Raw genomic sequence first — 144,179 nt, forward strand, 5'->3', positions numbered from 1 at the left:
TAAAAGAAATCAAGGCCTGATTCAGGGAGAGGTGAAATTTTGGAATTACGTTGTATAGCCAATGATGCCAACTCTGTCCATGCAGGGCAAACACAATGAGCAGGAATCCACACAAGGCCTTAGGAAGAACACAGAGGATCCCCCTTCCCCAGATCCTCAGAGGCATCATCCCCAGCCCACATGTGTCTTGGGGAGTTTTGTATAACACAGAAGGGTTTGTCAGAAGTATATACTAGTAAGAATGTATTTGAATCAGGGAAGAAGACCCCCTCATTGGGATAAACAACTGACTTACAGTAAATAGCACCATGAAGACAATAGTAAACACCTGTGTAGGAAGTGCATTTTTCTTCTTTAACTGTTTAAATAGAAGAGATATTCTTTTTCATTTTTAAATTAAAACAGACTAAACAAAACAGGTAGAAAAGACATATGCTTTCAAAGAAAAGTAAACTGTAAAAAATCACAGGTTGATGTTTACATATCCACAAAAGAGAACAGTAGCCACCCACAGCAATAATGAAGACCTGAGTTCCTGTGATGATAATGATGGCTGAGTTCATATCTGGAAAATCAGTGTTACCAGCTTCTCCATGAGAATCAACAGCCTAGCTCCTTTCCCTTTAGTTCTCCTTTCATGCTGTTTTAAACAATCCTTCAATGGATGTTCTGCCCCAAAACCATGATGACTTCATTCACTGGGTGATCCAAGTTGACAATTACTAAGCAGGTCACACCACCAAAGCAGTTCTTTGGTTACTTAAAATCCAAAACAGACTTTATATCACTTCATATATTAAACTTGTCATCTGGTCTGCTTCACATAAACAACAGTGACAAAACCTGAGGCTCATTCTAATGAAATAATCAGGAACATAATACTTCACAAAGTAGTCTTCACATCTGCTTTGATAAACTTCTCACAGGAACAATATGATATGTTTCTATGTATGCGTCCTACACACTACCTAAATGTGGGCATTTGAATGAAACTACAGACAGGGTTATTGACCTTCTGATTATCCCAGGAAATTTTAAAAATCTTTTCTAAGGAAAGTAGAAAAAGAAACACTTATGTACATCTATGTTTCACTGCAGGACTGTAATCTACATCATTTATAGCATCATTTACATAGGACACTGACAGCCCTGAACACAGAAGAGAATGTCATGAGGCTGATGGTATGCATATCACCACCTCAACAAGACTGAGGTTTCTACAGATGGTGGAAGTAAAAAGTGGAAATATTTTAAGAGCAAAAACAGTTGAAATAAAATGTACTGAATATGCACTTAATATACCAAATCTAAACTAGGCCTGGTGGCTCTTGCGTGGAGCCCAGTACTTGAGACACTGAGGAAGGAGAATAGTTTGAGACCACTCTGGGTTATAAAGTGATCTCAAAGTCAGCCTGAACTTCATAGCAACATGTTTCCTCAGAAAGATAAATATATCAAATCTAATGAACTTAATACTGTGCTAGTGATGGCCTTGTGATATTAGCATGACTCTTATGCTTATACTGACCTGTAGTCGACTAGGAAAACCTAACTTACAGCCCATTTCAACATAAAATATCACACCATTTACCAAATAGAGTACACTGGTGAATATTTTTTGTTCATCATTGATATTTGGTGGTGATGCAGCAGTGCTTGCTGCTGCTCTCCACAGAAAAATGACTACTGGTGCAGTAAACAGGATTTTGCATGAATCACTCCAATATGTCCTTAACTCTTTGTGGAAGAGACCCACTAAAGGAAGCACTGCGCTAATGAGAATTACTAATTTTAGTCTTTTGAATACTTTAAAAACTGACTTCAGTAGTGGTTGAACTACTTACCTACATTATAACCAACAAGGTTAAATAGTTCCTTTTCTCCTGTAATCTCATGTTCCTTAAATCTTGAAGTGATTTGTTCTCTCTGCAATGAGATTATGTCCCTATTTGCATTTCTGTATTGTGCAAAAATGCTCAATAGTTCTTCAGGTATTTCTTATCAATTTGTACATATCCTGAAAAATGTGTGTTCCTTTCACGTTTCTATTGGTTTTACATGTTAGCTATCAGGGAGTAACAGGAAAAATTTCTCTCATTCTGTAGTTTACTTCTTCATCCTTTTGGTTTGACTTTTTTTGTGGCTTCTATGTTCATGCAGGAAGATTAATATCTTACAAAGTCTTCTTGCTTGTTTTGCCACCCTATCTTATTTTCTACACAAAATAGCAGCAATAGCATTAAGAATAAATGTTTTTTAATATCTATAGGTTGAGAATATGAAATTCCTGGCTCTTTCATGTTTCACTACGTTTTACTATAATAGAATGATATTTGAAAATGCTGCACAAATTACAATAAAAGTACATTTCCTGAGTGAAAGAAAAGTCACAATGTATAGTCGTGATTATTTTATCCTGTCATACATTTATATTATTGACCTTAACTTACTTCTTTCCTTAAACTTCAAATGCGGGTATAAAAACAACTGCTGTACAGTCTGCTAAATCATCCAGCTGTTGCCTCTCAAAGTCAGCTTCACAGCCATGATTGTCCCATCTCATCCTCTCCTGATGCTGGGGCTAAAGAAATCACATTTGCCCTAATCTTTATAGGTATCTCTTTACCAATGCAATTATTTAAATACAAGATGATCAAAGATTGCATGCCTTTTGTTAGTTTTTATACAATAACAAGGAATATAAAAGTGAAAATTCTACTGTATTCAATACAAGAATGAATGGGTTAAAATGACACTTGCCCCAATGATGCTCAGGAAGGTTACTTCATAAACAAGTATGCTCCCCAAGTGATGCTTGGGGATAACTGCTAGTTGACCAATTGATAAAGGACAACTACTGATGTATAATTGTGAGTATTCAGAAATGTTGACACTGGGGAGGAAAGAGAGGAGTACAAAAGCATTAAGCTACATCTGCAGAACTTGAACATACATTTTGAGGCAACATCACACTAACTGTGTAGGTTGGACAGAACTTCCTCTTCCACTAATTTAAGCCCGCTGAGGTGCTAGGATTACAAGCATGCATCAACACAACCATCGAGATTTACTTTCATGGTAAAATGAGAATGTGCATGTACTCAGGATATGGGTTTTATAGATTCATTATTCTATTATTATCTGTAATACAAACTCCAAATTTTCCCACTGATGGTAAGGAGAAATGTGCTGCAGGGAATTGGCCACATGCTATAATGCATTGAGACTGACAATGTACTTTACAGTGTCTTTTATTTTGTGAAGTATATGAGGTACTTCAAGTATAAAATAGATATAGCTTCAGTGGTGATTACACAACAGGTGAGTAATTTATTTTCCCAAGGATAATTGAGACTTGGGCAAGCTATCTTCACTGGATTAGGGGTATTTAATGCAATGCTCTCTTTTGTTTTCATGACACCACAGTTTTTAACAACATAATTCCATTGGAACCTAAGTAGATTTTGTATTCAACAACACTGCATTTAACACTTTACAAATTACATGGAAGTTAGTAGAAGTGTAAACCACAGGCCACAGGAAACCTACTGGGACTCATGGCCCAGTGTGTGTGTTTAAAGATTATTGGCACAAACCACAAACATCAGGCACTGTTCCTTATATATAAAGAGATATGCCACTCTATAAATTCACAATTCAGTAAAACAGAACACAATCTGAATCTTAATTTAGCAATTTCACTTTTTACTGTGCTGACAGCTCAAAATTTAGGTTTACCTTCATGCCATAATTTCAGTGTTTTATGAAAAATATATAATGTATTTGCAGCATCAAGGAATAAAATAAAGGCAGTTGCATGATACATTCAATAACAACCCTTTCCCCCAAAACAACTACACATTTAAGAAAATGCCTTTCAAAGTATTGTTACTCATAAATAATATGACATTTTATAATTTCTGGAGATATTAATATATTTTGTGATATGCTTTTGGAGACATTTATGGTTCTGTCAGTATGGGGCAATCAGAAATTCACAGTAGCATTGTTTATGTTTGGTACATGTGGGGAAAATTTAATAGCAAAGTAAAGATGTAATGTAAACATAACAGGTAAAAATTCTGATGGTTAGAAAAACAAAGGTTTACTTAAATGACATATGTTGGCTCCAGTGAGAAAGGAAATCAGACAACATAATGTACATGGTATAATATCCAGTGATGTTAGGAAATCAGCAGGTATCTCACCACAGCATGCAAAACATAACATTCATTAATGTACTAGTTATGTGAAAAGAACACAACTTTGTCAAAAACACATGCTCCAAGCCTCTATAAATGTATATCTTAATGCCAAATATTGCATCAACTTCAGAAACATCATATATCAAAGAGAAAATAAAGCATGTGCATAAAAAGATTAAAGCAAATGCAATGGTAAAATTACAATTCACCAAAAAATAAGAGACTAGACTAATATCACTCTGAACAGTACATAACATTATTGCTAGATTTTACATTATAATGCTACAGAATGGGTTTGCTACCATTGGGTTTCTAAGTGTCTCTTCTTCTTCAGAGTATCTGTTCATTACACCATGTATTACAAAATTTGTTCCCATTAATAGGTTAGAAATTCTTCCCATATGTGAATCTCTATGTGTATATCTATCCTTTCAGTATTATGGGGAACAACAGATCAAAACAAGGCAACAAAACTAATTCCTAGAAAATTATGATATGAAAAAGTAATATAAGACCACAATATTAGGTGATGTTAAGTACTTACTATGTTTTCTCTTGTTATTTTCAATAAACTCTTTCACATTATTAGGCATTATATAGTTAAGCATAACATTACAGAACTATTTTTATAAAAACACAACTTTGAAGACATTATAGGACATGAAAGCAGTTAATAATCACACCTGGAATGGATATCCTTTACTTATTTATTTATTTGGTCCTGGGGATCAAACTCATGACCTCACACTTAACAGGCAGGTGCTTAAGCCACTGAGCTAAATCCCCAGAAACCCAAAGCATATCTTTTACATTTGTCATCTTCAGAGTTGTTGCCTCTAACTCTTAGACTTGATACCAGCAAGCATACCAAATTTAACATCAGTCAAACCAAAATAGCATTCAAACAAAACAGCTTCAAATAAGATCAGACATAGTAAGACAATGTAAGTAATATAGGGTTTCAATTTAAGTTAAAAGGAAATTAAGGATAGTTACCATGGTATAACCTGTTATTTTTGGGTTATATGTATGTGCCTTCAAATCTAATATGAGTAGCCAGAAGGGAACAAAATATAATCAAACTAAACAGAGCAATAAGACTACTGTACCTTTTAAATACTGATACACTTTTAACAATGTCCTCTGCCTTTTTTAGGCAATTCCTCACCTTTCCCCTTCTCAGGATACTATTATTCAGAGTGGTATTAGTATAGTCTCTTATGTTCAGTTTCAGAAACACTAAATCTATTGGAAGACAAATTGGGTAGAAACCTTGAAGACATAGGGGTAGGTAGAGAATTCATGAACAGGACTCAAACTGCACAGGAAATGCTTCCCAGAATCAATAACTGGGACCACCTCTTATTAAAAAGTTTCTTCAGGTCAAAAAAAGTCTCCAGTATAGTGAAAAGAAAACATACAAACTGGGAAAAGATCTTAATGAACTCCCCCTCAGACAAGGGACTTTTGTCTGAAATGTATAAAGAATAAAAAAATCAGACCCCCAAAATTCAAAGACCCAATCCAAAAATGGTCATCTGAGATGAATACACATTTCTCAGATGAAGAAATACAAATGGCAAATAAATACATGAAAAAATGCTCGTCATCATTGGTCATTAGGGAAATGTGAATTAAAACCACACTAAGATTCCATCTCACTCCTGAAAGAATGGCTAGGATCAAAAAACCCAACAACAACAAGTGCTGGAGAGGCTGTGAGGAAATAGGAACTCTCCTACACTGTTGGTGGGAGTGTAGACTGGTACAACCTTTGTGGAGGTCAGTCTGGAGATTTCTCAAAAAACTGGGATTGGAAGTCCCATTTGTTCCAGCTATTTCACTTCTAGGCATATTCCCAGAAGAACTGAAAGTATCATACCATAGTATATGTGCACCTATGTTTATAGCAGCACAATTTGTAACCACCAGATCTTGGAAACAACCCAAGTGTCCACAAACTGAGGAATGGATAAAAAAGTCATGGTATTTCTATACAATGGAGTACTACTCAGCTATAAAGAAGGATCACATTGAGATATCTATCAATAAATGTGTGCAGCTTGAAACCACACTCATAAGTGCAATAAATCAAACTCGCATCTGTGAATACCAAATAGTTTCCCTAGTTCAGGAAATGATTCATATATATAAAAGTATGTGGTAACCATGATTCCCCATTATGTGGCCATGAAGCCTTATAAAGTTTTCACTCATTAATTGTAAAAGCTTTATTCTGGGCTGTTTGATATTATTTGCTGTGATGCAATGAACCGCTATTTTGAAGAAAACAAGACATCATAATAGCTAGTGCTGATTTAATACCATCTTGTTTTAAAGCCCCACCAAACTATGGCTCTTCTGTCTCCATTGGTTTTATCATGTTGTATCTTGCTGGATTTTATCATATGTGGTAGTACAAATAAAAATTATTATAGGCAAAGAGAAAATATAGAAACCATTGTTCATTTTTCTGTGAGCTGGTTCTAAATACTCTACAATGCTTTCACCCACTTGAATGGTGTTATACTGTCTTGATATGTTTGATGTTATAGCATATGAAGTTACTCAAATATTTCAAGGAAAAAGACACTATGTTAACTATTATTAAGTCAGGTTATTTGGTGGTGAAGCACTAGGTTGCTGAAGCTGTCATGCTTTAACCTGTATTGTTATGTTGTTATGCCCTCTTTTATCTCAACCTCTCCCTTATCCATTAAAAAATTATTTAATTTTTTTATTTCTTTTATTAAACTAAGGGGAAAATAAAAAAAACTAGCAGGATATATTACAGTAACTTTTTAAATTTCCTATTAACTTGATTTGAAGTCCTGTAATAGTCCCACTATCTTGTTTTGACTGATTAGACTCTGTTCTGCTCTGTATGATAGTATTAAGTATCAGAGTTTAGGCAACTATTCTGAAGGCAGTAAGATTCACTTGATGCCCATTCTGGTTTGACTATTATCCTCTTTTGAAGCTCTGTAAGGTTTACAATGTTTAGGTTTTATTGGACTTGTTCTCTACTGTTTTATTCAACTTTATAATAGCTAATGAGATGGACAATTCTTCTTAAGGAAGCAAGAGGCATTTTGATAACCATTGTTGATAACCTTGTACTCTGTTTTTATACCATGTGCTATGTCTATCCTTGGTTTTGACTGACAGTTTTGTTTTATCATGTTTGATTTTATTCTCTTACAAAAAGAGTAATAAGATGTATGGAAGCAATAAAATCCAAAATGTGGAAATTTTGTTGTAATAAAGAGAGGAAAAAAAGTGCCCAAAAGGATACAACAGCAAGTGTGTTTAGGTGTGTTAAATAGATGACCATATTAATATTTTTGATTGGATCATTGAACACAACTGTTTGCAGTCTCACTATTTGAATGTTCACTTTGTATGCTTTGATCCTGTGACCTGAGTCACCGTTTCAAAGATGATAGTGTGTAATCTAGTAACTGGTGATATCTTACTGTTTTTTTTTCTTTTTGTAGTTCTGTATTACTTGTACCCTTACACTTTTTTTTGTTCTGTTTTCTTTTCTCTTTTTCCTTTAAATTAAAAAAAAAAAAAAGAAAAAGCAATTTGGATGCTAGATTGGAACTCACAGCCAAATGGGAGCACTGATTTTTGTGCTGAGTCATTGCAAGAGTCCCCGTGCACTGTCTCTAAAGCAGAGGTCACAGTGGAAGACTGCAGGAGCAGCCTCCACAAAGCAAAAGGGCAGACAAATATCTCATGAATCACTTTGATTGACTACATATGCTATCTCTTCAAATCTCATTTAGGCCACTGAGTCCTTTGTTCTTAATATTCTTAAGCAGCATTTTGAAATTTGAATTTAGTTTCATACAAGAAAACATAAATAACATAAAATATGGTACATAAATAATAACTTAAAGGATAATGGAAAACAATGTATGTGAACAATGTATAAACTGTGAAAGAAGGCACAAGTTGCAAATTATAGTTCAATGTCACCAAGCAATCACCTATCACTCAAAAATAAGAAATGTATCTTAGGAGGTCCATTTTGGAGTCTTTTCCTACACCTCAAGACCCAAAAAAGGTGTACCACAAAGGCTAAAAGAAATGAGATACACAGCATGGTCTTCAGGACTGCAGGAGGAGACAGATCCTTGGCAAAGCTCATCACTCTGCTAGCCATCTGGCCAACTAATGCTGGCACGAGTTGAGTGAATAATGGAAGAAACATGAACAGGATGTGGAGAGAGGTTCAAGGACACCTCAGAGTGACAGAAGATGCTAATTGCAGAGAACTATCCCACAGAAAGTGTGTATGTGGCTTGAGCTGTGTCATATCTTGGCCCCTGAGGCATCTCCTCAATCTCAGTTCAATCATGCCTGGCCCACATCACAGACCTGCATGAGTATTCAGCTTCAGTGGCTCCAGCATATGCCTCCTTTTTGTTTGCTGATACACAGATGGTGACCAGCTGAAGATGAAGAAGCTGCATTAGAACTCCCACAACTCATAGTCCATCAATTCATACTGGTAGTCAGTTACCAATATAGCCGCAATCATCAGATGATGTTAGGTATCTCAAATTCCCCTACAGACAATATGTTACATTGCACTGTACCTCCAGAAGCCAGACTTTTTTGCAGGAGTTTCAAGACCAAACTAACATGAGGCCTGCACTAAGTACAATTGGTTCATTACTTTCTTTCAAGGGCAGTTAGGTGTCCTCAGGAACTAACTTATAATCATGCATAGCTCCTCATGTCTCTGCTGTGAGTGTCAGCCATCTGGAAGTGGCACAGCCATTGCTTGACCATGTTGTTTCTGTGAAAGCTTGGGAGACTTTTCTGGTGACTCTCCTTATGCGTAATTTGCATCAAAGATCCCCTTCCTCTGTGATCTCCCCATCTTCTTCATAAGAAGACCAGGGATACAATGAGTATCTTTGGATGATGCAAGCAGAAGATCTTTTACATCCTGGGTCTGCTCCAAACTTCAAGTGCCAGGGTAAAATAATGGCTATCCATTTTGCCCATCTATCTCTCTCATTTTTGACCTCTAAACCTTAGCTGCTGGACATCCAGTAGAAAAGATTGATAACAATACAGTATATTAGAGGCAGTAAGCTTAACACTATTATTTTATCTAAACATGAATCACCTTAGAACATTAAATGAAATCTATTTTCCACTATCCATGGACATTTTAACATATAAATATCTACAGTGATAACAGTTACATATTTTATATGATAAATCAGGAATCAGAACCATACATATTATTGTATCATGACATCCTTGCAATAATCCTAATTTCTGTTTTGACATAAAATACCCATTTTAGTCAATCATGCTTATCTAATACACAAGAATTTTCTTATGTATTATTGACCAACTTATTGACCTTTAGTGGAATGTGAATCTCACAAGTCTTTGGTATCAGCAGAGGTGGGAAAATAAAACAAACGTCTGCTACCAGAAGTAACCCCCATTTTACAATCCTGGAGGCCTATGCATCTAGAAATATGAATATATCTAATACATCTTGAATTCAATAACAATCAAGTGTCATAAGCATGTGAAAAATTTACACAGGCATCTTCCAAATAAAAATTGTTTTACTTCTTTTGATAATGATCAATGTGAACATTTAGGGATACATTTCATAACTTTAGTTATGGTGTCTCCTATAAAGCTATGGAGATCATTGAGGTTTCTGATCAATGAATAAGAACTGGATAAAAATGTTACCAGATAAAAATGTTATCAATCAGAGCCTAAAGAGTTAAAATGTTCAGGAAACCCCTCTTTCCTTGTCACTCGGTCAGAACAATGAGATGTTCTAACCCTGATATCAGGTGCAAGCTTCAGAGGCTAGATGGGCTTCAGGATTTAACCCTAAGAGATTTGGTTAAGGAGGCTAAGAAAGTTTACTATAAACGAGAAACTGAGGAAGAAAAGGAACAGGCTAGAGATAGGAAACGAAACAAGAGTTAGTAAAGATGTTGGCCACAGCGATAGGTAAGCCAGTAGACTCAGGAAAGGGCAAGCCTCGCTGGCCCCCATTAGACCCGGACCAATGTGCCTACTATAAGGAAAAGGGGCACCTGATTAAGGATTGCCTCAAACTCAAAAGGAAAAAGGAAAAAGAGGAAAAAGAAAAACAGACCTTCCAGCGGGCTCCCATACTTGCCCTGGGAGACAATCACTAGGGGAGACAGAGCTCGAACCCCCTCCCCAAGCTCAGGGTAACTTTTAATGTGGAGGGGACTCCTGTTGACTTTGAGGTAGATACAGGAGCTGTTTACTTGTCCCTACGGGTTCCTTTAGGGTCACTCACATCCAAAAAGTCACTAGTCCAAGGGGCAAATGGGAGTCAATACTGCCCATGGACTACTGAGCGTACCGTTGACCTAGGAAAGGGAAACATAAAGCACTCCTTTCTGGTGATTCCTGAATGCCCCGCTCCCCTATTAGGGAGAGATTTGCTGACCAAATTGGGGGCAACAATCTGCTTTGAGCCTCAAGGGCCACAGGTGGCCTTCCGTGATCAGAGGGTTGGACAGCCTATGGTCACAATCTTTTCCTTAAAATTAGAAGATGAATACCGGCTCTATGAGGAATCGAAGCTTCAATCCATTCCTCCAGCCTGGCTAACTGATTTTAGAGATTCTTGGGCTGAAATGGCTGGACTCGGGCTAGCAAACCAACAACCCCGTGTAATGGTCACTTTAAAAGCCACTGCCACGCCTGTCCGAGTCAAAGAATACCCCATCAGTAAGGAGGCCCATCAAGGGATAAAAAAACATATACAGAGACTGTTAGATCTAAAAGTATTGACCCCCTGCCAATCCACATGGAACAGCCCGTTGCTCCCGGTTAAGAAATGGGGAACCAAAGATTATCGGCCAGTACAAGATCTGAGAGAAGTTAACAGTAGGGTGGAAGGCATCCACCCCACAGTGTCAAATCCTTATAACTTGCTTAGTGGCCCAAGTCCACCCAAAACCTAGTACACTGTCCTTGATTTAAAAGATGCTTTCTTCTGTTTGCCCCTACACAAGGATAGGCAGCCCCTGTTTGCGTTCTAATGGGCTGACCCAGACACAGGGCTACTGGGCAAGTGACATGGACATGCCTCCCTCAGGGATTCAAAAACAGCCCTACCATCTTTGATGAGGCCCTCCACAAGGATTTGGCGGCTTTCCGGGCTCAGCATGCAGACCTCACTCTTCTTCAATACGTAGATGACCTGCTGCTAGCAGCTGACAGGGAATCTAAGTGTGTTAAGGGGACTCAAGCTCTCTTATGTGAGTTGGCCATATTGGGATATAGAGTATCAGCCAAAAAGGCCCAAATCTGCAGAAGGGAGGTGGTTTTTCTAAGCTATATTCTAAAGGGGGGTAAGAGATGGCTCACTGAGGCACAAAAACAGTAACCCTGATTCCCCCACCAAAAATCCAGAGACAATTATGAGAATTTTTGGGAACTGTGGGGTTTTGCTGGCTGTGGATCCCAGGATTTGCATCCCTAGTAGTCCCTTGTACCCACTACTCAAAGGGGGCTCATCTTTTGTCTGGGAGGAAAACCACCAACAAGCTTTCGATGCCATTAAGCGAGCACTCCTGTCAGCCCCAGCCTTAGTGTTTCCCAATATAGGCAAGCCATTCATTCTCTTCATTGAAGAGAAAACTGGAGTAGCCAGAGGGGTATTAACCCACACCTGTGGACCATGGAAAAGGCCTGTGGCCTACCTCTCAAAGAGGCTAGATCCAGTGGCAAATGGATGCCCCCCATGCCTTAAAGCCATTGCAGCAGCAGCCTTGCTCACTAGAGATGCAGACAAACTGACTCTAGGTCAAAAACTGACCATCATTGCCCCTCACACGTTGGAGAGGGTCATCCGCTAGCCACCTGACAGGTGGCTTTCCAACAGCCGAATCGCCCACTACCAAAGCCTCCTGCTCAACAAAGACCGGATAACCTTCGTACCCCTGATGGTCCTTAACCCAGCAACCCTGCTGCCAGGAGAGACTTCAGAGCTGGTTCTACACACCTGCCAGGACATCCTGGCAGAGGAAACAGGAATACGGCCCGACTTAACAGATTAGCCATTGCCCTATGCAGAGGTAACCTATTTCACTGATGGGAGCAGCTTCCTGTTGCAAGGTAAGCGGTATTCGGAGGCCATGGTGACCAACCACTCCAATGTGATATGGGCAACCAGACTAAAGGAGGGCTCCTCAGCTCAAAGAGCTGAATTAATTGCCCTCACCAAGGCCCTGGAGCTCGCCAAAGGAAAACAATCAAACATCTACAGTGATAGCCGATATGCTTTTGCCACTGCCCACATCCATGGGGCCATATACAGACAGAGGGGACTCTTAACCTCTGCAGAAAAAGCAATAAAACACAAACAGGAGATTCTCCAATGGCTGGCTGCAGTCATGCTACCACAAATAGTGGCTATAATACACTGTAACAGCCATCAAAAAGGGACTGACCTTGTCACCAAGGGAAACAATTTGGCAGATGTGGCAGCAAGGTCTGCAGCCATACACAGCCCCCAGATGCTAGCACTTGGTACTGAAGTCCCCCCTAAAGAGGAGGCTCAAATAGACAAAGGACCCCAGCTCCCTAAAGGGCCTGAAGTCTCTGATTTGACCATCTACCTTCAACGAGCACATCAGCTCACCCATCTAGGGATTAAAAAGTTATGCCAACTTGCTCAACACCAGAATTTTCCAGAGACTCCCTCTTCTATCCGTGCAGCTGCCACTCAAACTGTGGCCAACTGTAAGGCATGCCAGCTGGCTAATGCACATCCTACCAAGCTAGCCCCAGGGAAGAGACTAAGAGGCACAAGGCCCAGACAATATTGGGAAGCAGATTTCACTGAAATTAAACCTGCCAGATATGGATATAGATATCTGATGGTGTTTGTTGATACTTTCTCTGCTTGGACTGAGGCATACCCTACCAAGAAGGAGATTGCTGCCACTGTCACAAAAAAATTGATGGAAGAAATCTTCCCCTGCTTCGGAATGCCAAAGGTAATCGGGTGTGATAGCGGGCCGGTGTTTGTGGCTAAGGTGAGTGAGGGGTTGGCCAACATATTGGGGATTGATTGGAAATTACATTGTGCTTATAGACCCCAAAGTTCAGGACAGGTAGAAAGAATGAATAGAACCATCAAAGAGACCCTAACTAAATTAGTCCATGAGACTGGCTTACAAGATTGGACAATGCCCCTGCCTTATGCCCTTTTCCGTGCTCGAAACACTCCGTCGGCCAAACCCCCTAACCTAACTCCTTTTGAAATTCTTTTCAGCACCCCTCCTCCCATACAAGGCCTCTCCCCTTCAGATGATAGCTCTGCTGTATTACCAACTTTTCTGTCTGACAGGCTCATTGCTCTCGAGCGAATACAAAAGATCCTTTGGAAACAACTGTCCACGGCCTACGCCCCCAGTGACTCGCCAACCCCTCACCCATATCAAGTGGGTGACTTCGTGCTGGTTCACTGCCAACCAAGTTGAAACCCTGCAGCCTCACTGGAAAGGACCTTATCAAGTGCTGCTGACTACCCTCACCACAGTTAAGGTCGACGGCATCACTCCCTGGATACATGCATTGCACCTGAAGCCTGCCTCCCCGACTCAGGATAACAACTGGACCTTAGAACAAACTGGTAACCCCCTCAAAATTCAATTTCGAAGGACAACACCCATCTAAGGAGCCAAGATACCCTCATGTTACTCTGTTACCCAGATGGCTTTGTCGTCATCATTGTCTCTGTTACCCTTGTGCTGGCCATAGGATTGTGGGTCACATTTCCCTCAGACCTAGGCCGAATTGCAAAAATTAGTCTTGTCTCCCTATTCTTTGGCATAGTAACCCTGTTCTCTTACCTAAATTGCCTGGCGGTGCCAGTGAAAATTAGGCTCCTTGAATAGAACCTCTCATGATGCCCCACACACTTGCCCTGCTCAGCTCCATTGCCATTGCTCTGACCCTGCTATGCCCCCATGCAATGGCAACCCACATGTGTCGCTGAAATGGAGGGTCTACCGAGGCCATGACAAAAATTACTGCGGGACCAAGCTATTAGCTCAATGGAGGGAAACAGGAAAGCCCACTTTTGAAATAAGTCTGTGCTGGACAATTCCTGACACTAGCTGCAAGGGTGATTTCCATGTATATCTCTGCCCTCTTGAGGGAACACCTACCTATTGTAGGTCCCCATCTGAGTTCTGGTGCCCCTACTGGGATTCTGTAACCCTGGCCTCTGGATGGATGCCCCCCTCGATAGACTGTCACTGGTCCATTCAGAGGGCTTGGAAAAGAGGAAAGCTTGATACTCTAATTATAACAGTTTTAGCCTCCAATGACCCCCATTGGGGCAAGATGCAGGCTTTGGGCATTCGAGCCTATTTATCAGGTACTGACCCAGGTAGTGTCCTCTTCATATCTAAAGGTTCCGTCTGGTCCCTACCATCAGAAACTGACCTGGGTGAACCCATCCTCCTATCTACACCTAGGCCTTCCCCTCAGGGAGACAGGATACTCCCCAAGGTAGAAACTGCACTCAAAGATAGCACCACTGTTAAACCTAAAACCCAAAAACAAAGGCCAAAATCACCCCTTACCCCTCAGAGCCCTTCCCCTCTCCCCGTTACTATGAAACCCCATCGCCCCTCTCTAGGTGATAACTTACTCAAGCTGATCCAAGGAGCATATATTGCCTTAAATCATACCCAGCCTAACCTCACACGATCATGTTGGCTATGCTTAAGTTCCATGCCCCCATACTATGAGGGAATTGCAGTTAATGAGGCCTTTATAGGAACAACAGACCAAAGCAAATGTTCCTGGGGAAAAAACTACTCTATTAACATTTTAGAGGTTTCAGGAAGTGGGACATGTCTTGGAAAACCCTCAAACTGGCCAACTAAAATTCAGAGAGTTTGTAAGACTTCACATTCTTCCTTTAGTCCAAACCAATATCTTATCCCAGCCCTGGAGACATACTGGACATGCAAGTCAGGATTCACACCCTGCGTAGCTGCTGATGCCTTTGACACCAATCATGATCTTTGTGTGATTGTAAAGATATTTCCCCATATCTCATATAGACCTGGGCCCCTTCTGGACCCACTGCCTGGCCACAGAACTAAACAAGACCCAGTGACTGTGACCCTAGCTGTACTCTTGGGGATGGGGATTACAGCAGGGATAGGAACATAAACTGCTGCATTGATTAAGGGGCAACAACACTTCCATCAATTGCGGGCCACAATAAATGAAGACTTAAAACGAATAGAGGTTTGCAAACCTCTTTAACCTCCTTATCTGAGGTAGTCCTACAAAACAGGAGGGGACTAGACCTATCCTTCCTAAAGGTGGGTGGCCTATGTGCCACTCTAAAAGAAGAGTGCTGTTTTTATGTTGACCATTCAGGCATAGTAAAAGATGCCATGTCCAAACTCAGAGAAAATATCAAAACTAGAGAAAAAGAATACTCTTCAGAGACATCCTTCCCTTCCCTATGGCAAGGGCTAGCTCCTTATGTTGTCCCCCTCCTAGGCCCTTTAGCTGCTTTGCTCCTACTCCTTACCATTGGCCCTTGTGTTCTAAACAAGATCGCACATCTGGTGCGATCACAAGTCTCCCAGGTAAAGATGATGGTCTTGAGATACCAATATGACCTAGTACCTACTAATAATCTCTAGGATTAGAGATCCTCACAAAAAAGGGGGGGGCATGAAGAGTTAAAACATTCAGGAAACCCCTCTTTCCTTGTCACTCGGTCAGAACAACCAGATGTTCTGACCTGATAGAGAAGTTGTGATCCAACGTCCCCAAGAATTAGAGCACCATGAACTATCGACCCTGTCAGACAGGATATGAGTTTTCAAAAACATCAAGCCACCTGCAGCAGATAGCTCACCCACCAGTAAGCAAACCACACGACCCCTATTAACCAATGCCATCTGCTTCTGTAACTGATGCTTGCTTTGCAGCTTTCGGCTTTATAAACCCTGCACTTCCCTACTTGGCACTCTCTCGCTCTCCTCTCCAAGCGGAGTGTGGTCAGAGGGTCCCTCGCATGCGTGGACAATGAAAAAACCCTTGATTTTTCATGAGAGCTGGATCCTTGGGGCCTTCTTCACAATGGTGATCTTACAAAGATAAATGAGGACATAGCAAATGAATTAGAGCACAACAATTTAAGCAACACAGTATTTCAACACAAGACAACCTGACATATCAGTAGCTACCATAATGTCTCTTTCCTTGAAATAGTTGAGTATATCTTCATACACAATAGTGTCAAACTTAACAAAATATTATAAAACCTTTAAAGAGCATGAAAATATTACAGATCATTTAGAACCAAATAACACAAAATGAACAATGGTTACTATATTATCTCATTGTTCATAAAATATTTGTTTATACTATCACACATAATACAATCCAAGAAGATACCACATGATAGAACCAATGGAAACAGAAGACTAAAAGCATGTCAGCACTTCAAAACAAGATGATATTAAATCCACACTGGCTATTATAATGTCTTGTTTTCTTCAAAATAGCTGTTTAAACAATCATAGATAATAAAATCAAACAAACCAGGATGAAACCATTCCAAGAAATGAATGCAAATATTATAAGTCTCCAAAGCAATGTAATGGGGAAGCAGGATTACCACAAACTCTTATGTACTCTTACCATTTCTTACAGTAGGGAGATTACATAGTATTTATATATGGAAAACCAGGTAACTTTAACCAGTTCAGGTTCACTGATTGGAGGTCCCAATAAACTCTATAGCCTCATGGGAGACAGCTTAACTAAAGTTCATATTAGTAAGACAATTCATTGTTGCTGATCTGATGATATATTCATGCCTTCAAATATCAAATTGGGATTGTTTATAATGACAAGAGTTTTGTTTCAGATTTAGATGTCCTATGCCTTTTTCTTGCATTCCAACCTGGTGATTTAGATGAGGCCAATACGAGGTCACCAGTCAAATAATAATTTTTAAGAAAAAGTATGTAATGTAATAGTGAGCAGTGCAAACTATGTCACAAATTTCTTCAGTGATCAAATGTTAAAACACCCATGGTTAATAGAAAATAGCAGTTCCATTTAATGTTCTACATTAAGTTTACTGCTTGTCCTGCAGTGTATGATATTAATCTTCTGGATGTTCAACAGCTACAGTTAAGGGATAATTATCATTTCCCTTTGGATTCCCTGTGTGAGGATACACCAGATATTTTCTAGGAAAAACAGGTTATATGATGCAGGGGGCAACAGAACAATGAGACTAGCAGTGGGGCTGAGACTGGGGCAGCAGACATGTCACAGCCAATGCAAGCCTGTCTGCCAGCACTGGCTCAGACCTTAGGATATGGATGCATTTGCGTGGTGTTTTGTCTTGTGGCCTGGCCCATAACATGAGGAATCAGTCTCCCCCATGGTTGCAAGGTATCTGGGCTTCTGTATTGTCCACTTCTAGGATCTAGTCCTGTCTCACTGCCTGTATATTTCTAACTAATTTAGCTGACTGTAACAACAGGGCTGGGCCCTCAAAGGAGCAAGAGGATAAATTCAGATTGATTGCAGCCTTGAAGAGACAATCACCTCCTGCTCTGGGCCAAATCTCAAGACAAAAGGCAAAGGAAATGCAGCCAAGCCCTAAAGATCAGCAGTCCAAATAGTTCTTTATCATGCTGAAGAAGTCAAGAGTCACCATCCCAAACCCCTACAGGAAGAGTTCCTGCTGTTAAGCAAGCCCACTTACTATGTGACTTGCTTCCGTGTTTGTTCCTAATTTAATCAATTTTACCTGAGTAATTGACCTTATTGGTTGAACATGGTTCTATCTCGTCTTCTGCTCACCTTGCAAAGTCCCATTTTTCACCTCCTTTCACTCATCTAACTTCTTGATTTTACTGTATAATGTTACTCAAAAAGACAGTCTCTCAGACAGAAGCTTTCTTTCTCCCAATAAATATATACCATTCTGAAACTCCATCATTCCTAAACTTCATTCTTCTATTTTAGAGAACACAACTCTTACCAGACATATAGTAGCTCAGGGATTTCATTTCCCTTTATCATTAACATGAGCCAAATGAACATCAATATCTTTATGATGTGTCTGAATGCTTTTCACTTTTCTTGCATTTTAAAGTGATCAATACAACTCACTGTGGTTGTATTCCTGGCAATGTAAGAAGTTGTATACCTCAGTCATTATAAATGAAAATAATTGATTTGAGTGTATAATTTAGGAGGAAGTAGACATTTCCATGGCAGTAGGTTATCTCATATAAAAGTGAAGGTTCAACTAAAATTGTCCAGAACAATTTCTACATTATTGGATTCTTCAACAATTTTAAGATATATAAACTGTGTATTTTTGCCTTTTTATAGAAGGTTTCTAATATGTTATTGAAACAAGTCTGTAGGCTTGTAGAACCCTGTTAATATTTTGATACCTTTTCTGCATTGAAATTTATATGAAGATTTATTTTTATCAGGATTAAACTCACTGCCTTGACACTGATAGAGTGGAGCAACAGTCCACTACATTTATTTCATTTAGCTATTCATGTTGTTGTTCATATGAAATACTGAGGAGGTAAATTAACTTTATACATAGACAAGAATCAATACTGTTAACATTTTCTGTTGCAATAGAGAAGCAGAATATAAGAAAAAGTAAAATGGCCTTTCTATTAAAGAAATATGAGGAGGAACACAAACAAACAAAGAGTTTGGCTTTTTTTTTTCTGACCATGGGGTTAGGGGTATATGTGACTTTTGCCTGGATGTGGAGCTTGGAGCAGACATTTCTGTCATGTGAAGAGCTGATTGCAATTTTCTTTAGGCCACTGGGAAAGGAATGAGGAAGTTGTAATCAGGGGAAAAAGAGGAAGTGGCCATATGTTTAGCATTCCTGATTGGGCCTTCTACCACGATGAACAACCAACATGAGGTGCTGTATTAGTTTCTAGGGCAAAACTCTTCTAAGGTGCATCCTTCAGTTTGAATGAAGAAATGAAAATCAAGAATTTTGGTTATGTGTTTTCCTCCATGGCTGTTGGTAAACCATTCACAAGAAATACGTTTAGTCATTTCCTTAATGCACTGTAGATACCACAACCAAACCTGCAGATCAGTTCACTTTCTGAAAACAGAAGCAGCACTTAAAGGCGGGGATAAAGCCCTGCAGTACAAGTATCCCTGAAGAGGTGAAGTCAACATTATAAAACACAAACTACTAGTCATTTCTCTGAATTCAATTTATACTGGTATTGATATAGGGGAAAGAAACTCCTGATCTACTATGTGCAGTATGAGTTCGTGTTCTCTAAAATTAAAGAATAAATTTTAGGAACCACTGAGGTTAAGAGTAGAATATATTTATTGAGAGAAACAAGCTGTGTGAGAGGGACAAGTGGTCCTGAGTGGGTTGCCAAAGACTGTCTCTTCTAGGAAATTTAATAGAGTAGAATCATGTGGTTTGATGGATTTAAGGTGGGGAAAACTGGGAACTCACAATGCAGATTGGACATAAGATGGGACAGAACTAGGGTAATGAATAAGATTAATAGTTCAGGTAAAGTTGATTAAATTGCAATTAAATGAGGAAGGGAGTCACATAGAAAGCAGGCATTCTTATGCAGTAGTGACTCTTCCAATAGGGGGTTCAGACGGTGACTCATGACTTCATCAGGATGATAAGAATTATTTAGAATTTAAGGATTTAGGATAGGGATACATTTATTCAAATGGTAACTCCTGACTTCCTCAGAGTGCTAGGAAACTGTTTCAAATATCAATCTTTAGGATATGAATACATTTGCTTGATTTTTTGTCCTGAGGCCTGATTCCTAGCAGGAGGTGTCTGTCTTCCCCATAGTTGCAAGCTGCCTGGGCTTCTGCATGGGAAGGACCTAGCCCTGTCTCAATGCCATCATTATTTGACTAACTCAGCTGCCAATTACAGTACTGTTTGGAAAATTGAATACAAATGTCTTCTGCTCTGGGTGAATGATCTGGGGATAACAGTGTGCAATGTATTTACCATTGTTGCCCACTGAATGACATGTTTTGAAATTTAGTTTTAGTTTATTTTTCCTTTTATCATTGAAATCAAATGGATTTGGAAATCAAAAGCCTGGGGTAAATCTCTTCAGCACAAGCACTCCTCTGTGCATATCAGTCCTGTAGAAGACAGCCAGCTCCAGAAGCCTCTGCACTACAGTCTATCATTTGGGATCCTCTCTTGCAGGGAGGGGTTCCTTTCCCTGTTTGTTCATGATTCAGATGCAGGGAAGTAGAGCAAGACTCAATCAGTGATGAAGAGGCGGGCTATCTGAACTGTCCAATCAGATGGGCCATGGCAGGTGGTCTCTTTCCGTATCTAGGCATTATTGACCTATTGTGAATAGAGTATGGGAGCAGAATGCTTGCTGGATCTCATTTAGTGGTTTCAAGTGGCCTGAAATCATGTGGCCTGATTAGCAAAGAACTTGGGAGATCTTCTAGCTGTAGTTAACTGAAGTCACTCTGAGGATCAGTATGCAGTTGTCTCTAGCATTTGATCGCCTCATATTTTTCCTCCATACATTTTTAAAAACTTAATGTCCACATAAATACAGATACATGATTACTCATATACAAAGCAGATCAAGTTATAACAGATCACTCCTTGAAGCAGATTAGCTATCTATTGCTGGATTTGTGGAGAAGGAAAATGTTAATAGGCTCTGGGTGATAGTGCATTCTTGTAAATGCAGCACACTAGGAATCATATTTCGCAGAATGGCGAATTCAAGTTCAAACTTAACAGCTTAATCATCAGTGAAAATCTCTTAAAATAAATAAGAAAGCTACAGATTTTGTGCTAATGCCTGTGCTTCATACCTAGAATGGAAAAGAAAAAAAAATGTGTCATATAACGTCTCAAAAAATAAGTAATATAATGTCATTTGCCATAAAAAATAGCTGGTCTTCCTCCAGTCAAGTTTAGTGTAATAGGTCAGCCTCAAAATGTAAAAGGTCACAGGGTTACATTTAGGCCACTGGGAAAGGAATGAGGAAGTTGTAATCAGGGGAAAAAGAGGAAGTGGCCATATGTTTAGCATTCCTGATTGGGCCTTCTACCACGATGAACAACCAACATGAGGTGCTGTATTAGTTTCTAGGGCAAAACTCTTCTAAGGTACATCCTTCAGTTTGAATGAAGAAATGAAAATCAAGAATTTTGGTTATGTGTCTTCCTCCATGGATGTTGGTAAACCATTCACATTTAGATGAAAAACCAAAATATAAATTGTGGAGTGAAATGAAAGAGAAAGGTTAGACTGACAATTTAGAGAAGGGAAGTACAGGTTAAGGACACAAGGCAGATTGTGATAGGGGAAAGGTATCAGAATAATCAGGATGTGATACACATATATATCCATGCCCAAAGTGAAGCTAAATATTCTGCATCTCAAAGTATACCAACTTTTTTTTAAATAGTTTTTTTGTCTTTTTCCTTTTTATCACTACCGGGGATCGAACTCATGACTGCCTGCTTTCAAGGCAGGTGATTATGCTGCTAAGCTGAATCCTCAGCCCCTGAAATATACCAACTTTTAAGATTCCCAAATGTATACCACTCTTTTGAGAATGGTTGTTTTCAACATGTCTTGCAAGACATTCAGTTGCTTCATTATCAGAATTTCTTAGCAGGCATCAAAACAGAACTTGTCATTAATGCAGTAATTAATACAGAGACCCATTTCACTGTGATTTGTTCTTTTTCTAAATTTTATTTAAAGACAGACTAAATACAATAGAAAACTACAAATAATAAATATTTTCAAAGAAAAAATAAAGAGTTCATGATTACATATTGTCCTCTTACAAATGGTTGTTCAAGATACAAAACTGAAACATATATAGTTGGGATTCGAACAGTGAGACTGCAAAAAGGTCTGTTCAGCTATTCAACAGAAACTTAGTAATATGGTTATCAATCCTATATGTGATTTATTTCTTTACAAAAATGACAAGAAAAGGAAATTCTATGGACGTATATCTTTGAATCAGTGTAAAGAAGTATTACTTTGTACTCCAAAAGTTAATATGGACATGGATGTGAAAGAAACAGACACACATATCACGATGTACAGATCCATGAAAAAATCACAGTGGGGGTAGACACTATATATGTAAGCATTGTGGGAAAGCATTGAACACACATGGAGATTGTAAGAAACATGAAAGAACTCACACTGGAGAGAAACCCTGTGTATGTAAGCCATGTGGGAAAGCTTTTACCACATGTGGGGACTGTAAGAAACATGAAAGAATTCACACTGGAGAGAAAACCTATGTATGTAAGCAATGTGGAAAAGCTTTTACACAACATATACATTGTAAGCAACATGACAGAATTCACACTGGAGAGAAACCCTTTATATGTCAGCAATGTGGGGAAGCTTTTACCACATGTGCACATTATATGCAACATGGAAGTTCACACACGAGAGTAACCTAACATATTTGAACACTGTGAGAAATCTTTCAGCACATGTACATATTGTGTAATGCACAAAAAATTTCAAACTCGGGGCTGGGGATTTAGCTCAGTGGAATAAAGCACCTGCCTTGCAAGCAGGCAGTTGTGAGTTCGATCCCTGGTAATGACAAAAAGGAAAAAGCCAAAAAAAAAAAAAAATTCAAATTCGGCAGAAACCATATATATGTTAGAAATCTATGTTAGGAATCTGGAAAAGCTTTCAGCAGAAATGCTCATTGTCAAACACATGAAAAAATTCACACTCACAAGAAAACCTATGCATGTAAATAATATAGGAAAGCTTTCACCTCACATGGATAATGCACAATACATCAACAACTTCACGCTGGGGAGAAACCCTATGTATGTAAACAATCTGGGAAAGCTTTAACCACATGCATTCATTGGAGAATACATGAAAGAATTCATGCTGGTAAGAAACTGGCTATGTAAGCAATGTGAGGATGCTTTCAGGACCTAGAGTGAATGTGAAATTCATGAAGAAACTTACACTGGGGATTAATCATATGCAATATGGGAACATTTTCCACACCCATGATGGTTGTTATGTATCTGAAAGAACTCACTGGGCAGAAATCCTAACTGGATTAAAAATGTGAGAAATACACCAGTCCACACAAATTGTTAAACACATAGAAAAAGCCTAACTAGTCTGACTTTTTAGATCTAAGTTTAGTTCAAAAATCCTAAGGAAACCTGAAGAAATAATTATTACAATAGTTTGATGTCAATATTTCTTCACAAATTTTCCAGAAATGACAAACCTGAGGTGGAGATCTTCTCAAGTACACATGTTGTATGTTTAATCACTTGTACCTATCTAGATTTTTTAAAAGAGTCTTCATGCTTCAACATAGTGTCTTTCAATTAAACATGGTAAGCTGAAACGTACTTTTTGCTTTCAAGTATCAGTAGTGTCTATGTGCTTAATGTTTTGTTATTAAAACTTAATTATTTGGTGATTTGTAATTTTGATGCTGCATTTGTTTTAATCTTTTGATGCACATGCTTCAGTTTCTGTGTCATAAATGCTGTTTCAGAAATTGATGCTATTTTTGACATTAAAATATACATTCATAGAGGCTTGGAGCATTTTTTTTTTTTTTTGTCTTTTTCCTTTTTACCGGTACCAGGGATCGAACTCACGACTGCCTGCTTGCAAGGCAGGCACTTATGCCGCTGAGCTAAATCCCCAGCCCCTACTTGGAGCATTTTTTTTGACAAAGTTGTGTTCTTTTCACATAAATTGTACATTAAGAAATGTTTTTCTTTTCTGATGAAATACCTGCTTATATAAAAAATCACTGGATATTATACCATGTATATTATGTTTCCTGCTTTTTTTCCCACTGGAACAAATATTGTCATTTATGTAAATCTTTGTTTTACTAACCATCATAATTTTACTTGTTATGTTTACATTGCATCCTTATTTAATATTAAGTTTTCCAAACATGTACCAAAAGTAAACCACAGCACTGTGAGTTTCTAATTGCCCCACACTGACAGAACCATAACTTGTCCCCAAAAGCATACCACAAACTATATTAATTTCTCCAGAAAGTAAAAAATGTAGTATGATTTATGAGTAACCATACTTTAAAAGTTTTTTCTAACTGTGGGGTTGCTTTGGGGAAAATGATTGCTATTGAATGTATCATGCAAATGCCTTTAATTTATTCCTTGATGCTATGAATCCATTATTTATTTGTAATTATTATTGCCTTTTTCCTAAAACACTGAAGTAATAGCTTGAAAGGAAATTTAAATTTTGAGCTGTCACCACAGTAAAAAGTGAATTTGCTAAATTATAATACAGATTGTGTTCTGTTTTACTGAATTGTGAATTTATACAAAGGGATATCTCACTATTCATAAGGACCACTGCCTGATGTTTGTTGTGTATGCTGATTATCTTTTAATACATACACTGGATCATGAGTCCCAGGTGGTTTCCGTGGTCTGTGATTTTCACTTCCATTTTAACATTTATGGAATTTATAAAGAATTTAAATCAGTGTTGTTGAAAGAAAATCTACTTAGGTTCCAATGGAATTGTGCTGTTAAAAACTGTGGTGTCATGAAAACACAAGTGAGCCCTGCATGAAATACCCATAATCTAATTACACTTGGACACATAGATTACTCATCTGTTGTATAGTCACCACTAAAACTATGTCTAGTTTGTATCTAAAGTATCTGATCTAGTTCACAAAGTAAAAGACTCTGTAAAGTGCATTATTAGCCTGTATGCACTGTAGCATGTGGCAATTCAGTGCAGCACATTTCTGCTTACCAGCACAGGGAAGATGTTTCTTACTGGTTTCTTATACCTGATGCATCCTAATAGGTATAACCCAAAGAGTTTCTAATTATTTAGTTCTTCTTTCCAAGGATATAAGTGATAAGCTGGATTCTTTAGGTCTCTAGTATGTGAACAGATGTATACCTCTCTAAATCTCACTTTTTAGGGGGTTAATATTTTTAAATGATCTTATCAATTATAAGTTCATATTAAATCTCTTTCTTTGCAAACCCTGACTAAAACAGGCGATTTGACATTTTTGAGACATGAGAAAGTTCTTTATTTCCATAATTTTCCACTTCACTTTTCCCATGGGGAGAAGCCCAGCTATACCAATAGCTTGGTTTTGAACACTGTTGATAGATTCTCCAACAATATCAAGCCATTACATTCTGTGTTACATGTGCAAGAAGTAGGGATGTTAGGAACTTGCATGCTGCTGCATGTCTCCTGGTATATGGTTTATTTTAGCGAATGTCCCATGTTGTCTTTCTGCTGTTGCATCTGTTTTCATGGAAAAGAACAGCTGAAGAAATTCATGATCACCAAACTAAGCCCGAAAAGCATACTGAAAGAGAGTTTAGATATTCATAGAAATTAACCACTAAGCAAGGCAGACAATTAACCAGAATGGAAAGACAATATGTCAAAATAAAAAAATATACAACAGTTATAACCATTAATGTGAATGGTCTCAATTCACCAATTAAAAGAGACAGACTGGAAGAATGGATCAAGAAACAACATCCAATCACATGATGTCTTCAAGAAACACATCTAACCCAAAAGGAAACTCACAGGTTGAAAGTCAAAGGATGGAAAACAATACATCATGTAATTGGAAGTGAAAAAAAGCAGGGATAACTATTCTGTTTGCAGACAATGTGAACTTCAAATCAGGAATGATCTAACAGATAAAGAAGGTCACCACATACTGTTTAGGGGAAAACTTCAAAAGCAAGAGATAACTATCCCAAATATATATGCAACAAATTCCAGAACACACAATTATGCAAAGCAACTATTTATAGAAATGAAAAATCAAATAAACAATAACACATTTATAACAGGAGACCTTAACACACCATGGACAGATTAATTAGACAAAAATTCGCAAAGAAATAAAAGAACTGAGTCACACCTGTAAACTTATGGACCTGATGGACATATACAGACTGTCTCATCCAACAACATCAGAATATATATTTGTCTCAGCAGTACATGGTAATTCTCTAAAATAGACCATTTACTAGCCCACAGAATATTTTTAAATAAATGCAAAATAGTTGAAATTATCCCATGTATGTTATCAGATCATTGTGCCATAAAACTAGAAACTAATGATAAAAGAAACTGCAAAAATCCCACAAACACATGAAAATTGAAAAATACACTGGAGCAATCAGTGGGTCACAGGGGAAATTAAAGGACAAATAAAACATTGCCTAAAAGCAAACCAAATACACATACAACTTACTGGAATGTGTGGGACTCAAGGAAAGCTGTCCTCAGAGGAAAATTTATTGCACTGAGTTTCCACATCTGGAAAACAGAACCAATACAAATAAATAACCTGATGCTACACCTCAAATAGTTATAAAAAGAAGAGCAAGTCAAGTCCAAAGCCAAAAGAAGAGAGGAAATTATTAAAATCAGAGAAGAAATTAATGCGATAGAGACTCAGAACACAATCCAAAGATTCAATGAATCAAAGAGTTGGTTCTGTGAAAGAATAAATATAATGGATAAGTACCTAGCCTACCTTATTTCAAAAAGGAAAGAAAAGGCTCAAATTAATGGAATAAGCAATGAAAAAGACAAAATCACTACAGTATGTTGGGAAATACAGAAGATCATCAACACCTATTTTAAAATCATCTACTCTCATTTATTTTTTATTTTTTGTCTTTTTCATTTTTATCAGTACTGGGGATCAAACTCATGACCGCCTGCTTGCAAGGCAGGTGCTTACACTGCTGAGCTAAATCCCCAGCCCCCCACTCTCATTGTTTTAATAACACAGAAGAAATAGACAGATTCCTAGAAACATATGAAGTACCAAAGCTGGATCAAGAAGATGAAAAACTGCCAAATAGCCATCCTGTTTGGGACCCTGGAACCTTCCAGGTGCAGTGAAGTGGCTAAGTCAGTCTGAGGTGCCTATATCTGCCTCCCCATTCCAGCTGCACTTGGAGATCTGTGGAGTTTCAAGCAAGCAGGTGGGCACACACTATCCCTCCCGAGCCCAGCCTACTTGGGACCCTCACACTATCTAGGTGCAGAGTAAGGACAGGGCGGGTCTGGGGCACCTGCATCCACCTTCCCGTGTGTCTGGAGGACTGTGGATTTCTAAGCAAGCAGGCGAGCATCACCAGTTCCAGAGGCCCCTTGGCTTGCCAGTGCACTCTCCCCCAAGCCCAGCCTGTTTGAAACCCTCTTGCCTTCTGGGTGCAGTGAAGTAGATAGGCAGGTCAGAGGCAACTACATCCAACTCCCCATTCTGGCTGGGCTTTGAGAACTGTGGAGTTCCAAGCAAGCAGGGGGGCGCGCACTGTCCCTGGAGCTGAGCCTATCTGGAACTGTGGAGTTCTAAGCAGGCAGAAGAGCACCACTGGTTCCAGAGGTACAGTGGCCTGGGAGAACTGGGTGGCAGAGTCCTAGAAGCTGTGAACATAGAATTGGATTTTCAACACTCCATAAGGAAGCTTTCAAATAACACTTGAAACACAGAAATATAGAAAAATGACAAAACAAAAGACCAAATTACAACCTCAAACCTCCAGCCCATCTCAAGAAACCCTAGGAGTGATGTCTATAGAAGAAAATATATGCCATACACCTCAAATATTGGACATAATATCTACTGAAATAAATAAGCAACTGTGGGAAGCTGTAAAGGAATTCAAACTAGAAATAATTTCCCAGGTAAAAGAAGAAATGATAAAAGAAATGAAAGAGATGCTGAATATATCTAAAGAAAACACAGTTAAAAAATTGGAGAAGCTAAACAAAAAGAAAGAATCCCTAGATGAGCAATAAAAGAAACAAACATAATACATAAAACAGATGCACAGAGATATACAGGAAATGAAAAACTTCACGGAAAGCTGTAAAAACTGCCTCAGTGAAAGTGAAGATAGAATTTCAGACCTTGAAGACATGATTGCAGCTAGTGAACAGGAAAGAAAAGATCTTTTAAAAACAACAAGGAATCAGGAAATCCCAATTCAACAACTGCAAGACGAGACAAAGAAAAACAACATAAGATTGATAAGAATTAATGAAAAAGAAGAGGACTGCATAATGGATGTCAAGAGGATATTTATAGAATTAATAGCTGAAAATTTCCCAAACATGAGATCAGAAACCAACATCGGGTTCAGTGAAGCCTATAGAACTCCAAATAGTCATAACCAAAATAAAACCACACCCAAACATATAATAATCACCATCCCAGAAATCCAACACAAGAATATATTGTTAATAGTTGTCAGAGAGAAAAGACAGATCACTTATAAAGGAAAACCTATCAGAATCAGAGCAGACTTCTCAGCACAAACAATAAAGTCAAGAAGAGCATGGAGTGAAGTATTCTGATTCTAAAGCAAAATGATTTCCAACCTAGACTGATGTACCCTGAAAAACTATCATTCAAAATTGATGGTGAAATATGATACTTCCATGACAAAGAACAGCTGAAGCACTTCATGAACACCATGCCAACCCTACAAAAAATATTGAGACCCAGTTTAGATACACAAAGGAAAAGCCACTAAGCAATGCCGATAATTAAACATAAAAGAAAGATAAAGATGCAACAGCAGAAAGATAACATGTGAACAATTAACTAGCATATGACAGTTATAACCATTAATGTAAATGGTCTCAATGCACAAATCAAAAGAAACAGACTGGCAGAATGGATCAAGAAACAAAATCCAACCATATGCTGTTTACAGGAAACCCATCTAACCCAGAAGGATACTCACAGACTGAAAGTCAAAGGATGGAAAACAATACTGCACGCAACAGGAACCCCCCCCAAAAAAAAGCAGGAATAGCCACTCTGTTTACAGAAAACATGAACTTTAAACCAACAATGATCAGAAAGGACAAAGAAGGTCAATACATACTAATTAGCGGAAAACTCCAAGAGGAAGAGATAACTATCTTAAATATATATGCACCAAATTCCAGAGCATCCAGTTATATAAAACAACTATTAATAGAAATGAAAAATCAAATTATCAGTAACACATTGTAACAGGAGACTTTAACACACCATTAACACCAAGGGACACATCAACCAGTCAGAAAATCAGCAAAGAAATAACAGAACTGAATCACACCTGTGAACAAATGGACTTGATAGACATATACAAAATGTTCCACCCAACAACATCAGAATACACATTCTTCTCAGCAGAACATGGGTCATTCGCAAAAATAGACCATATATTAGCTCACAGAACATATTTAAACAAATGCAAAAGAGTTGAAATCATCCCTTGCATGTTATCGGATCATAGCATTTTAAAATTAGAAATTAATGATAAAAGATACTACAAAATTCCCACAAATACATGGAAACTGAATAAAACACTCTTGAGTAATCAGTGGGTCACAGGGAAAATTAAATAAGAAATTAATCAAAGCCTATAAGAAAATTAAAATACAGATACAACTTAGCGGAATCTGTGGTATGCAATGAAAGCCATCCTCAGAGGGAAATTTACTGCACTGAGTTCCCGCATCAGGAAAACAGAACGAATACAAATAAATAACCTGATGCTACACCTCAAACAGCTAGAAAAAGAAGAGCAAGGCAAGCCCAAAGCCAAAAGAAGAGAGGAAATTATAAAAATCAGAGCAGAAATCAATGCAATAGAGACTAAGAAAACAATCCAAAGAATCAATGAATCAAAGAGTTGGTTTTTGAAAGAATAAATAAAATTGATAAGCCCCTAGCCAACCTTATTGAAAAAGGGAAGAAAAAGCTCAAATTCATGCAATAAGAAATGAAAAAGGAGAAATCACTACAGACTCTACAGAAATACAGAAGATCATCAACACCTATTTCAAAAACCTCTACTCTCAAAAGTTGGATAACACAGAAGAAATATTCAGATTCCTAGAAATATATGAAGTACCAAAGCTAGATCAAGAGGATGTAAAACTGCTGAATAACCCAATCTCAATAAATGAAATTGAAAATGTAATTAAGTCCTTAACTACAAAGAAGAGCCCAGGCCCAGATGGATTCAATGCAGAATTCTACAAGAAATACAAAGACCACCTAATGCCAACACTCCTCAAACTATTCAATGAAATTAAAAGGGAAGCAATCCTTCCTAAGTAATTCCTGGAAGCAAGTATTATGCTAGTACCAAAACCTGAGAAAGACCCAACTAAAAAAGAGAACTATAGACCAATCTCCCTAATGAACACAGATGCAAAAATCCTCAATAAAATATTGGCAAATAGGATGCAGCAAATCATCAGGAAGATTATATGCCATGACCAAGTGGGATTCATCCTAGGCATGCAGGGATGGTTCTACACACGTAAATCAATAAATGTAATCCACCATATCAATAAAGCCAAAAATAAGAATCACATGATCATTTCTACAGATGCAGAAAAAGCCTTCGATGAGGTCCAACATTCATTCTGATAAGAACTTTACAGAAATTGGAATAGATGGTCTTTACTTCAATATAATAAAGGTCAGCTATGACAAACCAACAGCCAGTATCATACTAATTAGCCAAAAATTGAAAGCCATTACTTTAAAATCAAGCACAAGACAAGGATATCCTTTATCACCACTCCTATGTATTATAGTACTGGAAGTACTAACCAGAGCAATTAGACAAGAGAGAGAAATAAAAGGGGTAAAGATAGGAAAAGAAGAAGTTAAATTATCATTGTTTGCAGATGACATGATACTCTACATAGAAGAACCCCTAAACTGCATTGAAATATTTTTAGATATAATAAATAAATTCAGTAATGTAGCTTGATACAAAAATCAATACTCAGAAATCAATAGCATTCCTATACACTAACAATAAAACCACCGAGAGAGAAAGAAGAGAAGCCACAATCTTCACAATAGCAAGCCAAAAACTGAAATATTGAAATAATGAAAGACCTATACAGGGAAAATTGCAATACACTCAAAAAAGAATTGAAGATGATCTCAGAAAATAGAAAGATACACAAAAGAAAAACCACTAAGCAGTGGCTTGTTCCTTAATCACGGATAGGAAGAACAAACATTGTGAAAATAGCCATTCTCCCAAAACTGCTATACAGATTCAATGCAATCTCAATAAAAATACCATCAACATAACTTATAGATAGAGAAATCACTCCTAAAATTCATCTGGAACCAGAAGAGACTTAGAATAGCACAGACAATTCTAAGCAGCGAGGGCAGGACAGGGGCATCAAAATCCCTGACTTGAAGTTATACTACAAAGCAACAGTAGTAAAATCAACATGGTACCGGAATCAAAACAGAGCCAAAGACCAATGGAATAGATTAGAAGATACAACCACAACTACAAACACACTCAAACACCTTATCTTTAATAAAGGAGCCAAGAAGGTTCACTAGAAGAACAACAGTGTATTTAATAAATAGAGTTGGAAAAACTGGCTCTCCATTTGCCGAAAACTAGACCCATGCCTATCACCATGTACTAAATTAAAATCTAAATGGATCAAACATCTGAATATTAAAACAGAAACACTAAATCTATTGGAAGACAAATTGGGTAGAAACCTTGAAGACATAGGGGTAGGTAGAGAATTCATGAACAGGACTCAAACTGCATGGGAAATACTTCCCAGAATCAATACCTCGGACCACCTCTTATTAAAAAGTTTCTGCATGTCAAAAGAAATCTCCAGCATAATGAAAAAAACCCTCAAATTGGGAAAAGATCTTAGGAAACTCCCCCTCAGACAAGGGACATTTGTCTAAAACTTATAAGGAAATAAAAAAAAAAACCTCAGTCCCCCAAAATTCAAAGATCCAATCCAAAAATGGGCATCTGATATGAATACACACTTCTCAGAGGAAGAAATACAAAGGGCAGATAAATACATGAAAAAAACATTCATCATCATTGGTCATTAGAGAAATGCAAATTAAAACCACACTGAGATTCCATCTCACTCCTGAAAAAATGGCCAGGATCAAGAAAACCAACAACAACAAATGCTGGAGGGGATGTGGGTTTAAAGGAACTCTCCTACACTGTTGGTGGGAGTGTAGACTGGTACAGCCTTTGTGGAGATTTCTCAAAAAGCTGGGACTAGAAGTCCCATTTGTTCCAGCGATTCCACTTCTAGGCATATTCCCAGAAGAACTGAAAGCATCATACCACAGTGATATATGTGCACCTATGTTTATAGCAACACAATTTGTAATTGCCAGATCTTGGAAACAACCCAAGTGTCCATCAACTGATGAATGGATAAAAAAGTTGTGGTATTTCTCTAAAATGGAGTACTACTCAACTATAAAGAAGGATCACTTTGAGATTTATCAATGAATGGGCACAGCTTGAGACCATACACATAGGTGAAACAAATCAATCTTGCATGTATGAATACCGAATAGTTTCCCTAATGAAGAAATGATTTAAATATACAAAATTATGTGGTAATCATGATTCCTCATTATATGGGGAATGATTCCCCAATAAGTTTTCACTTATTAATTGGAATGGCTTTATTCTGGGCTGCTTGATATTATTGCCTGTGATGAAATGATCAGCTATTTTGAAGAAAACAAGTCATCATAATAGCCAGTGCTGATTTAATATCATCTTGTTTTAAAGCCCCACTAAACTATGGCTCTTCTGTCTCCACTGGTTTTATCATGTTGTATCTTGTTGGATTATATTATATGCCATAGTATAAACAAAAATTATTATAAGCAAAGAGATAATATAGAAACCATTTTTCCTTTTCTGTTAGCTGGTTCAAAATACCCTACAATGCTTTCTTCCACTTGAATGGTTTTATACTGTCTTGATATGTTTGATGCTATAGTATATGAAGTTATATTCAACTATTTCAAGGAAACAGACTATGGTAACTACTATTAAGTAGGGTTATTTGGTGGTGAAGCAATAGGTTGCTGAAAGTGTCATGCTTTGACCTGGATTGTTATGTTGTTATAACCTCCTTTATCTCAATCTCTCCCTTATTCATTAAAAAAAAGATTTAATTATTTTTTATGATTTTTTAACTTAGGGGAAAATAAAAAAAAAATAGCAGGATATATTATAGTAACTCTTTTGATTTCCTATTAACTTGATTTGAAGTCCTGTAATACTCCCTCTACCTTTTTTTGACTGATTAGACTCTGTTCTATTCTATATGACAGTATCAAGTTTGAGAGTATAGGCAACTACTTTGAAGGCAATAAGATTCACTATGATGCCCATTCTGGTTTGACTATTATCTTCTTTTGAAGTCCTGTAATGTTTACAATGTTTAGATTTTATTGGTCTTGTTCTCTATTGTTTTGTTTAACATTATAATACCTAATGAGATATACAATTCTTTTTAAGGAAGCAAGAGGCATTATGGTAACTATTGTTGTTAACATTGTACTTTGTTTTTACATCATGCGCTATGTCTATCCTTCCTTTTGACTGACAGCTTTGATTTGCCATATTTGATTTTATTCTCTTCCAAAAAAAGTAATAAGAACTATGGGAGTAATAAAACCCAAAATGTGTAAATTTTGTTGTAAAAAAGAGAGAGAAAAAAGTGCTCTAAATGATAAAACTGCAAGTGTGTTTAGGGTTGTTAAATAGATGACCATATTAATGTTTTTGATTGGATCATTGAACAAAACTGTTTGCAGTCTCACTGTTTGAATGTCTACTTTATATGCTTTCATTCTGTGACTTGAACAACTATCTCTAAAATGATAATGTATAATCTATTAACTGGTGATTTCTTACTGTATTTTTTTTGCAGTTCTGTATTACTTGTACCCTTACACTGCTTTGTTTTGTTTTGTTTTGTATTGTTTTTTCTCTTTTTCCTTTTAAATAAAAATAACAATAATAAAAAATAAATAAATAAATAAATGCTGAACAACCCAATCTCTATTAATGAAATTGAAAATATAATAGTTCCATTTATGTACAAAGAAGAGCCCAGGCCCAGACTGAATCACTGTGTATTTCTACAAGGAATACAAAGAAGACTTAATTCTGACACTCCTCAAACTCTTCAGTGAAGTCAAAATGGAAGTAATTCTTCCTAAGTCTTTCCTGGAAGTAAATATTACTCTAGTACCAAAAGCTGAGAAAGACCCAACTAAAGAAGAGAACTACAAGGCAATCTCCCTAATGAACACAGATGCAAAAATCCTCAATAAAATATTGGCCAATAGGATGCAGCAAATCATCAAGATTACGCAACCACGACCAAGTGTGATTCATCCCAGGCATGCATGGAGATTCAACATATGCAAGTCAATCAAAGTAATCCACCATAGCAACAAAACCAAAAGTAAGAATCACATGAGCATTTCTATAGATGCAGAAAAAGCTTTTCATAAGGTGCAACTTCCATGCATGATAAGAACCTTACAGAAAATTGGAATAGATGATCTTTATCTCAATATGATAGAACCCAGCTATGACAAACCAACAGCCAGCCTCATATTAAATGGCCAAATCTGAAGGTCTTTACCTTAAGTCAGGCACAAGACAATGATGTCCCTCATCAACATTTGTATTCAACATAGTACTGACTGGCCAGAGCAGTTAGATAACAGACAGAAATAAATTGGGTAAAGATAGGAAAAGAGGAAGTTAAATTTTTATTTGCAGATGACAGGATACGCTACATAGAGGACCCTCAAAACTCCATTGGAAGTCTCCTAGATATAATCAATAAATTCAGGACTGTAGCTGGATACAAAGTCAATACTCAAAGATCAATAGCATTCCTACACATTAACAACAAAATCATTGAGAGAGCAATAAGAAAAGACAAACCCTTCACACTACCATCCAAAAAATGAAATACTTTGGAATTAATCTCACAAAAGAAGTAAAAACTCTATATAAGAAAAATTATAATATTCTGAAAAAGGAATCAAAGAGGATCCCAAAAAATGGAATGACAACACTTGTTTAAGGATGGGAAGACAAAATATTGTGAAAATGATCTTTCCTCTAAAACTGTTATACAGATTCACTGTGATCCCAATGAACATAATATCAACATTACCACATAGATCTAGAGAAATCACTCCTAAAATTAATCTGGAACCAGAAGAGACCTAGAATAGCAAAGATAATTCCAAGCAGTAAAGAAAAGGCAGGAGGCATCAAAACCCCTGAGTCGAAGTTATACTACAAAGCAATTATAATAAAATCAACATGTTGTTGGAATAAACATTGATCTGAAGATCAATGGAATAAATTAGAAGACAAAACCACAACAACAAACACACTCAACCATCTGACCTTTGATAAAGGGGTCAAAGATGTTCACTGGAAGAATGACAGTCTCTTTAATAAATTATGCTTGAAAAACTGGCTCTCAATAGGCTGAAAGCTAAAATTAGACCCATGCCTATCACTATGTACTAAACTAAAATGTAAGTGGATCAAAATTATGAATATTATAACAGAAACACTAAATCTGTTGGAAGATAAATAGGGTACAAACCTTGAAGACATAGGAGTAGGTAGAGAATTCATGAACAGGAATGAAAATGCATGGGAAATACTTCCCAGAATCAATAACTGGGATCACATCTTGTTAAAAAGTTTCTACATGTGAAAAGAAGTCTCCAGCACATTTAAAAGAAAATCCACAAACTGGGAAAAAATCTTAGTGACCTGTCCCTCAGACAAAAGAGTTCTGTCTGAAACATATAAATTTTTTTTTAAAAATTAGACCCCCAAAATTTAAAGATACAATCGAAAAATAGCATTTGAGATGAATACAAAATTCTAAGATGAAAAATACAAATGGCAAAAAAATATGAAAAAGTTCCTCATCATTACTCATTAGAGAAATGCAAATGGAAACCACACTGAGGTTCTATCTCACTCCAGAAAGAATGGCCATGATCAAGACAACTACCAACAACAAACACTGGAGAGGCTGTGGGCAAAAAGGAACTCTCCTGCACTGTTGATGGGAGTTTAGACTGGTGAAACCATTGTGGAGGTCAGTCTGGAGATTTCTCAAAAAGCTGGGTTGGAAGTCACACTTGATCCAGCTATTCCACTTCTAGGCATATTCCTAGAAGAACTGAAGACATCATACCTCAGTGATATATGTGCACCCATTTTTATAGCAGCACAGTTTGTAATTCCAGGTCTTGAAAACAACATAAGTGTCCTTCAACTGAGAAATGAATTAAAAAACTGTGTTAATTTTACACAATGGAATACTACTCAGCTATTAAGAATGATCACATTGAGATATTTATATATAAATGGATGCAACTTGAGACCTTACTCATATGTGAAACAAATCAAACTCACATGTATAAATACCGTATAGTCTCCCTACTGTAAAAAATGGTAAGAGTACATAAGAGTTTCTGGTAATCATGATTCCCCATTACATTGCTTTGAAGCCTTATAATGTTCCCATTCATTAGTTGGAATGGTTTTCTTCTGGGTTGTTTGATTTTATTATCTGTGATGGTATGAACAGCTATTTTGAAGACAACAAGATATTATAAAATGCACTGCTAATTTAATATCTTCTTGTTTGAAGGGCTATCATGGTTTTGTACTTTTGTTTCTATTGGTTCCATCATGTTGTATCTTACTGGATTTTATTATGTGTGATAGTATAAACAAATCTTTTATGGACAATGAGATAATATGATAACAACTTTTCATTTTATGTTATTTGGTTGAATGCTCTGTAATACTTTCTTTCTCTTCAATGGTTCTATAGTATTTTGTTATCTTTGATACTATTGTATATGAAGGTATACTCAACTCTTTCGAGGAAAGAGAAATTATGGTAGCTACTGATATATTTGGTTGATTTGTGGAGAATTACTGTGTTGCATAAATTGTTCTGTAAAAAATAATTTGCAGGTCTCTCATATCTTCTACTGAGTTTGCTGATGTGAAGGAAAATGCAGAATGCACAATCTCATTTCCCAAAAATCAATTATTACAGCTCTATAGACCTATCTGAACTCATGGAAATTGAAATACAGGCTCCCCTTCTTCCATATAGAACTGGCTTTGAAGCTAAGTGCTTCTGCAACATTTTACTAGACTTCTATAAGCACGAGAGGGACAAGTTTCTCAGAGCCTCCCTCCTACTTTTTGGTTTACATTTAGACAGTGTATAGCAATGCCATGCCTCAATACTCAGCAGACCCTCATGTCTTTGCTTCAAACTACTGTTTCTGCCATCAACGCTATTTTAATATTACTTGTTTAACCTGTTTGTGTTATTCAAACAACTCTACATAAAATACAATTTTACTTTTCAATTGAGCTAATGAGTTTCACATTGCCTTTTTTCATTTTCTTACAGCATCTTGCACTGTTAATTTTTCCTTATTCTCACTACTGTGAATTTCTTACTCATTTGGTCTGAAAATATTATGCATGCTGAGAAACAGTATTGATCAAAAAACAAAGTGTTACTCTGTCCTCAGCATCTCATGGCTCAGACTGACATATTCTCTTCTGATGAGCATGATGATAAAGCATAAATGTGATGAGATAGGGCAAATATCTATCGGTATTCTGTAAAATTGAAAGGCTATGTCTGAGATTGAGAGAAAATGGCAGTGTTAGAATGAGACCTGAGTGATGTGCACTTGTAAATCATGCAATTATATGGAAAAATGTTGGGGCCATTGAAGCTGAATATATGTGTAGGCCTGTGGCGTGGCCTGGGCATGACTGAACTGAGAATGAGGAGACATCTCAGGGAGCAAGATAGGGCAAGATAGTTTTCCTAAATTAGCATCATTCCTTGCTCTGAGGGATCCTTGAGCCCCTTCCAAGATCCTGCTCAGCTTTCCTCAATTGTCCTCTCAAGTCCTTGCTTGTTCTGATTAACTATGTGCTGCCCAGCCATCAGCCAGCCATCCATCTAGCAGATTTTTGAGCTCTGCCAAGGATTTTAGTCTTCCTGCAGCCCTAAAGATTGTGTTATTGTTTCCTTCTTTTGAGCCGTGCACTATTTGGTGCTTTGGGGTGTCTAGGCACAGACATCAACCACTGCTGCCTGAACAGGGACTCTACAGTGGAGATGTCTGCTGTGGGTTATTACTTATCTTTGCTGTGTTCCTGGGGCAGAAAATGGCCCCAAATGCATGTGTGCTTTATTTTGTTTGGAAATTCCTTTCATTTTCTTTGAAAAAAAAATCCCTTCACCAGTTAAGGCATGGGGATTTCTGTTTCTGAAGTGCAACAGAAGCATAATGCAGAACTGCTTTTCCTTAGGAAGGTGGGCCGTGTTTAGTGAACTCTTGTGGGCTATTCATGATCATTGATATTCTGAGGTTGGTGTCCCCACTATGGCAGATTGGGAATAAAATACATAAACTGCTTCACTGAGGAGTCTTGAACTCTGATCTCTTTCTTATACACTTGGTATCTTTGCGGGGATGTTGTGACATTTGGCAGGCAGGCATATGGAACAATGCATGGTTGACTTTCCAGTTTTACTGGATGCCTCACTTGTGCTGCCTCTCCAAGTCCTCTTGCTGCTGCCTCCACAAGATGCAAATGCTGTAAACCTCTGGGCAACTCTTCACCTGTTTGACATCCCATGCAAAAGATGGCCCAAAAGGTAAACAACTTTTCAAATGAATTGTTTGACCTGTTTTGTATCAACAGGAAAAGAGCCCCACTGTGAAAGTTTGCTGTACTCTATTTAAATAGTTAAAAGGGGAATGGTGTAATCTCAGTGGCCTAAGTGGCTGCCTGACACCCACAAATTTGTGAGTTCAATCCCATGTTCCAAAAATGAAAAACAAGAAAGATAAAGATTTTAAAATGGCTGTCAAGGAAATGGACTTAAAAGTACTTTTGTAATTGGTATTATTGAGGGTATCATTCATGGTTGTGAAATGACCCTTTTCTACTAGAAAGTCTGAGTGTGTTCTATTGTCACTCCAGCCCAACTTCAGGTGTGGCTTAATAACATACTGGTGCTGAGGACATGCTAGCTATAAATAATTTTGATTGCTATATTCCTATAGGAGCTGCTGAATTATGAGGAGAGAGAGATTTTTTAGATATTTGCCAACAAGTTCATTGCCACCCTCAGGCTATTATTCTCAAATTGCTTTAAAAGCTTGAAACAGAATCCCTTAAGCAGTGGACACACAAGGTTTCTTTAGTACTATTAAACAGGAGGACACTGAACCTTGCCTTGCCTTTATAGAAGATTAAATAAAGCTATTGAATGCCAAGTGGACAACAAGGCAGGAGTCTCTATCTTGTTAAAGCAATTAACATACAAAAAAATGCAAACTAAGCCTACAAAAATGCTTTAAAAGATGTTTCTATGATACCTGACACTATCTTGGAATTCCCTGGTATGTTTTAGAAGGTTCGAACTATTTTTTCATGATCCTTTACCTACTGGGACAGCTGGCCAGTTCTTTCCTGTTCAGCTGCATCCATAAAGAGGCACTTTTGTTATCCTTGGCCTAATTGATGCTGGTTATACGGGCATATTGTTGCTTCAATTGTAATCTCTCTTACCCATTCAACTAATTTTTTTGAATCTGTATCCCAACTAATTGTCCTGCCTTGTCTCCTCTAAAACATGTGATGTTTCTCATGGAAATCAAGCATTTGGCTCTACTGTGGTGGTTACTGCTAATCCCCTGGGAGATGAATGCTGAAGCCTCTCTTTAACTATTGCCAACCTTTCCTTTTCAGCTTTTCTACACACTGGAGATGATGGTTTTGTTTTACTCCACTCACCTGGCAATACTTTATTTCCTGTTGTCAATGCTATTCCCTCTCATCTCTTGAGAATGCACTGGAACACATATAGTCCTTGGAATTGATTTAATCAATACTGTCTTACCACTTACCAAGGCTGACTTTTCCTTTTTGCTGTCCTCCACTGTTCCCTCTGCAAGACACAGGTCTGGGATTTTAGGTAAGTGGCATGAGTAGCTGCCTTACAAGTGCACAGTCATGAGTTTGATCCCCGGGACAAAAAAAAAGCCTCTGCAAGTGGCTTTGGCTGTCTATGTTGATTCCATTTCTTTTGATATGCCCCGTGATCATTGTTTGTCTCTATTTACCCTACTTCTCTTTTCTCTTCAAACTTATTTGGTTCGTATCCCTTTAAATAGTGCCTTCACTGTCTTCAATGATGGACCCCCCATTATGAAGCTGTAACATATTTTTTATAATACTTGGAAACACCATTCACTACCACAAAACTCTTGTCAGTGCAGTGAGCTGTCTGTGTTATCCTTTTTATGCAAATTTTTATTCCAAAGTCCTTAACTTAGTGCCTCTTTATCTGTACATAATGCTATCCCACACTTATCTTCTCTTGTTATCTCTCCTGTAGCAATAGACTCACACTTAATGTCTCTTTTTACATCTACAGGCTCTCTTTGCCTTCACCATGCCCCTCTTTTCTTTTACATATAGGCAGTCATTAAGCCCTACCTATTGTTTGATATGATAATGCTATTACTAATCAAGGACCGAATACTCGTTTCCCTCTTTTTTGGGCAGGGTCTTTTTGACACAGTGTCTCTATATGCAGTTCAGGCTGCTCTTGAGATTAATTTGTAGTCTACTCTCATTTGATAACACTAAAGAAAGCCCCACCTTTTTCACAAATCAGCATGTTCCTTGCACAAAGTGTTTCACATTCTACCTTCTGTGGAATAGAGCTTTAATTTCCACTGGTTTCCATTGTGCTCCGATGCCTTACCCTTTTCCCTGTGATGCTGTCAACTCTCGTGGCCTCTGCTTCAATGACTCATGGTAACATGCTACACAGTGTTCTTCCTTAAAAGTTTTTCATTTCTTCATGTTTTTGTTGAAACTTTTTCTGTTTTTATTTGTGCTTCACTACGGCATGGTGAATCTGCCCGACATGTAATTCAACATCTACTGGCTGCATTAGCAAGTCAAGGGTGAATCTTTCTTTTTTAAATGGACAATGGTCCAGCCTACACCTCACAGCCTTTTGCTTCCTGTTGTTCCACATGGCAAATTTATTATGTAACTTGTATCCCCTGTGATCCCAGTGGCGACACTATCATTGAATAAGCTCATTATTCACTCAAATCTCTTGTCTTGAAACAATTAATGGAGAAAAATGCTCTTCCTGCACAAGTTCTTACTATTCTGTCCATGGTGCTATTTACTTTCAGTTACTTGTCTTTCCCAACAAGGCTTTCTTCTCTGATTCAAATACATTTTCATTAGGATATACCTCTAACAAAGCATTTTATATTGTATAAAACACCCCGAGAGCCACGTGGCCAGGATCTGGTGCCCCTGCTGAACTGTGTAAGATGGGATGCTTCTATGTTATTGCCTAGGCCTTGTGTGGATTTCTGCTTATTGTGTTTGCCCTGCATGGAATGAGTTGGCACCACAGGCTACACAAAATAATTCCACCATTTCACCTCTCCCTGAATCAAGCCTTGGATCCTTTTATGCCAAATCTCTGCTAGTTGATGTATAAGAAATCCAACTGGGGGATTTGTAGTTGTAAATTCTAAATTTGTAAGAAAGTCTTCTAATTTTGATTGATTAAGGATATGCTCAAGTGTTCTCTGTTTTTATAAGATGTTTGTCAGTCTATCTAAATATCAGTTGCCTCTTTGTTCAGTTGACTTATAAGCAGGGGCTGAAAGTTGCTGAGCTTGTGATTGTTCTTACCTGTAAAGCAGAATGCAAAAGTGCCCATACAGAAGTGCTCAAGGTGCACAGAACATGTGGGAAATGTCCTGAGGGCATGGAGTGCTGGAAGTGAACAGGTTTTCCAGCACTGAGGACATAGAGTGTAAGAAGTGAGCTAGTTGTCTTATGTTTTATTTCTTCTGTTTTTATCTAAGTTATCTTCTGTTTTTATCTCTCCTGTGGCAATGGACTCATGCTTAGTATCTTTTTTTTACATCTACAGGATCTTCTTTTCCCTCACAAAGCTGCTCTTTTTCCATTACATATATGTAGTCGTTAACCCCTACTTGGCTTTTTACAAGATAATGTTATTTCTGATCAAGGATTGCATATACTCTACAGGCCCCCACTCCCCCCCCCCTTTTTTTTTGGCCTTTTTGAGGCAGGTTCTCTCTATGCAGTTTAGTTCAGTCTGGCCTTGGGCTTACTCTGTAGTCTACCCTCTTTTTGATAACACTAAGCAAAGCCATGCATTTTTTCACCAATATGCTTGTTCCTTGCATAAATTGTTTCACGTTCCACTTTCTGAAGCTAAGGCTTTTATTTCCCACTGGTTTCCATTGTGCTGCCATGCCTCACACTTTTCCCAGTGATGCTGTCAACTCTCATGGCCTCTGCTCCAATGAACATGCCACACACTGTTCCTTGATTTCTTTTTCATTTCTTCATGTTTCTGTTGATACATTTTCTGGTTTTATTTGTGTTTCACCACTGCATGGTGAATTTGCCTGACATGTAATTCAACATCTCCTGGCTGCATTTGCAGTCATGGGTGTATCTTCCTTCCTTAAAACTGACAATGGTCAAGCCTATACCTCACAGGCTTTTGCTTCCTTTTGTTTCACATGGAACATTTCTCATGTAACTTCTATCCCCTATAATGCCACTGGCCAAGCAAACATTGAACAAGCTCATTATACCCTCAAATCTCTTCTCTTGAAACAATTAGAGGAGAATAATGCACTTCCTGTACAAGTTCTTACATTTTGTCCATGGTGCTATTTACTGTTAGTCACTTCTCTTTCCCAACAAAGCGTTCATTTTCCCTAGTTCAAATATGTGTTTACCAGGATATACCTCTGACAAAGCCTTTTGTATGATACAAAACACCCCCAGAACCTTGTGGGCAGGGGCTCTTGCCTCTACTGATCTGGGGAATGGGGGATGTTTCTGTGCTATTCCCAAGGCCTTGGGATTTCTAATCATTGTGTTTTCCCTGCCATGGAATGAGTTGGCACAAGAGGCTACAGAATGTCATTCCATCATTTCACCTTTCCCTGAATTAAGCCCCAAATACTTTTATACAGGATCTCAGCTAGTTGGTCTATAAAAAATTCAACTGATTGAATTATAGTTGTAGACTCTAACTTTGTAAGAAGTTATTGTAATTGGGTTTAAGGATATGCTCAAGTACACTGATATTATAAGATGTTAGTCACACTGTCCATATATCAGTTGTCTATTTGTTTAGTCTTTTTGTAAGCAGTTGCTTGGAATTGCTGAGCTAGTGATTGTTCAAATCTGTAAAGCTGAAAGCAAATATGCCCATATGGGAGTGCTCAAGTGTCCAAGAACATCTGGGAAGCACCTGAGTGCTGGAGGTGTGCAGGTGTTCCAGCACTGGGAGCATGGTATGTAAGAGATGAGCTAGTTTAACAATGGGGTATTCTACAAGTACACAAATGGCCTCTGAGGTACTTAGAGGGTCCTCACAGACTCTCACAAGCTCTGTGCTTATTTCTGTGTTTGTTTGAATCTGCACAGATTGTCTATTTTTATCCACTTGTCCACACTGTGAACAGCTGTTCCTTTCATTTTGAGCTGAGTAATCTTTCTCTTTTTCCATATCTGGATCACATAGTCAAAGATTTCTTTTGGCAGGGAATTTACAAAGTATGCTTTTACCTTGGTTTCCAGCTGTTCCAAATGTACAAAGGCTGGGTATATGAAGGGAATATGTTGTTATTCATCAATGACTTGATAGTCTCATTATTTAGAAATGATATTATTAGGATGAATAAACAAAGTCCCTTAGGACTTGAGATTGCTGTACAGGGCTCTGATAGATAAATCAGAAAGAATCTGCCTGCTAACATTTTTAACCAGTGCTTGTTTATTGATCAAACACCTCAATGATCTCCATAGTCTTATAGAAGACACCTTAACTAAAGTTATGAAATGTACTCCTAAATGTTCACATTGGTCATTATCAAAAGAATTAATACATTTTTTGGATTGAAGATGCCTGTGTAAAGGTTTTACATGGTTATGATAGTTGATTGTTATCAAATTCATAATGTATCAGATATATGCATATTTCTGGAGGCATAGGCCCCCAAGATTGTAAAACGGGGATTACTTATTATAACACAATTTTGTTTCATGTTCACACCTCTGCTAATACCACAGAAATGTGAGATTCACATTCCACTAAAGGTCTCTAAATTGGTCAATAATACCTAAGAAAATTCTTGGGTATTAGAAAAGTGTGATTGATTAAAATAAATATTTTATGTCAAAAGAGAAATTCAGATTATTGCAAGGATGTTATGATACAATAATATGTATGGTTCTGATTTTTTATTTACTATTTAAAATATGTCACTCAACACTGTAGGTATTCAAATGTTAAAATATCCATGTATAGTCGAATATATATTTCATTTAATGTTCTAAGGTGTTTCATGTTTAGATAAAATAGTAATGTTAAGCTACTGTCTCTCATATACTGTATTGTTATTGAATCTTTTCTTCTGGATGTCCAACAGCTAAGGTTTAGAGGCCAATAATGAGATAAAAATGGGCTAAATGGATAATCAATATTTTATCCTCAGTGCTTCAAGCTTCTAGGAGACCCTGGATGTAAAAAATTCTGCTTACATCATTAGAAGATACTCAGTGAGTACCTGGTATTCTGATCAGGAAGATGATGAGACCAAAGACAAAAGAGAACTTTGATGCAAAGTTTACCTAAGGAGAGTCACCAGTCACCAGAAAAATCTCCTAAGTTTCACAGAAATCAACATAGTCTAGCAATGGCCATGACTCTTCCATGGGGCTGAGACTAACAGAAGAGATACGAGAAGCTATTCATTGTTATAAGATTGTTCTTGAGGAGACCTAACTGGCTTTGATAGGAAGAAATGAAGCAATTGTCCTTAGTGCAGTCCTTATGTTAGCTTGGTCTTAAACCTTTTGCAGAAAAGCCTGGACTTTGGAGGTACAGTGCAATGTAAAATATTGTCTGTGGGTGAATCTCGGCTCACTAACATCCCCAGACAATTGTTGGCTATACTGATAACAGACTACTATTATGAATGGATGGATTATGCTGTAGTGGGAGCTCTAACACATCTCCATCTTCAGCTGGTCACCCATCTGTGTATCAACCAAAAAAAAAGAAGGGATATGATGGAGCAATTAAAGGTGAATACTCATGCAGTGCTGTGATGTGGCCCAGGCATGAACTGAGAATGAAGAGATGCCTCAGGGGACAAGATAGGCCAGAGCTGAGGCCAACTAGACACTTTCTGTGGGATGGTTCTCTGCAGTTAACATCATCTGTTTCTCTGAGGGGGTCTTGAACTCTCCCAACATCCTTTGCAGGTTAACTCCATTGTCCACTCAACTACTGCCAGTATGAATTGGCCAGCTCACTAGCAGAGTGATGAGCTCTGCCAAGGATCTCTCTCCTCCTGCAGCCCAGAAGACCATGCTGTGTTTCTCACTTCTTAGAGCCTTTTTGGTACAGCTTTTTGGGTCTTGGGGTCTAGGAAAAGACCCCAACATGAAACATAAAATGTATTTGTTTTAAAGACTCAGCACTGAAATCTGGTATTGTTGGGTGATGACAGGACCAAGTATCAAACCTGCTTAAGGCAATTCAAGTATACAGAAGCTGTTCTTTTCCACTGTATTTTTTTGGTTCACCAATGCCAAATCCTCTTACATGACACAACTTTCCTCAAGATAATTATTTCCACTCCAATCAATGACCTACATATGGATTATTGTCTGTAGGACACACACACAGATATGCAGGTTTTATGATATGTCTCCACCACCTCATGCTGATGACAAAATTAATAATCAAGAGCCATCCCGGGCCTGAGGGGAAAAATAGAAAGCTAATTTTCTCTTCCTGTGAGCTATTAGAAGTCACATGGGAATGGTATGGGAAAGTAGCCAGTGTGCCCATGTTGTGATTCTGTAGAAGCTATTCTGGTTCTCAGAAGAAAAACAAGAAAGTAACTTACACTTCCTGTGAGCTAACCACTGCACTGCTGGAAGATGAGCACCACAATCACCTAATCCCACCACCAACTATCTGACTGGTTTAGAGGACATGCTGAGTTGATAGCAATGGAGGTATAAAAACAACTTAATGTTTGTATTACTTGATTGACTTTGCAGCCTAAGGCTAGTATTCTTAAGCATGTATTTAAATTGGGAAATGGTAAAAGAAGTTGCAAAAACTTCCTAAGTATATGGAAATTAAATATCCCTCTCCTAAACAACCAATGGTAAAAGATGAAATACAGGAAGAATCTTAAAAATATCTACAACCTACCAAGAATATAGATGCAAAATCCTGTACCTTATGGGATTCAATGAAAGAAGTCCATATAGGGAAATTTATAGTAGTCAAATCTCATATCAGGAAACAGAAAGTGCACAAATAAATAATGTCATGTTGCATCTCAGTCTTCTGGAAGAAGAATGGCAAGACAAACACAAATTCCATACAAGGGAGGAAGTTATAATAACAGACAAGAAATTCATGCAGTGAAGAACAAGGAAACAATTCAAAGAATTAAAGAATCAAGGAGGTGGTTCACTGAAAGAATAAATAAAATTGATAAAACCTTGGAAATCATATGTAATAAGAAAAAAATAAAGACTCAAAACCATGCATTGAGGAATCAGAAGAATAAAATAACTACAGATCCTGTGAAAATTCAGATCATTAATATCTACCTAAAAAGCTTATACTTTCATAGGTTAGAAAATATAGAAATGCACTGATTCCTAGATACATATGAAATGCCAAATCTGACCCAAGAAGATATAAAAATTCTAGAAAATACAGTATTAGTCAATGAAGATGAAGATATAATTATAACGTTATCAGCTGCTGGGCATGGTGGTGCATTCCTGTAATCCCAAAAATTGGGAGGCTGAGGTACAAAGATTGTTGTGAGTTTGAAACTAAACAAGGCTACAAAGTGAGCTCAAGCCCAACCTGAACTGAATAATGAGAGCCTGTCTCACAAACACATTTTAAAAAATGAAAAACAATGACAAAAGAAAAGGAAAACAAAAATAAAATAGTCTAGATCCTGATGGATTTACTGCTGAATTCTACAAGAAAGGTAGAAAAAATTTTAAGGTCACTGCTGTTTAAATATATTGAAAGAGAAACTGTTCTCCCTAACTCATTCCTGGAGGCAAGTATTACACTGATACTAACACCAGAGAAAGACCCAACCAGAAAAAAGAAAACTATAGGACAGTTTTCCTATTGAACACAGATGCAAAAATCCTTTACAAGATACCAGCAAAGTGAATGTAGCAAATCATCAAGAAGATTTTACAACCTGTCCAACTTCATCCCAGGAAAGTAGGGATGTTTCAGTACCTGCACATCAACAAACTTAAATGTCATATCAACACAGGCAAAAACAAAAGTCACATGGTGATCATCTCAATAAATGCACAATAAGCTTTTGATAAAGTCAAGCACTGATTTGTGATAAAAACCCTAGAGTAAATAACAACAGGTGACTTTTACCTCAAGCTGATAAAATCAAACAATGACAGGGCTGGGGATTTAGCTCAGTGGCATAAGCACCTGCCTTGCAATTGTGTGGTCATGAATATGATCACCAGTACCAATAAAAAAAGAAAAAGACAAAAAAAATCAAACAATGACAAAAAAAAAAATCCAGTATCATACTAAATGGAGAATAACTGAAAACTTTCATGCTACAGTTATGAAAAGGACACAGATAACTACTATGACCACTCCTATTCAATATAATTCTGGAAACATTAGGCAGAACAATTAGACAAAAGAGAGTAATAACAATAAGTATATCATAGAAAGTAGTTAAACTATTATTATTCACAGATGATATGATATTCTATACAGAAGATGCAAAAATTCCACCAAAACTGTCCAAGAGTTAATAACCAAATTCAATAATGTAGCGGGAGACAATCAAAAATCAATAGCATTCCTGTATACAATAAACAAACTCACCAAGAGAAAAGTTACCGAAACCAGACCCTTTACAATAGCCTCCAATAAAATGAAATACTTCGAATGAACTCAGCAAAGATAATAAAGGACTTACATATTGAAAATTATAGTACTTTGGAAAAGGATATTGAAGAGATTATCAGAAAATTCAAAGATGTCCCTTGCCCATTCTGTGCATTTTCTTTTCACTCTGTTAGTGATTTCTTTTGATGTACAATTTTTTTTAATAAGATGGGGTCCCAGTGGTTGATTCTTTAAAATTTGTATTTTTGTTCTTGAAGCCTTATTAGTGTTTCTGTTTTAATATTTAGATCTTTGATCTAGTTAGATTTTTGTTTATTTCATGGTGATAGGCATAGCTCCAGTTCAAGTCTTCAGTATGAAGAAAGTCATTTTCTTCAGCACCATTTATTGAAAAGGCTATGTCTCTTCCAGTGAACATATTTGGCTCCTTTGTCAAAGACATGGTAGCAGAGTGTGTTTGTAGTTCTATTTGTGTCTTCCAGTCTTTTTGGTCGATTCTCAGGTCTGTTTTTCTGCCAGAACTATGCTGATTTTCTGATAGTAGCTTTCTAGTATTATAGCACGTAAGGAATGGTGATGCTTCCTGATTTTGTAAGATCACCGTCGTGAAGAAGGCCCCAAGTATCCAGCTCTCATGAAAAATCAAGAAGTTTTTATTGTCCGCGCATGTGAGGAACCCTCGGACCACACTCCAGTGGGAGAGGGGAGCGGGAGAGTGCTGAGTAGGGAAGTGCAAAGTATATAAAGCTGAAAGCCACAAAGCAAGCATGGGTTACAGAAGCAGATGGCATTAGTTAATAGAGGTCGTGTTGTTTGCTTACTGGTGGGTGACCTATCCGCTGCAGGTGGCTCGATGTATTTGAAAACTCATATCATGTCTGGCAGGGATGATAGTTCAGGTGTTCTTATTTTTGGGGACGTTGGATCACAACTTCCCTATCAGGTCATAACATCTGGTTGTTCTGACTGAGTGACAAGGCAAGAGGGGTTTCCTGAATGTTTTAACTCTTCAACTTGTCTTTGTTGCCCAGCAATGTCTTTGGAAATCTAGAGCATTTCTGTTTCCAAATGAATTTTAGAAATGTTTTCCCTACATTTGTGAGCTATCCTAATGGTATTTTGGTGGGCAATGCATTACATCTATATTACAGTTTGCAATAAGATTTTCTGAGTTTTCTCCATATCCTTGAAGCTAGTTTTATGGGTCTCCTATACTCACTAGATGCAACCTAATAGGTATCATTCCAAGAGTTTCAAACTGTTGAGTTCTTCTTCCCAAGGATATCCATAATAATATGATATATTTTTCTGTTTAGTTGAGACAGGATTTCCCTATGCTATTCAGGCTGACTGTGGACTCACTTCTGAGGCAGTCAATTCACACTGATTATCCTACCACAGCCTCCCAATCCTGGGATTACAGGTGTGCACCTAACACTTGAAAGATGGTGTTATTTGAAACATGAAGTAACAGTCATGAGATACACATGTATTCATTAACTGCCATTCCCTTAAAGGAAAATGTCCAATTTAACATATAACATCATTGTAGTGTAGGGAATCACAAGATGTGTTTCTATTTCTTATGAGCCAGGCATACCAGGCTAGACTACTGCAGAAACAGGAGATGTCACAGGTAGGGATATATGTCAAATATGAGCATTAGTATTAAGAACTCGGAGAGTATTGTCTTTAAGGATGATGAGGAAAAGATCAGTGGAAAGCAATGAGCGATCTGGTTAACTTAGCTTGTCCTGACTATAGATCACACTTCATTATAAGGATGAACATCACAAATAGTGAAATATTCAAACCTTATGTGCTTTTAACCCTAGAAAATATTGAGGCTTGGCACTGTACCTGAGCTGTATTGTTGCTTGGCATAACAGATGCTAACTTGCACCCTGCATTTATTTAGTGCCCTATATTTTAACCAGGAAAATGAAAAATCACTCAAGGTATAAGTTCCATGAGAAAAGCAAAATGAGCTGTACCCAAGAAAAAAAAGTAACCTGCTAAAAACAGAAGCAGGATACAGGTGTCAACCAAAAATTAATTTAAGATTCTAGCTTTGTAAGAAGGATGGCTTTTGTGATTCTCTCTTTTAAAAATGCCTAACTTTCAAGTTCAGGGATATTTGTTTAGATTCTGAAATGGGGAAGGGGTTCTGTATACAAGTGGTTCTGAGCTCAGATATTTAAATTCCAAATTAATACTTTGGATGTTTGGATTCCTATACTGTTTTTCACAAACTCACCTCAAGATGCAGAAAGATTTACTGACACAAGAAAACATCTGAATTAAATGTCAGTGCCCTTGAAATGAAAGAATAATAGTGAAAAGGAGGGAAGAAAATGACAAACACAATGTGTTATGATACCCACCTCTTTTCCACAGCACTAAAGAGGCTGAACCAGGAGAATGGCCATGTATAAAAGGACAGTCTAACCTACACTGTGAGTTAAAGGCTGGCCAGAACAACAAAGTGAGACTATGTCTTTAAAAACAAAAAATAAAAATGAAAGAAGTAAAAAACCAAGGGAGAGAAAAAGGCTATTAAAGGAAAACAAAAATAATAAAGCTGAATGAAAGCTGAGCCAAATTGGGAATTATGGAATGATGTTGCGAGGAAAGCTGGCCTTGTAGTGGCATCCCAGCAGCTGTGACAAATACAGTTAGGAATGGTACCTATTCTGCTACAGCACAACAGTGACCACAGTATATCTGCAATTTGCTAGAATGAAGAGGTCCAAAAGCTCATGGAAATCTTAAACTCAGAGCAAGCAAGTAGTTTCACACAAAGGCTTTGCAACATGGCCTTTAGCAGATGTTTGATATTCAAAACTGAAATATGACAAATATAATCCTGCCTTGTTTGAGAGCAAAAGTCCCAAGTTGGCTGGCTCACAACATTGGGAAATCAAGTCACAAACCAAAAGATGTTCAAAAAGTTTTCTGGGAAAAAAGAGAGAAGAATAGCCCTGGATTTTCAGGAGTGCTCTTCAGTGTTTAAATCACAGACTTATTGTCAGGGGTCCTTTATTTATACACAAAGTCACAATGTGGGTACAGTGTGGGTCTCAAACTACAATCAACCTATAAGCTTGTAGTGGCTTAACTAATATTATTCAACAATGGAAGGTGTCACCCAGAAAAGGAATGCAGAAAGGGCCAAGGCATTTTGTTTAACAATAGTCCAGTTGTTCTGGTCATTGAATATGGTAATTGATGCCTAATTGAACTTCCTGGAGTGGGTGGTGGTAACTGTAGTGCATTTCAAGCTATTGTTTTTCTCTCCAGGAGGCATGTAGACATGGTCACTGTATCTTCACCTTTAGGTCTGGCTTTCTTCAGCTGAGCCTCTAGCAGGGATTGTTGTGTTTAGTTTTTATGTTGACTCCTTTGAAGTTCCAGTTCCTCTGTGACTGTATATCAGTTTCTCTCTACTTTGACCTCCTGTAGTAAAATCACAATACTATTTGAATGGATAACATGATGCTTATACATGTAATAAAATATTATTCAATACGGGCCAGGGATTTAGCTCAGCAGGCAGAAGGACTTGCCTGGCAAGTGCTAGGTTGTGAGTTTGATCCCCGGTACCTAAAAATACAGTGTTTTAAACTGCAATGAGCGAAAATAATTTGATTTGTGAAGATGTAGATTAACAAGATTTTTAATTATTAAGTCAGTGGCAAGTTAAACATTGGTAATAGTCATATTTAGAATCTAAAGATGTTGGACTGGGTTGAGCTCAGTGGTCAAAGCACCTGCCTGGCAGCACAAGGTCAGGAATTCAAACCCTGGTACCAAAGAAAAATCTACAGTGGTCAACTGTGTAGTGCTGTGAGGACAATTATTGAAATTGATAGTTGTTCATTAAAAAGCTCAGTGTTTCTTTTGTCATCTATAAAGTACCTACAAATAACATGGTAACTGTATTGAATAATACACTGTGCACTATACCATTATTATTTGCTGACAGCTGCTTTTATTTCATCCCCACATACTTGAAAGGTGAAAATGATTGTTGATGCTAGGTAGAGAAACTGAAAATATTTTTTTTTAAATTTTACCGGATATTTCACTACATCCATTAACTACATTTATTTGCTACAATTATGCTAATTGCAATTAATAAATAATTCCTAAAGTTACAGGCAGCTCTGTTAGTTACAAATACAGGCAGTTACATAGTGATATAATGGAATGAATCTCCTGACCTACTATGTCTGGTAGTATTTTGTGATCTCAAATTCCAAAGTGAATTTTAGGAACAATGGAGTTGAAGAGCAGAATATAACTATTGAGGGGGAAAAAGTGAAAGATTTTTGCTCCAGATAGGATAGTACAGCAGTGGGAAGCAGGCCAGGGGACATTTACCTTGAGGTCCCTTAATCCTCCCCTATGCAACTTACCTGTATTAGGAAGAGTCCTAATTAGCTACTGGCACATCAGCATTGCCACATTTAAGCACCGCCCCAGTCAAAAAGTAGATACTAACCCCCTCACCATGTATCCAGCAGAAAAAGGCAGATGTCCAGTGGTCATGAGGTACTCTCCACCTTCTTAGAATAAAGGCCATTTTTACTTTATATTTTTTCCTTTACCACAGTGAAAACCCTATCAGAAAGCTTCTGTCTGAGAGAACAGGAGAGGTCATAAGTGGGTTTTCAAGGACTCTGTATCTTCTAGGAACTTTAAAAAATAAAATCAAGGAGTGAGATGGGTTAAAGGTGGGGAAAATTGGGAACTCACAAGGCACATGTGCATTATGTGTGACAGAGCTATGCTTAGCCAATAAGATTAATAATTCAGATAAAATCATTTACACTACAGACAAATGGGGCAGTGAGGTCATAGAAAGCAGGCATTTTAAGAGAGCAGTGACTCTCCTCTATGGGTTTGGGAGGGTGACTCTTGAATTCTGCAGTGTAACAGGGAACTATTTACAAAATCAATTCTTAGTATATGGATGCATTTGCTTGGTATTTTGTCCTGAGGCCTGGCCCACAACAGGAAGTATCTGTCTCCCCCATAGCTGCAAATTATCTGGGCTTCTGCGCTGGCCACTTCTAGGACCTGATCCAGTCTTCCTGGCTATATATTTCTAACTAACTCAGCTGCCTGTAACAACAGGGCTGAGCCCTGAAAGGAGCCAGAAAATAATTTCAGATTACTTGCAGGATTGTAAGAGACAATCACCTCCTGCTGTGGGCCAAATTTCAAGACAAATGTCAAAGGAAATACAACAAAGTGCTAAGGACTAACAGTCCAAATAGTTCTCTGATCACCCTGAGGAACTCTAGAGTCACCATCCCAACCCCCTACAGGAAGTGTCCCTGCTCTTAAATATGCCCACTTACTATGTGACTTGCTCTCCCATTTGCTCACAATTTAACAATTTTACCTGAGCAATTAACCTTATTGTTTGACTATGGTTCTACCCCGTCTTATGCTCAACTTTCACAACCCCATTTTCCCCCTTCTATGACCCATCTAACCTCATGATTTAACTCTGTACAAATTCCTCAAAAAGACACAGTCTTTGGCAACCCACTCAGGATCCTTTCTGTCTCTCAGACAGAAGCTTTCCTTCTCCCAATAAATAAATTCCATAACATATCATTCCTAAAATTCATTCTTCAAATTTAGAGAACACAAACTCATACCTGGCATATAGTAGATAAGGAGTTGCATTGCCCTACACTGTTAACATGAGTCAAATTAACATGACTATACTTAAATAATGTCTGAAAATTATTCCTTTTCCTGCAGTTTTAAGTGATTAATACAACTCTCAATGATTGTAGTCCTGGCAATATCTAAAATTGTATACATCAGTCATTATAAATGTAAAATAATTGTTTTGCATGTATTATTGAGCAAGAACTAGATGTTGACATTGCAGTAGTTTGTACCTTATAAAAGAGGTTAACCTATAATTGTTCAGAAAAATTTCTACATTATTGACTGCTTGAACAATTGTTCATTAGATAAACTGCATATTTTGTCCGTTTTAGAAGGCTTTTATTATATTATTGAAAGCTGTTTGTAAGCCTTTAGAACCTTGGCTGTATTTTGATGCATCATTGTGTTTTGAAATTTATATGAAGATTTATTTTCATCTTAGGATTAAACTTACTCCATTGACACTGATAGAGTGACATAACAGCCCACTGCCTTAATTTCCATTAGATACCCATGGCATTTAGCATGTGAATAACTGAAGAGGTAAATTAGATTCATACGTACAAAACAATCAGTACTTTTAGGGTTTGTGGTGCAATAGAGAAGCAGATAATAAAAAAAAATAAAATGGTCTTTTCTATTTAAAGAATGTGGAGGGGAACCAAGAGCCACGAAGGGTTTGACTTTTTATCTGACTGATTATAGATTTATGGGGTATATGTGAAATTTGGCTGTATGTGGTGCTGGCACTGACATTGATGTCATGCAAGGAGCTGATTGGAATTTTTTTTGGGATCCTTGGAAAGGCATGAGGAAGCTGCATTCAGGGAAAAGAGGAAGTAGCCATAAGTGTAAGCATCCCTGATTTGACCTTTCACCCTGATGAACTACAACCATGATGTCCTGTAATTTATTCTAGGGCAAAACTCTTTAAAGTATATCCTTCAGTTTGAATTAAGAAATGAAAATAAAGAAGTTTTGCTATGCGTCTTCTTCCAAGGTTAGTGGAAAACAATTCACAAGAAAAGTTTTTAGTCATTTCCTTAATGCATTGTAGATAGCATAAAGAAAACTACAGATCAGTTCACTTTCAGAATACAGAAGCGGCACTTAAAAGCAGGGATAAAGCCCTTCAGTGTAAGTGTCCCTTAAAAGTTGAGATCAACATTTAAGAATACAATCATCTACTGATTTCTCTGACTTCAAAAAAGAGAAAAATTTATACTGGTATTGCTATCGGGGAATGAAACTCACAGTCCACTATGTCTGGTATGAGTTTGTGTACTCTGAAGTAAAAAAAAATGAATTTTAGGAATGACAGAAGTCAAGATAATATACTTATTGGGAGATAGAAATCTGTTTGAGAAAGAGAATGCTTCCTGAGTGAGTTGGCAAAGACTATCTTTTCCAAGGACTTTTATAGAGTAAAATCATGTGGTGAGATGATTTAAGTTGAGGAAAAATGGGAACTCATAATGCAGATGGGTGAGACAGCTATGGTTGCCAATAAGATAAATAGTTCAGGTAAAGTTGATTAAATTGGGAACAAATGGGGAAGGGAGTCACACAGAAAGCAGGTATTCTTAAGCAGCAGTGAATCTTCCCTTAAGAGGTTGAGAGGGTGACTCCTGATAGGAACTATTTAGAATATCAGTCTTGAGAATATGGAGACATTTATTTGAATGGTGACTCCTGACTTCCTCAGAGTGCTAGGGAACTATTTAGAATATCAGTCCTTAGAATATGGATGAATTTGTTGATCTTCTGTCTTGAGGCTTGGCCCATAGCAGGAGTTGTCCATCTTATCAACAATTGCAAGGTATCTGAGTTTCTGCATGGGCTCCTTGGAGGACTAGCCCTGTCTCACTGCTAATAGTATTTAACTAACTCACCTCCACATAATAGCCTTTTTAGGAAAATTGAATACAGATTTCTTGTGGTCTAGGTGAATGATCTGTGGATCACTGTGCAAAGTATATACCAGTGTTGACCCCTGATTCACATATTTTTAAATTTAGTTTTAATTTATTTTTTCTTTTTATCCTTGAAATCAAATAGATTTGGAAATGAAAAGCCTGAGGTAAAGCACTTTGGTACACATATTCCTCTGTGTAGGTGAGAACAACACTGTAGAAGACAGCCAGATACAGAAGTCTCTGACTAAATTATATCATTTGGGATCCTCTCTTGCAGGAAGGAGTTCCCTTCCTGTTTATTTTTGACTCAGAAGGAGGGCAGTAGAGCAGCAGTCAATCAGTGATGAAGAGGCGGGCTATATGAAATGTCCAATCAGGCAATCCGTCTCTTGGGTTTCTTTCTTTGTCTAGGCATTATTTACCTGTTTGAAGCACAAAACTGGGAGCAAAAGGCTTGCTGGATCTGATTTACTGGTTTCGATGTCCTGTGGCTTGATTAGCATGGAACCTGGGAGACCCTTGAGCCACGGAATGGTGAGGCTTTGGATGGGAGCCCAGAAATAGGGTGGAATTGGGAGAAACCAGTTACAAGTGATTAGAAGCAGTTCTGGTGTCTGTAGACTCACATCGTATCTTGTTAGTTTCAGCTCCTGAGGTTTTCTAGCATTGGCCTTGGGTCCTCCATGCTCCCTTTTTTCTCCTGCTGGGAGCAAGGATGATTCTGTGTCCCCAGAACCCAAAATTAACTATGACAGCAACAGACTGGACTATCATCTTTGATATTCTGTACTGCCCTGGAACCTCCACCATAAGGGGCAAAGGAAAGAGCTTGGGAAGACCCTGACTCTGATGCATTTGTAACTGGAGCAGCAGTACTGAGCTTGGTCTCTGCTCTCATTCCAGGAAGCAGCAATCTTGAGGTTCTAAAGTTTATAAACGTCTGTAATGCAGTGACACATGTACACAACGGCTCTCCTTAAACTTGTGCTTTTTTGTATTTATAGTGATCGCTTAAATTTATAATATATTCTTGCATTTCCATCCTCATGGAAGGTGTTGGCAAAGGTCATGAGAATTCAGAGATGTGTAGTGATGTGCCTCAGTGGAGGAAGTCTTCCCAAACACCTGGTGAACTCTTATGTATTATACAGAAATAATGCAAAGAATTTCTGAACATACTTTATGGGACACACCTGCTCATAGACTATGTTTGTGAGAACAGCCATAGAGGTTTGAATTCAGAGAAAAATGAAGCAGTTATAAAAGCATTATCAGGGGCACGGTAAAGTGTGCTTACTAAGGAAAAATTCCAGAAAGATCTGCCTGTTAAAACCTAATTGAAAAATGCCTAAATTTACTCATTTGCATGAACATATACATGTGATATCCTTCTGAATGGAAAGGAATAAGGTGTCATCTCTGAATTAACAGCTCATTGATTAGTTTGATTGATCATATACATTGTTTAGATATGGAAATGCTCTGCAATGGACTTTACTAAGTGGTGTAAAGGAGTTGCCCTAAATTGAAATTGTGCAGGGATATCAACAGTTAGGCATGAAGGGTTTTCTGCTTAGGGTGGATCAGGGGAGCATGGAAAGAAAGTGGAAGTGATTGGCATGATGCAAGGTGCCAATAGCAGGACATACAACAGAGAGGGTCTTCACTGAAAATCATGTAGTTCTTAGGGTAAGCATGAACTTAAAGTGGGCTTATGATTTCTTCCTTGAGATGAATAACACCAGGCCTGGTAATATTCAGTGTTCCACATCCCTGTCAACGCGTGAATTTTGTGTTCTTCACTTGAGATCTAATTGTGATTATCTATGATTATGACCCAGTGTCATGAAGGTGAAATTTGAATTTTTTTATACGAGGGATTGAACTCATGATCTCATACTTGCCAGATAGGAGTTCATGCTGCTGAGCTAAATACCCAGGTCTGAAAGGGTTTTCTGTATACTATGGATGATATCAACATTGTTCCTCAGAATGTGTTGAATATTGTGGAATTTTTCTATATTCTATGGCTATAATTTTTAAAGCAAACCAAAGATGTCTTTTGCAGTCATTTTTCAAGTTTCACATTGTCTGTGGGGTGTCTCAGTCAGGGTTTCTCTATTTCAGACAGTTCTTTAACTTAGTCTAGCCCCAAATTCAAGGCAGTTCTCCTGCATCAGCTTCCAAAAATATATTTCTTGTATCTGAATGGAAAGTGATCACTTAGTAACACTGAGCTATAATTTGAAGCTTGCACCTGGATTCATTGTTTATACATTTTTTACATACAGCAGTATTCCATGAACATTTGAGTTATTGTTTATGTACCATATTTGATGTTATTTATGTTTTGTTCTATGAAATCAAATTCATATTTCAAAATGCTGCTTAAGTATATTAAGAACAAAGTACTCAGTGGGCTAAATGAGATTTGAAGAGATATGATTGGTAGTATATCAAAGTGATTGATGAGATATTTGTCAGCCATTGTGCTTTATGGATGCTGGTCCTGCAGGCTTCCACTGTGAGCTCTGCTTTAGAGACAGTGCACAGGGACTCTTAAAATGAATCAGCGTAAGAATCAGTGCTCCTATTTGGCTGTTACATTAGCAGTGAGTTGCAATCTAGCATCAAATTTGCTGTCTCAAAAAATGTGCTTATACACAAAATTAATCCCCAAGACATCAAATTAAGAGTTGAAGAAATTAGTCTCCATTTAGCTGTTTTGTTTGGTTTTATTTGTTTAGTTTAGTTTTGTTTTATTGAGACAGGTTTTCTCTGTGTATATCAACTAGATTTGAAACCTTATGGAGTGCAGAATTGCCCTAACCTCAAAGCAGCACTCCTGTCTCAGCCTATTGAGTGCTGGATTATAGATGTGTTTTTTTTAGCCTAGAAAATATTGAGGCTTGTAACTTAGCCGTGTTGTAGCTTGGCATAATAGATGCCATCTTGAGCTTTACATTTAACTAGTGCCATGTACTTCACCCAGAAAAATGCAAAATCACTCAGGGTAGAAGTCCCAGGAGAAAAGCAAAATGAACTGTACCCAAAGAAAAAGATTAACCTGCTCAACAAAAGAAGCAGAATACAGTTTTCATCCAAAAATCACTATAACATTCTAGCTAAATGATTTCCAACAGGATCTTTTTATGATTCTATCTTTTAAACATCCGTAACTTTCCAGTTCAGAGCCTCTTATTTTGATCCTGAAATGGTGGTGGTGTTTCTGTATACAAGTGGTCATGAGACCAGCTAATGAAATTCCACATTTTTCAATTGGGTTGCTTGGATTCCTATATTGTTGTTCACAAACTAAACTCACGCTGCAGAAACCTTTACTGACACAAGCAAACACCAGGATTAAATGCCAGTGCCACTGAAATGAAAGAATAATTGTGAAAGGAAGAGGAGAAAAAAGACAAAACACCATGTGTTATAATGCCCACCTCTTTTTCCCAGCAATGAAGAAGCTGAAACAAGAGAATGGCTATGTATTCAGTGACAGCCTAACCTACACAGTGAGTGCAAAGCTAGTCAGAACGCCAAAGTGAGACTATGTCTTTAAATCAAAAAACTAAAATAAAAAAAAAAACATGGAGAGAGAATGACCATTTTAAAAAAACAATAATAGAGTTGAATGAAAGTTGACTTATCTAAAATGGGAATTATTGAATGATGCTGCAGAGGAAAGAAGGCCATGTAGTGGAGTCCAAGAGGCAGTGACCAAAACAGACTTAGGAATGGCACCATTTGTGCTAAAGCACAACAGTGACCTCCTTCCTGCAAGACATCTGCAATTCACTAGAATGAGGACTCCTAAAAGCTCATGAAAATGTTAAACTCACAGCAAACAAGGAGTTTGAAATCCAGGCTTTGCAACATAGCCTTTAGCAGACAGTTCATATTCAAATTGAAATAGGAGAAATATAATCCTGCCCTGTTTGATGTCAAATGCACCATGTTTGTTGGGTCACAACATTGAGGAATGAAGTCACAAACCAAAAGAAGTTCCAAAAGATTTCTTGGAGAAAAAGAGAGAATAGCCCTGGATTTTCAGGATTGGTCTTTAGTGTTTTGGTCACAGACCTATTGTCAGAGGTCATTTATAAAGGAAAGTCACAATGTGGGTACAGTGTGGGTCTCAAACTACATTCAACCTATAAGCTTATAGCTGCTTATCTAATATTATTCAGCAGGGGAACAAGTCAGCCAGAAAAGGTATATGGAAAGGCCTTTTGTAGGAACCATAGTCCAGTTGTTCTGGTCATTGAGTATGGTAATTGACCCCTATCAGGACTTCCTGGAAGAGGTGGTGGTAACTGAGATACATTTCAAGCTATTGTTTTTCTCTTTAAGAGGCATGTACACATGGTCACTGCATCTTCACCTTCAGGTCTGGCTTTCTTCAGCTGTGCATCTAGCAGTATTGTTGTATTTAGTTTTTTACATTGACTCTGAGGTTCTAATTCCTGTCTGATTGTATATCAATTTGTGTCTACCTTGACCTCCTTTGCTAATATCACATCGCTATTGAAATGGATAAAGTGTTGTTTATACATTTAAAAATATTCATTAATAGAGGCCAGGCATTTAGCTCAGCAGCCAGAAACACCTGCCTGGAAAGTGCTAGGTTGTAACTTTGATCCCTGGTACCTAAAAAAAAAAGTAATTTAAACTGCAAGGAAAGAAAATAATTACATTTGTGAAAATGTAGATTTACAAAATTTATAACTAAATATCTCAATGGCAAATTAAACATTGCTAATAGTCATATTTAGTATCTAAAGTTGTTTGTACTGGGGATTGAACTCAGTGGTACAAGGAGCTGCCTGGAAAGCACAAGGTCATGAGTTCAATCCCTCATAAAAAATAATTCACAGTTGTCAATCATGCAGTGCCATGGGCACATTTATTGAAACTGATACGTGCTAATTAATAGGCTCAATGTTTCTTTTGTGGTCTATGAAATACCTACAGATAACATGGTAATTACAGTGAATGATATACTGTCCCCTATAGGATTGCTATTTTCTGAGTTGTATTTATTTTTTGTTTTCCCAAATACTTGAAAGTTGAAAATGTTAGATGGTGCTAGGTAGAAAAACAGTGATAATCATTTTTTCAATTTAATGATACATTTCCCTATATCCATTAAGAACATTTTGTTTGCTACAGTTATTCCAAGTGAAACTGATAAACAATTCTTAAAGTTACAGGCAGCAGAGATAGTGAGAAATACAGGCAGCCATACCATGATATAGTAGAATGAAACTCCTGACTTTCTATGTCTGGTATGTGTTTGTGTTCTCTAAAAGAGAAGAATGTATTTTAGGAACAACAAAGGTGAAGAGCAGAATATATATATATATTGAGAGAAAGAAAGTGAAAGTATTTTGCCCTAAATAGGATATTTTGGCAGTGGGCTGTGGAACCAGGGGACTTTTATCTTGAGGTCACTTTCTCTTCCCCTATGCAACTTACCTGTGGTGGGAAAAGAGTCTCAATCAGCTACGTGCATATGAGCAATGCCGCCTGTAGCACCACCGAAGTGAAAAACTATATGTATGTTCCCACACATTTCCAGAAGAAAAAGCCAGACCCTCAGTGGTCAGGGATTCTCTCCATGGTCTTAGAATAAAGGTCATTTTGACTTTATATTCTCTTCTTTATTATACCAAAAATCCTATCTGAAAGCTTCTGTCTGAGTGAAACAGGAAGGGTTCTGAGCCAGTAGCAAGCAAAGACTGTCTTTTCTAGGGACTTAATAGAATAAAAATCATGTGGTGAGATAGGTTTAAAGTGGATTAGATTATGGAGGTTACTAAGGAGGTAAATTACCACAATAGAGAGGCAGAATATAAGAAATGTAAAAGTGGACTTTTATTTAAAGAATGTGGAGAGGAGCCCACAGCCATCAAGGGTGTGGTTTTTTTTTTTTCTGACTGATTATGGGGTTATGGGGCATATGTGACTTTTGACTGGATGTGGTGCTTGGAGGGGACATTGGTGTCATGCAAGGAGCTGATGGGAATTTTTTTAGGCCCCTGGGAAAGAAAGAGGAAGTTGTAATCAAGGAAAAATGAGGAAGTGGCAATATGGGTTAAGCATCCCTGATTTCACCTTCTTCCACTTTGAACTACCACCATGACATCCTGTAATTGTTTCTAATACAAAGCTCTTTCAAGTATATCCTTCAGTTTGAATGAAGAAATTAAAACAAAAGAAGTTTGATATCTGTCGTCCCCCATGGCTGGTGGTAAACCTCTCATAAGAAATATTTTGAGTCATTTCCTTAATGCATTGTAGATACCATAACCAAAACTACAGATCAGCTCACTTTCAGAAAAAGAAGCAGCACTTAAAGGCAGGGATAAAGCCCTTCAATGCAAGTATTCCTGGAAAAGTGAGATCAACATTGTAGAATACAAACTACTACTGATTTCTATGACTTAAAGAAAGAGAAAAGTTTATACTGATATTGCTATAGGGGAATGAATCTCCCAGTCTACTATGTCCGATATGAGTTTTCTGTTCTCTAAAGACAACGAATGAATTTTAGGAACAACTGAGAGTAAGAGAAGAATATACTTATTGAGAGTAAGAAAGCTGCCTGAGAGAGAGAAGGGGTCCTGAGTGGGTTGCCAAACAGTGTCCTTTTAGGGACCTTTATAGAGTAAAATTATGTGGTGAGATGAGTTTAAGGTGGGGAAAACTAGGAACTCAAGATGCAGATGGTTATATGATGGGACTGAGCTATGGTAGCCAATAAGATTATAAGTTCATGTAAAGTTAATTAAATTGGGAACAAAGGGGGAAGGGAGTCACATAGAAAACAGGCATTCTTAGGCAACTGTGTCTCTTCCTTTAGGGGTTTGGGAGGGTAACTCCTGAGTTCATCAGGAAGGTAGGAATTATTTAGAATGTTAGTCTTTAGGATAAGGATACATTTCTTTCAATGGTGACTCCTGACTTCCTCAGAGTGCTATGGATGTTTAGAATATCAATCCTTAAGATATGGATGAATTTGCTTATCATTTGTCTTGAGCCTTGGCCCATAGCATGAGGTGTCAGTCTTCCCCATAATTGCAAGGTATCTGGCCTCCTGCATGGGCTCCTTGGAGGACCTCGCCCTGTCTCATTGCCAATAGTATTTAAATAACTCAGGTGCCAGTAACAGTATTGTTTGGATAATTGATTACAGATGTCTTGTGCTGTGGGTAAATGATCTGGGGATGACAATGTGCAATGTATATACCAGTGTTGCCCCCTGATTGACATGTTTTGAAATTTAATTTAAGTTGATTTGTTCTTTTTTTCCTTGAAATAAAATGGATTTGGAAACAACAAGCCTGAGGTAAAGCTCTTCACTACAAACACCCATCTGTGGAGCTGAGTTCACCACTGTAGAAGAATGGCAGCTCCAGAAGTCTCTGCACTACAGTCTGTCATTTGGGATCCTCTCTTGCAGGGAGGGGTACCATTCCCTCTTTATTCTTGACTCAAAAGGAGGGCAGTAGAGTAGGAGTCATTCAGTGATGAAGAGGCGGGGTATATGAACTGTCCAATCAGGTGGGCTATTGCTGGCTGTGACTTCTGTCTCTTCCAGTGTCTCAGCATGATTTACCTGTTCTGAGTACAATACTGGTAGCAAAATGCTTGCTGGATGTCATTTAGTACTTTCAATGTCCTGTGGCCTGTTTAGCAAAGAGCCTGAGAGTCTCTGGAGCCATGGAATGGTGAGGTTGTGGATGGGAGCCCAGAAATAGGGTGGATTGTGTGAAACCACCTACAAGTGTTTAGCCATAATTCCAGTGTCTGCAGCCACAGTTATTTAGTTAGCTTCAGCTCCTGAGGTCCTCCAGCACTGGCCATGGGTCACTCACTGTCTCTTTTGCCTCTTGCTGTTGACAAGAGTGATTTGGGGTCTCCAGAACCTGGCTTCACTATGACAGCAGCAGCCTCGAGTATCATTGAAATTCACTGCTGACCTGGTAACTTCACCATATTAGGCATTGGAAGAAGCTTAGGAAGACCCTGACTCTAGTGATTTTTGTAGCTTGTAAAGCAGTAATGAGCTAGATTTCTCCTCTATTTCCTCTGAGTTGCAGATCTAGAATGTCTGAAGTTTATGAATATCTGTAATATAGAGCCTCATAGCCACAATGGTTCAACTTAACCTTGGGCTTTTTGTTATTTATAGTAATTGGCTAAATATATAGTATGTTCTCATATTTCCATCCTCATGACAGGTAGTGGCAAATGCCCTGAGAATTCAGAGATGTGTAGTGATGTGCCTCAGTGGAGAAAGGCTTCCCAAACACCTGGTGAAGTCTTGTGTTGTATACAGAACAGTGCAAAACAATTTCAGATAATAATTAATTACTCAGATCGCACCCCTGCTCACAGACCAAGTTTGTGAGAACAGCCATAGAGTTGAAGTCTGAGAAAAATGAAGCAAATAACAAAGTGTTGTCAAGGACCGGGTAAAAATTTGTGAAGGGCAAACTCCCGAAAGGGCTACTTGTTAAACCCTTATTGAAAAATGCCTAAATTTAGGCATTTGCATGGATGTATACACATGTTATCCTTCTGCATGGAAAGGAATAGGCATGTCATCCCTGAACTAAGAGCTGATTTATTAGCTTGGTTGGTCATAGACAGTTTAAATATGGGAATGCTCTGCAATGGACTTTACTAAGTGGTGTATAGGAGAAGCCCTAAATAGAAATTTTGCAGGGATATCAAAAGTTAGGCATGAAGGCCTTTCTGCTTAGGATGGATCATAGGAGTGTGGAAAGGATGTGGAAGTGATTGGTATGATTCAGGGTGCCAATAGCAGAATATACAACAGAGAGGGTATTTACTGAAAGTCACGTAGTTCTTAAAGTAGGTATAAAGTTAAAGTTGGGCTCTGATTGCTTCCTTGAGGTGAATAACACCAGGTGTGGCAACAATCAGTATCCCACCTCCCTGTCAACCCATGAATTTTGTGTTCCATATTTGAGATCTAATTTTGATTATCTCTAATTATGCCCCAGTGTCATGAAGCTGAAATTCTAATTTTTTTATACATGGATCGAATTCATGACCTATGCTTTCCAGGCAGGTGTTTATGCCACTGAGCTAAATACCCAGCTATGAAAGTGTTTTCTGTATAATACGGAAGATATCCACATTGTTTCTCAGAAAGTGTTGAATATTTTTGGAATTTTGCTGTATTGTATGGCTATAATTTTTAAAAACAAACCACAGTTGTCTTATGCAGTCTTTTTTCAACTTTTACTTTCTCTGTGGGGTGTCTGAGTCAGGGTTTCTCTATTTTAGACAGCTCTGTAACTTAGGATAGCCCCAAATTCAAGGAAGAACTCCTTCACCAGCCCCCAAAGATATATTTCCTATATCTGAATGGAAAGAGACACTGCAGTATAATTTGCAGCTTTTGCCTGGTTTCATTTTTTATACATTTTTTTAAATACAGCTCTTTTCCACTAACATTTGAGTTATTATTTATGTACCATATTTGATGTTATTTATGTTTTGTTCTATGAAATCAAATTCATATTTCAAAATGCTGCTTAAGTATATTAAGAACAAAGTACTCCGTGGTCTAAATGACATTCAAAGAGACATCATCTGTAGTCTGTCAAAGTGATTGATCAGATATTTTTTTTCCTTTTTTTAATTTTGAAAGTGATAAAATACAACAGAACAAGACAGAATAAGGCCAACTAAGATCTTACAATGAAGTTGGTACAGAATTTCACAGCAAGTTTCAGGGATAACAGTAATAAATATCACAGTGTATTTCATTATCTTTGTAATATTTGTTCTTTCAATCATGTGTATCAAAATGAGATGAACTATTGAACATCATAGATCTTATCAAAACAGAATATTTAATAGACTAGTACCATTAATCAGAATAGGGCAAAACAGTAGTAAAAATATTTGCCTTCAAAGAGATAGTAGAAGGAAGTCCCCCTTATTTGATATGGTCAACTTCCCAGGAAATGCTCAGATTTCTGGTTTCCATTTGCTAACGGGGATGACAGGAGAAGAGGAATAGGGGAAGTGGGATGTTTAATTATAGGCCGTGCATCAGTAGGTTCACTATTGCTTAGCAGGGAGGCAGGCAGGTTGTTTCATTTCACAGCATCTTAAGTTCCAACATGGCACAGATCTCAGGAGCTGCTGCTGGTTTTCCCCTGGAAGGGTTGCAGTCTGCCACACAGCCACCACTTACCAAGGAGGGTCAGTGCTTGCTTGGCTTCCCAGTGTCCTAAGTTCCAACATCGTGTGGAAATCAGGATGTGCTGCTGGTTCTCACCCTAGAAGGGCTGCAGTCTACAACACCATCACTGCTTACCAGGGAAGAGAGGTGCTTGTTTGGCTTCCCAGTGTCCTAAGTTCCTTCATGGCATGGATCTCAGCAGCTATTGCTCATTCTCCCCCTAGAAGGGCCACAGTCTGCCAGACCACTATGGCTTACCAAAGAGGGCATGTGCTTGCTTGGCTTCCCAGTCAATTGAGATATTTATCTGCCTCTGTGCTTTGTGGATGCTATTCCTTCAGTCTTCTCACTGTGAGCTCTGCTTTAGACACAGTATACAGGGAATGTTGCAGTGACTCAGTACAAGTATCAGTGCTCATATTTGGCTGTTACATTAGCAGTGAGTTGCAATCAAGCATCAAATTTGCTGTTTCCAAAAATGTGTATATACACAAAATTAATGAGCAAGACATGGATTTAAAGACATGGATTTGAAGAAATCAGTCTCCATTCATCTATTTTGTTTGGTTTCATTGTTTAGTTTAGTTTTGTTTTATTGAAACAAGGTTTCTGCATGTATATCAGCTAGATTTGAACACCCTATGGAGCGTAGAATTGCCCTGACCTTACTGAAGCCATCCAGCATCAGCTTTTGAGTGCTGGGATTATAGATTTGTACCACCACACTTTGCTTTTGATTCAGATTTGTAGGATAGAATTTAAGTTATTCCAGACCTGGCATCTCAACCTTCTTTTGAGAAATATATGTATAATCCTTCAGGAGGTGGTGACCTTTGAGGATGTGGCTGTGAACTTCAGCAGTGAGGAGTGGACTTTGCTGAGTCCATCCCAAAAGAACCTCTACAGAGACGTGATGGGTGAAACATTTAGGAACATGACTGTGATAGGTAAGGATGAAACTTTTTGTCACTCATGCTATTAGAATGTTGTTTTTGCTCATCAGTGCTGTTTCATTAAAAAGAATGTGAAAATATTTTGAAAAATATCTCATACATGGTCACATTATATCATAAATCTAATCAAAATCTATTAATTTGTATGTATTACTCTAATGAGTCCTGGTATTTCTATGTCTACAATTCAGGAGGACTTGGGGATATCCAGGAAGCTGAGAAAGAATGCAAAATTCACTGGAGATACTTAAGGTAATTCACACTCACAAGGAAACGGAATGTTCCTGAGTAACTAGTGAGTCAGAAAAATGACCGCCAAAGAAATGAGGCACCATTCAGTTTAATGTCAATAATATTCTCCAAAGGTGTATAACCTAGGGTATGTATAATAAGGGAAATAAATCTTGAAAATGTATGACATTGCATATAGATGTGTATGAAAGGCATATATTTTGAGTTATGACATTCTGCTTTCAGTTTTTCTACCCATATATGCATGTGGATACAACATATTCATTATCTAATAGTTGCTAAGTTTGCAATAGAATTTGAAATAAAATTGAGTGCTCATGTTTCCAAGTCTTGCTCCAGAGAATCAGCTATTTTGATTAAAATTCTTAGTAGGCTGGTGGAATGCTAAGTGCACTCATTCTGAATATCAGTATGCAGTGGTCTCCAGGAGGTGATTTCCTCATACTTCTGGATATATTTTTAAAAACTCAAAATCAATATAAAATACTGATACATGCTTACTCATATACAATGCAGATCCATTTATAAGAGATCAGGCTTGAAGCAGCTTAGCTATCTATCACTGGATTTGTGGAGTAGGAAAATGTTAATCGACTCTGTGTGATTGTGAATTCTTGTAAACCCAGCACCCTAGGAATCAGATTTTGCAGAATGGCAAACTCAAGTTCAACCTTCACAGTTTAAAGATCAGTGAAAATCTCTTAAAATGAATAAAAAATCTAGAGATTTTATGCTAATACCTGTAGTTCATTCCCAGCATGGAAAAGAAAAAAAATGTGTTATATAATGTCAAAAAGTAAATAACATAATGTCATTTGGCACAATAAACAGGCGGCCTTTCTCCCATGAATTCAGTGAAATAGCTCAGCTATAAAACCTAAAACATCAAAGGGTTTCTTTTCGATGACAAACCAAAATATAAACTGTGGAATGAAATGAAAGACAGTTGACAGAGAAAGGTAAGACTTACCCTTTGGAAAAGGGAACTACAAGTTAAGGATGGAAGGGAGATGGTGATGGGGGAACATATCACAATGATCTGCATGTGATACACATATGTACCCATGCCCAAAGTGAAGCTAAATATTCTGCATTTCAAAAGGAAACAACTTTTGAGATTTCCAAATGTGTACCAGTCTTTTGGGAATGGTTGTTTTCAACATATCTTACAAGGCATTCTGTTGCTTCATTGTCAGAATTTCTTAGCAGGCATTAAAAACAGAACTTGACATTAATGCAGTCATTAACACTGAGACCCATTTCACTGTGATTTTGCTCTTTTTTTAAAATTTTATGTAAGAAAAGACTTAACAAAACAAAATAATTAGAAATAATACTACTTTCATTGTGAAAATAAACAGTAAGAAATCACAGGTCAATGATTATATATGATGCTCAGAGAAATAGTTAATCAAGATACAAAAGTGAAATATATGAAGTGGGGATTCAACAGTGAGACTGCAAACAGCTTTGTTCAACTCTGCATCTAAAACTTAGTAATACGGTTATTAATCCTATATGTGATTTTTTTCTTTACAGAAATGACAAGCTAGGGAAATCCTATGGACATACATCCTGGAATCAATGTAAAGAAGTATTTCTTTGTACTGCAGAAAGCAATGTGAATGTGAAAGAAACAGAAACACAATACAATGTTCAGATCCATGAAAAATATTGCAGTGGAGGGAAACCCTATGTATGTAAACAATGTGGGAAAGGTTTTACCACACATGGAATTTGTAACAAACATGAAAGAATTCACAGAGGAGAGAGACCCTACATTTGTAAGCAGTGTGGGAAAGCTTTTACAACACATACGTATTGTCAAGTACATGAAAGGCTTCACTTCAGAGAAAAACGTTATAAATGTAAGCACTGTGAGAAAGCTTTCAGCACATGTACTTATTGTGTAATCCATGAAAATCTTCACACTGGGCAGAAATCATATATATGTAAGAAATGTGGGAAAGCTTTCAGCAGTAACATTAAATGTCAAATACATGAAAGAATTCATACTGGAGAGAAACCCTATGTATGTAAGCAATGTGGAAAAGGTTTCACCCAACTTGGAAATTGTAAGAAACATGAAAGAATTCACATTGGAGAGAAACCCTATGTATGTAAGCAATGTGGAAAATGTTTCACCCAACTTGGAAATTGTAAGCAACATGAAAGAATTCACACTGGAGAGAAACCCTATGTATGTAAGCAATGTGGCAAAGCTTTCACCACATGTGGAGAGTGTAAACAACATGAAAGTATTCACACTGGAGAGAAATCCTATGTATGCAAGCAATGTGGAAAAGGTTTCACCCACCTTCGACACTGTAAGCAACATGAAAGAATTCACACTGGAGAGAAACCGTATGTATGTAAGCAGTGTGGAAAAGCTTTTAACTCACGTGCATATTATAAGATACATGAAAGAATTCACACTGCAGAGAAACCCTATGTATGTAAGCAATGTGGAAAAGCTTTTACCTCACGTGCATATTGTAAGATACATGAAAGAATTCACACTGGAGAAATACCCTATGTATGTAAGCATTGTGGGAAAGGTTTCACCCAACATGGAAGTTGTAAAGAACATGAAAGAATTCACACTGGAGAGAAACCCTATGTATGTGATCAATGTGGGAAAGCTTTTACCACACATAGACAGTGTAAGAATCATGAAAGAATTCACACTGGAGTGAAAACCTATGTGTGTTAGCAATGTGGGAAAGCTTTTACTACACGGGGATATTTTAATCACCATGAAACCATTCACTCTGGAGAAAGTCCATATGTATGTAAGCAATGTGGAAAACCTTTTAACACACATGGAGTTTGTAAGCAACAAGAAAGAATTCACACTGGAGAGAAACCCTATGTATGTAAGCAATGTGGGAAAGTTTTTACCCAACATGGACATTGTAAGCAACATGAAAGTATACACCTAAAATAAATCCAGTGTAAATAAGCTTCACGACAATGGTTTGAGCTCATGTACCTATTGCATAATGCATGAAAATCTTCACACTGGGCAGAAAACTTATATATGTAAGGAATGTGGGAAAGGGTACAGCAGAAATGCTCATTGTCCAATACATGAAAAATTCACACTTTTTTTTGCCTTTTTTTTTCCTTTTTATCGGTACCGGGGATCAAACTCACAACTGCCTGCTTGCAAGGCAGGTGCTTATGCCACTGAACTAAATCCCCAGCCCCAAATTCACCCTTTGAGAAACCCTACATATCTGAAGAATGTGGGAAAGCTTTCACCACCACATGGATATTGTAAAATACATCAATTACTTCACACTGGTGAGACACGCTATGTATATAACAATGTGGCAAAGGTTTTATAGCATATAGTGATTTCAAAACACATGAAAGAATTCACACTGGGAAGAACCACTGGCTATGTAAGCAAGTGGAGACACTTTCAGCAGCCAGAGTAAAATTGAAGTACATGAATAAATTCACACTAGAGATAAATCCTATGTGTAATAGGAATCCTCTCAGCACACATGATAATTGTTACATATCTGAATGAGCTCACTGGGCTGATATCCTATGTGGATTAGCAATGTGAGAAATACAGCAATCCATATTTGTTGTTAAATACATAGAAAAAGCGTTAGTGGTCAGACAATTTAGATATAAGTTTACTTTAAAATTCCCTAGGAAACCTGTAGAAATAATCAATACAGAAGTTTGATGTAAACATTTGTTCACAAAATTTCCAGAAATGATAATCTGAGGTGGAGCTCTCCTCAAGTGCAAATGTAAGGTTTTCAGTTAATCACTTGTACCTCTAGATTTTTTAAAGTGTCTTTGTTCTCAACATGGCATCTTGTAAGTAAACATGGTAAACTGAAATGTGCTTTTCACTTTCAAGTATGGATAGTGACTGTTGTAGTCAGGGGCTGTATACAGAGATCAGTTGTATCCAGACAGAAGTTTATAATATTATTTTTATGATAGTCATGGGAGTTAACACAGGAACATGCAGGAAGTCTATCTGTAACATCAAAGCCAGATTATTTAGTCAAAAGCCTAAACCCCACAGTGATGTCCCACATGAGTCCAGATATAAATCCAGAGCTCAGGATAATGACTCCCATGAGTCCAACTGGAGGTCCAGAGCCCACAAGAAGGACTCATGGAGTCTCTTTTATGAATCCATGCTGGCAAGACCTAAGGGTCAGTGGTGGAAGCTAGAAAGCCTATGCCAGCATGATGAAGGAGCTGTGCTAGTGGGTTGAGTGTTCTATGTTGGAGCTGAGAAGTCACACTCACAAAAAAGAACAGGGCTATCCTGAAAGACACCTCAGCAACATGAAGGGCCCAAGTTCCTCTGATGACAACCACAGTCGGGTACATGCCAGGAAGCAGCGTGATGAGTTCATCATGGAGACCAAGCAGCACATGTCTTCCCATCTGGAGCCAGGAAGCAATGCTCGATGTGAGGACCAAGGCTTCTCCTGGAGAACCAACAGCTCAGACAGCAACCCATAGGAGAACCCATAATGCCCCCTTAATGCCTCAACCCTCATCAACTTCCTTCTCCATCTATTTATCCTGGCAACTTTCTGCATGTGGAGCATCTTTGCTCAATGCCATGCTGATGTAATACAGCTGGCGTTAAGATGACAACCAGTTCGTAATGCAAAACAGTGTCTATGTACTTAATGTTTTGTCTTTAAAACTTAATTTTTATATTTTTTGGTGAATTGTAATGTTTTTTATTTAAAGAGAAAAAAAGAAGGGTAGAAATAATAGTGAATCAGAAAAATAAACAATAAGAAATCATGAGTTGGTAAGTTACATATTATCATCTTAGAAATAGCTGTTAATGTTACAAAATTAAAGCATACAAAGTGACATGGAAATAATGACACCATGAAGAGTTCTGCTCAATGATCCAACAAAAACTTAGTAATATGCTTATCTGTCCTACATACTTATTTTTTATCTTAAAGAGTATAAGACTAAACATGACAAAACAGAACTGAACAGTTCATAAAAAAACAAGTTAAGGATACACACATTTCAAAGCGAGTCCACTGGAGATGTCCATTGTCTATCTTACTGTGTTTAGTTTTCTTCCAAATAGTTGTTACCATCTTCACATGCATTGAATATATACTGAACATTATAGAATGAATGAAATAATTGCAGGATGATGAAGCCTTTTTCAGTCTTCAAGACCTGATTTTGGGGGAAGTGAATAATGACTACCATAATGTCTCTCAATCTCTTCATAGTTGCTGTCTTTATCTTTAGTATGCTCAAATTGAGCATAAGAGACTAGACTAATATCACTCTGAACAGTCAATAATAGTATCCTGAGAAGGAGAAAGGTGAGGAATTGCCTAAAAAAGAAGGCAGAGGACATTGTTAAAAGTGTATCAGTATTTAAAACCTACAGTAGGCTTACTGCTCTGTTTAGTTTGATTATATTTTGTTCCGGTCTGTCTACTCATATTAGATTTGAGGGCACAGACATATAACCCAAAAATAGCAGGTTATACCATGGTAACTATGCTTAATTTCCTATTAACTTAAACTGAAACCCCGTATTACTTACATTGCCTTACTATGACTGATCTTATTTGAACCTGGTTTGTTTGAATGCTATTTGGCCTTGACTAATTTTATTAACATTTGGTATGCTTGCTATTATCAAGTCTAAGAGTAGAGGCAACTACTGTGAAGATGACAAGATAAAAGATACCATTGGGGGGGGCTGGAGATTTAGCTCAGTGGCTTAAGCACCTGCCTGGCAAGTGTGAGTTTGTGAATTCGATCCCCAGTACCAAATAAATAAATAAATAAATAAAAGATACCCATTCCAGGTTTGATTATTAACTGCTTTCATGTCCTACAATGTCTTCAAAGTTCTGTTTTTATAAAGATAGCTATGTAATGTTATGCTTAAATTTATAATGCCTGATGATGTGGACAATTCTATTGAAAATTACAAGAGAAAGCATAGTAAGTACTGTACATCATCTAATATTGTGTTCTTATAAATCTTTTCATATCATGATTTTCTAGTAATTTGTTTTCATCTCTTTTTCCCCATAATACAGAAAGGATAGATATACACATAGAGATTCACAACTGGGAAGAATTTCTAACCTGTTTATGGGAACAAATTATATAATACACGATGTAATGAACACATACTCTGAAAGAGAAGAGACACTAAGAAACCCAGTGGTAATTCTGCAGTGTTATGATATAAAATCTAGCAATTCTATTATTCATTGTTCAGAGTGATATTAGCCTAGTCTCTTTATTTTTTGGTCAATTGTAATTTTAACACTGCATTTCCTTTAATCTTTTGATGCACATGCTTTATTTTCTCTTCCATAAATGATGTTTCTGTAGTTGATGCAATATTTGGCATTTGGCATTAAGATATACATTTAGAGAGGCTTGGAGTATGTGTTTTTGACAAAGTTGTGTTCTTTTAAATAACATGTACATTAATTAATTAATGTTATGTTTTCTATGTTGTGATGAGATAAGATACCTGTTGATTTCCTAACATCACTGGATATTATACCATGTATATTATGTTGCCTGATTTCCTTTCTCAGTGGAGCCAATATTTGTCATTTAAGTAAACCTGTTTTTCTAAGCATCAGAATTTAACTGTTATGTTTATATTATATCTTTACTTTGCTAGTAATGTTTCCCCACATGTACCAAAAGTAAGCCATACTACTGTGATTTTCTGATTGCCCCATACTGACAGAACCAAAACTTGTCTCCAATAGCACATCACAAAATAGATTAATATCTCCAGAAATTATAAAATTTGGCATGATTTATGAGTAATCATACTTTGAAATGAATTTTTCTTAAATGTGGAGTTGTTTTGAGAAAAAAGATTGTTATTGGATGTATCATGCAAATGCCTTTATTTAATTCCTTGATGCTGTGAATGCATTATGCATTTTGTAATCATTACTGCTTTTTCTTAAAACATGAAGTAATGGCATGAAGGGAAACCTAAATTTTGAGCTGTCAGCACAGTAAAAAGTAAATTTGCTAAATTAAGATTGAGATTGTGTTCTTCTTTACTGAATTTATATAATGTCATATCTCTTTATTTATAAGGACCAGTGCTTGATGTTTGTGGTGTGTGCTGTTTATCGTTAAACACATACATTGGGCCATGAGTCCCAGTTGGTTTCCTGTGGCTTGTGGTTTTCATTTCCATTTTAACACTCATGTAATTTGTAAAGTGTTTAATGTAGTGTTGCTGAATACAAACTCTGCTTAGGTTCCAATGTTATTATGTTGTTAAAAACTGTAGTGTCATGCAAACACAGTGAGCATTGCATTAAATGCCCCTAATCTGGTAAAGATAGCTTGCCCAAGTCTCAATTATCCTTGGACAAGTATATGACTAACCTGTTGTGTAATTACCACTAAAACTATATCCACTTGGTACTTGAAGTACTCAATACACTTCACAAAGTAAAAGACACTGTGAAATACATTGTTAGCCTGTATGCACTACAGCATGTGGCCAGATTCCCTGCAGCACATTTCTGCTTAGCAGATATGGGAAATTTGGAGTTTGTATTACAGCTGATAATAGAATACTGAATCTATATTCCTGAGTGCATGCACTTTCTCATTTTACCATGAAAGTAAATCTTACTGGTCCTGTTAATGCATGCTTGTAATTCTAGCACCTCAAGGGGCTTAAATTAGAGAAAGAGGAATTTGAATCCAACCTACACAATTAGTATGACCCTGTATCAAAATATATCTTTAAGTTCTGCAGATGTACCTTTATGCTTTAGTACTTCTCCCTTTCCTCCCCAGTGTCAACATTTCTTAATATTCACAATTACACATCAGTAGTTGTCCTTTTGTCACTTGGCCACCTAGCAGTTATCCCGGAGAATCACTTCGGAAGCACATTTGTTTATGCAGTGATCATCCCGAGCATCATTGGGGCAGCTGTCAATGTAACACATTCATTCTTGTATTGAATACAGTAGATTTGTCACTTTTATATTCCTTGTTATTTTATAAAAATAAACAAATGCAATTTTTGATCATTTTGTATTTAAATAATTGAATTGGTAAGGAGTTACCTATAAAGATCAGGCTAAAGGGGATTCTTTAGTCCCAGCATCAGGAGAGAATGAAATGGGAGGGTCATGGTTTTGTAGCTGACTTTGGCAGGCAACTGCTAGATGATTTAGCAGAGTGTGAAGCAGTTGTATTTATCCCTGAGTTTGAAGTTTAAGGAAACAAGTAAGTTGAGGTCAAGAATATAAATGTTCAATAGGACAAAAGAATCACTACTGCAAATTGTGATTTTTCTTTCAGGAAATGTACTTTTTATGCTAATTTGTGCAGCATTTTCAAATATGACTATATTCAGTAAAACATAGTGAAACATGAAAGGACCAGGCATTCCATGATCTGAATGTAGAGGTATTAAAAAACATTTTTTCTTAATGCTATTTCTGCTGTTTTGTGTAGAAAATAAGATAGGATGACAAAACAAGGAAAAAGAAACTTTGTAAGATTTTAATCCTCCTGCAGAAACATAGAAGCCACAAAAAATTCAAACCAAAAGGATGAAGAAATAAACTATGGAATGAGAGAAATATTGCCTATTACTCCTAACAGCTAACATGTAAAACCAATAGGAATGTGAAAGGAACAAACATTTTTCAGAATATGTACAAATTGCCAAGAACCTGAAGAACTATTGAGAATTTTTGCAAAATAGAGAAGTGCAAATACGGACTTCATCTCATTGCAGAGGGGAAAAATTACCACAAGATCTAAGGAACGTACATGAGACTACACGAGAAAAGGAACCATTTAACCTTGTTAGTGTAAATGTAGGTAAGTAGTTCAACTACTACTGAAATCAGTTTTTAAAGTGTTCAACAGACTAAAATTAGTAATTCTCATTAGTGCAGTGCTTCCTTTAGTGGGTCTCTTCCCCAAAGAGTTAAGGAGATATTGCAGTGATGCATGCAGATTCCTGTTACTGCAGCAATAGTCATTTTTCTGTGGGGAGCAGCAGCAAACACTGCTCCATCACCACCAAATAGCAATGATGAACTATAAATACTCACCAGTGAACTCCATTTGGTAAATGGCTTGATATTTTATTGTGAAATGGGCTGTAAGTTAGGTTTCTTAATAGACTACAGGTCAGTATAAGTATGATAGTCATGCTAATGTCACAAGGCCATTACTAGTACACTATTATGTTGATTACATTTGATATATTTATCTTTTTGAGGAAGAATATTGCCAGGAAGTTCAGGTTGGCTTTGAAATCACTTTGTAACCCAGAGTGGTCTCAAACAATTCTCCTTCCTCAGTGTCTCAAGTACTGGGCTCCACGCAAGAGCCACCAGGCTTGGTTTAGATTTGGTATATTAAGTGCATATTTAGTATATTTTATTTCAATTGTTTTTGTTGTTAAAGTATTTCCACTATTTACCTCCAGCATCTGTAGAAACCTCGGCCTTGTTAAGGTGGTGATGTGCATACCACCAGCCTCATGTCATTCTGTCCTGGGTTCAGTCCTGTCACTGTACTGCAGTGAAACATAGGTGTACATAACTGTTTCTTTGTCTACTTTCCTTAGAAAAGATTTTAAAACTTTTGTGGGAAAATCAGAGGTCAATAACCCTCTCTATAGTTTCATTCAAATGGCCACAGTTAATCAGAGTGTAGGACACACAGATAGAAACATGTCATATCATTACAGTAAGAGGTTTGTCAAAGCAAATGTGAAGACTACTTTGTGAGGGTTTGTGTTCCTGATTATTTCATTGAATGAGCCTCACTTTTTCTCACTGTTGTTTATGTGAAGCAGACCAGATGACCACTTTAATATATGAAGTGATATAAAGTCTGTTTTGGATTTTAAGTATCTAAAGAACTGATCTGGTGCTGTGGCCCACTTAGTAATGGTCAATTTGGGTCATCCAGTGAATGAAGAAATCGTGGTTTTGGGGCAGAACATCCATCGAAGGATTGTTTAATACAGAATTAAAGGAGAACTATGGGGAAAGGAGCTGGGCTGTTGATTCTCATTTAGAAGCTGGTAGCTCTGGTTTTCCATTTATAAACTCATCATCATAGGAGCTCAGGTCCTCATTAATGCTGTGCATAACTACTGTTATCTTTTGTGGATCTCTGGCCCTTATCTTGATCGTCGTGTCTTGGCTCCAGTACTGATCACTCAACCTGGTGGCACAGATCCTATCACCAAAGGAACAGAGATTCTAACCTCCAACACTGAACTTTGAGCCTTCCTCATATACAACTTTAATAGAGACTTGCATGAAATACTGTAAGTGTCTCTAGGTGTCCAGGTAAACTTTTAAAAAAAATTTTTTTTTTATTTTATTGGTACCAGGGATCGAACTCACAGCTGCCTGCTTGCAAGGCAGGTGCTTATGCCGCTGAGCTAAATCCCCAGCCCCCCAGGTAAACTTTTGATGGTCCTTGCCAAGGGCTCTAATTCTTCAGCTGTGCTTGTGCTGGATATTGTCATAGCATTCAACTACTCAGCTGGTTTCTAGTATCTGAAAAGCTCTACATCTCTCTAAATCTGACTTTCTGGGGAAAATATTTTAGAATTATCTTATCAATTATAAGTTCCATATGAAGTCTCTTTCCTTGCAAACCCTGACTACAACCAATGGGAAAGGATAAGAGTGACATATTTGAGATATGAAATATTTCTTTAGTTGCCTAGTGTTATATGTCATTTTTCTCTTGGAGAGAAACCCAGTTATATCAATAGCTTTGTTTTGAAGACTGTTGATAGATTCTCCACCACCATCAAGCTATTACATTGTCTGTTGCATGCGCAAGAAGTAGGTGTGTTAGGAACCTGCATGGTGCTGCCAGTCATCTGAACATGAGCCTTTGCAGCCTATGCTGTCTGGCCTCTATGTGCCTAAATTGTCTCTACAGGATGCACTCACAGAGGCAGTCATTTTATATTGACAAATAATTTTCAATTCTCTCAGGTCATTTACTGATGTTCTGATGTGAAGAAAAATGTAGAATGCAGAACCTGAGTTCCCAAAAATAATCATGATAGCAGTATAGACCTATCCGAACTCATGAAAATTCAGCTATAGGCTGCCCTTTTTCCATCAAGAATTTGCCTCGAACCTAAGTGGTTCTGCAACACTTAATTAGACTTCTACAAGCACAAGAGGGATAAGTTTCTCAGAGCCTCAATCCTCCTTTTGGGTTCACATTTAGACAGTGTGTAACAATGCCCTGTCTCTGTGCTCAGCAGAGCCATGTCTTTGCTTCAAACTACTGCTTCTTCCATCATTGTAATTTTAACACGGTGGTGGTAACCTCCTTGAGTTATTCAAACAACTCTGAATAAACTGTCATCTCTTCAATTAAGCTAATGAGTTTCACATTGCCTTTTCTCATTTTCTTCCAGCATCTTGTACTTTTAATTTTTAATTCTTATCACCACAGTGAGTGTCATACTCATTAGGTATCAAAATATTATGCATGCTGAAAGACAGTATTGACCAAAAACAAAGTTTTACTGTGACTTCAGCATTTCATGGCTGAGACTGACATATTCTCTTCTGTTGAGCCTTGTGACTAAGCATGAATATGATGAGACAGGGAAAATCTCTATCAGTATTCATTAAAATAGAAAGGCTATGTCTGGGAGTGAGAAAAGGTGGCAAGTGTTTGAATGTGACTTGAGTGAAGTGCACTTGTGACTCACACAGCTATTTGGAAACTTGTTGGAGCCACTAAAGCTGAGTACACATGCAGGGCTCTGGCATAGCCTGAGCACAATTGCTGTGAGAATGAGGAGACATGCAGTGGGCATGATAGGTCATAGCTGAGGCTACCTGTAGACGTTCTGGATAGTTTTCTTTAATTTGCCTCATTTGTTGCTCTGAAGGTTCCTTCAAACCCTTCCAAGACTCTGCTCAGGTTTCCTCCATTGTCCACTCAACTATTTGCTTGTTCTGATTAAATATGGGCTTCTCAGCATCAGTCAGTCAGCTGGCTAGAAGAGTTATGACCTCTGCCAAGGATTTAATCCTCTTGCATCCCTAAAGATTGTGTCACTTGTTTCATTCTTTTGGGTCTTCACCATGCACCCTGTTTGAGGAGTTGGGTATCTAGGCATGGATCCCAATAGCTTGATACCTAAACAGGGACTCTTAAGTGAAGATGGCTGCTGTGGATGTGATTTACTTTGCTGTGCTCCTTGGATGGAATACAGCCCCCAGAACAAGTCTATTTCATTTTGTTTGGAAAATCCCTTTATTTTCTTAACAAAAATCCCTTCATCAGTGAAGTCATGATGAATCCTATATCTGAAATGCCACACAAACATAACACAGAACTGCTTTTCTTTAGGATGGTGAGCCCTATTATTTCCAAAGATACTTTGGTGCAACTCTTGTGGGAAATTCATTTTTACTGTCCTTGAGGTGGGTGTGGTCACTGTGAGAGATTGGGAAAAAATAGGTAAATTGCTGCACTGAGGAACCTTGAGCTCCCATCTCTGCCTTGCACACCTGGTATCTTTCTTGAGGTGACATTTGGTGGTCAGGCACATGGAACATGCCATGATTGGACTCCCAGTTTTTGTGGGTGCACCACTTCTGGTGCTTCTCGACCTCCTATTGCCACTGCCTCCGTAAGATGCAAACCCTGTAAAATCTCTGGGTAACTACTTACCTGATCTAACTCCCATGCAAAAGGTGGCTCCAGAAGCTAAACAACATGGGGAATTAACTGCTTGTCCTGTTTTGCAGCAGTGACAAGAGCCACACTTTGAAGGTTTTCAGAAACTGTTTAAAGAGTTAAAAGGAGCTGTGGATTAAGCTCAGTGCCATAAGCACCTACCTGTCAACTGCAAGATTATAAATTGAATCCCCTCTTCCAAAAGAGAAAGACAAAAAAAAAGATATAGAGTTTTAAAATGATGTCAAGGGATATGGACTTAGAAGTACTTTTCTAATTGGCATTATTGAGGGTATCAATCATGGTTATGAAGTGACCCCTTTGGAGTGGAAAGCCTTAGTGCATACGATTGTCACTCAAACCTAACAACAGGTTTGGCTCTTAGAATATACTGATGCTGTTTACAAGCAAGATAAAAATAATTTAGATTGCAATATTGGTATAGGAGCTACTGAATTATGGGGAGAGAGAGCTTTTTCAGAAATGTGCCAACAAATTCATTGTCACACTTAGGCTATGACCCTCAAATAGCTTAAATTGTTTTAAAAGCTTGAAAAAGAATCCATGAAGCAGTGCACACAAAAGGTTCCTTTAGCATTATTAACCTTGCCTTACCTTTATAGAATGATAAATTAAGCTAGTGAATACCACGTGGACAACACGGCAGCAGCATCTATCTTGTTAAAGCAATTAACATACAAAAATGCAAACCAAGGCTACAAAAATCCTTTAAAAGATGCTTCTATGAAACCTGACACTACCTTCAAAATCCCTGGAAAGTTTTATAAGGTCCATACTACTTTTTATCATTCTTTACCTCCTGGGACAGGTGGCCAGGTTCGTTCCTGTTCACATGCATCAAAACAGACATTTTTGTGATTCCTGGTATCAGCGATGCTGATTATACAAGCATAATGTTGATTCAATTGTGATCTCTCTAACCCATTCAACTAAATGTTTCTGAATCTGTAGCTCAACTAATTGTTTTGCTTTTTATCTCCTCTAAAGCTTTTCATGTTATTTGTGGAAATCAAGGATTTGGCTGCACTGTGGTGTCTACTGCTATTCCCCTAGGAGATGCATGCCAAAGCCTCTCTAACTGTTGACAACCTTTCCTTTTCAGGTTTGCTACACACTAGAGCTGATGTTTCTCTTTTACTTCACTTACCTGGTGATACTTTATTTGCCATTGTCAGTGCTATTCTCTCTCATCTATTGAGATGTACTGGAACACCTATAATTCTTAGAATAGATTTGATTAATATTGTCTTACCACTTACCAAGGCTGATTTTTCCATTTTATTGTCCTCTGCTGTTCCCTCTAGAAACACAGGGCTGGGGAATTAGCTCAGTGGCATGAATGCCAGCCTTACAAGTGCACAGTCAAGATTTTGATCGATTGCCCTTTGAATCTTCACTTTATATAACCCACTCTCATATCTTGAACAAATATTTGTAAGAGGACAGTATGTAAACATCGATCAGTGATTTCTTACAGTTTAGTTTTTCATTGAAAGCATATATCTTTTCTACCTGTTTTTTGTTTTGTTTAGTGTGTTTTAAATAAAAAATAAGAAAAGAATATCTCTTCTCTTTAAACAATTAAAGAAGAAAAATGCACTTCCTGCACAGGTTTTTACTATTCTTTTCACTGTGCTATTTACTTTAAGTCAGTTGTCTGTCCAAATGAGGCTGTCCTCTTCCCTGATTCAAATACATTCTTACTAGTATATACCTCTGACAAAGCCTTTTGTATTATACAAAACTCTCCAAGACCCATTTTGACTGGGGCTGCTGCCTCTGCTGATCTGGGGAAGGGGAACTTCTGTGTTTTTGCTAATGTGTGGATTTCTGCTAATTGCATTTGCCCTGTATGGAATGAGTTGGCATCACCGGCTATACAACATAATTTTTTTATTTAAAGAGAAAATAGAAAGGAGATAAAAAAAAACAAAGCAGTAAAATGGTACAAATAATACAGTATTTCAAGAAAAAAATATACAGTAAGAAATCACCAGTTGTTGGGAGCCGCGGCTATGCTAGGCCACCATGCATAACAGCCATGGGGCCTGTGGGAAAGAGCAAAGCCTGAGCTAGATTACCCCTCCCATCGAGGGCGCCAAGATAGCGCCTGCGTCCTGCTTCCTGGGTGTCCTTGCCGCGTAAACAGCCTGCCTCACAGAATAATCTGCCTAGCAACAATTGATGTTAGCCAATTAGCTTGCATTACCCGCTTCGCTTTGATTGGGTGCTGTGACTGCATATAAGCGAGTGCCTCTCCCGCCACGAAAAGAGAAGCACGAAAGGAGCCGCGGGGAGCGGACCGGTAGAGGCTTCGGCCGGGATGAATCCCGGGGCAGACTGTGCGGAGAAGGAAAATAAAGAGAGCCTAGCCACCGCCAGATCTTGTCGTGTGTTCTTCCTGCTGGCCGGGAGCGACACCGACAACTGGTGGCCCGTACGGGGAACTGATCAGCCCCGAGACGCGGCAGTGGACAATATCCTCCGATACGGTGCTGCAGGACAGGTGAGTAGAGGATAAACCTGGGCCCTGGGTGGCGCGCACCTACAGGGTTTGTAGACTCCTCTCAGGCTCACGCGTAAGTGGCGGATTCCTTGGGCCTCACGCGGTGAGTAACATATTAAAAAATGGGAAACATGCCAAGTAGCGGCACTCAGCCCCTGGTACAGGTCCTCCGGAGGCTCTTAAAGTCCAGGGACCTCACGGTGGGACGCAAAACTCTAGAAAACTTCCTTGAAGAGATTGACAGTTTCGCTCCCTGGTTCTTGCCTACAGGGCACTTAAACCTGTCGTCCTGGGAAAAGTTGGGCAGAGACCTTTCTCTAGCGGAGAGGGAGGGCAGAGCTTCGGTCTCTGCTCGGCCATTGTGGGAGATGATACATGCGTGCCTGAAGAGCGAGGGTGGTTGCGGGGAAAGATCTCAAGAGCTTACGGAAGTACGCAGGGTATTTGAGCAGGTCCAGTCAGGGAGCTCCCGAGAGGGGTCCGTCAAGGGGAACAAGGATGCTAAGGAGGAAGACGGGGCTCTAGCCTCGGAGTCGTCTGACTCCGAGGACGAGGGAAAGTTGAATGGCAAGGAGGCCAAAGAGACCAGCTGTCAGGAGGCTAAGTCGCTTGATGGGGAGACGCAAGGCTCTTTCGCTGCGTTGCGCCGCGAATTGCGCTCCGCTCAGCTAGGCTTACGAAAAAGCAGAGAGCTTCTGAGCGCCCCCTGGCAGGGGAGGGAGACAGAACCTTCTGCTCCGCCCTGGAACTCGTTCCCGGAAGCGGTCCCTCGCCGCGAGGCCGCCGCATGGGAACTCCCCCCTCTTCCGTCAGTACAGGAAGTAACGCACAGGCCGCCATCTTATGCTCCGCCACCGGCGGGACGTTATTTCCACAGACAGCTGTGGCGTGGGGGTCGTGTGTCTAATGAAGATCACCCGTTCCCAGGGATAGATAGCGGCCCCTATGGGATATATCCTGTACAAATGGCCCTAGGCCAGGGACGTAATGTGTGGGAACCCTTTGAAATAAAACAGATTAGAGAACTTAAAAGTGCTGTTACGACCTTCGGACCTACTGCACTGTATACCATTGCCATGCTGGAGAACCTATCCGCCGGGCCCCTTACCCCCACGGATTGGGTCCAGTTGGCAAAAGCCTGCCTGCCCTCGGGTAGTTACCTAGACTGGCGAGCCTGGTACGCGGAGTTCTCCGCCGAACAGGCTGAGAGAAATGCCAGCCGGGGAAACCGGGGATGGAATAAGGATATGCTTATGGGAGAAGGCCAACACACAGATGATCAGACCCAGTTCCCCGGCGCTGTTTATGAACAAATTAATGCCATAGGGCTTCGTGCCTGGAAGCAGGTAAGTGGTGCTGGAACAGCCTCCCTATGTCTTTCAAAAATAGTTCAAGGCACCACGGAGCCATTTGTTGACTTTGTGGCCAGGATGCAGGATGCTGCTGACAAAATATTTTCCAACCAGGATGTGGCTCGTCCGCTTGTCAGGCAGTTGATTTTCGAACAATGCACAAAGGAATGTAAGGCAGCGATAGCTCCCCATAAGAATAAAGACCTTAATGCCTGGATCAGAATATGCAGAGAAATAGGGGGGCCGCTTTCTAATTCGGGAGTTGCAGCTCTCCTGGCTGCGGCAGTGCAACAAAGGGGACCTCGCGGGCCTAGAGAGGAACATAAAGCCAAGGGGTGCTTCAGCTGCGGGGACCCAGGACACATTAAACGCAACTGCCCAAATAGTGCAGATGCCAAGCCTCGCCTTAAAAATGAAGGATCGTATAATGTCTGTGGGCGGTGCAAAAAGGGACCACACAAGGCAGAGGATTGCAGGTCAGTTTATGACGCTCAGGGGAATCGTATTTGTGGCCGAGATGCAAACGAGCCAAAAAACGGCCAGAGGGGGCCCTCCTCGCCAGCGGGCCCCCGCCCCCGAGACAGGACAGCACAGGATGGCAGCCTTCAGCAAGGGCTACCCCTGGGTCAGCCGGTGTGGACCTCTGTGTCACCTCCAGACTCATATTAGCGCCCGACATGGGTGTTCAGGTGGTGGAAACCACTTTCAAGGGACCATTACCCGAGGATTCCATCGGTCTAGTGATTGGAAGGTCCTCCACGGCCCTTCGGGGTCTCACAGTAGTCCCGGGGGTCATAGACTCAGACTACACAGGACATATTAAAATTATGGTTCAATCTCTTGTGGGCACTATGGTAATCAATAAAGGAGACAAGATAGCACAGCTCTTGCTGCTCCCCAGTCTCCACAAGAGATTTCCCTCAAAGCAGAAAGTTAGAGAAAGCCAAGGCTTCGGTTCCTCAGGGGAAATCTTCGAGGGACTCCATATGACACTTGATAAAAGGCCCATGCTCTCACTTAAGGTCAATGGCAAGAATATAACAGGACTCCTAGATACAGGAGCTGACTGTTCCATTGTCTCCAAAAAGGACTGGCCTTCCAGTTGGCCCACCAACACTGCGGATAACACGCTTCAGGGTCTGGGAATGGTGTCTGCCCCTCAAGTTAGTGCCACAACCCTGCCCTGGTGTGATGAGGAGGGTCACCAGGGTCGCTTCCAACCCTTTGTACTACAGTTGCCAGTGTCCTTATGGGGTAGAGACATCCTCACCCAGATGGATGTTACTCTTACATCCACCTGCTCTCCTCAAGCTAAGGGTATACTTAAAAATCAGGGATATGTTCCCGGCAAGGGCCTGGGCTCTGCCCTGCAGGGCCAGACATCTCCCGTGCCTGTAGAAAAAAGGGAAGGTAGACACGGGCTGGGTTTTTCCTAGGGGCCACTGAGGAAGATCTCCTGCCCACTCCAATCAAGATCACCTGGAAGTCCTTAGATCCAGTTTGGGTTCCTCAGTGGCCCTTGCCCTGTCGGGGTCACTCCCGGCCGGCAGGAAAGACACACGACAAAGTCTGGCGGTGTGCAACCTTGCCTTTATTTATCTCCGCGTGGGCCCCGCGAGGCCTCCACTCTGCCACCAGCCCTTTCTCGCCAGTGGACTTTTTCTATCTCTCTCTGTGCTTCCTCTCTCGTGGCGGGAGAGGCATTCACTTTTATAGGGTGACAGTAGCCAATCAGTTCAAAGCGTGCGATGCGGGCTGACTGGCTAACATCAGCTGTTGCTAGGCAGACTATCTTACAGAGCGGGTTGTTTAAGTCACCAGCGCAATCAGGGGGCAGGAAGCAGGCGCCAACTTGACTCACTCGATGGGAGGGGCAATCTAGCTCAGGCTCCGCTCCCACCCACAGGCCCTACGTCCGCCAAGTAAGGCGACCGGTGTCGGCCGCGGCTCCCAACATCTCCCCCTATTTTATTTACTTTGAATGAATGTATGCATCGCAGCCCGCCCTGGATCGAGTGCAGAGGCTTATGCCCTGTGTTGAGGCCCACCGTAGGCCCTTGGCTTGGACCCTGGTCGGCCGCCCCCGGGTCCGCCAAGGCCTTGAGACCCTCGTCCTTTTTCCAGGGCCAGGAGTGAACTGGACGGAACCTGGATGCACATAGGCATGCACTCATGCCCCTCCGTGTGATCCCCTCGGAGAGACTTCTAGATCTGGGCAGATTCTAGTAATCCAGTGGCTTTCGTGCAGTATGGGGTAGGGCCTGGCTTAGGTCGAGTCGTGCTGGGGAGGCACGCTCTTACCCGTCATTGACTCACCTACCCTGCTGTGTGGTGTCAATAGGGAAGGAGTGCGGAAGACCCGCCACATCTAGACCCGGTCATAGGCCAGTCGAGCAAGCCATGCGTAGGCCTGGGGGTCATTGTGCCCATCACGGGCTGCTGCCAGGGCCGCATGGGCAACCAGGCGTACTTGACGCCGGGCCGCCGCAAGGCGCCCATTAATAAATGATGTGACCCATCGGAGCAAGCATGGTCCTATAAGCAGGAGCAAGAACAAGGAGCATAGAGGGCCTAACAAGGGTAGCACATAGGGGAGCAAGCCATTCCAGGTCCCCAAAAAGGGATTGTCCTGCAGTTCTTTTAGGGCTCATCTTGTTGTTGGGTCTGCGGTTGGCCTCTGGTGGAACAGGCCTGATCTTCAGTCGAGGGACTTGTCACGTCAACCTCTCTGGGACCCACAGTGGTTTTCGTCCCGGTTCCTGCGGAAAAACACAAACCGCGCCTCGGTTCCAGCTAACCACCGGATCCGGGCCCATCCATTGTCATGCCATAGATAACCGCGCCTTTGGAGGCAGGCCTTGGCTTACTCCCCCTTTTTATTTTTTATTTTTTTTTTTTATTTTTGGTCTTTTTCGTTTTTTTTTTTTTTTTTTTTATCGGTGCCAGGGATCGAACTCGCGATTGCCTGCTTACAAGGCAGGCGCTTATGCCGCTGAGCTAAATCCCCAGCCCCCGTTTCCTCGACCAGCGTTTTTCTCAGCCTGCTCGGCAGAGTAGCCGCCCATGAAAATACCGTCCGCCCCGCGGCGCAACGTCATAGGACGGCAGTCGCGACAGAGTGGAACGGGGCGTCACTTTTTGTGCCGGCTGAGAGAAGGGAGGGTTCCCTGTAGCGGCCTCTCGGCGGGGAGCCGCTTCTGGAGAAGAGCTCCAGGGCGGAGCGGATGGCTCTCTATCTCCTCCCCGCCAGAGGGCTCTCGGGGGTCCTTTTTCCTCTCTCTGCTTTTTTCGAGCGGCGCACGCACACAATTTGCGGCGCAACTCGGCATAGGAGTCAAGGCACGCATGTATCATTTCCCACAGGGGGTGAATAGCCGGCGAAATATCGCCTCCCAATTCCGCCGAGGCGAGGTCCCCGCCTAACTTCTCCCATGACGGCAGGTTTAAATGCCCTGTGGGTAAAAACCAGGGAGCCACCCTATCTACCTCTGTTATGAATAGTTCCAGTGTTTTTTGACCTACCCTGAGGTCTCTAGCTTTTAAAAGCTTTCTAAGGGCCTTTACCAAGGGCCGCGCCTCCATGCTCGGTAAATTACCCATCCTCAACCTCTAAGGGCTGTTACTCACCGCGTGTGACTTAAAGAACCCGTCACCTACGCGTGAGCCTGAGGGGAGTCTAAAAGCCCTGTAGGTGCACGCCACCCAGAGCCCAGGCTTATCCCCAACTCACCTGTCCAGCAGCACCACGCTGGAGCGTTGCACACCACCGCCGTGTCTCGGGGTTGATCAGTCCCCGTGCGGGTCACCAAATGTCGGGGTCGCTCCCGGCCGGCAGGAAAGACACACGACAAAGTCTGGCGGTGTGCAACCTTGCCTTTATTTGTCTCCGCGTGGGCCCCGCGAGGCCTCCTCTCTGCCACCAGTCCTTTCTCGCCGGTGGACTTTCTCTATCTCTCTCGTGCTTCTTCCCGTGGCGGGAGAGGCATTCACTTTTATAGGGTAACAGTAGCCAATCAGTTTAAAGCGCGCGATGCGGGCTGACTGGCTAACATCAGTTGTTGCTAGGCAGACTATCTTACAGAGCGGGTTGTTTAAGTCGCCAGGGCAATCAGGGGGCAGGAAGCAGGCGCCAACTTGGCTCACTCGATGGAAGGGGCAATCTAGCTCAGGCTCCGCTCCCACCCACAGGCCCTACGTCCGCCAAGTAAGGCGACCGGTGTCGGCCGCGGCTCCCAACATTGCCCAAGGAGAAACTCTTAGCATTAGCAGAAATAGTTAAAGCCCAACTTCAAGCGGGGCATGTTAAGTCATCTACTTCCCCATGGAACACCCCTGTTTTCGTGATTAGGAAAAAATCGGGCAGATGGAGACTACTCCATGATTTAAGAGCAGTCAATACACAGATGCAACCTCTAGGGGTAGTCCAAAGAGGACTGCCGGCACTCTCAGCAGTCCCGAGACACTGGCCAATATATGTCATAGACCTCAGAGATTGCTTTTTCTCAATTCCCTTACATCCTGAGGACACCCACAGGTTCGCTTTCACCCTACCTACCATCAATCAGGAAAGCCCCGACCTTTGGGCCATTCTAAGATGCATCTTTCATGGAGATATAGACAATCAGTTTCCTAAAGACCCTTTGTTACAGTTCATTACCCAACACCCGATAGTCTTCCCAAAAACCACCGCCTCCGAGCCCATTGCTTCAGCAACGACAATCTATACCGATGGATCTAAAACTGGGGTAGGAGCTTATGTGGTCTCAGGCATGCCCCCAGTGAGCATACAGTTTGAGCCAGACCAACCACAAGTGGTAGAATTACAGATTGTTAAAACTGTCCTTGAGAAATTCCCAGAAGCCATCAATATTGTCTCCGATTCAAAATATGTGGTCAATGCGATGCAAGTCCTTGAGACTGCAGGTCTAGTTAAACCAACATCCAAAGTGACTGGGTTGTTCCTGTCTATTCAGGCCTTACTCCTAAACAGATACACCAAGGTATTCACTACCCACATAAGGGCACATACACACCTACCAGGGCCCATGACGCAGGGCAATGCGGCTGCTGATGTGGCCACTCGCCCACTGTGGATCTTCAACATGCTGTCACCAATAGAACAAGCCCGTGGTTTCCATGACAAGTTCCATTTCAATGCTAGGACATTAGCTAATCACTTCCGCATTTCCAGAGCTGAAGCACGAGACATCGTGTGGCTATGTGGCTCATGCGCCACACATAGGTCTGTTACATCAGTGGGGGTTAACCCTAGAGGGCTGGTCCCTGGTGACATTTGGCAGATGGATGTCACACACATGGCAGATTTTGGATCTCTTAAATATGTCCATGTCTCTACAGACACCTGCTCTCATATCATATTTGCAACTGCAGAGACAGGCGAAAAGGTATCTAATGTGATTAATCATTGCCTAGCGGCTTGGGCCGCATGGGGCAAACCCAAAATACTAAAGACAGACAATGGACCAGCCTATACAGGAAGAGCCTTCAATGAGTTTTGTAAAACTATGGAAGTACAATTAAAACATGGTATCCCATACAATCCTCAAGGTCAAGGAATTATTGAGAGAGCTCACAAAAGCCTCAAAGAAGTTTTATATAAACAAAAAGGGGGAGTAAGCCAAGGCCTGCCTCCAAAGGCACGGTTACCTATGGCACTGTTCACATACAATTTTTTAAATTTAAACAATAATAACCGCTCACCAGCTATGGAGCATTCTAGTCCATCTCCTAGCAATAAGGGATGGGTGAAATGGAAAGATGTCCTAACAGGACAATGGATGGGCCCGGATCCGGTAATCAGCTGGAACCGAGGTGCGGTTTGTGTTTTTCCGCAGGAACCGGGACGGGAACCACTGTGGGTCCCAGAGAGACTGACACGTGCGACAAGTCCATCGGCCGAAGACCAGACTTGCTCCACCAGGGACCAGCCGTAGACGTAAAGTCAAGATGAGCCAAAAAAGGGCAGCTCTCTACACTGGGAGTGCTATCTGCTCCCTGCTTCTGCTTTTACTTATAGGACCATTCTCGCTCAGATGGGTCACATCATTTATTAATGGACGCCTTGCGGTGGCCCGACGACAGGTCCGCTTGGTTGCCCACGCGGCTCTGGCAGCGGTCCAAAATGGACAAAATGACCCTCAGGCATACGCATGGCTTGCTCGATTGGCCTACGACCGAGTCTAGATATGGCGGGCATCCCTCATTCTCCTCCCTAAGGTGACAATATATAGCAGGGTAGGTGAGTCAATGACGGGTAAGAGCATGCCACCCCAGCATGACTCGACCTCAGCCAGGCCTTACCCCACATCGCACGAAAGCCACTGGATTGCTAGATTCTGCCCAGAGTCTAGATGCCTCTCCGAAGGGATCACACGGAGTGGCATGAGCGCATGCCTATGTGCATCCAGGTTCCGTCCAGTTCGTTCCTGGCCCTGGAAAAAAGGTCGAGGGCCTCAAGGCCTTGGTGGACCCAGGGGTGGCCGACCAGGGTCTGAACCAAGGGCCTGCAGTGGGCCTCAGTTCAGGGCATAGGCCTCTGCGCTCAATCCAGGACGGGCTGCGATGCGCACATTCATTTAATATAAAGTAGGGGGAGATGTTGGGAGCCGCGGCTATGCTAGGCCACCATGCATAACAGCCATCGGGCCTGTGGGAAAGAGCAAAGCCTGAGCTAGATCACCCCTCCCATCGAGGGCGCCAAGATGGCGCCTGCGTCCTGCTTCCTGGGTGTCCTTGCCATGTAAACAGCCTGCCTCACAGAATAATCTGCCTAGCAACAATTGATGTTAGCCAATTAGCTTGCATTACCCGCTTCGCTTTGATTGGGTGCTGTGACTGCATATAAGCGAGTGCCTCTCCCGCCATGAAAAGAGAAGCACGAAAGGAGCCGCGGGGAGCGGACCGGTAGAGGCTTCGGCCGGGATGAATCCCGGGGCAGACTGTGCGGAGAAGGAAAATAAAGAGAGCCTAGCCACTGCCAGATCTTGTCGTGTGTTCTTCCTGCCGGCCGGGAGCGACACCAACAACCAGTTAATAGGTTACATATTATCTTCCCAGGAACACTTATCCAAATTACAAAATTAAAGCATATAAAGTGGATATTCATACAGTGAAACTGGAGACAATTCCATTCAATGATCCAACAAAAGCTCAGTAATATGGTTTTTCATCCTACACACTCAAACATACCTGTGGTTATATCCCCTAGTCCACCTTCCTTTCCTCTCTTTTTTACAATAACAATTAGACATTTTGGGTTTTATTACTCCCACAGTTCTTATTACTTTTTTTGAAGAGAATAAAACCAAATGTGGCTAAGCAAAACAGAGTCAGTTAGAACAGAAGGGGGGGGGGGCATAGCACATGATGCAAAAAAAAAAAAAATACCAGATGATTAAAAATGGTTACCATTGTGCCTCTTGCTATTTTTAAACCGAGTTGTGTTTATTATCAGGTATAATAGAATTGATCAAAACAGTACAGAACAAGACTAATAAAACCTACACTGAAGACCTTGCAGGACTTCAAAAAAAGGATAATAGTCAAATCATAATGGGCATCATAGTATATCTTATTGCCTTCAAAGTGGTTGCCTATACCCTCAAACTTGATAGTATCAAACAAAATAGAATATAGAACAATCAGACAGAACAAGATGGGGAGAGCAATACTGGGGTTCAAATCAGGTTAATAGGAAAACCAAAAAAGTTACTATAATATGTCCTGCTATTTTTAATTTAGTTTGCCCTTAATTAAAAAATGAGAGAAAATAGATTAATTTTAAAAAGGGGGGAGATTGAGATAAGAGAGGACATTGTAACAGAATAATGCCACGCAGAACTGAACCATTCAAGCATCACTGTGTTTCATCACCAGATAATCTAACATAATTGTAGGAGCCATAGTGCCTCTTTCCTTGAATTATTTGAGTGTAACTTTGTATGCTATAATATCAAGCATATCAAGACAGTGTGAAGCCATTCAAGAGAATTCAAGAATTACAGGGTATTTAGAAGCAGCTAATAGAAAATGAACAATGGTTTATTATCTCTTTGCCTATAAAGAATTTTGTTTATACGATAGCATATAATGCAATATATTAAGATACAACATGTTAAAACCAGTGGAAACAGATGTACCACAGCTTGATGGGACTTCAAAACAAGATGATATTAAATCAGCACTAGCTTTTACATTGTGTTGTTTTCTTCAAAATAGCTATTTGTACTATCATAGATACTAAAATTGAACAACCCAGGTTAAAACCACTGTGGTTAATGAGTAAAAACATTATATGGTTTCAAACCAATATGATTGGGAATCATGATTACCACATACTTTTATGTATTCTTATCATTTCTTACACTAGGGAAACTATTCGGTATTTATACATGTGAGTTTGATTTATTTCACTTATGAGTATGGTCTCAAGCTGCGTCCACTTATCTGTAAATGTCTCAATGTGATCCTTCATTATAGCTGAGTACTACTCCATTGTATAAAAATACCACAACTTTTTTATCCATTCTTCAGTTGATGGACACATGTTGTTTCCAATACCTGGCTATTACAAACTGTGCTGCTATAAACATGGGTGCACATATATCACTGGGTATGATGCTTTCAGCTCTTCTGGAAATATGCCTAGAAGTGGTATAGCTGGGTCAAATAGGGCTTCCAGTCTGTTTTCTGGGAAATCTCCAGACTGACCTCCACAATGGTTGCACTAGTCTACACTCCCCACCACAGGAGAAGCTGACTGAAGCCACTGCAGCCCCTTATTCTGGCCAATTTTCCTGGTTCCAAAATGTCATCTGTTGGAGCTCCTTTTTCTCTATGGAAGAATTTTTAATCCCATCACTCACCACAGGTTGATGCAGGGTTCCCTGCCAGCTGAGCTCTCAGTTCAGATCACCCACTCCCATCCTCAGTGTGAATGCATCTTCAGTGAGTTGAAACTGGTGAGCTTTTGGGTAGTCCCATAAATCTTGGCTGCATCAGATCAAGGCTATCAGCCACAGTGAGTTCAAGCCACAGCACTGACACTGTAGCTGTTCAAATAGTAGCACTGAGACTGTATTTTTAATTGATTTCTCTCAACTTAGTTGGTTTCTCCCTCTGTTTGGGATGCAATATGCTGTATTATTTTAAGAATCTAAGTTGACTATCTCAGAGAGTCTCTCTAGCCTTCTGTTATCTATCCACCATCATTTCTCCCCCAGAACTTTGTTTATTCATACTAATAAAATAATTTCTAAATAATGAGCCTATCAAGTCAGTGATAAATAACAGCATATTACATTCATATGCCCAGTCTTTGCAACATTTCGAGCAGCTTTCCACCAATGTGAAACCATGTTACATAAATTCACAATCCAAACAAATCTTTGATCAAACAATCCAAATATAGAAATAGAGAAAATTTACTGAGCTTAAAATCAAAGGAACAGCTGTTCATAGAGTGGACAAAAGGACAAGCATAGCCAGATGATCTGTGTGGATTCAAAGAAACAGAAATCAACACACAACTTTTTGCATCTGTGAGAACATTTAAGTTCCCCAGAAGCCATTTATGTACTTGTACCATGTCTCTTTGTTAAACTAGCTCCCTTCTTACACTCCATGCTCCCAGTGCTGGAACACCTGTTCACCCTGAGCACTCCATGCCCTCAGGGTGTTTCCCAGATGTTCTGTGCCACTTGAGCAATCCTGTATGGGCATTTTTCCTTTCTGCTTTATGGGTATGAACAATCACTAGCTCAGCTACAGCCAGCAACTGCTTACAAACAGACTGGACAAACAGGCAATTAATATATGGACAGACTGACACACTTCTTACAAAATCAGAGTGCACTCAAGCATATCCTTAATCAAGCCAAATCATAATACTTTCTTATAAATTTAGAATCTACAACTACAAGTCAACCAGTTGGATTTGTTTTAGACCACCCAGCAGAGATCTTGTATAGAAGGATAAAAGACCTGAATCAGGGAGATGTGACATGTTGGAATTACATTGGGTAGCCGGTGATGACAACTCATTCCATGCAGGGCAAACACAATGTGCAGTACTCCATATAATGCCTTAGCAAAGACACAGAAGGATCACCCCTTGCCCAGATCAGCAGAGGCTCCAGCCCTGGCCCACATGGGTCTTGGGGAGTTTTATACAATACAAAAGGCTTTGTCAGAAGTATATCCTGGTTAAAATGTATTTGAATCAGGGAAGAAGACAGCATCACTGGGATACAAAAATGACTTTAAGTAAATAGGACCATGGACAGAATAGTAAAAACCTGTGCAGGAAGTGCATTTTTCTTCTTTAATTATTTAAAGAGAAGAGATATTCTTTTCTTATTTCTTATTTTAAAACAGATTAAAACAACAGAAAATGGGTAGAAATGATAAATGCTTTCAAAGAAAAACTAAACTGTAAGAAATCACTAGTTGATATTTACTTATTGTCCTCTTACAAATAAGTGTTCAAGATACAAGACTGGACTATACAAAGTGGGAATTCAAACAGCGAGACTGCAAACCCTTCTGTTCGACTATACAAAAAAAACCTTAATAATATGGTTATCAATCCTAAAAAATAAAACTTTTATGAAGTTATCCATATCTTCATTTATGTTGAAATTAATCAAACCAAAGAAGGCTAAAAACACTTTGAACAAAGAATATTAGTATTGGCAGATTTTACATGATGACACTCCAGGATCAGCACTGCAGAGAAGAGATTTGAGTGTATAATGAGCTTCTTCAATGATAGCTTGGAGAGATGGATTATAGGAGCTATAAGGTACATGACAAATCTGTGATATGGAACAAAAAGAAGCAAAAGCCTGTGAGATATAGGCTGGGCCACTGTCAGTTTTAAGGAAAGAAGATACAACCATGACTGCGAATGCAGCCAGGAGATGTTCAATTACATGTCAGGCAGATTCACCATGCAGTGGTGAAGCACAAATGAAACCAGAAAATGTATCAACAGAAACTTGAAGAAATGAAAAATAGTTCAGGAGAAACTGTGTGTGGCTTATTTACCAAAGGTCATTGGAGCAGAGGCTATGAGAGTTGACAGCATCACAGGGAAAAGGGTGAGGCATGGCAGCACAATGCAAACCAGTGGAAATAAAAGCTTTAGCTTCATAGGTTGGAATGTGAAACAATTTATGCAAGGAACAAGCGTATTGGTGAAAAAGGCATGGCTTTCTTTAGTGTTATCAAAGAGGGTAGACTACATAGTGAGCCCAAGGCCAGCCTGAACTGCATAGAAAGACCCTGCCTCAAAAAGACCCCCACCCCCCAAAAGAAGGTAGAGAATATGCAGTGCTTGATCAGAAATAGCATTATCTTATAAAAATCCAGGTACAGGTTAATTACTACATATATGTAAAAGAAACAGAAGGCATGGTGAGGGCAAAGAAGAGCCTATAGATGATAAAAAATACATCAAGTGTGACTCTATTGTCATAGGAGAGATAAAATATAAGTATGGGATAGCATTATGTACATATAAATTGTCAGTAACTAAATTAAGAACTTGGGATAAAAATCTTGCAAAGCAAGGATAACAGGAGAGACCTCATTACATTGACAAGAGGTTTGTGGCAGACAATACAGGTCTTTCCACGTATTATAAACAAAATATGTTACAGCTTCATGATGGGGGTGTCCATCAGTAAAGACAGTGAGGGCACTTTTTAAAGGGGTAGAAACCAAACAAGTTTGAAGAGAAAGGGAAGGAAGGTAGAGACACACAAGGACCATGGGGCATATGGAAAGAGATGGAACCAATGTAGTCAGACAAAACAAAATGCAGAGGCTTTCCTTTTTTAATCTATGGTAACAGGGATTGAACTCATGACTGAATACTTGCAAGGCAGGCACTTATTCCATTGAGCTAAAGCCCCAGCCTTGTGTCTTGCATGGGGAACAGCAGAGGACAGCAAAAATGAAAAGTCAGCCTTGGAAAATTGTAAGAGAGTATTGATTAAATCAATTCCAAGGACTATAGGAGTTGCAGTACATCCTCAAGACTTGAGAGGGAATAGCATTGACAATGGGAAATAAAGTATTGCCAGATGAGTGGAGTAAAACAGAAACATCAGATCCAGTGGATAGCAAACCTGAAAAGGAAACATTGTGAATAGTTAAAGAGAGGTTTGGGCATTCATCTCCCAAGGGAATAGCAGTAGCCACCACAGTGAAACCAAATCTGTGATTTCCACGACTAACATCACAAGTTTTAGAGGAGACATAAGGCAAGACAATTAGTTGGGCTACACATTTAGAAACATTTAGTTGAATGGGTAAGAGAGATCACAATTGAATAAATAATATACCGGTATAATCAGCATCAATGACACCTGGAATCACAAAAGTTTTTGATGCATGTGAACAGGAAAGAAGCAGGCTAGCTGATCCAGGACATAAAGGATCATGAAAAGTAGTAGAGACCTTATAAAACTTACCAGAGATTTCCAAGGCAGTGTCAGGTTTCATAGAAACATCTTTTAAAGCATTTTTGTGGTGTTGGTTTGCATTTTTGTATGTTAATTGATTTAACAAATAGAGGCTGCTGCCATGTTGTCCACCTGGCAATTCACTAGTTTAATTTATATTTCTATAAAGGTAAAACAAGGTTCAGTGGCCTCCTGTTTAATAGGACTAAAGGAACTTTGTATGCCCACTGCTACAGATATTCTTCTTTAAGCTTTTAAAGCACTTTAAAGCCATTTGAGGGTAATGGCCTGAGTGTGGCAATGAATTTGTTGGCAAATTTCTGAAAAAGCTCTCTCTCCCCAAAATTCAGTAGCTCCTATAACAATATTGCAGTCTAAATTATTTATATTTTGCTTGTCCGCAGCATCAGTGTATTGTTAGAGTCACACCTGATGTTGGGTTTGAGTGACAATAGTATGCACTAAGGTTTTCCTGTCCAAAGGGGTCATTTCATAACCAAGACTGATACCCTCAATAATGCCAATTATAAAAGTACTTTTAAGTCCATGCACCTTGATAACCTTTTTAAAACTCTTTATCTTATTTTGTTTTTCTCTTTTGGAAGAGGGGAATGAATTTATAATCTTGAAGTTGCTAGGCAGCTGCTTATGCCACTGAGCTTAATCCCCATCCCCTTTTAACTCTTTAAACACTTACTGAAAACCTTCAAAGTGTGGCTCTTGTCACTGATGCAAAACAGGACAAGCAGTTAATTCCCTATGTTGTTTAGCTTCTTGAGCCACCTTTCACAAGGGATTCAGAACAGGTAAGGAGTTGATCAGAAGTTTTTCGGGGTTTGCGTCTTGTGGAGGCAGTGGCAAGAGGAGGTGGTCAAGCACCAGAAGTGGTGCAACCATGAAACCTGGGAATCCAGCCATGGAATGTTCCATGTGCCTGCCTTCCCAGGGTCACCTCAGCAAAGATATCAGGTGTGCAAGACAGAGATGCACTTAACATACCAAATCTAAACTAGGCCTGGTGGCTCTTGCGTGGAGCTTAGTACTTGAGACACTGAGGAAGGAGAATTGTTTGAGACCATTCTGGGTTATAAAGTGATCTCAAAGCTAGCCTGAACTTCTAGCAACATGCTTCCTCAAAAAGATAAATATATCAAATCTAATGAACCTAATAGTGTGCTAGTGATGGCCTTGTGACATTACCATGACTATCATGCTTATACTGACCTGTAGTCTACCAGGAAAACCTAACTTTACAGCCCATTTCACAATAAAATATCACACCATTTACCAAATGGAGTACACTGGTGAGTATTTATTGTTCATCATTGATATTTGGTGGTGATGGAGCAGTGCTTGCTGCTGCTCTCCACAGAAAAATGAATATAGCTGAAGTAATAGGAATCTGCATGAATCACTGCAATATGTCCTTAACACTTTGGGGAAGATACCCACTAAAGGAGGCACTGCACTAATGAGAATTACTAATTTTAGTCTTTTGAATACTTTAAAAACTGACTTCAGTAGTGGTTGAACTACTTACCTACATTTCCACCAACAAGGTTAAATCGTTCCTTTTCTCCTGTAGTCTCATGAACGTTCCTTAGATCTTGTGGTGATTTGTTCTCTCTGCAATGAAATGATGTCCCTATTTGCATTTCTCTATTGTGCAAAAATGCTCAGTAGTTATTCAGGTATTTCTTGGCAATTTGTATATATTCTGAAAAATGTGTTCCTTTCACATTTCTATTGGTTTTACATGTTAGCTGTCAGGGAGTAACTCACATAATTTCTCTTATCGTGTAGTTTATTTCATCCTTTTGGTTTGACTTTTTTGGGGGCTTCTATGTTTATGCAGGAAAATTAAAATCTTACAAAGTCCTTTTTGCTTGTTTTGTCACCCTATCTTATTTTCTACACAAAACAGAAGCAATAGGGGCTGGGGATTTAGCTCAGCGGCATAAGCACCTGCCTTGCAAGCAGGCAGTCATGAGTTCGATCCCTGGTACCAATAAAAAATGAAAAAGACAAAAAAAAATTTAGAAAAAAATAAAAAACAGAAGCAATAGCATTAAGAAAAAATATTTTTTTAATACCTCTACATTCATAACATGGAATGCCTGGCTCTTTCATGTTTCACTATGTTTTACTTTAAAAGAGGCATATTTGAAATTGCTGCACAAACTACCATAAAAAGTACATACCCTGAGTGAAAGAAAAACCTCAATTTGCAGTAGTGATTCTTTTGTCCTCTCATACATTTATATTCTTTGCCTCAACTTACTTGTTTCCTTAAACTTCAAATGCAGAGATAAAAACAACTGCTTCTCACTCTAGCAGTTGCCTCCCAAAGTCAGCTTCAAAGCCACAATGGTCCCATCTCATTCTCTCCTCATTCTTGGACTAAAGAAATCATGTTTAGCCTAATCTTTATAGGTAACTGCTTACCAATGTAATTATTTAAATACAAGATGATCAAAATTGTATACTTTTTTTAGTTTTTATAAAATAACAAGGAATATAAAAGTGACAGTTCTACTGTATTCAATACAAGAATGTATGGGTTAAATTGACAACTGCCCCAATGATTCTCAGGATGGTCACTGCATACACAAATATGCTTCCCAAGTGATGCTCAAGGATAACTGGTAGGTGGCCAATTGATAAAAGGACAACTACTGTTGTGTAATTCTGAGTATAAGAAATGTTGACGCTGGGGAGGAAAGGGAGGAGTACTAAAGCATTAAGCTACATCTGCAGAACTTGAAGATATATTTTGAGACAGGGTTACTTTAATTGTGTAGGTTGGACTCAACTTCTCTTCCACTAATTTAAGACCCCTAAGGTGCTAGGATTACAAGCATGCATCAAAAGGACCAGCAAGTTTTGCTTTCACTATAAAATGAGAAAGTACATGTACTCAGGATATGTGTCTTATAGATTCAGTATTCTATTATTAGCTGTAATACAAACTCCAAATTTTCCCATTGATGATAAGCAGAAATGTGCTGCAGGGAATCTGGCCATATGCTGTAGTGCATACAGGCTGACACAATGTCTTTTACTTTGTGAAGTATAACAGGTACTTCAGGTACAAAATATAGTTTTAGTGATGATTACACAACAGGACAGTAATTTATTTTTCCAAGGATAATTGAGACATGGGAAAGCTATCATCACTGGATTAGGGGTATTTAATGCAATGCTCACTTGTGTTTTCATGACACCACAGTTTATAACAACATAATTCCTTTGGAACCTAAGCAGATTTTGTATTCAGCAACATTGCATTAAACACTTTACAAATTACATGAGTGTTAAAATGGAAGTGAAAACCACAGGTCACAGGAAACCAACTGGGACTCATGGCCCAGTGTATGTTTTTAAAGATAATTGGCTCACACCACAAACATGAGGCACTGATCCTTATAAATAAAGAGATATGCCATTTTATAAATTCACAATTCAGTAAAACAGAACACAATCTGAATCTTAATGTAGCAAATTTACTTTTTACTGTGTTGACAGCCAAAAATTTAGTTTTCCCTTCATGGCATTAGTTCAGTGTTTTAAGAAAAAGCAGTAGTAATTACAAAATACATAATGCACTCACAGAATCAAGGAATAAAATAAAGGCAGTTGACACGTCAAATAATAACACTTCCAATAATAACCTTTTTTTCCCGAAAACAACTCCACATTTGAGAAAAATTCATTTCAAAATATGGTTGTTCATAAATCATGCCAAATTTTATAATTTCTGGAGATCTTAATCTATTTTGTTGTGTGCTATAGGAGACAAGTTATGGTGCTGTCAGTGGGGGGCAATCAAAATTTCACAGTAGTATGTTTTACTTTTGGTACATGTGGGGAAAACAATAGCAAATTAAAGATGTAATATAAACATAACAGGTAAAATTCTGATGGTTAGAAAAACAAAGGTTTACTTAAATGACAAATATTTGCTCCACTGGGAAAGGAAATCAGGCAACATAATGTACATGGTATGATATCCAGTGATGTTAGGAAATCAGCAGGTATCTTATCTCATCACAACATGGAAAAGATAACATTCATTAATGTACAAGTTATGTGAAAATAATACAACTTGTTAAAAAACACATGCTCCAAGCTTCTATAAATGTATATCTTAATGCCAAGTATTGCAGCATCTTCAGAAACATCATTTATGAAAGAGAAAATGAAGCATGTGCATCAAAAGATTAAAGCAAATGCAGTGTTAAAATTACAATTCAACCAAAAATAAGACACTAGACTAATATCATTCTGAACAGTGAATAATAGTGTTGCTCAATTTTATATCATAATGTTACAGAATTACCTTTGGGTTTCTTAGTGTCTCTTCTTCTTCAGAGTATCTGTTCATTACATCATGTATTATATAATTTGTTCCCATAAACAGGTTAGAAATTCTTGCCAGGTGTGAATCTCTATGTGTGTATCTATCCTTTCTGTATTTTGGTGAGAAACAGATCAAAACAAGACAACAAAACAAATTCCTAGAAAATCACGATGTGAAAAAGACATATAACACCACAATATTAGGTGATGTACAGTACTTGCTATGCTTTCTCTTGTTATTTTCAATATAATTGTCCACATTATCAGGCATTATATAGTTAAGCATACCATTACATAGCTATTTTTTTTGTCTTTTTCATTTTTATCAGTACCCCCAGGGATCGAACTCACGACTGCCTGCTTGCAAGGCAGGCGATTATGCCACGGAGCTAAACCCAGCCCCAACATAACTATTTTTATAAAAACACAACTTTGAAGACATTGTAGGATGTGAAAGCAGTTAATCAAACCTGGAATGGATATCTTTTACTTATTTATTTTTTTGGTACTGGGGATCAAACTCATGACCTCACACTTGCCAGGCAGGTACTTAAGCCACTGCGCTAAATCCCCAGCCTACCAATGGATATCTTTTACATCTTCTCATCTTCAGAGTAGTTGCCTCTATTCTTAGACTTGATACCAGCAAGCATACCAAATATGAATAAAATCAGTCAAGGCCAAATAGCATTCAAACAAACCAGCTTCAAATAAGATCAGTCATAGTAAGACCATGTAAGTAATATAGGGTTTCAGTTTAAGTTAATAGGAAATTAAGGATAGTTATCATGATATAACCTGCTATTTTTGGGTTATATGTATGTGCCCTCAAATCTGAGTAGCCAGAAGGGAACAAAATATAATCAAACTAAACAGAGCAATAAGACTACTGTAGCTTTTAAATCCTGATACGCTTTTAACAATATCCTCTGCCTTCTTTTATTAGGAAATTCCTCACCTTTCTCCTTCTCAGGATACTATTACTCACTGTTCAAGTGATATTAGTCTAGTCTCTTATGTTCAGTTTCAGCATACATAAAGATAAAGACAGCTACTACAAAGACAATGAGAGACATTATGGTAGTCATTATCGACTTCCCCAAAATCAGGTCGTGAAGACCGAAAAAGCCTGTAATTGTTTGATTAGTTCTATGATGTTCAGTATATATTTGATGCATGTGAAAATGTGAAAAACTATTGGAAGAAAACTAGAGACAGTAAGATAGACAGAGAACAAATCCAGTGGACTTGCTTTGAAATCTGTGTTTCCCAAACCTGTTTTCTTATGAACTGTTCTGTTCCCTTTTGTCATGTTATGCTTACCCTCTTTAAGATAAAAAATAAGTATGCAGGACAGATAAGCATATTACTAAGTTTTTGTTGGATCATGGAGCAGAACTGTTCGCAGTGTCATTATTTGAATGTCACTTTAATTTTGTAACTTGACCAACTATTTCTAAGATATGTAACTTATCAACTAGTGATTTCTTATTATTTTTCTGATTCTTTATTATTTATACACTTTTTTTCTCTTTAAATAAAAAACATTACAATTCACCAAAAAATATAAAAATTAAGTTTAAAGACAAAACATTAAGTACATGGCCACTGTTTTGCATTAAGAACTGATGGTTAAATTAATGCCAGCTGGATTACACCAGCATGGCATTGAGCAAAGTTGCTGCAACTGATGAAAGTTGCCAGGATAAATAGGTGGAGAGGGAAGGTGATGTGGGTTGAGGCATTATGGGTTCTCCTACAACTTGCTGTCTGAGCTCTTGGTTCTCCTGGAGAAGCCTTCGTCCTCACATCGAGTATTGCTTCCTGGCTTTGAATGGGAAGACATGTGCTGCTTGGTCTCCAAGAAGAGCTCCTCATGCTGCTTCCTGGCATGAACCCACTTTGCTTGTCATTGAGAGGACCTTGAGGCCTCCATGTCACTGAGGACAGCTGTGGTGCCTTTCAGGATAGCCCTGTTCTTTGTTGTGAGTGTGACTGCTCAGCTCTAGCATAGAACCTTCATCCCACTAACACAGCTCCTTCATCATGCTGGCATAGACTTTCTAGCTTCCACTGCTGACTCTTGGGTCTTCTTGGCATGGATCCATAAAAGAGAATCCATGAGCCCTTCTTGTGGGCTCTGGACCTCCAGTTGGACTCATGGGAGGCACTGTCCTGAGTTCTGGATTTTTATCTGGACTCATGTGGGACATCACTCTGGGGTTTAGGTTCGGGATTAAATAATCTATGTCTTTGGTGTTGTGGATAGACTTCATGCATTTTCCTGTGTTAACTCCCATGACTATTATAAAAATAATATTATAAACTCCTGTCTTGATCCAATTGTTCTTTGTGCACAGCCCCTGACTACAACAGTCAATATCTATACCTGAAATTGAAAAGCACATTTCACTTTACCATGTTCAATTACATGATGCCATGTTGAAGCACAAAGACACTTTAAAAAATCTAGAGAGGTAAAAGTGATTAACTGAAAACGATACAACATTTGTACTTGAGGAGAGCTCCAACTCAGATCTGTCATTTCTGGAAAATTTGTGAAGAAATGTTTATATCAATTTTCTGTACTGATTATTTCTACAGGTTTCCTAGGGAATTTTAAAGTAAACTTAGATCTAAACTATCTGACCAGTGCCACTTTTTCTATGTATTTAACAACAAATATGGATTGCTGTATTTCTCACATTGCTAATCCACATAGGATCTCAGGTCAGTGAGCTCTTTCAGATATGTAACAAGTATCACCTATGCTGAGAGGATAACCATAACACACAGGATTTATTTCTAGAGTGAGTTTCTTCATGTATTTCATTTACATTAGGGCTGCGGAAAGTGTCTCCACTTGCTTACATAGCCAGTGATTCTTCCCAGTGTGAATTATTTCATGTGTTTTGCAATGACTGTATGTAGTAAAAGCTTGGCCACATTGTTATATACATAGGGTTTCTCACCAGTGTTAAGTCATTGATGTATTTTACAATATCCGTGTGTGGTGAAAGATTTCCCACATTCTTCACATACATTAGGGTTTCTTAACAGTGTGAATTATTTCATGTATTGGACAATGAGAGTTTCTGCTGAAACCTTTCCCACATACCTTACATATATAACTTTTCTGCCGAGTGTGAGGATTTTCATGCATTATGCAATATATACGTGTGCTCAAACCATTATCATGATGCTTATATACACTGGGTTTGTATTGAGTGTGAACTTTCAGGTTGCTTATAATGTCAGGTTGCATTATAATGCTTATAATGATGGGTAAAAACTTTCCCACTTTGCTTACATACATAGAGTTTCTCTCCAGTGTGAATTCTTTCATGTTTCTTACACTGTCCATGTGTAGTAAAAGCTTTCTCATATTACTTACAAACACAGCGTTTCTCTCCAGTGTGAATACTTTCATGTTGCTTACAAACTCCTTGTGTGGTAAAAGGTTTTCCACATTGCATATATATGTAGAGTTTCTCTCCAGTGTGAATTCTTTCATGTTGCTTACAATGTGCAAGTGTTTAAAAAGCTTTCCCACATTGCTTACATAAGTAGGTTTTCTCTCCAGTGTGAATTCTTTCATGTTGCTGACAATATGCACGTGTTTTAAAACTTTCCCACATTGCTTACATATGAAGGTTTTCTCTCCAGTGTGAATTCTTTTATGTTCCTTACAATATTCACGTGTGTTAAAAGCTTTCCCAGATTGCTTACATACATAAGTTTTCTCCAGTGTGAATTCTTTCATGTTGTTTACAATGTCCATGTTTGGTAAAAGCTTTTCCACATTGCTTACATACATAGGGTTTCTCTCCAATGTGAATTCTTTCATGTTGCTTACACTGTCCATGTGTGGTAAAAGATTTTCCACATTCCTTACATACATAGGGTTTCTCTCCAGTGTGAATATTTTCATGTATTTGACAATTAATGTTACTCATAAAAGCTTTCCCACATTTCTTACATATATACGATTTCTGCCTTGTGTGAAGTTTTTCATGGATTATACAATAAGTATGTGTGCTGAAAGCTTTCTTGCAGTGCTTACATTTATAACATTTTTCTCTGAAGTGAAGCCTTTCATGTACTTGACAATATGAACATGTTGTAAAAGCTTTCCCACATTGCTTACATATGTGGGGTCTCTCTCCTCTGTGAATTCTTTCATGTTTCTTACAAATTCCATGTGTGGTAAAACCTTTCCTGCATTGCTTATATACACAGATTTTCTCTCCACTGCAATATTTGTCATTGATCTGAACATTGTGGTGAGTTTCTATTTGTTTCACATTCACATCACCTTCTACAGTACAAAGGAATACTTCTTTACAATGATTCCAAGATGTGTGTCTGTAGGATTTCCCTAGCTTGTCATTTCTGTAAAGAAAAAAAAAATCACATATGGGATTGATAACGATATTACTAAGTTTTTGTTGGAGAGTTGAACAAAACTGTTTGCAACCTCACTGTTTGAATCCCCACTTCATATGTTTCATTTTTGTATCTTGATTATTTCTATGAGCACCATATGTAATCATTAACTTGTAATTTCTGCTTATTTTTAACTTTGAAAGTAGTATTATTTCTACTTATCTTGTTTTGTTTAGTCTTTCCTTATATAACATTTTTAAAAAAGAAAAAGATCAAATGAAATGGGTGAATCAAGTGAAATGGGTCTCTGTGTTGATGACTGCATCAATGTCAAGTTCTGTTTTTAATGCCTGCCAAGAATTCTCACAATGAAACAACGGAATGCCTTGTAAGATATGTTGAAAACAACCATTCCCAAAAGAGTGGTACACATTTGGGAATCTTCAAATTTGGTATATTTGGAAATGCACAATATTTATCTTCACTTTGGGCATCGGTACATATGTGTATCACATGCAGATCATTCTGATATTTTTCCCCATCAGAATCTCCCTTATGTCCTTAACCTGTAGTTCCCTTTTTCAAACAGTCAGTCTTACCTCACTCTATCAATTCTCTTTCATTTCATTGCACAATGTATATTTTGGTTTATCATCTAAAAGGTACCCTGTGACCTTTTAGGTTTCATAGCTGAGCTATTCCACTGAATTGATGGGAGAAAGACCCACCTATTTCTTATGACAAATGACATTACATTATTTATTTTTGACATTATATAACACATTGTTTCATTTCCATGCTGGGAATGAACAACAGATATTAGCATAAAATCTCTAGATTTTTAATTATTTTAAGAGATTTTCACTGATGATTAAGCTGTGAAATTTGAACTTTAAATTGCCATTCTGAAAATCTGATTCCTAGGGTGCTGGGTTTACAAGAATTCACAATCACACAGTCTATTAACATTTTCCTACTCCACAAATCCAGTGATAGATAGCTAAGCTGCTTCAAGGCCTGATCTGCTGATCTGCTTTGTATATGAGTAAAAATGTATCTGTATTTTATATGGATTTTGAGTTTTTAAAAATATATCCAGGACAAGTATGAGCAGATCAACTTCTAGAGATAACTGCATACTGATATTCAGAATGAGTGCACTTAACATTCCACCAGCCTACTAAGAATTTTAATCAGAATGGCTGATTTTCTATAGCATGGCTTCGAAACATGAGTGCTCAGCTTTATTTCAAATTCTATTGCAATGCTAGCAATTTTTAGATAATGAATGTGTTGTATTCACATGTATATATGGGTAGAAAAAGGGAAGGCAAAACGTCATAACTCAAAGTATATGCCTTTCATACACATCTATATGCGATGTCATACATTTTCATGGTTTAATTCCCTCATTATACATACCCTAGATTATACATCTGTGGAGTATATTACGGACATTAAATTGAATGGTGTGTCATTTCTTTGCTGGTCATTTTTCTGCTGACTCACTAATTACTCAGGAACATTTGTCCTTGTGAGTGCAAATTACCTTAAGTATCTGCAGTGAATTTTGCATTCATTTTCAGCTTCCTGGATATCTCCAAGTCCTCCTGAATTGTAGACATAGAAATACCAGGACTCATTAGCGTAATACATACAAATTAATTGATTTCAATTAGATTTATGATATAATGTGAACAGGTCTGATCTATTTTTCAAAATATTTCAACATTCTTTTTAATGAAATAGCACTGATGAGCAACAAACAATATTCTGATAGCATGAGAGACAAAAAGTTGTAATCTTTACCTATAGCAGCCATGTTCCTAAATGTTTCCCCCATCACATCTCTGTAGATGTTCTTTTGGGATGGACTCAGCAAAGTCCACTCCTCATTGCTGAAGTTCACAGCCACATCTTCAAGGGTCACTGCCTCCTAAAGGATCATATATATATTTCTCAAAAGAAGGTTGAGACCCCAGGTCTGGGATATCTTAAATTCTATCCTACAAATATGAATCAAAAGCAAAGTGTGAAAAAAAAAAAAGCAAAGTGTGGTGGTGCATATCTATAATCCCAGCACTCAATAGCCTGAGTGAACAACTTCGATGTGGACAGGGCAATTCCAGGCACTATAGAGGGTTCAAATCCAGCTGATATACATACAGAAAGCTTGTCTCAATAAAACAAAATGAAACTAAACAAATAAAACCAAACAAAACAGCTGAATGGAGACTAATTTCTTCAAATCTTAAATACATGTCTTGGTCATTAATTTTGTATATATACACATTTTTGGAGACAGCAAATTTGATGCTAGATTGCAACTCACATCTAATATAACAGCCAAATAGGAGCACTGATTCATGTGCTGAGTCTGCAAGATTCTCTGTGTACTGTCTCTGAAGCAGAGCTCATAGTGAGAAGCCTGCAAGACCAGCATCCCCAAAGCACAGAGGCAGACAAATATCTCTTCAATCAACTGGGAAGCCAAGCAAGCACATCCCCTCCCTGGTAAGCAGTGGCAGTCTGACATACTGCGGCCCTTCCAGGGGGAGAACCAGCAGGAACTCCTGAGATCCACACCATGTTGGAACTTAGGATGCTGTGAAACCAAACAACCAGCCTGTCTCACTGCAAAGCAATAGTGAACCTACTGATGCACAGCCTAGAGTCAACCATCCCATTTCCCCTACACCTCTTCTCCTGTTCTGTCCCACCCCCACGCCCCGCCCAAGTTAGCAAATGGGAACCAGAAATCTGAGCATCTCCTGGGAAGTTGACCATAGTAAATAAGGGGGACTTCCTTCTATGATCTCTTTGAAGGTAAATATTATTATTACTGTTTTGCTTTATTCTGATTAATGGTACTGGTCTATTCAATATTCTGATTTGATAAGTTCCATAATGCTCTATATTTCATCTCATTTTGATATATGTGATTGAAAGAACAACTATTACAAAGATAACAAAATATACTGTGATACCTATTACTGTTATCTCAGTAACTTGCTGTGAAATTCTGTACCAATTTCACTGTATGATCTTAGTTGGCCTTATTCTGTCTTTCTCTTTTGTATTTTACCACATTCAAAATTTTAAAAAAAGAAAAAATATCTCATCAATCACTTTGGTAGACTACAGATGATGTCTCTTCAAATTTCATTTAGGCCACTGAGTATTTTGTTCTTAATATACTTAAGCAGCCTTTTGAAATATGAATTTGGTTAGGGTTAGAACAAAACATAAATAACATCAAATGTGGTACATAAATAATAACACAAATGTTAGTGGAAAACCCCTGCATTTTTAAAAAAAAATGTATATAATATGAAACCACACCAAGCTGTAAATTATAGTTCAGTGTCACCAAGTGATCACTTTCCATTCACATATAAGAAATATATCTTGGGAGGCTGGTGAAGGAGTTCTTCCTTGAATTTGTGGATATCCTAAGTCACAGAGCTATCTAAAATAGAGAAACCCTGACTGAGACACCCCACAGACAAAGTGAAAGTTGAAAAGAGACTGCATAAGACACCTTTGGATTGTTTTAAAAAATTATAGCCATACAATAGAGAAAAATTCCAACAATATTCAACACTTTCTAAGGAACAATGTGGATATCTTCCATACTATACAGAAAACATTTTCATAGCTGGGTATTTAGCTCAGCAGCATGAACACCTGCCTGGAAAGCATAGGTCATGAGTTCTATCCTTGGTATAAAAAAAATTCAAATTTCAACTTCATGACACTGAGGCATAATTAGAGATAATCAAAATTGGACTTCAAGTATGGAACACAAAATTCATGGGTTAACAGGGATGTGGAGTAATGAGTGTTACCAGAGCTGGTGTTATTCAACTTCAAGGAAGCAATCAGAATACTACTTTATCTTCATAACTACTGTAAGAACTACCTGACTTTCAGTGAAGACCGTCTCTGTTGTATGTCCTGCTATTGGTACCCTGCATTATAACAATCACTTCCACATCCCTTCCACACTCATCCATCCTAAGCAGAAAACCCTTCATGCCTAACTATTGATAACCCTGCAAAATTTTTATTTAGAGCTTCTCCTTTACACAACTTAGCAAAGTCCATTGTGGAGCATTTCTATATTTAAACTGCCTATAATCAACCAAGCTACTAAATCAGCTCTTAATTCAGAGATGACACCCATATTCCTTTCCATTCAGAAGGATATCACATGTATATTTCCATGCAAATGCTTGAGTTTAGGCATTTTTCAATGAGAATTTAACAGATAGCCCTTTCTGGAATTTGTCCTTCACAAATTTTTACCCTGTCCTTGATAACACTTTCATATTTGCTTCATTTTTCTCAGACTTCAAAACTCTATGGCTGTTCTCACAAACCTAGTCTGTGAGCAGGGGTGCCACCTAAATAATTATGTAACTTCAGTAGTTATTTTGCACTGTTCAGCATAATACACAGGAGTTCACCAGGTGTTTGGGAAGCCTTTCTCCACTGAAGCACATCACTACATAACTCTGTATTCTCAGGACGTTTGCCACTACCTGTCACAAGGATGGAAATAGGAGAACATACTATACATTTAGGCAATCACTATAAATACAAAAAGCCCAAGTTTAAGTTGTGCCATTGTGGCTATGAAGCCCTGCGTTACTGACATTCATAAACTTTGGACATTCCAGAAGTGCTACTCAGAGGAAAGAGAGCAGAGATCTAGCTCATTACTGCCCTAAAGCTACAAGAAGCATCAGAGTCAGGGTCTTCCCAAGCGCCTTCCAATGCCTATGATGGTGGAGTTACCAGGCCAACAGTGAATTTCAAAGATGACACTCGAGTCTGCTGCTGTCATAGTGAAGCCAGGGTTCTGGGGATGCCAAATCACCCTTGCCAACAGCAAGAGGCAAAATGGACAGTGAATGACCCATGGCCAATGCTGGAGGAATTCAGGCGCTGAAGCTAACTAAACTCCTGAGGCCCCAGACCCTGGAACTACTCCTAAACACTTGTAACTGGTTTCACCCAATCCACCCTATTTCTGGGCTCCCATCCACAACCTCACCATTCCATGGCTCCAGTGTCTCTCAGGTTCTTTGCTAATCAGGCCAAAGGACATCAAAACCACTAAATGGGATCCAGCAAGCATTTTGCTACAAGTATTATACTCAGAACAGGTAAATCATGCTGAGACACCAAAAGAAACAGAAGTCACAGCCAGCAATAGGCCACTTGATAGGACAGTTCTTATAGCCCACCTCCACATCACTGATTGACTCTTGCTCTACTGCCCTCCTTATAAGTCAAGAATAAACAGGGAAAGAAACCTCACCCTGAAAGAGATGATCCCAAATGATAGACTGCAGTGCAGAGATTCATGAGCTACCATTCTTCTACAGTGGTGAACTCAGCTCGACAGAGGACAGTTTGTCCTCTCTCTAAAGAGCTTTACCTCAGGCATTTTATTTCTTTTATTTTTTAAATCAGTACCCTACTGGTGATTGAACTCACAACTGCCTGCTTGCAAGGCAGCTGCTTATGCCCCTGAGCTAAATCCCCAGCCCCAGGCATTTTTTTTTCTAAATCCATTTTATTTCTGTTGTAACCTAGTTCTAACCAATGCACCTCCTTCCTGTTCTGTATGGGCTGTTTCAATAAAGATTAAAATTCCATTTCCAGTGAAGACTTAAATTTCAGCTCCTTGTAAATCCCATTCCCCTTCCCATTCTTTTTAGGTTAATTCTCCATTTCCCATAAAAGCTTTAAGTTTCAGTTTCTTGTAATCCCCCCAGCCCCCTTCAGCCTATCTGTAAAATGTGCTGTTCCTTAAGAAACGTTTAACCGATTGGTGTGTGGAGGAGGAGCTGCACGGATCCGGAGCGCCTGCAGCGGCCCCTTCCTTTGTCTGGAGGAGGAGGGATCCCGAATTCCTGAGGCACCTCGGCCTGTGCCCAGCCGCGCCTGGCCATCGGTGTGCGGAGGAGGAGCTGCACGGATCCGGAGGGCCTGCAGAGGCCCCTTCCTTTGTCTGGAGGAGGAGGGGTCCCGGGTTCCTGAGGCACCTCGGCCCGTGCCCAGCCGCGCCTGGCCATCGGTGTGCGGAGGAGGAGCTGTGCGCAGATCCGGAGCGCCTGCAGAGGCCCCTTCCTTTGTCTGGAGGAGGAGGGTTCCCGGGTTCCTGAGGCACCTCGGCCTGTGCCCAGCCGCGCCTGGCCATCGGTGTGCGGAGGAGGAGCTGCGTGGATCCGGAGCGCCTGCAGAGGCCCCTTCCTTTGTCTGGAGGAGGAGGGATCCCGAGTTCTTGAGGCACCTAGGCCCGTGCCCAGCCGCGCCTGGCCATCGGTGTGCAGAGGAGGAGCTGCGCGGATCCGGAGCGCCTGCAGAGGCCCCTTCTTTTGTCTGGAGGAGGAGGGGTCCCGGGTTCCTGAGGCACCTCGGCCTGTGCCCAGCCGCGCCTGGCCATCGGTGTGCGGAGGAGGAGCTACGCGGATCTGGAGCGCCTGCAGAGGCCCCTTCCTTTGTCTGGAGGAGGAGGGGTCCCGGGTTCCTGAGGCACCTCGGCCTGTGCCCAGCCGCGCATAGCCATCTGCGTGCAGAGGAGGAGCTGGGTAGATCCGGAGTGCCCGCAGGAGGCCCTTCCTTTGTCTGGAGGTCTGTGGATATCTCTGCAAGCAGGGAGGGATCACAGGCTCCTGAGGCACTGCGGTCTGTGGTGAGTACCCTAACCCGGCTGCGATCCAAGAGCTGTGGATCTACCAAGGGGCAGGTGGGCGCACAGTGTCCCTGAGGCCCAGCTTGTCTGGAACCGCGGAGTTCTGAACAAGCAGAGAAGGGCCATTGGTTCTGCAGGCCCAATGGCCTGGGGTAGAGTGGTGCCAGAGTCTCAGTAGCTGCAAACATAGAAGGGGATTTTCAACAGATCCTGAGGAGGCTTTCAAATAACACTTGAAACACAGAAATATAGGAAAATGACAAAACGAAAGACCAAATTACAACCTCAAACCTCCAGCCCATCTCAGGAAACCCTAGGAGAAGTGTATTTAGAAGAAAATATATCCCATCCTCCTCATATATTAGACACAATAGCTACTGAAGTTGACAAGCAACTCCAGGAAGCTTTAAAGAAATTCAAACTCGAAATAATATCCCAGATAAAAGAAGAAATGATAAAAGAAATGAAAGAGATTCTAAATATATCTAAAGAAAACACAGATAAAAAATGGGAGGAACTAAACAAAAAGATAGAATCCCTAGAAGAGCAATATAAGAAACAAACAGAATACATAATGCAGATGCACAGAGATATACAGGAAATAAAAAACTCCACTGAAAGTTGTAAAAACCGCCTTAATGAAAGTGAAGATAGAATTTCAGACCTTGAAGACAGGATTGCAGCTAGTGAACAGGAAAGGAAAGATCTTTTAAAAATAACAAGGAATCAGGAAACAACAATTCAACAACTGCAAGATGATGCAAAGAAGAATAACATAAGAATGATAGGGATTAATGAAAAAGAAGGAGACAACATAAAGGATATCAAGAGGATATTTAGAGAAGCAATAGCTGAAAACTTCCCAAGCATGAGATCAGAAACTGACATCAGGATCAGTGAAGCATATAGAACTCCAAATAGTCATAACCAAAATAAAACTACACCAAGACATATAATAATCACCATCCCAGAAATCCAACACAAGAATAGATTATTAAAAGCTGTCAGAGAGAAAAGACAGATCACTTATAAAGGAAAACCTATCAGAATCACAGCAGACTTCTCATCACAAACAATAAAGTCAAGAAGAGCATGGAGTGAAGTATTCCAGATCCTAAAGCAAAATGATTTCCAACCAAGACTGATATATCCTGCAAAACTATCATTTAAAATAGATGGTGAAATACGATACTTCCATGACAAAGAACAGCTGAAGAACTTCATGAACACCACACCAACCCTGCAAAAAATATTGAAAGACAGTTTAGATACACAAAGGAAAAAACCACTAAGCAAAGCAAATAATTAAACAGAACAGAAAGATAAAGATGCAACAGCAGAGAGATAAGAATCCTACAATTAAACAACATTTAACAGTAATAACCATTAATGTAAATGGTCTCAATGCACCAATCAAAAGAAACAGACTAGCATAATGGATCAAGAAACAAAATCCAACCATATGCTGTTTACAGGAAACCCATCTAACCCAGAAGGATACTCACAGACTGAAAGTCAAAGGATGGAAAACAATTCTTCATGCAGCAGGAATCCAAAAAAAGGCAGGAGTAGCCATTCTGTTTGCAGACAACGTGAACTTTAAACCAACAATGACCATAAAGGATAAAGAAGGTCACTACATACTCGTAAGGGGAAAACTCCAAGAGGAAGAGATAACTATCTTAAATATATACGCACCAAACTCCAGAGCACCCAGTTATATAAAACAATTATTAACAGAAATGAAAACTCAAATTATCAGTAACACAATTGTAACGGGAGACCTTAATACGCCATTGACACCAAGGGACAGATCGACCAGACAGAAAATGAGTAAAGAAATAACAGAACTGAATCATACCTGTGAACAAATGGGTTTGATAGACATATACAGAATGTTCCACCCAACAACATCAGAATACACATTCTTCTCAGCAGTACATGGATCATTTTCTAAAATAGACCATATACTAGCTCATAGAACATATTTAAACAAGTGCAAAAGAGCTGAAATCATCCCTTGCATGTTATCGGATCACAGCGCTCTGAAATTAGAAACTAATGATAAAAGATACCGCAAAAATCCCACAAACACATGGAAACTGAATAACACACTCTTGAGTAATCAGTGGGTCACAGAAGAAATTAAAGAAGAAATCAAACAATACCTAAAAGAAAATGAAAAAGCAGATACAACTTACCGGAATCTGTGGGATGCAATGAAAGCCGTCCTGAGAGGAAAATTTATTGCACTGAGTTCCCACATCAGGAAAACAGAACGAATACAAATAAATAACTTGATGCTACACCTCAAACAGCTAGAAAAAGAAGAGCAAGTCAAGCCCAAAGCCAAAAGAAGAGAGGAAATTATAAAAATCAGAGCAGAAATCAATGCAATAGAGACTAAGAAAACAATCCAAAGGATCAACGAATCAAAGAGTTGGTTCTTTGAAAGAATAAATAAAATCGATAAGCCCCTAGCCAACCTTATTTAAAAAAGGGAAGAAAAAGCTCAAATTCATGCAATAAGAAATGAAAAAGGAGAAATCACTACAGACCCAATAGAAATACAGAAAATCATCAACACCTATTTTGAAAACCTCTACTCTCAAAAGTTTGATAACACAGAAGAAATAGACAGTTTCTTAGAAGCATATGAAGTGCCAAAGCTAGATCAAGAGGATGTAAAACTGATGAATAACCCAATCTCGGTTACTGAAATTGAAAATGTAATTAAGTCCTTACCCACCAAGAAGAGCCCAGGCCCAGATGGATTCACTGCAGAATTCTACAAGAAATACAAAGAAGACCTAATGCCGACACTCCTCAAACTATTCAATGAAATTGAAAGGGAAGCAATCCTTCCTAAGTCATTCCTGGAAGTAAATATCACTCTAGTACCAAAACCTGAGAAAGACCCAACTAAAAAAGAGAACTATAGACCGATCTCCCTAATGAACACAGATGCAAAAATCCTCAATAAAATATTGGCAAATAGGATCTAGCAAATCATCAAGAAGATTATACACCATGACCAAGTGGGATTCATCCCAGGAATGCAAGCATGGTTCAACATACGCAAATCAATAAATGTAATCCACCATATCAATAAAGCCAAAAATAAGAATCACATGATCATTTCTATAGATGCAGAAAAAGCCTTCGATAAGGTCCAACATTTATTCATGATAAAAACTCTACAGAAAATTGGAATAAATGGTCTTTACCTCAATATAATAAAGGCCATTTATGACAAACCAACAGCCAGCATCATACTAAATGGCCAAAAATTGAAAGCCTTTACTTTAAAATCAGGCACAAGACAAGGATGTCCTTTATCACCACTCCTATTTAATATAGTACTGGAAGTACTAGCCAGAGCAATTAGGCAAGAAAGAGAAATAAAAGGGGTAAAGATAGGAAAAGAAGAAGTTAAATTGTCATTGTTTTCAGATGACATGATACTCTACATAGAAGACCCCCTAAGCTCCATTGAAAGACTCTTAGATACAATAAATAAATTCAGTAATGTGGCTGGATACAAAATCAATACTCAGAAATCAATAGCATTCCTATACACAAACAACAAAACCACAGAGAAGGAAATAAGGGAAACTGGACTATTCACATTAGCAAGCAAAAAAATGAAATATTTAGGAATTACTTTTATGAAAGAAGTGAAAGACTTATACAGTGAAAACTATATTACACTGAAAAAGGAAATTGAAGATGATCTCAGAAAATGGAAAGACATCCCTTGCTCATGGATAGGAAGAACAAACATTGTGAAGATGGCCATTCTCCCAAAACTCTTATACAGATTCAATGCAATCCCAATAGAAATACCATCAACATACCTTATAGATCTAGAGAAATCACTCCTAAATTTCATCTGGAACCAGAAGAGACCTAGAATCGCAAAAGCAATTCTAAGCAGCAAAGACAAAGCAGGAGGCATCACAATCCCTGACTTGAAATACTACAAAGCAACAGTAGTAAAATCAACATGGTATTGGAATCAAAACAGAGCTGAAGATCAATGGAATAGATTAGAAGATACAACCACAACTACAAACACACTCAACCACCTTATCTTTGATAAAGGAGCCAAGCAGGTTCACTGGAAGAATGACAGTCTCTTTAATAAATGGTGCTGGAAAAACTGGCTTTCCATTTGCCGAAAACTAAAGCTAGACCCATGTCTATCACCATGTACTAAATTAAAATCTAAATGGGTCAAAGATCTGAATATTAAAACAGAAACGCTAAATCTATTGGAAGACAAATTGGGTAGAAACCTTGGAGACATAGGAGTAGGTAGAGAATTCATGAATAGGACTCAAACTGCACGGGAAATACTTCCCAGAATCAATAACTGGGACCACTTCTTATTAAAAAGTTTTTGCATGTCAAAAGAAATCTCCAGCATAGTGAAAAGAAAACCCACAAACTGGGAAAAGATTTTAGTGAACTCTCTCTCAGACAAGGGACTCTTGTCTAAAACATATAAAGAATTAAAAAAACTCAGACCTTCAAAATTCAAAGATCCAATCCAAAAATGGGCATCTGAGATAAATACGCAATTCTCAGATGAAGAAATGCAAATGGCAAATAAATACATGAAAAAATGCTCATCATCATTGGTCGTTAGAGAAATGCAAATTAAAACCACACTGAGATACCATCTCACTCCTGAAAGAATGGCCAGGATCAAGAAAACCAACAACAACAAATGCTGGAGAGGCTGTGGGGAAAAAGGAACTCTCCTGCACTGTTGGTGGGAGTGTAGACTGGTACAGCCTTTGTGGAGGTCTGTCTGGAGGTTTCTCAAAAAGTTGGGATTGGAAATCCCATTTATTCCAGCTATTCCACTTCTAAGCATATTCCCAGAAGAACTGAAAGCATCATACCACAGGGATATATGTGCACCTATGTTTATAGCAGCACAATTTGTAATCGCCAGATCTTGGAAACAACCCAAGTGTCCATCAACTGAGGAATGGATAAAAAAGTTGTGGTATTTCTATACAATGGAGTATTATTCAGCTATAAAGAAGGATCGCATTGAGATATTTATCAATAAATGGGCGCAGCTTGAGACCATACTCATAAGTGAAATAAATCAATCTCGCATGTATGAATACCGAATAGTTTCCCTAATGTAAGTAATGATTCAAATATATAAAAATATGTGATAATCATGATTCCCCATTATGTGGCCTTGAAGCCTTATAAAATTTTCACTTATTAATTAGAAAGGCTTTACTCTGGGCTTTTTGATATGGAAATATTTGAAGCTATAGTATATGAAGTTTTATCCAAATATTTTAAGGAAAAAGACAGACACTATGGTAACTACTATTCTTTAAAAAAATTATTTAGCTATTTCTTATGTTTATTTTAATTAAGGGAAAAACTTTAAAAATTAGGATATGTAGTAGTAACTCTTTTTGATCTCCTATTAACTTGTTTTGAAGTCCTGTAATACTCCCAAGATCTTGTTTAGACTGATTAGACTCTGTTCCATTCTGTGCGATAGTAGCAAGTTTGAAGGTATAGGCAACTAATTTGAAGGCAATAAGATTCACAAAGATGCCCATTCTGGTTTGACTATTGTCTCCTTTGGAAGTCCTGTAATGTTCACAATGCCTAAGTTTTATTGGTCTTGTTCTCCACTGTTTTGTCTGGCTTTATAATATCTAATGAGATGGACAATTCCTTTTAAGGAAACAAGAGACAATGTTGATAACCATTGTTGATGACCTTGTACTCTGTTCTACATCATGTGCTATGTCTATCCTTGGTTTTGACTTACAGCTTTGTTTTGCCATATTTGACTTTATTCTCTCCCCCCCAAAAAAGTAATAAGAACTAAGGAGTAATAAAATCCAAAATGTGTAAATTTTGTTATAAAAAAGAGAGGGAGGGGGAAAAAAAGAGCTCTAACGGATATAACAACAAGTGTGTTTAGGGATGTTAAATAGCTGACTATATTAATGTTTTTGGATCATTGAACACAGCTGTTTGCAGTCTCTCCGTTTGAATGTCTACTTTGTATTCTTTGATACTGTGATTTGAGCAACTATTTCCAAGATGATATTATGTAATCTATTAACAGGTGATTTCTTACTGTTACGTTTTTTTTTGTAGTTCTGTATTATGTGTAACCTTACACTGCTTTGTTTTGTTTTGTGTTTTTCTCTTTTTCCTCTTAAATAAAAAAAAAAAAAAAAAGAAACGTTTAACCACAAGGAAGTTACAGGAGATACCAAGAAGCCCAGATGCTATCAAACTGTGTCAAAGTTCACAACATTCCTGTGGTTTTAGGCTTTAAAACCCAATCCTTTAAGCTGTAAGGCTCATAGTCTCCATATTGGTTCCCAGAGACTGTGTCACCAGGCCTGGCCTAAAATAAATTAAAATTCCCTAAATTCTAATTTCTTGCTTCCTTGGATTTTATTCTGGGGTCAGATCTATCACAATTTCAAGGAAAAAAGAACAAATCAACTAAATTAAATTTCAAAACATGTCAATCAGGGGGCAACACTGGTATATACATTGCACACTGTCATCCCCAGATCATTCATCCAGAACACAGGACATCTTTAATCAATTTTCCAAACAATACTGTTACTGGCACCTGAGTTATTTAAATACTATTTGCAATGAGACAGGGCTAGGTCCTCCAAGGAGCCCATGCAGGAGCCCAGAACCTTGCAACTATGGGGAAGACTGACATCTCCTGCTGTGGGCCAAGGCTCAAGGCAAATGATAAGCCAATTCATCCATATCCTAAGGATTGATATTCTAAATAGTTCTATAGCACTCTGAGGAAGTCAGGAGTCACCATTGAAAGAAATGAATCCTTATCCTAAAGACTGACATTCTAAATAATTCCTATCATTCTGATGAACTCAAGAGTCACCCTCCCAATCCCCTAAGGGAAGAATCACAGCTGCCTAAGAATGCCTGCTTTCTATATGACTCCCTTCCCCCTTGTTCCCAATTTAATCAACTTCACCTGAACTTATAACCTTATTGGCTACCATAGCTTTGTCCCATCTTATGCCCATCTGCATTGTGAGTTCCTAGTTTTCCCCACCTTAAACTCATATCACCACATGATTTTACTCTATAAATGTCCCTAGAAAGGACAGTGTTTGGCAACCCAATCAGGACCCCTTCTCTATCTCAGGCAGCTTTCTTTCACTCAATAAATACATTCTTCTCTTAATCTCTGTTGTTCCTAAAATTCATTCTTTGATTTTAGAGTACACAAACTCATATCAGACATAGTAGACCAGGAGATTCTTTCCCCTATAGCAATATAGGTAAAAACTTTTCTCTTTCTTTAAGTCGGAGAAATCAGTAGTAGTTTGTATTCTACAATGTTGATCTCACCATTCCAGGGATATTTGGATTGAAGGGCTTTATCCCTGCCTTTAAGTGCTGCTTGTGTTTTCTAAAAGTGAACTGATCCATAATTTTGGTTATGGTATCTATAATGCATTAAGAAATGGCTCAAAATATTTCTTATGAATGGTTTATCACCAGCCATGGAGGAAGACAGATAGAAAAAATTCTTTGTTTTGATTTCTTCATTCAAACCAAATGATGTGCTTGTCAGAGTTTCACCCTAGAAACAATTACAGGACCTCATGGTGGTAGTTCAAAGTGGAAGAGTGAAGTTCAGAGTGAAATCAGGGATGCCCACTCATATGGCCACTTCCTCTTTTTTCCTTGATTACAACTTTCTCCTTCTTTCCCAGGGGCCTAAAGAAAATTCCCATCAGGTCCTTCCATGACATCAATGTCCCCTTCAAGCACCACATGCAGTCACATATGCTCCATAACCCCATAGTCAGTCGAAAAAGAAAAAGCCAAATCATTGGGGCCGTGTGCTCTTTTCCACATTCTTTAAATCAAAGACCACTTTTACATTTCTTATATTCTGCTTCTCTATTGTGCTAATTTACCTCCTCATTAACCCTAGTAATCTAACCCATCTTAAACCTATCTCACCACATGATTTTATTCTATGAAGTCCCTAGAAAAGACAGAGTCCTTTGCTACAGGCTCAGAACCCCTCCTGCTTCTCTCAGTCAGAAGCTTTCCAATAGGATTTTTGGTGTAGTAAAGAAGAGAATATAAAGTGAAAATGGCCTTTATTCTAAGACCATGGAGAGAACCCCATGACCACTGGGGTCAGGCTTTTTCCTCTGGAAATGTGTTGGGGGCATACATATAGTTTTTGACATGGTTGGTGCTTAAAGGTGGCATTGCTGCTATGCAAGTATCTGATTGAGACTCTTTTCCCACCACAGGTAAGTTGCATAGGGGAGGGGAAAGTTATCTCAAGATAAAAGTCCCCTGGTTCCATTCCCACTGCAAAAATATCCTATTTTGGGCAAACTTCTTTCACTTTCTTTCTCTCAGTATATATATTCTGCTCTTCACCTTTGTTGCTCCTAAAATTCATTCTTCTCTTTTAGAGAACACAAACTCATACCAGACATAGAAGGTCAGGAGTTTCATTCCACTATATCATGGCTCTGGCAGGCCACACCACCAGAGCAGTTCTTTGGATCCTTAAAATCCAAAAGAGACTTTATATCCCTTCATATATTAAAGTTGTCATAAGATCTGCTTCACGTAAACAAGAGTGCCAAAACCTGAGACTCATTCTAATGAAATAATCAGGAATATAAAACTTCACAAAGTAGTCTTCACATCTGCTTTGACAAACCTCTCACAGGGACAATCTGATATGTTTCTATCTGTGTGTCCTGCACACTACTTAACTGCGGGCATTTGAATGAAACTACAGACAGGGTTATTGACTCTCTGATTACCCCAGGAAATTTTAAAAATCTTTTCTAAAAAAGTATAAAAAGAAATAGTTATCTACAGCTATATTTCACTGCAGTACAGTGACAGGACTGAACCCAGGAGAGAATGTCACAAGGTTGGTGGTATGCACACCACTGGAACAAGGCTGAGGTTTCTACAGATGCTAGAGGTAAAAAGTGAAAATACTTTAATAACACAAACAGTTGAAATAAAATATACTGAATATGCACTTAATATACCAAATCTAAACTAGGCCTGGTGGCTCTTGCATGGAGCCAGGTACTTGAGACACTGAGGAAGGAGAGTTGTTTGAGACCACTCTGGGTTATAAAGTGATGTCAAATCCAGCCTGAACTTCATAGCAACATGCTCCCTCAAAAAGATAAATATATCAAACTTAATGAAACTAATAGTGTACTAGTGATCATTTTATGACATTAGTATGACTATCATGCTTATACTGAACTGTAGTCTACTAGGAATACTTAACTTAAAGCCCATTTCACGATAAAATATCACACCATTTACCAAATGGAGTACACTGGTATTTGTTGTTCATCACTGACATTTGGTGGTGATGGAGGAGTACTTTCTGTGCTCTCCACAGAAAAATGACTATTGCTGCTGTAACAGGAATCTGCATGAATCACTGCAATATGTGCTTAACACTTAGGGGAAGAGACAACCTAAAGGAAGCACTGCAATAATGAGAATTACTAATTTTAGTCTTTTGAATACTTTACAAACTGACTTCAGTAGTAGTTGAACTGCTTACCTACATTTCCACCAACAAGGTTAAATATTTTCTTTTCTGCTGCAATATTAGGAATATTCTTTAGATCTTGTGGTGATTTGTTGTCTCTGCAATGAAATGGTGTCCCTATTTGCATTTCTCTGTTGTGCAAAAATGCTCAATAGTTATTCAGGTATTTCTTGGCAAGTGTTGTACATATTCTGAAAAACTGTGGGTTCCTTTCACAATCCTATTGGTTTTACATTTCAGCTGTCATGGAGTAACAGGTGAAATTTCTCTCATTCTGTAGTTTATTACTTCACCCTTTTGGTTGGACTTTTTTATGGCTTCAATATTTATGCAGGAGGATTAAAATCTTACAAAGTCCTTTTTGCTTGTTTTGTCACCCTATCTTATTTTCTACACAAAACAGCAACAATAGCATTAAGAAAAAATGTTTTTTAATACTTCTACATTCAGAACATGGAATGTCTGGCTCCTTCATGTTTCACTATGTTTTACTCTAATAGAATCATATTTGAAAGTGCTGCACAAATTACCATAAAAAGTACATTTCCTGAGTGAAAGAAAAATCACAATTTGCAGTAGTGATTCTTTTGTCCTCTCATACATTTATATTCTTTGCCTCAACTTACTTGTTTCCTTAACCTTCAAATTCACGGATAAATACAACTGCTTTGCACTCTGCTAAATCATCTAGCAGTTGCCTCCCAAAGTCAGCTTCAAAGCCAAGATCATTCCATCTCATTCTCTCCTCATGCTGGGACTAAAGAAATCACCTTTAGCCTAAACTTTATAGGAAACTCCTTAGCAATGCAATTATTTAAATACAAAATTATCAAAAATTGCATATTTTCTTAGTTTTTATAAACAAAAAGGAACATAAAAGTGACAATTCTACTGTATTCAATACAAGAATGAATGGATTAAATTGACAGCTGCCCCAATGATGCTCAGGATGGTCACTGCATAAACAAATGTGCTTCCCAAGTGATTCTCACAGATAACTGTTGGTGGCCCAGTGATAAAAGGACAACTACTGATGTGTAATTGTGAGTATAAAACAATGTTGACGCTGGTGAGGAAAGGGAGGTGTACTAAAGCATTAAGCTACATCTGCACAACTTGAAGATATATTTTGAGACAGGGTCACCCTAACTGTGTAGGTTGGACTCAACTTCCTCTTCCAGTATTTTAAGCCCCCTGAGGTGCTAGAATTACAAGCATGCATCAACAGGACCAGCAATATTTACTTTCATGGTAAAATGAGAAAGCATGTACTCAGGATATATGTCTTATAGATTCAGTATTCTATTATTAGTTCTAACACAAACTCCAAATTTTCCCATTGATGGTAAACAGATATGTACTGCAGGGAATCTGGCCACATGCTGTAGTGCATAGAGGCTGACAATGTACTTCACAGTGTCTTTTAGTTTGTGAAGTATATCAGGTACTTCAGGTACAAAATAGATATAGTTTTAGTGGTGATTATACATCAGGAGAGTAATTTATTTTTCCAAGGATAATTGAAACTTGTGCAAGCTATCATCACTGCATTAGGGGTATTTAATGTAATGCTCACTTGTGTTTTCATCACACTACATTTTATAACAACATAATTCCATTGGAACCTAAGCAGATCTTGTATTCAACAACACTGCATTGAACACTTTACAAATTACATGTATGTTAAAATGGAAGTGTAAATCACAGGCCACAGGAAACCAACTGGGACTCATGGCCCAGTGTATGTGTTTAAAGATAATTGGCACACACCACAAACATAGGGCACTGGTCCTTATAAGTAAAGAGATATGCCATTGTATAAATTCATAATTCAGTAAAACAGAACACAGTCTGAATCTTAATTTAGCAAATTTACTTTTTACGGTGTTGACAGCTCAAAATTTAGGTTTCCCTTCATGCCATTACTTCAGTGTCTGAGGAAAAAGCAGTAATAATTAGATAATATATAATGCATTCACAGCATCAAGGAATAAAATAAAGGCATTTGCATGATACATCCAATAACAACCTTTTTCCAAAAAACAACTCCACATTTAAGGAAAATTCATTTCAAAATGGTTACTCATAAATCATGCCAAATTTTATAATTTCTGGAAATAGTAATATATTTTGTGATGTGCTATTGGAGACAAGTTATGGTTCTGTCCTTATGGGGCATTCAGAAATTCACAGTAGTATGGTTTACTTTTGGTACATGTGGAGAAACATTACTAGCAAAATAAAGATGTAATATAAACATAACAGGTAAATTCTGATTTAGAAAAACAAAGGTTTACTTAAATGACTAATATTTGCTCCACTGAGAAAGGAAATCAGGCAACATAATGTACATAGTATGATATCCAGTGATGTTAGGAAGTCAGCAGGTAATTTATCTCATCACAACATGGAAAACATAACATTCATTAATGTACAAGTTAATTAAAAGAATACAACTTTGTCAAAAACACATGTTCCAAGCATCTATAAATGTATATCTTATTGCCAAATATTGCATCAACTTCAGAAACATCATTTATGAAAGAGAAAATAAGGCATGTGCATCAAAAGATTAAAGCAAATGCAGTGGTAAAATTACAATTGACCAAAAAATAAGAGACTAAGCTTATATCACTCTGAACAGTGAATAATAGTATTGCTAGATTTTATATCATAATGCTACAGAATTACCATTGGGTTTCTCAGTGTCTGTTCTTCAAAGTATCTGTTCATTACATCATTTATTATATACTTTGTTCCCATAAACAGGTTAGAAAATCTTCCCATGTGTGAATCTCTATATGTATGTCTATCCTTTCTGTATTATGGGGAAAAAGAGATCAAAACAAATTACTAGAAAATCATGATATGAAAAAGATATATAAGAACACAATATTAGGTGATGTACAGTAATTACTATGCTTTCTCTTATTTTCAATAGAATTGTGCACATCATCAGGCACTATAAATTTAAGCATAACATTACATAGCTATTTTTATGAAAACACAACATTGAAACATTGTAGGATGTGAAAGCAGTTAATAATCAAACCTGGAGTGGATATCTTTTATTCATTTATTTTTTTGGTACTGGGGATCAAACTCATGACCTCATACTTGCCAGGCAGGTGCTTAAGCCACTGAGCTAAATCCCCAGCCCTCATATGGATATCTTTTACATCTTGTCATCTTCAGAGTTGTTGCCTCTACTCTTAGACTTGATACCAGCATGCATACCAAATGTGAATAAAATCAGTCAAGGCCAAATAGCATTCAAACAAACCAGCTTCAAATAAGATCAGTCATAGTAAGACAATGTAAGTAATATAGGGTTTCAGTTTAAGTTAATAGGAAATTAAGCATAGTTACCATGGTATAACCTACTATTTTGGTGTTACCTGCCTGTGCCCTCAAATCTAATATGAGTAGACAGACCGGAACAAAATATAATCAATCTAAACAGAGCAATAAGGCAACTGTAGCTTTTAAATCCTGATAAACTTTTAACAATGTCCTCTGCCTTCTTTTTTTAGGCAATTCCTCACCTTTCTCCTTCTGAGGACACTATGATTCACTGTTCAGAATGATATTAGTCTAGTCTCTTATGTTCAATTTGAGCATACTAAAGATAAAGACAGCAACTATGAAGAGAATGAGAGACATTATGGTAGTCATTATCAACTTCCCCAAAATAAGGTCTTGAAGACCTAAAAAGCCTTTATCATCCTGTAATTATTTGATTAGTTCTATAATGTTCAGTAAATATTCAATGCATGTGAAGATGGGAACAACTATATATGGGGAAAAAACTAGAGACAGTAAGATAGACAGTGGACATCTCCAGTGGACTTGCTTTGAAATGTGTGTTTCCTTAACTTGTTTTCTTATGAACTGTTCTATTCTGTTTTGTCATTTTTAGTCTTATCCTCTTTAAGATAAAAAATAAGTATGTAGGACAGATAAGCATATTACTAAGTTTTTGTTGGATCATTGAGCAGAACTCTTCATGGTGTCATTATTTGAATGTCACTTTGTATGCTTTAATTTTGTAACAGTAACAGCTATTTCTAAGATGACAATATGTAACTTATCAACTCGTGATTTCTTATTATTTTTCTGATTATTATTTCTACCCTTTTTCTTTTTTTCCTCTTTAAATAAAAAAATTACAATTCACCAAAAAATATGAAAATTAAGTTTCAAAGACAAAACATTAAGCGCCTAGACACTGCTTTGCATTAAGAAGTGGTTGTCAACTTAACGCCAGCTGTATTACATCAGCATGGCATTGAGCAAAGATGCTCCACATGTGGAAAGTTGCCAGGATATATAGGTGGAGAAGGAAGGTGATGAGGGTTGAGGCATTAAGGAGGCATTATGGGTTTTCCTGAGTTGCTATCTGAGCTCTTGGTTGTCCTGGAGAAGCCTTGGTCCTCACATCGAGCATTGCTTCCTGGCTTCAGATGGGAAGACATGTGCTGCTTGGTCTCCATGATGAACTCATCACACTGCTTCCTGGCATGTACCCAGCTGTGCTTGTCATCAGAGGAGCTTGGGGCCTTCATGTTGCTGAGGACAGCAGTGGTGCCTTTCAGGATAGCCCTGGTCTTTGTTGTGTGACTTCTCAGCTCCAACATAGAACATTCAACCCACTAGCACAGCTCCTTCATCATGCTGGCATAGGCTTTCTAGCTTCCACCACTGAACCTTGGGTCTTCCCAGCATGTATTCATAAAAGACACTCCAAGAGTCCTTTTTGTAGGCTCTGGACCTCTAGTTGGACTCATGGGAGTCATTGTCCTGAGCACTGGATTTATATCTGAACTCATGTGGGACATCGCTGTGGGGTTTAGGCTTTTGACTATATAATCTGACTTTGGTGTTGCAGATAGACTTCCCGCATTTTCCTGTGTTAACTCCCATGACTATTATAAAAATAATATTATAAACTACTGTCTGCATATAATTGATCTCTGTGCACCGCCCCTGACTACAACAGTCACTATCCATACTTGAAAGTGAAAGGCACATTTCAGTTTAACATGTTTAATTACAAGATGCCATGTTGAAGCACAAAGACACTTTAAAAAATCTAGAGGTACAAGTGATTAACTGAAAACCATACATTTGCACTTGATGAGAGCTCCACCTCAGATTGTTGTTTCTGGAAAATTTGTGAAGAAATGTTTACATCAAACTTCTGTATTGATTATTTCTACAGGTTTCCTAGGGAATTTTAAAGTAAACTTAGATCTAAATTGTCTGACCAGTAACGCTTTTTCTATGTATTTAAAAACAAATACGGATTGCTGTATTTCTCACATTGCTAATCCACATAGGATCTCAGCCCAGTGAGCTCTTTCAGATATGTAACAATTATGATGTGTGCTGAGAGGATTCCTCTAACACATAAGATTTATCTCTAGTGTGAGTTTCTTCATGTATTTCACTTTTACTCTGGCTGCTGTAAGTGTCTGCACTTGCTTACATAGCCAGTGGTTCTTCCCAGTGTGAACTTTCATGTGTTTTGCAATCACTGTATGCTGTAAAACCTTTGCCACATTGTTATATACATAGGGTTTCTCACCAGTGGGAAGCCATTGATGTATTTTACAATATCCTTGTGTAGTGAAAGCTTTCACACATTCTTCAGATATGTAGGGTTTCTCAAAAGTGTGAATTTGGGGCTGGGGATTTAGCTCAGTGGCATAAGCACCTGCCTTAAGGCAGGCAGTCATACGTTTGATTCCTGGTACTGATAAAACAGAAAAAAGAAAGACCAAAAAAAAAGTGTGAACTTTTTGATGTATTGGACAATGAGTGTTTCTGCTGTAACCTTTCCCACATTCCTTACACATATAAGTTTTATGCTCACTGTGAAGATTTTCATGCATTATGCAATATGTATATATGAGCTCAACCCATTGTCATGATGCTTACATACACTGGGTTTATTTTGAGTGTGTACTTTCATGTTGCTTACAATGTGCACGTTGGGTAAAAACTTTCCCACATTGCTTACATACATAGGATTTCTCTCCAGTGTGAATTCTTTCATGTTGCTTACAGTTTCGAAGGTGGGTGAAACCTTTTCCACATTGCTTACATACATAGGATTTCTCTCCAGTGTGAATTCTTTCATGTTGCTTACACTCTGCACATGTGGTAAAAGCTTTCCCACATTGCTTACATGCATAGGGTTTCTCTCCAGTGTGAATTCTTTCATGTTGCTTACAATTTCCAAGTTGGGTGAAACCTTTTCCACATTGCTTACATACATACGGTTTCTCTCCAGTGTGAATTTTTTCATGTATCTTACAATATGCATTTGAGTTAAAAGCTTTTCCACATTGCGTACATACATAGGGTTTCTCTCCAGTGTGAATTCTTTCATGTTGCTTACAGTTTCGAAGGTGGGTGAAACCTTTTCCACATTGCTTACATACATAGGGTTTCTCTCCAGAGTGAATTCTTTCATGTTGTTTACACTCTCTACATGTGGTAAAAGCTTTCCCACATTGCTTACATACATAGGGTTTCTCTCCAGTGTGAATTCTTTGATGTTGCTTACAATTTCGAAGGTGGGTGAAACCTTTTCCACATTGCTTACATACATAGGGTTTCACTCCAATGTGAATTCTTTCATGGATTTGACATTTAATGTTACTGCTGAAAGCTGTCCCACATTTCTTACATATATATGATTTCTGCCCAGTGTGAAGTTTTTCATGAATTACACAATAAGTACGTGTACTGAAAGCTTTCTCACAGTGCTTACATTTGTAATGTTTTTCTCCAGAGTGAAGACTTCCCTGTACTTGACAATATGTACGTGGTGTAAAATCTTTTCCACATTGCTTACATACAAAGGGTTTCCCTCCACTGCAATATTTTTCATGGATGTGAACATTGTGATGTGTTTCTCTTTCTTTCACACCCACATAACCTTCTGCAGTACAAAGATATACTTCTTTACACTGACTCCAAGATGCATGTCCATAGGATTTCCCTATCTTGTCATTTCTGTAAAGAAAAAAAAAATCACATATAGGATTGATAACTATATTACTGTTTTTAATGGAGAGTTTAACAAAGCTGTTTGCAGTCTCGCTGTTTGAATCTCCACTTCATATGTTTCACTTTTGTGTCTTGATTAACTATTTCTCTGAGCACCATATATAATCATTGATCTGTGATTTCTTACTGTTTATTTTCAGATTGAAAGTAGTATTATTTCTAATTATTTTGTTTTGTTAAATCTTTCCTTACATAAAATTTTTTAAAAAAGAGCAAAATCAGTGAAATGGGTCTTGGTGTTAATGACTGCATTAATGTCAAGTTCTGTTTTTAATGCCTGCTAAGAAATTCTGACAATGAAAAAACAGAATGCCTTGTAAGATATGATGAAAACAACCATTCCCAAAAGACTGGTACACATTTGCAAATCTTTAAAGTTGGTACCTTTTGAGATGCAGAATATTTAGCTTCACTTTGGGCATGGTTACATATATGTATCACATACTGAACAATCTGATATGTTTCCCCATCACCATCTCCCTTCTGTCCTTAACTTGTAGTTCCCTTTTCCAAAGGGTAAGTCTTACCTTTCTCTGTCAACTCTCTTTCATTTCATTCCACAGTTTATATTTTGGTTTCTCATCGAAAAGAAACCCTCTGACGTTTTAGGTTTTATAGGTGAGCTATTTCACTGAATTGATGGGAGAAAGACACACCTATTTCTTATGCCAAATGACATTATGTTATTTACTTTTTGACATTATATAACACAATTTTTTTTTCTTTTCCATGCTGGGAATGAACTACAGGTATTAGTATAAAATCTCTAGCTTTTTTATTCATTTTAAGAGATTTTCACTGATCATTAAGCTGTGAAGTTAGAAAATCTGATTCCTAGGGTTCTGGGTTTACAAGAATTTACAATTACACAGAGTCTATTAACATTTTCCTTCTCCACAAATATAGTGATAGACAGCTAAGCTGCTTTAAGGCCTGATCTGTTATAAATTGATCTGCATTGTATATGAGTAAGCATGTAACTGTATTTTATGCGCATTTTGAGTTTTTAAAAATATATCCAGAAGTATGAGGGGATCACCTTCTTTAGACCACTGCATACTGATATTCAGAATGAGTGCACTTAGCATTCCACCAGCCTACTAAGACTTTTAATCAGAATAGCTGATTCTCTGGAGCAAGACTTGGAAACAGGAGCACTCGGTTTTACTTCAAATTCTATTGAAACTTAGCAATTATTAGATAATAAATATGTTGTATTCACATGTATATATGGGTAGAAAAACTGAAAGCAGAATGTCATAACTCAACATATATATGCCTTTCATACACATCTATATGCAATGTCATACATTTTCAAGATTTATTTCCCTTATTATACGTACCCTAGGTTATACACCTTTGGAAAATATTACTGACATTAAACTGAATGGTGCCTCATTTCTTTGGCAGTCATTTTTCTGACTCACTAGTTACTCAGGAAAATTCCTTCTCCTTGTGAGTGCAAATTACCTTAAGTATCTCCACTGAATTTTGCATTCTTTTTCATCTTCCTGGATATCCCCAAGTCCTCCTGAATTGTAGACATAGAAATACCAGGATTCATTAGAGTAATACATACAAATTAATAGATTTTGATTAGATTTATGATATAATGTGACCATGTTTGAGGTATGTTTCCAAATATTTTCACATTATTTTTAATGAAACAGCACTGATGAGCAAAAAACAACAATCTGATAGCATGAGTGACAAAAAAGATTCATCCTTACCTATCACAGTCATGTTCCTAATGGTTTCCTCCATCACATCTCTGTACAGGTTCTTTTGGGCAGGACTCAGCAAACTCCACTCCTCACTGCTGAAGTTCACAGCCACATCCTCAAATGTCACCACCTCCTAAAGGATCATACATACATTTCTCATAAGAAGGTTGAGACCTCAGGTCTGGGATATCTTAAATTCTACCTCCAAATCTGAATCAAAAGCAAAGTGTGGTGGTGCAAATCTATAATCCCAGCACTCAAAAGGCTGAGACTGGATGGATTCGGTGAGGTCAGGGCAATTCTAGTCTCCATAGGGTGTTCAAATCTAGCTGATATACATGCAGAAACCTTGTCTCAATAAAACAAAACTAAAGTAAACAATAAAACCAAACAAAATAGATGAATGGAGACTGATTTCTTCAAATCTTAAATCTATGTCTTGCTCATTAATTTTGTGTATATACACATTGTTTGAGACAGCAAATTTGATGCTAGATTGCAACTCACTGCTAATGTAACAGCCAAATATGAGCACTAATAATTGCACTGAGTCACAGCAACATTCCCTGTATATTGTCTCTAAAGCAGAGCTCACAGTGAGAAGCCTGCAGGAACAGCATCCACAAAGCACAGAGGCAGATAAATATCTCATCAATTGACTGGGAAGCCAAGCAAACACATCCCCTCTCTGGTAAGCCATAGTGGTCTGGCAGACTGTGGCTCTTTTTGGAGGAGAACCAGCAACAGCTCCTGAGATCCATGCCATGATGGAACTTAGGACACTGAGTAGCCAGACAATCACATTCCTTCCCTGGTAAGTGGTGGCGGTGTGGCAGACTGCTGCTCAACCATGGGGAGAACCAGCAGCAGCTCCTGAGATCCATGCCATGTTGGAACTTAGGACACTGGGAAGCCAAGCAAGCACCTCTCTTCCCTGGTAAGCAGTGGTGGTGTTGTAGACTGTGGCCCTTCCAGGGGCAAACCAGCAGCACATCGTGAGATCCACACCACATTGGAACACAGGATGCTGGGAAGCCAAGCAAGCACTGACCCTCCTTGGGAAGTGGTGGCTGTGTGGCAGACTGTGGCCCTTCCAGAGGGAGAATCAGCAGTAGCTCCTGAGATCCATGCCATGTTGGAACTTAGAATGCCAGGAAGCCAAGCAAGTGCCTCCCCTACCTGGTAAGTGGTGGCAGTGAGGCAGATTGCAGCCCTTCCAGGGGGAAAACCAGCAGCAGCTCCTGAGATCCATGCCATGTTGGAACTTAGGATGCTGTGAAATGAAACAACCTGCCTGCCTCCCTGCTAAGCAATAGTGAACCTACTGATGCACAGCCTAGAACTAAACATCCCACTTCCCCTACTACTCTTCACGTGTCATCCACATTAGCAAATGGGAACCAGAAATCTGAGCATCTCCTGGGAAGTTGACCGTATCAAATAAGGGGGACTTCCTTCTACTATCTCTTTGAAGGAAAATATTTTTATTACTGTTTTGCTTTATTCTGGTTAATGGTACTGGTCTATTAAATATTCTGTTTTGATAAGTTCTATAATGTTCTATAGTTCATCTCATTTTGATATATGTGATTGAAAGGACAACTATTACAAAGATAATGAAATATACCGTGATACTTATTACTGTTATCCCAGTAACTTGCTGTGAAGTTTTGTACCAATTTCACTGTAAGATCTTAGTTGGCCTTATTCTGTCTTGTTCTGTTATATTTTATCCCTCTCAAAATTAAAAAAAAAGAAAAAAATATCTGATCAATCACTTTGATAGACTACAGATGATGTTGCTTCAAATGTCATTTAGGCCATGGAGTACTTTTTTCTTAATATACTTAAGCAGCATTTTGAAATATGAATTTGATTTCATAGGACAAAACATAAAGCAAATCAAATATAGTACATAAATAATAGCTCAAATGTTAGTGGAAAAGAGCTGTATTTTAAAAAATGTATAAAAAATGAAACCAGCCAAAAGCTGCAAATTATACTGCAGTGTCACTTTCCATTCAGATATAAGAAATATATCTTTGGGGGCTGGTGAAGGAGTTCTTCCTTGAATTTGGGGCTATCCTAAGTTACAGAGCTTTCTAAAATAGAGAAACCCTGACTCAGACACCCCACAGAGAAAATGAAACTTGAAAAAAAGACTGCATAAGACAACTGTGGTTTGTTTTTAAAAATTATAGCCATACAATACAGAAAAATTTCAAAAATATTCAACACTTTCTGAGAAACAATGTGGATGTCTTCTATATTATACAGAAAACACTTTCATAGCTGGGTATTTAGCTCAGTGGCATAAACACCTGCCTGGAAAGCAGAGGTCATGAGTTTGATCCATGTTTTTAAAAAATTAGAATTTCAGCTTCATGACACTAGGGCATAATTAGAGATAATCAAAATTAGATCTCAAGTATGGAAAACAAAATTTATGGGTTTACAGGGATGTGGAATATTGATTGTTGCCAGACCTGGTGTTATTCACCTCAAGGAAGCAATCAGAGCCCAACTTTAACTTTATACCTACTTTAAGAACTACGTGACTTTCAGTAAATACCCTCTCTGTTGTATATTCTGCTATTGGCACCCTGAATCATACCAATCACCTCCACATCCTTTCCACACTCCTCTGATCCATCCTAAGCAGAAAGCCCTTCATGCCTAACTATTGATATCATTGCAAAATTTCTATATAGGGCTTCTCCTTACACCACTTGTAATGTTCATTGCAGAGCATTCCCATATTTAAACTGTCTATGATCAACCAAGCTACTAAATCAGCTCTTAATTCAGAGATGATACCCCTATTCCTTTCCATTCAGAAGGATATCATGTATATACATCCATGCAAATGCCTAAACCTCTTTTTCAATGAGAATTTAACAGATAGCCCTTTCTGGAATTTGTCCTTCACAAATTTTTACCCTGTTCTTGATAATACTTTGTTATTTGCTTCATTTTTCTCAGACTTCAACTCTATGGCTTTTCTCACAAACTTGGTCTGTGAGCAGGGGTGGCACCTAAGTAATTAATTATGTTCAGGAATTATTTTGCACTGTCCTGTATAAAACACAGGACTTCACCAGGTGTTTGGGAAGCCTTTCTCCACTAAGGCACATCACTGCACATCTCTGAATTCTCAGGGCATTTGACACTATCTGTCATGAGAATGGAAATATGAGAACATACTATACATTTAGCCAATTACTATAAATACCAAAAAGCCCAAGGTTAAGTTGAACCACTGTGGCTATGAGGCCCTATATTACAAATATTCATAAACTTTGGACATTCTAGATCTGCTGCTCAGAGGAAAGAGAGGAGAAACCTAGCTCATCACTGCTTTAAAGCTACAAAAATCACCAGAGTCAGGGTCTTCCTAAGCTTCTTCCAATGCCTAACATGGTGGAGTTACCAGGCCAGCAGTGAATTTCAAAGATGATACTCGAGGCTGCTGCTGTCATAGTGAAGCCAGGATTCTGGAGACCCCAAATTACCCTTGTCAACAGCAAGAGGCAAAAGGGACAGTGAATGACCCATGGCCAGTGCTGGAGGACCTCAGGAGCTGAAGCTAACTAAATAACTGAGGCTGAAGACACCAGAATTACTACTAAACACTTGTAGGTGGTTTCACACAATCCACCCTATTTCTGGGCTCCCATCCAAAACCTCACCATTCCATGGCTCCAAGGACTCTCAGGTTCTTTGTTAATCAGGCCACAGGACATTGAAATTACTAAACGACATCCAGCAATCATTTTACTACCAGTATTGTACTCAGAACAGGTAAATCATGCTGAGACACTGGAAGAGACAAAAGTCACAGCCAGCAAAAGCCTGCCTGATTGGACAGTTCATATAGCCCGCCTCTTCCTCAATGAATGACTCCTGGTCTACTGCCTTCCTTCTGAATCAAGAATAAAGAGGGAAAGTTACCCCTCCCTGCAAGAGAGGATCCAAAATGATAGACTGCAGTGCAGGGACTTCTGGAGCTCCAATTCTTCTAAAGTGGTGAACTCAGCTCAACAGGTGGGTGTTTGTCCTGAAGAGCTTTACCCCAAACTTTTAATTTCCAAATCCATTTTATTTCAAGGAAAAAGGAGCAAATCAACTAAAATTAAATTTCAAAACATGTCAATCAGTGGGCAACACTGGTATATACATTGCACATTGTCATCCCCAGATCATTTACCCAGAGCACAAGACATCTGTAATCAATTTTCCTTTTTTTTCTTTTTTATTGGTGCCAGGGATTGAACTCACAACTGCTTGCTTGCAAAGGCAGGAGCTTATGCTGCTGAGCTAAATCCCCAGCCTTGTAATCAATTTTCCAAACAATACTGTTACTGGCACCTGAGTTATTTAAATACTATTGGCAATGAGACAGGGCTAGGTCCTCCCTCCAAGGAGCCCATGCAGGAGGTCAGATACCTTGCAATTATGGGGAAGACTGACACTGCATGCTATGGGCCAAGGCTCAAGACAAATGGTAAGCAAATTCATCCATATCCTAAGGATTGATATTCGAAACAGCTCCATAGCACACTGAGGAAGTCAGGAGTCACCACTGAAAGAAATGTATCCTTATCCTAAAGACTAAAATTCTAAATAGTTCCTACCATCCTGATGAACTCAGGAGTTATCCTCCCAAACCCCTATAGGAAGAGTCACAGCTGCCTAAGAATGCCTGCTTTCTATGTGACTCCCTTCCCCCTTTGTTCCCAATTTAACTAACTTTACGCGAACTTATACTCTTATTGGCTACCATAGCTCTGTCAAATCTTATACCCATCTGCATTGTGAGTTCCTAGTTTTCCCCAGGTTAAACTCATCTCACCACATGATTTTACTCTATAAACGTCCCTAAAAAGGACAGTGTTTGGCAACCTGCTCAGGACCCCTTCTCTCTCTCAGGCAGCTTTCTTACTCTCAATAAGTATATTCTTCTATTAATCTCTGTTGTTCCTAAAATTCATTCTTTGTCTTTACAGAACAGAAAACTCATATCGGACATAGTACACTGGGAGATTCATTACCCTATATCAATATCAGTATAAACTTTTCTCTTTCTTTAAGTCATAGAAATCAGTAGTAGTTTGTATTCTACAATTGTGATCTGACCTCTCCAGGGATACTTGCATTGAAAGGCTTTATCCCTGCCTTTAAGTGCTGCTTCTTTTTCTGAAAGTGAACTGATCTGTAATTTTGGTTATGGTATCTGCAATGCATTAAGGAAATGACTCAAAATATTTCTTATGAGTGGTTTACCACCAGCCATGGGGGAAGACAGATATCAAAAATTTTTTGTTTTGATTTCTTCATTCCAACTAAAGGATGTACTTGAAAGAGTTTTGCACTAGAAACAATTACAGGACCTCAAGGTGGAAGAATGCGAAATCAGGGATGCTTAACACATATTGCCACTTCCTCATTTTTCCTTGAGTGCAACTTGCTCTTTCTTTCCCAGGGGCCTAAAAAAAATTTTCCATCAGCTCCTGGCATGACACCAATGTCCTCCAAGCACCACATCCAGTCAAAAGTCACATATGCCCCATAACCCCATAATCAGTTGGGGAGGGGAACAACCAAACCCTTGATGGCTGTGGGCTCTTCTCCACATTCTTTAAATAAAAGTCCACTTTTATATTTCTTATATTCTCCTTTTCTATTGTGCTAATTTACCTCCTTAGTAACCTCCATAATGTAATCCACTTTAAACTTATCTCACCACATGATTTTATTCTATTAAGTCCCTAGAAAAGACAGAGTCTTTGCTTGCTACCAGCTCAGAATCCCTACTATTTCTCAGAGACAGAAGCTTTCAGATAGGATTTTTGGTGTAATAAAGAAGAGAATATAAAGTCAAAATGGCCTTTATCCTAAGACCATGGAGAGAACCCCATGACCACTGGGGGTTTGGCTTTTTCTTCTGGAAATGTGTGGGGGAATACATATAGCTTTTCACTTCGGTAGTGCTGCAAGGCTGCACTGCTGATATGCAAGTAGCTGATTGAGACTCTTTTCCCACCACAGGTTGGATAGGGGAAGAGAAAGTGATCTCAAGATTAAAGTCCCCTGGTTCCACATCCCACTGCCAAAATATCCTATTTAGGGCAAAATACTTTCACTTTCTTTTTATCAATAAATATATTCTGCTCTTCATCTCTGTTGCTCCAAAAATTCATTCTTCCATTTTAGAGAACACAAACTCATAACAGACATAGCAGTTCAGGAATTTCATTCCACTATATCATGGTATGACTGCCTGTATTTCTCACTAACTCAGCTGCCTATAAGTTTAAGAATTGTTTATCAGTTTCATTTGAATAACTGTAGCAAACAAAATGTTCTTAATGTATATAGAGAAATATATCATTAAATTGAAAAAATGATTATCATTGTTTTTCTACCTAGCATCATCCAACATTTTTAACTTTCAAGTATATGAGAAAATAAAAAATAAATACAACTCAGGAAATAGCAATCCTATAGGGGACAGTATATCATTCACTATAATTACCATGTTATCTGTAGGCATTTTGTAGACCACAAAAGAAACATTGAGCCTATTAATTAATAAGTATCAGTTTCAATAAATGTGCTCATGGCACTGCATCATTGAGGACTGTGAATTTTCTTTTTTATGAGGGATTGAACTCATGTCCTTGTGCTTTCCAGGCAGATCATTGTACCACTGAGTTCAATCCCCAGTCCAAATAACTTTAGATACTAAATATGACTATTAGCAATGTTTAATTTGCCATTGACATATTTAGTTATAAATTTTGTAAATCTACGCTTTCACAAATGAAATTATTTTTTTTTCCTTGCAGTTTAAATTACTTTTTTTTTTAGGTACCAGGGATCAAAGTTACAACCTAGCACTTTCCAGGCAGGTGTTTCTGGCTGCTGAGCTAAATCCCTGGCCTCTATTAATGAATATTTTTAAATGTATAAACGACACTTTATCCATTTCAATAGCGATGTGATATTAGCAAAGGAGGTCAAGGTAGACACAAATTGATATACAATCAGACAGGAATTAGAACCTCAGAGTCAATGTAAAAAACTAAATACAACAATACTGCTAGATGCACAGCTGAAGAAAGCCAGACCTGAAGGTGAAGATGCAGTGACCATGTGTACATGCCTCTTAAAGAGAAAAACAATAGCTTGAAATGTATCTCAGTTACCACCACCTCTTCCAGGAAGTCCTGATAGGGGTCAATTACCATACTCAATGACCAGAACAACTGGACTATGGTTCCTACAAAAGGCCTTTCCATATACCTTTTCTGGCTGACTTGTTCCCCTGCTGAATAATATTAGATAAGCAGCTATAAGCTTATAGGTTGATTGTAGTTTGAGACCCACACTGTACCCACATTGTGACTTTCCTTTATAAATGACCTCTGACAATAGGTCTGTGGCCAAAACACTAAAGACCAATCCTGAAAAATCCAGGGCTATTCTCTCTTTTTCTGCAAGAAATCTTTTGAAACTTCTTTTGGTTTGTGACTTCATTCCTCAATGTTGTGACCCAACAAACATGGTGCATTTGACATCAAACAGGGCAGGATTATATTTCTCCTATTTCAATTTGAATATGAAATGTCTGCTAAAGGCTATGTTCCAAAGCCTGGATTTCAAACTCCTTGTTTGCTGTGAGTTTAACATTTTCATGAGCTTTTAGGAGTCCTCATTCTAGTGAATTGCAGATGTCTTGCAGGAAGGAGGTCACTGTTGTGCTTTAGCATAAATGGTGCCATTCCTAAGTCTGTTTTGGTCACTGTCTCCTGGATGCCACTACATGGCCTTCTTTCCTCTGCAGCATCATTCAATAATTCCCATTTTAGGGGCTGGGGGTTTAGCTCAGCGGCATAAGCGCCTGCCTTGAAAGCAGGCAGTCGTGAGTTCGATCCCTGGTACCGATAAAAAGGAAAAAGACAAAAAAAAAAAAATAATAATAATTCCCATTTTAGATAAGTCAACTTTAGTTCAACTCTATTATTGTTTTTTTAAAATGGTCGTTCTCACTCCATGTTTATTTTTTTTATTTTAGTTTTTTGATTTAATGACATAGTCTCACTTTGGAGTTCTGACTAGCTTTGCACTCACTATGTAGGTTAGGCTGTCACTGAATACATAGCCATTCTCCTGTTTCAGCCTCTTCATTGCTGGGGAAAAGAGGTGGGCATTATAATACATGGCATTTGCATTTTTTCTCCTCTTCCTTTCACAATTATTCTTTCATTTCAGTGGCACTGGCATTTAATTCTGGTGTTTGCTTGTGTCAGTAAAGGTTTCTGCAGCTTGAGTTTAGTTTGTGAACAACAATATAGGAATCCAAGCAACCCAATTGAGAAATGGGGAATTTCATTAGCTGGTCTCATGACCACTTGTATACAGAAACACCACCACCATTTCAGGATCAAAATAAGAGGCTCTGAACTGGAAAGTTACGGATGTTTAAAAGATAGAATCATAAAAAGATCCTGTTGGAAATCATTTAGCTAGAATGTTATAGTGATTTTTGGATGAAAACTGTATTCTGCTTCTTTTGTTGAGCAGGTTAATCTTTTTCTTTGGGTACAGTTCATTTTGCTTTTCTCCTGGGACTTCTACCCTGAGTGATTTTGCATTTTTCTGGGTGAAGTACATGGCACTAGTTAAATGTAAAGCTCAAGATGGCATCTATTATGCCAAGCTACAACACGGCTAAGTTACAAGCCTCAATATTTTCTAGGCTAAAAAAAACACATATCTATAATCCAGCACTCAATAGGCTGAGACAGGAGTGCTGCTTTGAGGTTAGGGCAATTCTGCACTCCATAAGGGTTTCAAATCTAGTTGATATACATAGAGAAAACCTGTCTCAATAAAACAAAACTAAACTAAACAAATAAAACCAAACAAAACAGCTAAATGGAGACTGATTTCTTCAACTCTTAATTTGATGTCTTGGGGATTAATTTTGTGTATAAGCACATTTTTTGAGACAGCAAATTTGATGCTAGATTGCAACTCACTGCTAATGTAACAGCCAAATAGGAGCACTGATCCTTACGCTGATTCATTTTGAGTCCCTGTGCACTGTCTCTAAAGCAGAGCTCACAGTGGAAGCCTGCAGGACCAGCATCTATAAAGCACAATGGCTGACAAATATCTCATCAATCACTTTGATATACTACCAATCATATCTCTTCAAATCTCATTTAGCCCACTGAATACTTTGTTCTTAATATACTTAAGCAGCATTTTGAAATATGAATTTGATTTCATAGAACAAAACATAAATAACATCAAATATGGTACATAAATAATAACTCAAATGTTCATGGAATACTGCTGTATGTAAAAAATGTATAAACAATGAATCCAGGTGCAAGCTTCAAATTATAGCTCAGTGTCACTAAGTGATCACTTTCCATTCAGATAAAAGAAATATATTTTGGGCAGCTTATGTAGGAGAACTGCCTTGAATTTGGGGCTAGACTAAGTTAAAGAACTGTCTGAAATAGAGAAACCCTGACTGAGACACCCCACAGACAATGTGAAACTTGAAAAATGACTGCAAAAGACATCTTTGGTTTGCTTTAAAAATTATAGCCATAGAATATAGAAAAATTCCACAATATTCAACACATTCTGAGGAACAATGTTGATATCATCCATAGTACACAGAAAACACTTTCAGACCTGGGTATTTAGCTCAGCAGCATGAACTCCTATCTGGCAAGCATGAGATCATGAGTTCAATCCCTCGTATAAAAAAATTCAAATTTCACCTTCATGACACTGGGTCATAATCATAGATAATCACAATTAGATCTCAAATGAAGAACACAAAATTCATGCGTTGACAGGGATGTGGAACACTGATTATTACCAGGCCTGGTGTTATTCATCTCAAGGAAGCAATCATAAGCCCACTTTAAGTTCATGCTTCCCCTAAGAACTACATGATTTTCAGTGAAGACCCTCTCTGTTGTATGTCCTGATATTGGCAACTTGCATCATGCCAATCACTTCCACTTTCTTTCCATGCTCCCCTGATCCACCCTAAGCAGAAAATCCTTCATGCCTAACTGTTGATAACCCTGCACAATTTCAATTTAGGGCAACTCCTTTACACCACTTAGTAAAGTCCATTGCAGAGCATTTCCATATCTAAACAATATATATGATCAACCAAACTAATCAATGAGCTGTTAATTCAGAGATGACACCTTATTCCTTTCCATTCAGAAGGATATCACGTGTATATGTTCATGCAAATGAGTAAATTTAGGCATTTTTCAATTAGGTTTTTACAGGCAGACCTTTCTGGAATTTTTCCTTAGTAAGCACACTTTACTCTGCCCCTGATAATGCTTTTATAACTGCTTCATTTTTCTCAGAATTCAAACCTCTATGGCTGTTCTCACAAACATAGTCTATAAGCAGGTGTGTCCCATAAAGTATGTTCAGAAATTCATTGCATTATTTCTGTATAATACATAAGAGTTCACCGGGTGTTTGGGAAGACTTCCTCCACTTGAGGCACATCACTACACATCTCTGAATTCTCATGACCTTTGCCAACACCTTCCATGAGGATGGAAATGCAAGAATATATTATAAATTTAGGCGATCACTATAAATACAAAAAAACACAAGTTTAAGGAGAGCCGTTGTGTATATGTGTCACTGCATTACAGACGTTTATAAACTTTACAACCTCAAGATTGCTGCTTCCTGGAATGAGAGCAGAGACCAAGCTCAGTACTGCTGCTCCAGTTACAAATGCATCAGAGTCAGGGTCTTCCTAAGCTCCTTCCTCTGCCCCTTATGGTGGAGGTTCCAGGGCAGTACAGAATATCAAAGATAATAGTCCAGTCTGTTGCTATCATAGTTAATTTGGGGTTCTGGGGACACAGAATCATCCTTGCTCCCAGCAGGAGAAAAAAGGGAGCGTGGAGGACCCAAGGCCAATGCTAGAAAACCTCAGGAGCTGAAACTAACAAGATATGTGAGGCTACAGACACCAGAACTGCTTCTAACCACTTGTAACTGGTTTCTCCCAATTCCACCCTATTTCTGGGCTCCCATCCAAAGCCTCACCATTCCGTGGCTCAAGGGTCTCCAATGTCCTTTGCTAATCCGGCCACAGGTCATCGAAACCAGTAAATCGGATCCAGCAACATTTTGCTCCCAGTTTTGTGCTTCAAACAGGTAAATAATGCCTGACAAAGGAAGAAACCCAAGAGACCGCTTGCCTGATTGGACATTTTATGTAGCCCGCCTCTTCACCACTGATTGACTGCTGCTCTACTGCCCTCCTTCTGAGTCAAAAATAAACAGGGAAGGGAACTCCTTCCTGCAAGAGAGGATCCCAAATGATATAATGTAGTCAGAGACTTCTGTAGCTGGCTGTCTTGTACAGTGTTGTTCTCACCTACACAGAGGAATATGTGTGCCAAAATGCTTTACCTCAGGCTTTTCATTTCCAAATCAATTTGATTTCAAGGATAAAAAGAAAAAAAATAAATTAAAACTAAATTTCAAATTATGTGAATCAGGGGTCAACACTGGTATATACTTTGCACCCAGAGCACAAGACATCTGTATTCAATTTTCCTAAAAAGGCTATTATGTGGAGGTGAGTAGGTTAAATACTATTATCAGTGAGACAGGGCTAGTCCTCCAAGGAGCCCATGCAGAAACTCAGATACCTTGCAATTGTTGATAAGATGGACAACTCCTGCTATGGGCCAAGCCTCAAGACAGAAGATCAACAAATTCATCCGTATTCTAAGGACTGATATTCTAAATAGTTCCCTAGCACTCTGAGGAAGTCAGGAGTCACCATTCAAATAAATGTCTCCATATTCTCAAGACTGATATTCTAAATAGTTCCTATCAGGAGTCACCCTCTCAACCTCTTAAGGGAAGATTCACTGCTGCTTAAGAATACCTGCTTTCTATGTGACTCCCTTCCCCATTTGTTCCCAATTTAATCAACTTTACCTGAACTATTTATCTTATTGGCAACCATAGCTGTCTCACCCATCTGCATTATGAGTTCCCATTTTTCCTCAACTTAAATCATCTCACCACATGATTTTACTCTATAAAAGTCCTTGGAAAAGACAGTCTTTGCCAACTCACTCAGGAAGCATTCTCTTTCTCAAACAGATTTCTATCTCCCAATAAGTATATTATCTTGACTTCTGTCATTCCTAAAATTCATTTTTTGACTTCAGAGTACACAAACTCATACCAGACATAGTGGACTGTGAGTTTCATTCCCCGATAGCAATACCAGTATAAATTTTTCTCTTTTTTGAAGTCAGAGAAATCAGTAGATGATTGTATTCTTAAATGTTGATCTCAACTTTTAAGGGACACTTACACTGAAGGGCTTTATCCCTGCTTTTAAGTGCTGCTTCTGTATTCTGAAAGTGAACTGATCTTTAGTTTTGTTTATGCTATCTACAATGCATTAAGGAAATGACCAAAAACTTTTATTGTGAATTGTTTTCCACTAACCATGGAAGAAGACACATAGCAAAACTTCTTTATTTTCATTTCTTAATTCAAACTGAAGGATATACTTTAAAGAGTTTTGCCCTAGAATAAATTACAGGACATCATGGTTGTAGTTCATCAGGGTGAAAGGTCAAATGAGGGATGCTTACACTTATGGCTACTTCCTCTTTTCCCTGAATGCAGCTTCCTCATGCCTTTCCAAGGATCCCAAAGAAAATTCCAATCAGCTCCTTGCATGACATCAATGTCAGTGCCAGCACCACATACAGCCAAATTTCACATATACCCCATAAACCTATAATCAGTCAGATAAAAAGTCAAACCCTTCGTGGCTCTTGGTTCCCCTCCACATTCTTTAAATAGAAAAGACCATTTTATTTTTTTTTATATTCTGCTTCTCTATTGCACCACAAACCCTAAAAGTACTGATTGTTTTGTACGTATGAATCTAATTTTCCTCTTCAGTAATTCACATGCTAAATGCCATGAGTATCTAATGGAAATTAAGGCAGTGGGCTGTTATGTCACTCTATCAGTGTCAATGGAGTAAGTTTAATCCTAAAATGAAAATAAATCTTCATATAAATTTCAAAACACTATTATGCATCAAAATACAGCCAAGGTTCTAAAGGCCTACAAACAGCTTTCAATAATATAATAAAAGCCTTCTGAAAATGGACAAAATACGCAGTTTATCTAATGAACAATTGTTCAAGCAGTCAATAATGTAGACATTTTTCTGAACAATTATAGGTTTACCTTCTCTTTTATAAGGTATAACCTACTGCAATGTCAACATCTAGTTCTTGCTCAATAATACATGCAAAACAATTATTTTACATTTATAATGACTGATGTATACAATTTTAGATATTGCCAGGACTACAATCATTGAGAGTTGTATTAATCACTTAAAACTACAGGAAAAGGAATAAATTTCAGACATTGTAAAAGTATAGTCATGTTAATTTGACTCATGTTAATGGTATAGGGTAATGCAACTCCTTATCTACTATATGCCAGGTATGAGTTTGTGTTCTCTAAATGTGAAGAATGAATTTTAGGAATGATGTGTTATGGAATTTATTTGTTGGGAGAAGGAAAGCTTCTGTCTGAGAGACAGAAAGGATCCTGAGTGGGTTGCCAAAGACTGTGTCTTTTTGAGGAACTTGTACAGAGTCAAATCATGAGGTTAGATGGGTCACAGAAGGGGAAAAATGGGGCTGTGAAAGTTGAGCATAAGGCGGGGTAGAACCTTAGTCAAACAATAAGGTTAATTGCTC

General features: G+C 38.5%; 2 protein-coding genes across 2 annotated transcripts; one reads left to right on the top strand and one right to left on the bottom strand.

The window, feature by feature from the left end:
• Positions 1–14,597: 14,597 nt before the first annotated feature.
• LOC134472258 (zinc finger protein 791-like) lies at positions 14,598–69,856 on the top strand (the record flags this gene model as incomplete). The annotated part of the gene is made up of 3 exons (XM_063233531.1): positions 14,598–14,667; positions 15,777–15,865; positions 69,338–69,856. Coding segments are annotated over exons 1-3 (678 nt in total), but the record flags the coding sequence as incomplete, so codon positions are not given.
• A 56,803-nt stretch (positions 69,857–126,659) lies between these two features.
• On the bottom strand, positions 126,660–131,484 carry LOC134472259 (zinc finger protein 69-like). The gene is made up of 4 exons (XM_063233532.1): positions 131,359–131,484; positions 130,357–130,483; positions 130,097–130,157; positions 126,660–128,572 (listed from the first exon to the last, which is right to left on the bottom strand). The coding sequence occupies exons 1-4, from the start codon at positions 131,482–131,484 to the stop codon at positions 127,501–127,503; spliced, it is 1,386 nt and encodes a 461-aa protein (XP_063089602.1). The 3' UTR covers positions 126,660–127,500.
• Positions 131,485–144,179: the final 12,695 nt, after the last annotated feature.

This window comes from Cavia porcellus, unplaced genomic scaffold (genome assembly GCF_034190915.1).
Source record: "Cavia porcellus strain 051 isolate PalLab524CR breed Dunkin Hartley unplaced genomic scaffold, mCavPor4.1 scaffold_23, whole genome shotgun sequence".
NCBI lineage: Eukaryota > Metazoa > Chordata > Mammalia > Rodentia > Caviidae > Cavia > Cavia porcellus.

Coding starts and splice junctions, on each gene's coding strand:
- LOC134472259 (XM_063233532.1), bottom strand. CDS start 131,484: ATGGCATGGATCTCAGGAGCTACTGCTGATTCTCCCTCTGGAAGGGCC. Junction 130,484..131,358: donor GCATCCTGTGTTCCAATGTG/GTGTGGATCTCA, acceptor ATGATCCTTTAG/GAGGTGGTGACATTTGAGGA. Junction 130,158..130,356: donor TAGGAACATGACTGTGATAG/GTAAGGATGAAT, acceptor TCTACAATTCAG/GAGGACTTGGGGATATCCAG.